The sequence below is a fragment of the Brachyistius frenatus genome, unplaced genomic scaffold (genome assembly GCF_029030835.1).
Source record: "Brachyistius frenatus isolate BFR_SWC_R1_liver_20210118 unplaced genomic scaffold, ASM2903083v1 Contig_253, whole genome shotgun sequence".
NCBI classification, from domain to species: Eukaryota; Metazoa; Chordata; class Actinopteri; family Embiotocidae; genus Brachyistius; species Brachyistius frenatus.
Genome location: NW_027210852.1, coordinates 42,060 through 154,625, shown reverse-complemented (window position 1 = coordinate 154,625; position 112,566 = coordinate 42,060). Strand labels below are relative to the sequence as shown.

Below are 112,566 nucleotides of genomic sequence, written 5' to 3'. Positions count from 1 at the left end.
GAGTTGGACGAGTCCAACATGCGACAACCTCAACAAGATCAAACATTAAAATATCAATAAGGGTATTTTTTTTGCACCGCTCTTGTGTTGTATCTTAAGGTGATTATTTGTTATCATTATTGATTGCCACTTGCTATATTAGATGGTTAAAAAGTCAAACTTAGTTTGAATTTAGGACTTGGGTAACAAACAAAAGTATCAGCTCCAGAGGGTTGGTGTGTCACTTGTTTCTGGAGAGCGCTTTGAGAGAAAGGGAAGGAGCTGCAGATCGGAGATTTGCAGATGAGTCAGACTGTCACAAATACCGAGCCTTGAGATTGGACTCAGCCATTGTAAGACACCTGCAACATTCAGGCCTTGCATGAATATTTAACAGCCATTTATTTATACCTTCAGTATCTCCAAAATTCTATTTCTCAGACTTTCAAGAATAACAGGAAATGTCACAGTCTGTGATTTCTACTGAGGTGAATTTCAAGTAAACAGATTTGACGACAACAACTTGGAAGTTGGCTAAAGTTGGACAATACAAACAGATCCTTGACTGTTCCCCTTTCAGTTATACGAAGGAAGAAAAGGGGAGATTGTTATTAAGTGGACTGACAGGAGCACCGGTTTCTTTTCTGAAGTTTCCTTTTATCTAATCGCCACTTTTTCATTTTCATACACCAGAGAAGCGAGTACGACCCTCTGAGTCAGGAGGTGGGTGTGCAGTGATTGTCTGTGTGAAAACATATCTGCATATCTGTTCAACAGAAGTATGATCTCCACATAATGGCTCCCGTCCAATGGCGATTCGCATATTCATAATGTGAGACGTTACGCAGCTTCTGCCTTTATTGATACTGAATGAAAAGCGAGTGACGCACAGATTGCTGTCCCGCTGCTGAACCTCACCATTACAGCAAACACAACACGGTTTCATTTCAAAACCGCGAGAGCTCGAGGAAAGTTTACAAATGTGCTCATTCAAATGACCCGTTAAAAGAGAGCCGCGCCTCCACTTCGAAGCGTCCACTGAGTCACCTTGTATCTGCAGCCCGGTGTTGAAATGAAGCGACTTTGCCAACAAACATATTTTCTCAGCCTGCTCTTCACCTGCATAACTAAGTCCAGAGGGAAATAAATACAGATTGGTGTCATATAACGCGTCATATGGTGTTTTTATTTTTTTAACAACAGAAGTTCAGCCTGAAAGCTTCACGATGAGGCTGAAGAAGAGGAAGCATCTCTGACGGAGCGCGTTTGACTGGACAGATTTGCATGTAATTTAAATTAGGGCCTTAGTGTGAGCACAGGAAGTGTGTGGCAGATACGACATGAGATAGAGTGATGTGGAAACAGGCTGATATGTTGATGCCTGTTCAGACATGTGATTGTTTTTCCGTGACAGCCGGCCTTTATTGTTGAGGATTCTCATCAACACACAAACGAGGGAAATATCTGTCAAGCCCGGATAAAGTTAGCTTAGTTTAGCGTACCATAAAGACGGGAAAGATTGAGAAACATTGTGTTTGGCTCGGTAAGAAAGTAAATTTAAAAAAAAAAAAAATAAAAAAAAAATCCCCATTTTCAGCCCTCTGAAAACGTATGTTGTTGTTTTATGGACTACTTCCTGGTGTGTTACTGTGACTTCCTGTGGTTAGTGTGAGCCACCTCGTGCTCCAAAAATTTATGAAGACCTTTTTTTTTAAATTTATTTTGCAGGTTCAGTTTTCAACACATTAAATATGCAATGAAAAAAAAGTGGTTTGTTTCAGCCCTAATTTGCAATACAATATGGATATGAAGGAAAACCCAAATTAAATACAGTAAATGCATTTGCCTTAATTAGTTTGGTTGGTTTCAAACAGCAAAATGTGAAGTTTCGTTTGCGTTTGCCAATAGCGGATCTAATATTTCATTGTATCCCTTGAGACCCGCTCCCGTGGTTGACCTCCGTTTTCCTGCGTCAGCATTAATCAGCACCGAGTCAGCTGAGTGGGAAGGACAAGAGACCTGTGAGCAGAAGCCCAGAGGAGCTGAGGGATTGAGATCGCGCCGTCTGTACAGCAGGCCGTTCTGCGAACAGCCCCGGCTCACCTGCTGCTATCTTTAACCTGATTAGCAGCAGGTCGTTTCGACGAAAGATCTGTGTGTGTGTGTGTGTGTGTGTGTGTGTGTGTGTGTGTGTGTGTGTGTGTGTGTGTGTTCGAGCGCTGTCACTGACTGTAAAAGTCGAGGAAGTGCGGGTCCCGTGACATTTCAATCTGATTCAAGCGCCCCTCCCCGGAGCCGTAGAGAACAGGATTCGGACCGTTTCACCGTCAAAGGGACCTGAGGTCGGTCTCTGTTCGTGTGTCACCCGCTGGGTGGATTTAGAGAGATGCTCTCGAGACATGGAAGAGCTTATCGCTCGCAGGCCGTATAAATAGAAACAGGCCGGGCTACTTTAGCCGGCCTAAGAACCGTGTGATCCTGCATGCGAAGCGTTGAGTCACACTTGCCGTGGAACAGACCGGAATCACAGACTGTCCACAATCTGTCCACATCATCTTCAAACCGGACCGACTTTACCATCCGCTGTAATCACCACTAAATCTTTCAATTGTGGATGAATTACAACGAAATCAGTCCCGCTGCGGTGAATCAACTGTTTTTCTGAAGGATGAAAATTCTGGACAACTTTGTGTTATATTTGAATGAAATTAGGACAAAATTTAGCCTGATAAATTCAGATCAAACTTTTCATTTGACTAAAACTTTAGATCATGGAAAACTGAAAAAATATATCCGTTCTCATGGGCCGCAACTGCTCTTTTATTTAATGCAGGTAATTAGCAAAAGTTGTGACCATGCTAAGCTTGTCTGCTTCATATCACCGTGCTAGCAATGACATTGTGGGCATGTTAGTATGCTAAAAATAGCCTGTAGCTCAAGTACAGTATTACGGCGCGTGACTGTAGTAAATCAGTTTAAACGGTTCAAACAGATTTTCCTTACAGCTCACGTCCTCGTGCACCCAAAATGAGGTTTCCTGTTGCAAAAAGACACTGACCACTATTGTTCTTGAAAGTCTAAAAAAAACAAAAAACGGAGTAATTGAATATGAAGGGAAGCATGAGGACAAATTGGAGGCAAACTGCTCTTCATGCACCACAGCCCCTTTAAATTAGTAACAAAAAGTGGTCTAAATATTTCTAAAAAAAACCCCAGTAATTTAATTGATTAAATAAGCCCCAGGTATGGTGACGCCCTTATTTTGTTATTCTCGATGCTGCACGTTCATACATGGCGAGATGTGAGATGCTCGTGCTGGTAATTTTAACGTTGTGAGAGGAGGCGGTATATTTCCCAGCAGACACTTTATGCTTTCTCGTCATGTCACTTTCAGCTGTCAACACTGTTTCACACCCTCCCAGGCACCTACACAGATGCATGTTAAAAGGAGCCGGAGAAGATAAGTGCAATCACGCATCCAGTCAAACTTTTTGAGGCTCCGACCATGTGCGTGTCCTGGAAGTGACGTTTGACCAAATCAATTAAGTTCGGATTTATAGCCAAGAAACTGACCCACTTTGAACCCCGCAAAGTTACAGCGGATGTACCGAAGGACGAGAGGAGGGAAAGTTTAAACTGACTGTACCGCTGCACCATAAAAAAATGTGACGGCTTAATTTCTGTCATTAATGAGGACAGCGCACTTTGCTTGTAGTACGGCGTTTGGCCAGTCTACCCCGAAGGACAGAGCAGGATGGAAAATGTAACGTACAAAAATAGCTCACTGATCCCCTCTCACTTGCATATGATTCTCAGAAGTCTTTTTTTTTTTTTTTTTTTACAGGTCAGAAAGTGGTAATGACACGCGTTACATCACACGGAAAGGTCAGATCATTAATGCCGTCGTCTCCTGCGGCGGTAATCTTTCTGCTAAAAGTGTCATCATCATCCTAAATCTTGATGACAACTTATTGTACAAGTGCGTATCCATGCATTCATTTCTTGGTGTGTATATTGCATGTGTGCAGTCGTGCAGGCCAATGAGCCGGATGAGTTTAAATGTCAGTCATGAACCCTTTTGTGCTGTGAAAGTTACACAACGCATCTTATGGTCTTACCTAACGGCTGAACTACTGAGGAGGATTACAGGGATGTGTGTGTGTGTGTGTGTGTGTGTGTGTGTGTGTGTGTGTGTGTGTGTGTGTGTGTGTGTGTGTGTGTGTGTGTGTGTGTGTGTGTGTGTGTTTTTAAGGGGCAGAGTTCTGACTCATGCATCTGTCAAATATTGTCCTCTGAATGTTATTAATCAGTAAATGAAGGCTTTTCACAGAATCTTTTAGATTACCAAATTTCCTTGATATATATATATATATAACTATATATATATAAGTATATATATATATATAACTATATATATATATAGTTATATATATATAACTATATATATATATATACTTATATATATATATATATATACTTATATGTGTATATATATATATATATATATATATATATATATATATATATATATTGTGCAACAGTTGTGCAACAGTTGAGCTGAATGAGAAAGAACAGTTGCTACAGTTTATGTTCAGATGCATTCATGTTTAATCCTGTCCCCCCTGAATTTGGGTCTAGTAATGCTAGGCTAAGTCACGCTAGCAGTGCTTTGTGGGTGTACTTGCACACAATGGTGCTAAATGATGAGCGTGCTTCCATGTTTAACACGTGTATTTACCATGTTCATCTTTACCGTGTTAGCATTTGCTAACTAGCGAACGTCAAATTGATCTCGGGCAAGGTTTAGGATTAGCAGCTCTTTAATTATAGACCAAAATTGAAATTTTCTACCCTATTGATGGTGCTTAATGTGAAGTCATTGAAGCAACATGATTACAAATCATCCTCTGGGGACCATGAATGTTCGTACTAAATTTCACTGCACTTCATCTAATTTTTTTTTTGAGATATGTCGATGACAATCAAAACTGCCAACCTACTGATGGCTCTTGAGGAAAAGTCAAAGGCTCGTCGAATTCGGTGGGATTCATCCTCTCAGGACTATGAATGTCTGGATGAAACTTCATGACAATCCACTGAACAGATGCTGAGTTATTTCAGTCTGGATCAAAGTGGTGAACCATCTAACACGGATATCTTCAGAGCCTCGCCTGCCTGAACACTCCTAACACAAGTGAACAACTGGTTCGAAAAACCTGTGTTGTTGTTGTTTTAGAGCCGATAACTTAAAGACGATTACGTTTCTAAAACATTATCCGGATGAAGTCGAAGTGAAGTGGTTCTGCTGTGATTCATCTTCGAGATGTCTCACCACTTATCAGTTCGGTGCCCCAGATACGTCCAATATCAGTTAAAATCCCTATTTTTGGATTGTGATTAAATCCTGTTTAAGAGGCTTCTGGGGACGAATACTGAATACTTAATCCATCGGTCAATCAACAGATTTATTGGCTATAATTTATTAATTAGACATTTATTTGGCAGAAATGCAAAGAAGTTACAGATCCATCAGCGCACTGTAAAAAAAGAAGAAGCAATTTCCCGCTGTGCAGCTTGAGCGCAGGAGAACTTTGATTTATTTGAGATCAAATTAAACATAAATGAATAAGGAAAAATAATATCAACAAAAAAAGGAGATATTAACAGCTTTAATACACGTTTATCAGTTCAAATATTGGTAGTTATATAAGAGAAACTTTGCAATGGGGAAGTATGAATTTGGGCATGTACACAGTGTGTGTGGTGTGTGTGTGTGTGTGTGCGTGTGCGTGTGCGTGTGTGCGTGTGCGCGCTCTCACCTGTCAAAGTCATTTAATACGGCTAAATTGAACCTCCTCCCGAGCCGCTGTTGTTTTACAGACTCTTCTGTTGGTAATTCTTCACTTCAGTCTGTAGTTTGCTCTGCTGTGTTTGTAGGACGTTGTTCTTCATCATCAGCGCTCGCTCCTCTGATCCGCTCCAGGCGAGGCCGCACATACCGTAAGCTGCCATCCTGAGCGCTGCCAAACACCGCCGAGCCAGTTTATGTATTTACAACAGCACCAGAAAAAGACTGAGCGGAGCTGCTGCTGCATGCGTGAGATAACAGAGCTGTGTTGTGGTGGTGGTTGAGGTGTTTTAGGGGCAGCTTAACGCTCTCAAAAAAAGTCAGTAAGTGTGCAATGATTTACTTATTACTTATTGATATTAATGCAACAATAATATAAGGATTTACAGGTGCATGTGACTCCACCTTAGGCTGTTTCAATTAAAAATCAATCATTGTATCTATAATGACGCAATGGCGGCTCTGAACTGGACAGTTATTTAAAGGGTGTCTTCAAAATATTTCTTGATTTTTTATTTTTGTATTTATTTATTTTTTTCCCCCCAGTTGATGCCGAGCTGCAAACCTTCATGTTATATATACGTAACAATGCTGAACGAGTGTGCTTGTTCTTCCGCCTTTAATTTGATGGATTTATCGCACGCTGCCTGCCAACAGGAAGTAAAATTGACCTGCTGCTGGCCCGCAATCTGAAGTTGCTTTCGTAGCTCGAGTTGAATGTCAAACAAAGAAGCGCTGCGTCACCCTGCGGAGCTTTCTAATCCAGATGTACAGTTGCATGTCCGCCAGGGCGGACGATAGATTAGATGACATCACGGCCGCTGGTCGTTAGAGAGCTGGCCAGAGTTCAGCAGAGGACGAGGACGGATGTTTGATATTAACGAGTTTCGCCCGTGCTGAAAAGCTCCGGGGACGAGGAACGGGGGAGCAGGTGCAGGCCCGAAGCAGCAAGTGGTGATGACGAGTCACTGCACATTTTCTGAAGAACATGACTGGAACATTTACATAATGTGTACGAGTACAAATACTCAGATTACACAGTGATGGCCGACGGTACAGAGATTTAGAGGAAGCGATGAAGTGCAGCGTTTCTCTCGGTCCTTTGGTGAGCCAGCTACAGATTTTGTTTCAGTTTCACTCTCTCGGTTCTCACAGAATATTTGGGGAAATCCTTTACATTATTTTTAGACTGGAAAAGTCCAAACGTCAAATAAGACGTTTGGTGTCATGATACCAGAATTACAATGTACAAACCAAAATCTGACCTTTTCACTTTTCTGAGCTCTCTTTGTATTTTTTCTTTATTTTGATGGAAAGAGGAAAATATTAGTCCATTCATCAATTTGTCTAATTTATGGTGCAAAAAAAAAAAAAAATCCAAATACTTTATGGTTGCAGCTTCTTCAGTGTGACAACTTGCTGTTTTTCTCTGTTTTATATATTTTTAAACTGAATATCTTACGGTTTGGACAAAAGTACTTTTGGGAGTGAGTTTGTTTATATCTTTGGAGCTACAGAGTTTTATGCCAAACTATAGGCCGCAGGTCTACTGGCTTTAAAAGACGCGCTCCCGTGAACACGGTGGCGGCCTCGTGTGTCCTGCGTTTGTTTGAAGCGTTGGTTGTGCTCCTCTTCAGAAATTGAAACGCTTATGCAACATGCAATGTAAAGATGAGCGGTAAGTATGGAGGTGTGACAGAGTCAGAGACCAAATGCAAAACTAAATGCAAAGACTGACATGTCCGTGCACGGCGGAAACATGCAAAGTGCCGTGGCGCGTTTGTCCTTCTGCGATCTCCGAATGAGAAAAGTAGTGATCTTCAGTTGTTGTCATGTTTATTGTTTTATTGTTTTTAAATCAGGATGTTCTAACAAAAATCCCTGTTTCTCTGGTGAGCCTCGTGGTGGAGTCCTCCAGTAACACGCACACTACATTGGCGAGTATGTGATCAAAAACAAGTATATCTCCGGGCCTATGAGTCAAAGTGGTGGTGTATGAGAAGATTTCGTTGGGCTTAGTTCGAACTCGTGGTAAACGGACCGATGTGGATCCTGGTTGTGGAGCTCGTGTGTTTTGACTGCTCGTCTCTCCCTCGTCCGGTGGAGGAGTCGGTTATGTAATGCCCAGGGGAGGAGGGGCTCCGAGGAAAGGAGCCCGCGAGGGGGTAGCTGGGCTCTGACCTGCAGGTGCTGCCGCCGTGGGAGGACGGCCTGTTCTTGGGCTGCCTCAGCCTGCATGTGAGTTTAGCAGCGTACCCAAACACGCATTAAAATCCATACAGCTCGTGCAGAGACGGGCGGAAAGAACAGGAATCGGTAAAGGAGCACGACCTCCAGCGCCACCCGTTGCTCCGAGAGCGTGTCGGATCTGTTTGTGCAGATTTTAGTCCGACGCATACTTCTCAGACAGCTTAGCAGCTGAATCTCAGTGGGTGGTGCCACTATTACTGGGTGTGAGGTCGTGTAAAGGCTGAATCTTTTAACTGAAATTATCTCTCCCACGGCTGTGTGTGAATGATCTTGGAGCTGAATAATTGTAAATATGCAATCTTTAGAATCAACATTATTAATGGTGTGAAATAGGGAAATGGCTGTCGGACATTTTGACCTCTCACTACGGGTTGTGAAATGGATTTTAGTAGCGCAAAGAAAAAGAGAAAGTATCCAGTGATTTGTCAGAAATGACAGAAAGATACATTTTGTGTAAAAGTAGTTTTATTTTTTGGCAATTTCGACCAAAACAAAACAACACGGTCGACTGCACTGCGTCAGGATTGTTCAAGATATTGATTGGGCAATGAAGTCGGGTCCAGGGAAGTCCAGGTGGAGTAACAAATCACGCGTCGTCATGGTGACCACACTGTAAACAGCAGAAATACCGCGTTCACATTTCAAAGCAATCTACCAGGATCGCATGTATTTCACTGGCCGACGTAGCACCTCGCTGAACGATATCACGTTGCGCTGCCAAAACCTCAGCCTGCATACTGACTCGGTTCAAATGAATGCGAGGGCTGCTTCTCCCATTCATTCAGTCTGAACTCGGACCAAATAATCTCTCAGCCCCTCCAGAAATATTTGGACACTCGCGTCCAGGCGGGAAACCGCTGCTAAAGAAAAAGTGATGGTAAGTTTGACCAGAAATCTGTCAAATCAATAAAAAGTGAAGGAAAGGTCTGACTTTAATCCACCATCGGGACCAATTCTTTGACGTGTTTACTGTGTCGCAAACATCAACACAAACCTTGAATGATTACACAGCGATTAGTCCGTGAAGTAGGAGAGACTGAATAAAAGAAGCCGTTTGTTGTGACTGCAGTTGATTGTTTGGAGCCAGTCGGCAATGACGTCAACACAAACGCAGTCACAAAAGAAAAGAAAAGGCGGTTTAGACAAAAACCACATAGCTGTTTGAAAAAAAGGATCTGTTCACTACCAAGTAACGTTTTAATGTAATACTTTAATGAGCTAACTCCCTCAGCACACATTAAATGTCTCCCTTTTGGTTTCCCTGAAGTGGCTTTAAGGTTATTAAAGCCATCTTTTCCCTGTTTGTCAGACAACATCGGCTTTGGTCCAACTCTTTTTCTTTTTTTTTTTTCTTTTTTTAATCAAACGCAGCAGAAGTTTGTAAGGACTGACCCACCGGTGGGACACTGCTGCTTATGATGTAGATAAATTATTCAGTCACCGAAGCCAACTCAAAATGAAGTTTCATGTCATTTATGATCATTAAATGAACAGTTTGACATTTTGCGAGAATAAAACCACTTCATTGGTGAACTGTCGAGATTTTGGGTTTGACAATTAATTCGGTTTCCTTTTGCCGGAGCCAGGCCAGACATTTCCCCGTGTTACGTCTTTATATTATGATAAGCTAAAAGGCTTCTTATTAGCAAACATCTTACTCCTCGGCTAGAAAGCGAGTATTTCCCAAAATGCCAATCTTTTCCTACGTTTAATTCAGCTAGTGAATAATTTCTTCCTTCGAGAGTAGCTCTACCCTATTAAAAATAATGTATGATTGAAACTTCAATCTGCTCCACCTGGTTAACTGCCCTCTCTGTATAAGAACTGATTAAAGCAGTCGACTCTGCATGAGCTGATCAAAGATTTGAGAGCACTTGACATTTTAAAAGGCTTACATAAACAAGGGCATAATTTGCTTTTGAAAGGATGTTCAAGAGCTGCAACAATAAAGAAGTGTGGGCTCATGAAATAGTCCCTTCCATCATCGCCCTTCAACGTACATGCGAGAGAAGTGCTTTTAATCAAAAGGCGGTGAATGAGTGTGGAGTACCAGAACCGATGAAATGCTGTAAAAGGTTATCAGACCGGTCCAAAATATACAGTAACTGATTACATCAATGAATATCACAATCTGTTTAATCATTCAGCTGTCTTAAATCGATGTGCGCATGTTAATCATTCATATGCTGTAGACACTAATGACCTGTCTACTGTACTGCATCCTGCTGACTTAACTCTTGTAGCAGGATGAAGCCCTTTTGCTGACAAGCTGATGCTAACAAAATTAGCATTGCGACACTGTTTGAATCACGGGTGGCAAGTGAAGTCCAAAAGCTGAAATTTCTGCTTACAGGTGCCACAAAAGAGAAGGAAACAGAGGTTCTTTCAGATTGTAATTTTAATGCAAAATCAAATCAACAAACAAATGAGAATATATCTAATCAGGTTATGACGAGGCTTTATTAGATTAGAAAATTAACCCCGACTTTACCAGCTAAAAGTTTTAAATCATGAAATGTGCCATCCTGGAGAAGAAATACTGAACAAAAATTCCAGATTTTGAATGGAGGGCTTTTACTTGCAGAATACTCTATTTCTACATTGTGTTACGGCTGCATTCATTTAAAGTATAAGACACTTCCTTCAACACTGTTATTAAGGACCACGATAAAAGCGACAGGGTTTGTTTGTGTGTGTGTGTGTGTGTGTGTGTGTGTGTGTGTGTGTGTGTGTGTGTGTGTGTGTGTGTGTGTGTGTGTTAATGAAAACTGGTTTGGTGTGACAGCGATCTCTCAGGATGAACCAGATGGAGCGCTCCTCCATTATTCACAAGGGGAAAACTGCTCAGCGGCCTGGATCTGTCGCTGACCGTATCGGTGTCTTTCTGACCTCACTCGTTCCTCTCGTTGTAAACACAAACAATCAGATGGTCCTCTGAGTGCACGTGAACGTGCACGGCTCGGCTCATGTGCTGCTTCAAAGGTCAAGATGATGCAGGAGGTTTTTTTTTTTTTTTTTTTAAAGATGATTATTTGTCTTGGTATTTTATCTTACGAGATAAAAGCCATAGAGACAGACAGTAAATGTAGAGAATTGAACCCGAGACTCACTGCTGATGGCGTTTGTGCCCGTGCGGTGTGCGCGCGAACCTGTCTTGCACGTTACCGCCGCCAACACAATGCACAAAAGGCTTTTTCTGTCGTAGGTTGTGGCTGCAGAAAAGGCCTTTTGTTTGCTATCCATCATCATGTAAAGCCCACGACTCCATGCATAAGTCATCTGGGGAAAATCAGCCCGCAAACAAAACAAACCAAAAAAAACCCGCACACTGCTGTTTTAAAAGTACACAAGAAACCTGCTTGGTCAAGGAAATATTCAAATATTAATCCAGGAAAAATCACTCTGAAAAAAAGTGGCGGTGTTAAAATAGCTCGCGGCTTCAAGCTCCAGTTGTAGTATCAACTAACAAACCAGGTAAACTAGTCAGAGTATGCAAAGCAGCAACCCAGAAACAAATAGAGTGACTCACTCAGCAGCAGGAACGAGCATGTTTGGAGGAAACGCGCAGAAAATGTGTGTCTGAAAAACCTACAGGTCAGCTCAGTGCTGTGTGACTCGTGTCAGACACGGACTGAACTCTCCGTGTCAGTCTTGACCTACTTTATATTTTTGTCCTAGACATGTTAAATTAAACGGACCGCGGATCCGGCTGCTCGTAACTCAAACACTACTTTTAACTTCACTTCTAACTTTTTATTGTCGTAAATCATTTTCTTGTATCAGTCATTGGACTGATTAATGAATTGATGAACTCATCAATGAATCTTCCATCAGTGAATTGAGAAAACGTCTGTTGTCAAATTCGAGAAGGCGTTTTCTTAATTTTCTTTTTAATGTGTATCTCATTTTGCAGCGCGCTTTGTTTTCAGGGCCGCTGTTGTGATTTGTCCACAAAATGTGAGACAATAATGAGAAATTCAGTCTATAATGTCTTGATGGATCCAACTACCGGACCAGATACCCAAATATTTTAGTTTCAACTAAAAGCGGCAAATCCTCACTTTTGAGAAGCTGGAACAAGCAAATCTTTTTTTTTTTTTTTTTTTTTTTATTTGGAAAAAATATGAAACAGATAAGAGAATATCAGAATAGTTCTTGATAGCTCAGAGCGCAAATGTTTCATCAACGATCAACTCTTCGACCTCAGTCAGAGTGACTCAGCAGAAACTCTTGAGGCCTCGACAAATAATCGCCAAGTTCCTTTACTTCCGTCTCCAAGAAAAAAACCCCAAAAAAAACGATTACCTCATCTGGGATCTTTTTGGTCATTTAAGTTTAAATTCTTATAAAATGAACCTGTACAAATTAGAAATAACATGGCTGGTTACTCTCATTTTATGCTCTGATCTTCATGTAATCTTTAACACAACACAGACGGTGAAAGAAAATCCTGATATCATAATTACTAAACCTAGTTTTATAAGATGCGATGTGTCAAACCAGGCCGTTCTGTTCACGTTTCATTTTACAGTCTGTGTCCTTCTGTGTGACGTCACCGAGCACCGGAGTGAGAACCGAGTTATGCAACCCCGAGGTGGGCTCTCTGCCGGCGGGTGTGGACCGGCCAGCTGCGGTGGTGGATATGTAACCCGGAGATGTTAACTGGTGATTGAAAATGCCGTCATGTGAAGCGCCCCCCCTTCTCCCCCCCTCCCCAAAAAAAAGCAGCACGGCTGATTACTTTTGTACATTTACCGTGTCAGAAAATCTGCGCTGGCATTTTCCATAAGACCCTCTAGCTAACGTATTTATACATAACTGGTCTCCAAAACACGGAGATGTTTAGTCTAATGCATTCTGCTCCACCGCTCTCTGTTTACGATTAACTGACTCGACTGGAGAATCTGCTGTCTCAGTGGAAGAAATGTTGCTGCTGCTGAGCTCAGTAAACTTTCCGCTGCAGCGGTGGAGGAGTTTACACAAGCCTGGGAATCTGTTTGAATACTTACCATATGTTAAAAAAAAAAAAAAAAAAAAAGAAGTTTTTAAAAAATTTTTACTGAACAGCTGGGTGTTATGAAAAAGGACCTAAACAAGATTAGACTCATTGAATTATGTAAAAGTGCAATTTAACTCTTAATCTAGTTTTTTAATTTTTTTTTTATAGATGATATAATGTTCAAACACGAAGTGGGAACGAAACGAAGCAAGACTCTAACAGTAATAAAATGCTAAAGTGCGTGTATTTATATGTTATATGCAGTTCGCTCATCTTGATCCGTTAAGCCGCACTTCTCCTGATTACTTTTTGTTCTTTAAGTCGCCCCTCCGTCTTCTGTTAAACTCACTCTTCATCTACCGCTGACGTCGTTCGCCTTGATTGCCAGTCGTTCTATTACATAAACCACAAGGCCGCAGCGGAGTAACACAAATCCTCCCGAAAGCTCTTTAGCTCCTTTCAGTCGAGTTGGTGCACCGCTGCCTGCGCACCTCGACCTCCGACGCTGCCGTCAGAGGAGCCGCGGTCAATGAATGCGCCGGCTTTGATACTTCTACATGTCCTCTAGTGATTTTGCTTTCTTTTACATCCCTGTGCTGTTTTGTTTCTTTATTCTCCCCTGACTCTGCTTGCACAGGAAGGATCAGACCTCGGGTGATGCTGCGTGCCCTACTCGGATCGGGGTTGCATAAGAAGCAAGTTTTTTTTTTTTTTCTTTCTCAGCAAAACTATGCGGGTCTGTATCTGGGTTAATGCTGCTGCAGCTTGACAGAGGGCACAGCACTAAGTCATACACAGATAAGAAGGGAGGAGATGTTCTTACAGGGAACAAATCACAGATCTGACCTCACAATAACAAATGTTTGTTCCCTGAAAAGTCTTGATGTTACCTTGAAACCATCACTTTTAATACACAGGTTTAGCTTTGAGTCATTTAGTGAATCAGTGGATCATAAAGAGAAAGTCTCTTGCTTCCAGAGGGTCAAGTGTTTGTAATTGTTCAGCTATTCTCTTTTTTAATATTGGTGTTAGTTAAATATCTTTGGGTTTAGGATGGTTAGACAATACATAGACTGCATATAAAAGTGGACGTGAATACCATCGACGGCCGCCAGCGGTTGGCCCCCAAAAGACTCTGGCTCTATAGACAGTGCAAAATCTCAGAAAAATGGACCTCCTTCTGAAAAAATGACACGTGTTACTCGTGACAAAAACAACAGTTTTAAAAAATACATTTAGAGAATTAATCACGTGAAAAAAACGCCCCCGGTGTGTAAAGGCCTTCACTCGCCAACAGTCATATACTGAATGTCGTTTATAACAGCCTACTAAGATGACTGGGAGGCGGAGGAGGGCCCTGCTAGCCATATCTGTGGTCACCATGACAACTGATAACAGCCTTTTAAAGTGCTGACAAGGATCGAATCGAGTGAAAATGATGAATCTCAAAAACTTGCCAACATTTGAACTAGTAATGAAATTAAGCACCAGTTACCAACTGCAACAGGTTATTTTAACGTTAGTGTATTTTGATGTATTCTCCCATCGTGTTTTCAGATATGTATTTTCTCTTAAAGTGGCTGATTTTTCCTAATAATTTGATGTGGCTCATGGTAATCATCAAGGTCAGTGGATGCGAGAGCCCGCTGCCTTTGTAATTGGCTCAAAACACTGATGTGGGCCGATGCACATATTGACAGCGTATAATTGGCTCACTGTGAGGCTCCAAAAGAAGGCGGTGAGGGTTTCTTTGTGTGAAGTGAAGGTCAGCCACAAATAGAATAGACGACAAAAGATAAGCAAACTAAATAGAAACCAGCATCTTAATACAGTAAACAGGCACAATGCCTCTATATCTTGTTATCGGACATGGTTATGGATGAATATGATGGATGTTACTTTGACTTCCTCTTTATAAATCACGGCCTCGGTCCTCTCCATGCATCACTCTGCCCGTCTTAATGCGAAAGGGAGTCGATTAATGGACGCTTTTAACAGGAGATTAAAGCGTCTTTGCTGCATGATGCTGGATTTTTATTATCTGAACTTTTTTTTTTTTTTTTTTTTGCAACATCATAAAATGCCAGATGGAAAATTGAAATAAAAAATACTAAAGCTGTTGAGGTCAGGTACGGATGGTGTTTCTCCCAGACTCCACCTGCACTTTTTTTTTTTATCACATACAGGTAGCAGCAAAAATATATTTTTATATTTTATTTTTATTTTCGTGAATCAATAAAAGAATTTGAATGAGGACTGCAATTAACAATTATTTGTTTTTGTCAATGAATCATTTAATTGTTTGGTCTATGCAATATCAGAAAATAATGTATAATTCTTTTTACAGATTCACAGGGTCTGCTGACATCTTAAAAGTTATTGTTTTGTCCAAATCCAAAAATATTTTACTTAAAAATTTACTTAAAAATTAATTAATGATGATAATTGTTGCCAGTTCAGTTTCTATTTATTGACTAATCAAAACAGGATGATAGGTCTTTTTCCGATTGTGCAGTACATGTTTCTTTTATAAACTACATCAGCTATAGTCCATATGTTTGGTGTCACACTCTTCTGTATTTATTTAACAGAATTAAATACTGTTACACACAAAAATAATAAATATAATATCTAATTTAAAGTACAGTAATCCTGTTGGAAACCTCAATGCGCCACAGGCCTATCAATCAAGCAGGCACGCCCCCCAAATGTACCACTTTTTGAGGCCTAATATCTATTTAATGGCGGGATTATTTTCAGATCGACCACCAGAAAACTAATAAGAAGGAGAGACATTAGCGAACGACACCATAATAATTGCCAGCAAAAGTTTACTGACTTAATATTTCACGAGAGAAGTTGAATTAGAGTCTATGGAGCTGGAGGCTTTTTGTAGCCAGCCCCTAATGGCCCTCGGTGGTATTGCAATTTAAAGCAATTCCTCATTGACCTAATTTTTCAGACCCAGAAGCAACGTCCACTTTTTGTTGTGACGAGTTGTGACATAATGTAGCTGTCAACACCTCTTCGAGTCCTTGCAGGAAACATGATGAGATGACAGGTGCAGAAGGATAGGTGATTGAACTGCAACTCATGTTATAGGCTGAAATAAAACTTAAATGAATCAGGGCTGATCTTCTCCAGTTGTGAACTCGAACTGCCCAGAAAATTATGCTCAGGAAACTGAACGTGTGATGACGAGCTGATGGATCCGGCCTCTCGTGGGAGGACTGTCAACTTCAGTTTGGTACCGAGAGGCGAGAGATGTGATTCACATCCGCCGGACACTTGGTGGATAAGAGCTCAGCATTTTGCTCTTGACTCTAAAATTCTCCGTCAGTGAGCGTGATGTACCGAGATAGTCGGGACCACTCGGAGTGGGCTGAAGGACCCGTTTGAGCTGATTGTCAGTGGCGCCCACAGTTCAGCCATGAAATGGGAGATAAACTCGCTAAAAAAAAAAAAAATCACATTATTCAGCTTTTGAACCCGTCATAAATGTTTGACACTCACTTGTGGCTGTGTCATGGTTACAACTGGCTGCTTGTTGAAGGCTCTGCAGACAGAGAGACGTGGAGACAGAGAACCGGAGGCCTGTCCAAATTCATTTTTAGAAGCAAATCAGGCCAAAATGTCTTTCATGCTTTAAAGCTTTGTGCAGAGTGAGGGGTCCTTATTGTTTCATTAGCTTAGGATTTATAATATCCAAACCATGGCTCCCTTTTCTCTCATTGATGACGTGCTTTTGTTGTTTGTTTGCCACCTAGAACATCACACAAAAACATTCCCTGATGTGACAGGATGGTTTATGACACGACCGACACTAAGTTTGCTCCGGTTGAGGCACAAAACAGCTCGATACGTCTCGGTTAACATGGTTGTCTGGGTTCAAATGACTCTGTCGTCTGTAAAGAGTTAGCACGTTTTATGGACGCAGCTCATGTCTGCTAAATTGCTTTGTTGTTTTGTGATCTTTCTGCTGTTTTGCTCATGACTTATAGTCACAGATGGCTTCGTTCAAAATGGTCGAGACTGAGGCGGCATCTGCTTTAGTTCTCTTGCAGAATAAGAGTGACATGACATAAAATGCTTATTTAAAGTGCACAGTGCCTCAGGGAAGGCGTAACAGAGACACAGAGAGAGGAATAAAGACGGCCACTGTGGCTCTTTTAAATTACTTCTGTCCTTAAGCATTTCAGCCGGCAGTGTCGTGTTCAGACCAAGATACAGAGCGAGATAGGGGCAGGTGTACGGGAGGTAAAACCCCAGCCGGGGAGGGCTCGGTCTCACAGAGGATTAAGAACAAATAAAGTTGTTATGAAAGAGGGAACATTATCCTCAGGCCAAGACGGCCATTCTGTGTCAGATCCCCCTCCCACTTTATCATTACACAACCAAACCCCCGTCCTGCCACTGAGACCCGACCCCGGACAAACGGCACGCCCCGACCGACTTTCTTGAAGCGGCTGTGGGGGGCCATCTTTGTGTAAAAATGTAACAAAATATGATGTCAGAAAATACATTTTCAAAACAGCTTTATGCTTTACGGCCATTAGAAGTATAAAATGAAAAGGGTTGAGATCAGTCCTCTTCAGATCACTCGCAGATCCTGTAATCTTAATTGTATTTTCTGATTCCCGGCCATGTTTGATGCCCCGCTCCTCTGTTTGACACACTCCAGATGCAGAGACTCATCCACCACACGTGTTGCAGAATTATTTGATTAGGTCCTCTTTGCCAATTCGGGCTTCAATTGGTCCTGAGTGAAGGCTGCAGAGCGAAGGACTACCAGGCGTCTCGCCCTGCGTCTCCTGTGCCGCTCATGTTCTGTCTTATGTAACAGTTCCAGAGTAATTGAATCATCCCCGTACTGTACGACATCGCGGGCCGAAAGCTCCGACTTGATTTCCAACGCTAAGTGCCTGCGAAGTGTCGGGTCGTCGCTCTGTAACAACCTGTGTCTTATTAACGTGCGGCCGATTATTCCTCGTGTGGTGCTCCAACGAAACGCCAAGTCGATCGCAATGACTCTACAATGTGTGGTGAAGGGCCACCGGGTAGTCGTGGATATTCCCCTCAGAAGGTCACGGTGGAAGGTGAAGTCTTGTGTGTGTTTAAGGGGTTTAAAGAAAGCATTTAATACAAGAGTAATAATACAGTTTACCTTATCGATGCTAGTTCAGGTGTTCGCTCCAAAAACGAAACAGAAGTCGATGCCAACTTGTTTTCCATTGCAAGTTAGGTTGTAGATCAAAGGTGGGCAATTAATTTTCCCAAGGGGCCTCATGAGAAACTGGGACTGTTGTAGAGGGCCGGCCCAATAGGCTGAACTCCATTCTGCTCAATATTATTTATGTCTTTATAAAAAGCAGTAAATTGTATGTTTTTTTTTATTAGCTGCTACTGGTAGTAGTAGATGTTACAATTAGGCTATTAAAATGTGGTGCAAGCATTTTAAAAACGTCAACATTATATCACAATTCAATCAACATTCACAAAAAAGATTTTGAAAATGAGCATATTTTTGCAGTATTTCAAAGAACAGCATTAAATTAACTTTATACAAAAATGTAGTAAGTGCTGTTGATATTTTGTTTGAAGTGGAATTACCTCATTTGTGTTTTTCAGTTATTTGTTTTTGTTCAGTGAGAGAAGGGTTAGTAATAAGTATAAGTATAAGAGCAATGACACCTCCAGCCCACAAAGCACACAACCAATGATTCAAGTCTTAAAAAGGGTTTATAATTACTGACTTACTGAATTAAAGACTGGTTTTTACTTTGCCATGTTCCTCAAGGTAAATTACTCACAAGTCTCTGATACAACTTAGTTAACAAGTTAACCTCAGGTAGCAACTTAATGGGGAAGAAACGCCCGACGGAGTTGGTCCGGGTGAGAACTTCTCCCTCCACAGCTCTGCTGCGGCTCAGCAGGTAAAACTGGAAAAACTGATAAATTCACTCGATATCTCTTGGGAATCTCAAAATGCCGTACTTTGCTCCAGATCTGCTTCCTGCACCTGTTTTAGCTGCAGGGTCTCCGGTAGGTGAGTGGTGGTTCAGAGAGGAGGAGGCGTGGCTAAGGGCTCTGCTACGTGCAACCGCCAGGACGTTCAGACCACTGGCTCGCGTGGTGAGACGTTTAGGGAATGTCTGTAAATTGGGCTACTGAACTTTACCTGGATTACACATGCCTGATGTACACTTATTTACGTTTGATTCCTAATTTACCATTGAACTCACGCGGGCCAGTCAGGGACAGCCAAAGGGCCGGATGTGGCCCGCGGGCCGTACAATGCCCAGGTCTGTTGTAGATGGTTACAATATATTTTGAAGTTACATATTTATCTTGAAGTTGCTGCTTTGTTGTCACCCGTCACGAAAACCGGGCTCTAAAATGGCCCCAATTCATTCCCAATATGTTTCTTCCTTTCTCCGTTTTACATTGTTTGGTCCACTGCACATCCCCATTGAGCAGGATGCATACGTGAAAGTGAATCCCACTTTGGACATCTACAGTGTGGCTTTTGTTTTATATGTAAGCATCAGATTTCAGCTCCCCTGCAACGTTAGACCTGATGCATCGCATGGTCAGGCCGGTCTTTAAATTATGTATATTCCTCACAGTAACTGTGTTTACACTCTGTCATTTACTCTCTCTGCTTTGTTTCATTAGCAGACATGACTTTCCTAGATGTGTTTTACTAATCAAACTCAAAAAGAGTATTTCGATTTTTGATAAATAAAAATGCTTGAGTCATTCTTTGGTTTCTCAGCTCGCAGGATTTGATGCTTTTCGTCATCTTATGTGACTGTTCACGTCATATTTTTCGGTTCTGTACTGTTGGTTTCTGAAAGTTTATTTATAAAACAATCAAGGAAACAATAGCAATATTTAATATTTGTAGTTCTACTGACTGAAAAAGATAACCGAGCTGTTCTTCAGCGTGGTTTATGGTAAAACACAAGCAGCCAGTCACAGTGCCGTCGCCCGGCCACTGTAGCTACTATCACCGTCATGCTTTAAAAGACTAAAAGATGCCTTTTTTTTGCAGTTTAATTTGTTCTGATTGGGAATGTTCTGTTGTTGGCCACCGGGGCAAAAAAACAAATTGTGCAGCCATCATGTTGTTTACAAGGTGATGCTCCCTCTGTCTGTAAAACGTAAAAGTTCAAGGCCGAAAATTTCAATTAAATGTTATATGGTCTGTTTGTGAAGCAGTTACAGCCCCACACTGCTTTGCCTGTATGGACAGGACTTGACCTTCACATTGTTCGCAGAATGAGGTGAACTGTTTTGGAGATTCAATTACAAGGTCAAATATGACGGGGAATAAAAAATGGCAGCAGCGTTGTGTGAATACAAAGTGGTTGGGGAGTTAATCATAGCGCTATCATGCAAACAGGATTATGCAAGTGCCTCCTGATTGTCCTTCAATCTTTGTTAAACAGTCACAGGGGACACTGGCATTACAGTGCAGGAAAGATTGACAGCAATAGTTCAGGGACGATGTTTTTATTGATTACTCAGACAGAGTGCCACCAAATCTCTTCTCATATCTTCTCCACGTATGTCTCAGAGGAATGTCGTTGTTTTTTATGCCGGGAGGAGCTTTTGCAACTCTCTGGTTTCCCCTAAAGTCCCAGGGATTCCTCAGAAAGGTGGTTTATTCTTCTGAACAATGCCCAGTTTGTCCAGGCATCTTCCGAGGGCCCCACGCTGTTTGTTTGGCCACTGAAGGAGGAATTTTCCGCTCCGCGTCTTCCCCGGAGAGAGCAGCTTTCTTCTCGTCTTGTTTTATAGACACAGGTGGAAGTGGGTCACCGCGGTGCGTGTGACAGTGTTTTTATAGAGAAAATATTGATGCATCTGCCAGAGAATATTTTAATCTGCACTTGGTGGGTTGCTTTTCTCACGCGCTGCATGAGTGCACGGTGACTTCAGCAAGTGCAACCGGTTTTTATTTAGGCCAAGATGGTGGACCGATTTGACTATGTGCATCTAATTTGTGTGTTTGACACAAAGGCGTAGTTTTACATAAACAGGGGGAGGCCGCTGCTTCTCCTTGACATCAGGGCATTACCATAGCATGCTGTGGTTTAAAAAAAAAAAGAAGTCATGCTTAATTTAACCGGCCATTCCTCCACCCTCTCATTTAGCGTGATCGCGGCCTGTCAATGCCTTTTAAAAATAGCACCGTGGCGTCACTTTCATAAGGCAGCAACCCAATCAATCGCAGTCCTCGCTCAGCCGGCTCTGTTACCGCTTCACAGACAAAACAAACAACAGACAAGTGAAAGTATTGGGCGTGTCATCAAATACATCATGAGTAAATTAATATCGCAAGTGAAAGTAAATCGCGGCGGAATCACGCCACTGGCTTAATCCTCTTGAACATATGCTCGGCCGGTCTAAGTTTATCTGCCGGCCTGACCTGAGCTGAATGAATGACTCCACTGTAATCTGTCTCCCAGCTGGAACTCGACCCACGTTGGCGAAATCCTGCACTGGCAACAATAGCAATATCAAATGTCATTTTTGTAGACATGGAGAATAAAGTGTCCAGACGCAGGCGGGACAGCTCGTTCTGAACATGACAAACTCATTAAAGTTAGACTTCAAAAGAGATCATGGAAAAAGGATTCATTCTGCGTGTGAAATGAACACTGACCTAATATATTTAAAACGATTTGAAGGAGATGAAATAGGAGCAAACTTGAAAACAATGAAAAGACCAAACTGAAGCGAACTTTGCTGCTTTGACAAGTGCAGACAATAAAAAAATAAAGGGAAGGAGCACATTAAAGCATCCTTGCGACGTTATCATATCAAAACAAAATGCAAATAGTTGGCCAAAACTACCCCTTTTTGAGTGACATTCACGTTTCAAGAGGGGCAGAACGCCACTCACCTGTCAGGTCAGGAGAGCAACCAGGTGGCTTCTCTTTGACATTCGTGCCTCAACACTGAGTCCTACTGTGACGTTCAGAGGCTTCTAGAAGAAACATTCGATGCGAATGACCTAAACTGTGGGAGAATGACTCTTCGGTTCACCAGCATGAAAGTGCCCACTCGAAGTGCGTTGAAAATGCAGAAGCCCGCAGCACAATCGTCGCTCTCCACGGACCCTACTCACTGTTTTTCGCCACTGTGCTGCTTCTTTCTGTTCCCCAAACATTTCCCACAAAATTGAATGTGCGCTCTCCGCTCAAGTTTCAGGTCCATTGTGAAATGAATCAGATGCAAGTCAGCGATTACGTTACACTTAATTGATCATAATTAGAAACGGAATAGAGTTGTGTGGAAACTTAATCGGTAGGAAAACAGAGCTGGACTTTAATATACTTTTAAAAACTGGGCGTCTTGCATCCGTCCTCTCTGACCCCGACGATAGCAGCTTAATTCAACCAGGAAAAGAGATGCAGGCGGCTTCTTCATGTGACTCCGCAGAAAGCAGCTGGTTCATTTAACCAGATCACAGATCAAAGAAAGCAGCCGAGGCCTCTGCTTTCTCTGCCTGATGCTCCGCTGCCTTTGAAGTTTGCTCTGTGCAGCCTCAGTTTCAGATCAAAAAAAGAGCACCTCGCCTCCTCTTCAGGTACCTTTTAACATCTCTCTCCGCAAACCTCATATCTTCCTGATTCACCCGTTTAAAAATGGCTGCACGGCTCGAGTGTGTTTATGTAAAAAGAGAAAGACGAGTTCATAGGCTCGTGTAACTGTCCTACATCCAAGGACACTCCAAACATAGCTCCACTTCTCCAGGCCACAAATTACCCAGCGGCGTGAACGGTGTGAAATAGCACAGTCTGGGCACCGTGCTGCCCAACTTCAAAGTGTAAACATAGTAAATTATTCCTGAGAGTGTGAGCGCGTGTGAAATGTTTAGTGAGACACTTGGAGAAAGAGATTAACTAATTAGTGCAGGTTCAAGTCTGCAGTGAGTCACTGTGTGTGTCAGAGGTGCAGACTTGTCATTTACAGACACATTAAAGTCCGTGTAAATGTGTAATATGTGTTCTGGGTTTGTCACACGACAGAAACATTTTCAATCGCTCAACTAAATTTGATTTATCACAAAAATAATCAAGCGTATAAAATTCGGTTTCAAATTTAAAAAAAACAACAAAAAAAAACAGGCAAGATTCGGTCTGCTCTGAACCATGATGCTAATGCGCTCTAGTTTTTATACTGTGTTCGGGGACATGCTACAGTGAATAAAAGATGAACATTGCTTATCCATAGTTTTGACTCAAAGCAGATGCAGATGATGGCCTGACAGGTCTGGTTGGTTCACCAGCAGGAATGATAAATGTAACGTCATCCCCAGTATCGTCCTTTCGAGCTTCGGCTCCAAAACTGCCACAGAACGTGCAGCTTAATGCATTTAAATTAGGTTTAAAGAAATCCTTCAATTGGAACATTTATGCCATCTTGCTACTTCGGAGCGGTTTGGAGCCAGAAGTGACCATATTTGGGCGAGCTGGGAGGAAGCGAGTGGTGTATCTGACTCGATCAGATTGGAAACCCAACAATCCTACGTCCTGCCCACCGACAGCCGTAACCTGGCTGCACCACAGGGCCTGTCAATCAAACAGACACGCCCCCAAAAACACTGCCTTATTTTCTAATTAATGACGTGATTATTTGTTTGTTTATTTAAGGAGCGAATTCAGCTAACAACACTGTAAGAACTTGTAGAAATTTTGTTTTGCTTTTTTTCAGACCTGGAAGCTCCGTGCCGATCAGTCTATTATCTCCACTGAATTAATCTCAGGAGGCTGACATGAATGCTTTTCCCCCACCTGCTCGCTTCTGTTTACAGCGTGCACATTCGACATGACGTACAACATGTCACCAGACTGAATCTCTGAGCTCTCGCGGACGCGTGTTTTCTTACATAAACATCATGTCCAGAGAAGCTTTTAGAATAAAAGCATCTCACGAGTGAACGATCACGGAGCCCCACGTGACTACAAGGGCCCTTTCACCGGTGAGATCATGAGAGTGGAGGGTCGCTGAGCCGGATCATGGGAACCAGTGAGTCTGATCAGACTGAACCGCCTCGGCCCCTTGTGTTACAGAGTCATATGACAGAGGTCAACGCGCAGCAGAGGCCTGCGGCCATCGGCCATCCCGACCTCGCTCTTGAAATCATCTGTGTATCTGCAGGCTGCGTCCACGCATTTTTCTGCGAATGTTCCCGCTCACGAGGGAGAGCGTTCCTGCCCGGAGCCACATGAGTGGAATTAGGCTAAAATCTCACGAGTGAGTTATATAATGTTTATTTACGGTAATGTCCCCCCCCCCCCAACAGGGACACGAAGACGACGGAAACGAAATCCGTCTTAACAAGCAGGAGGATCACTTTTCTTTACATTAATGTTGGAGCAGGGCAAAAAAATAAAATAAAAAGCGAATCTCCGTCTGCAGTTGAAATGTCGAGTTGGGAGTGTAGAAAACCTTTTTTTTTTTTTAAGGTGGCACTCGCGTAGTTTCACTGACAGGTTTTCATGCAGTTTATATTACATGACACGCAGTAATGGGATCTGTGACGTGAATTTTGGACACAGGAGGCCTCTGTTCATCGGAGGAGCCGAGTTCAGACATTTGACCTTTGAAAGATGGCCCCTGCATCATCATCATCATCATTATGTCATTGAATAGAGTACGACGGGCTTTAAATATATTAAATAGGAATGTTTAAAGGCACATTCAGAGTCAAACGAGCGAACTCTCATTCATGCATTCTGAAACACTGCTGACCGATTCCGTCTGTTAAACTCAGTTTAAAGACAGACGAGATGATTTGAACGTTTCTACCGTTTGCAGTTCTGCAGTCTGCGACATCCTGAAACCTGATCGTTTACAGCAAGGCAACTAGACCCGACGGTGCAACATCTCCACGGCAACAACTCTCTGACGGCTTTTTTTTTTTTTTTTTTTTTTCCAGCTGGATATATTTTGTAATTGTGACGGTATAGGTGCAACACCTTCGCTGTTACTGCTGGCGAAACTGCGAAAACATGAAATAAATGGTGCGTCAACGGAAACCCAGGGGTGTTATGCAAAATTGATGCTGTGAACTTGAGACAGGAGTTCCCCTGTTTTTGTCATTTTCTCTCGACTTTCTCAGAGCAGTTCCTTCGCTTACAGGAGTTTGTGTCTCTAATAAGAAGAATAAACACAAACAATCGTGCGATACGTTCAAAAACGATGCCGTCGTCGTCGTCACGAGACGATCATTCTGTGACATAAACGGTAAAATCATGACATTTATGTGGTAAAAGCAGCTCCGTAAGGAAGCGTTTACTAAAAAAGGTAAAAGATGTCAATCAAATGGGACGAATAAAGTCTCTCATTTTTATGAGCTATAATGTTTCTGCGGTGAATCCAGTTTGTCCGATTGATATTCTGCGTCTCTCTCGGCAGCTGGGTGTAGGTGTCGGCTGGATTATCTTCTCTTTGCGTAATTGGGATTATCTGAGCCTTCGTGCGTGATTGCGCGCAATAATCTGGAAACAAAAAAATTCATTCAGCAGAATAATATCTGCAAACCCCCCCCTTCCCCTCCCCCCTTCGTCCCAGCACTGAGCCGAGGTTTCAGATGAAGCGCGGATACATGACGGGGATTGGTGGGAATCGCTCGCGGCGGGATTTAACGGGCCGCTCTTTAATCTTGACTGCGCGAGTGAAAGAGCGGATGAATGGATGGAGAGGGGGGACGGACAGGGGTTTATTGCCATGGCGGTGAGTGTCTGTGTGTCATTGTGATTTCACATAATGTCTCCGAGGCGAGAAAAGAGCTCGAAAAAGAAAAAGACAGCCGCCGCAGCGGCAGCATCGGTCGTCATAAATAGTTGCATCACGTGGGATCAAAATGATCAACTGTCACGCCTTATTTTGCATTTCGTCCTGCTGTTGACGTTCGACACCCGACGTCAAGTTCACAAACGAGCGAAACGTCACCTTGTGGTTTCACGGCAGGTTATCCGCGGAAACGTCTCTCGCGATGATGAGACTCCCAACGCGTCCGGAAGACGGCAGCCACGCCAACGAAACTCAAATGTGCCGGCCGCGCTCAGCGGACGCTTTGGACTCGGGTCTCCCGCAGATGCGCTCTCTCTCCTTGGCTCCGACTCAAAGCGTGTCTGGCTAATTTTAGCCGCTCGCCGCCGCCCGCCACGGCCGCGCACATCTGCTGTCACGCGCGTTCGTTTACTCCTCCGTTTCTGACGGCTCCCGCTGAACGGAGTTCACCGCGAAGACATCGCCTTGTTTTTGTTATTCAATCTGAGCTCTCTGCTGTTTTCTGCTCATGACTCGGCACGAGGTCACGCGGCGCTCCCTCACTCTCGCTCTCACGCTGTCGGACGGAAAAAACATCAGAACTTTAAGTTGTCAACGCTTTTGCAAGTGTCAGGCGTGGCCTTTAATGCAGATAGTTTATTACTCATTTAGTCGTTAATAGAATATTGACAAACAAAGTATTTTGATAATTGGGTTATTTTGAAGTCATATTTTTCAGAAACGAGAGGGTTTTTTTTTTTTTCAGCTTCTGATGTGAGAACTTGCTGCGCTTTTGATTCAACATTTTAATATCCTTGTATTTTGGACGATTAGACTCCAGGACATTTGGGCGAAGGCATTTGTTCTTCCTTCCTCTTCTTATTTTTTTCAATAAATCCATCGTTTTAACGTTAGAAAATATGACCGCGCATCATCATTTCCAAGACCCTCAACTACGGTCACCAGTTTAGCCTGTTAACATGCTAACATGTGTTAATTAGGACTAAACTAAAAACTGCACAGCTGAGGCTGAAAGTCACTGGTCGTTGAGACATTTTACAACTGCAAACAAGTCATTGTAGCCCAAAATGAATTGAGAGAAAATCACCAAAGTCAGCAGGATTCATCCTCTGAAGACCGTCGATGTCTGTAGAGCTTTTTATGAAAATCCATTTAGTCATAACTGAGATGTTTCAGTCTGAACGGAAAGGGTTAATCAGCAATGAAACTAGTCTTGAGGTTTAATGTGATTAAAGGTTTAAAAAAAAGAACAGAAAGTACAGAAGATGTTTTGCATTTATGACTACAGGAAATAGCTGACACAGGCTTATGATCTGGAACAAATTACAACAAACCAAACAGCAGAATAAGCATTAATTTCCAGACTCAAAGCAGTCGTGAATGCGGAGAACCAGGAGGTGGGAGTTCAGTCAGAGTCTGAAAGATAACGAAGTCAAATGTGGATGAACAAAAGCTCCAAGGAAAGAAGATGAAAAACACAAGAACTATGATTATTAGGGAGGTTTGTTGGTTTGAGGCGGATCCGGTCCAGGTCGGGCCAACGGAGGATCCTGAGGGATTTGAGCTGCAGATAATAGACTTAAAGAAGGATCCCCGCAGCGCCGTCCTTCTCTTCTCAATGAGAGCTATAATCACCGAGCCCACTGATGTGGAAACCTGCCAGGAGGATCGCGGTGTGTCTGGGCGCGCTCGACCGTGATGGACCCATTGATCGACTGCATTCAGCTGATCACACTGTGCTGGAAGATACCAACCGGGTTTGTGCAGTGCAGTTTGAAATATAACCTGAGCAGCCTCTCAGTCATGTGAGCGTCATGATGACCAATATATTACCCTCCAATGAACTAAAAATATAATTCCTCCAATTAGAGCACAGTCATGCTTTTATTATACGAATTATATCACACTAAAAACGTTGCATAGTTCTGCTTTGAAAAATAAAATAAAGATTTAAGTGAAAAAAAAACAAAAAAAACTTGCATAACTGTAAAATAGTGACGGGATGACTTCACTAATTCAGGTTGGTATGAAGTGGTATATTCAAGCCCCGTCGCGCTAATTGAAACATGCTGCTCTTGTGTGTGGGTGCTGGGCTCACAGTTGGGACGGAGGTCGCGAAATGTCAGGTCTGGACAGCCTGTTGCCATGGATACGGCGATCCGATCCGGCCTCACGCCACCTTTCTGCCCTTTTGTAAGACGTCAAGAATAGCCTGTGCGTTAGCAAATTGGCTAATAGGATAGACTCGGTGACTACAACAGAGACACGAGGGGAGAGTTGGCCGTCAGTCAGAGTTAGAGGTCACTGAGGTCAAAGATGTTGTGAAATTAAACGCCTTAAGGTTCAAATGAGGCGAAAAACAACCAGCTTAGTCCTCGGTGTAAATGTTTTTTTTTAAGATGCTTGTTGTCCTCTGTGGATTCAGTCTGTCTCAGTATCGTCCTTCTCTTCGTGAAGTCCCAGGCCGACTCGGTGACGTGGAGATTAGAGCTCCGTCGGGGGTCAGATCATCTGTTTCAGGACTCCTTGCTCTTCTCTCGGCTGAAGATGGGTTTCTTCATGATTCTTTACGTCTTACGAAGAATGAATCTGTGGCCAATCAAGCGTCTCCCACGGCAAAGTAGCAGCAGGTTAAATGCTTTCTGATATAAGTGTTATGATTTCTGCCGGTTACAGTAACGGTGAGCAGCGAGCCAGAAGGCTGACACGTGAAAAATCTACGTGACGGAGACAAATTCTTGAAAGTAATTGCAAAGTATCGTTTAACGTCACAACACCCGGCTCTAATCACTGTGGCACTTTTTGCACTCATCTAGTACATCTCTTCCTTTTACCACAAACGTTGACGTGCCGAGTGACGTCCGACCTTTTTCCTCCGAGCTCACAAAAACCTCCGACTTTTCTCGTCAGATGTTCCCAGTTTGACAGGCGACAGAAATCATTTTTCCCCACTCGAAGCTCTGAACTTTCCCACTTCCCAGTTGCTTTTGAACGCACCGTAAGCATCTAAAGCCCTGCATCTTGTGTGCAGAGATATACTTGAAGGCGCAGCACTCAGGGAACCAACATCTGTGTCTGTGTCGTAACGTCCACTTTTTGTAACTCTTCTCTGCCGAAGGAGATGGGAGAGGCGCGAAGTGGGATAATCTGATAAACTCACTGATGCACACAGATATGTGGAGTGCTGTGGAGAGCTGGTGAAAACATCCAACCTTCCCGCCTACAACTGTCCCTAAAAGCACGTGTAAATGGATTAAATCCATCAGAGAAAAAAAAAAAGATCTGTGCTGCCATTAGCCTCTGTTAATTGATTTTCCCGGTGGAGCCCCTGTGTAGATTATACCCCCCCCCCCCAAAAAAAAAAAAAAGAAAAAAGAAGCTTGCAGCACCATTAAAGCCTGGACAGCTTGACTCCTGACGGGAGGCGCAGTGACACCGCGGCCCCGATTTGAACAACACCCACAGGTAGGCCGAGAAACAGACGACCAATTATGAGCAGCAGATCAACGCGTTCCTTCCCGGACCTCCTCCCTCTCACCTGGCCCGCTGTCAAGCTGCTTGTTCTCTGCCTCCTCACATCTACTTCACAATTACTGCCTGTCTGATGGAGTGATAATCACTGCCGCAATCAAATCAGGCTTCCGACGCGCTCCCGTGTTTCTGCTGCGGCGCTGCAGTTTGTGCCAGAGTGCTGCTGCTCTGATGAGGGGCATGTGATCAAAACAAGAAGGAGAAGCCAAACCATCGAGGGCCTCGTTCAGTGTTACCGTCGGTCTCTCCCTGCCTCTGCTGCCGCACCAGGATTCACTGAATTAAAAAAAATTAAAAAAAAAAACACTGGAAAGGTTCAGTTCAAATCTCCGGGATCGGATTTTGAAAGTCTTTTTTTTTTTTTTTAAAGATTTTGCATCGGGTTTCTAGTCGACTCAAACAAATCTTTTATCACATCTTTTATTGCTCATTGTTAGTTGTTTGCAGTCATGCAGTTATCGTGAGCAGGTTCTCACGTAAAGCCGCCGCTGACCGCTGTTTTTCCTGCTAAAAATGGACGATGCCACCGGACGTAGAATATCATCTGCAGTTTGCGGGGATTTCACGAGAACCCAAACTTTGATACCAAGTTGATGTTAAAATTCTCCAAACAAGACAGTACGTTCTTTATGGTGCCACCGATGTTGTCGGTACTGGAACAGCTGAAGATGCGCCAGTGCTGGTCAGTGGCACAAATGCTCCCAAGTCATATTTATATATGCCACCTTCATGTATCTTTATTGAAATGTTTATTTAATATTTCCATTACTGAACAATAACAACATGTGGAATAACGACAAGTGACAACAAGGTCTATTACAACTCGTAGAATTTATTATTTTCTTTTTAAAATGTGTCGTTGAGAATCGTGAAATTTATTGTGGTATACATCCGTAATGACGATTATTCTGTCACAGTTCCTCTGAAAGTTAGATGTTAGTTGTTTTTTTTTTCCAAACCGCTGATTGTACTCTGATAAAAACTGAGGCATCACGTAACAACTGTCAGCAAACTGTTTTATAGTTCAACAGAGAAAATACATTTCAGCTGACTGCAGCATCTTAAATACAAGAGTCACGGTTCAACTTCTCATTAAACTTTGCTTTTTTATTCGACCAAGTAGTTTATAAAAACAATCAGGTGTCACAGTCAGTATCTTGCAACTGTTATTTCAGAACAAATAATAATCGATATTTCATATCTGTTGCTGCAAATCCCATTTTCTGTCTGGAGGTGCAGGTTGTTAGAATGAATTAGTCTACAAATATGCATGTTAATGTTGATTCGTCTTTTAATCTGTGGATATAAACGATCCACACATCCAAATAAAATCTCTGACTTAGTTATTTATAACTTTGGTATTTTCAAATAATGAAAAACACGATGAGATTTGGACACCTCCCCAGGCTGAACTTTAGCAAGCATGCAAGGTGGCAATTTGGAGGACATTGTGTGACTGTTTCTTTTATATTTGAGTGTAAAATTTTCCAAACAGGAAACTTGCGCAGACTTGCATTGTTGATCATTTTTATGATTAAGTGTAATAAAACCCCTGAGTAAAATTTTATGTCAAGTGGAGGAAAAATCCATTTTCAGGTTTGTACCTGAGTGTTTTTCCATCAGCTGAACTCAAATGTGAGAACACGAGATGGATCAGATGAAGTGTGTCAAATGCACGTGGATAAAAGCCCTCGCTGTCACCTGAGGATATTTCCGCACGCTCAGACGTATCAGTCTCTTCAGTCGGCATCACCCCACGTTCACCGCACGTGACGGAACAAAAACCCGTATTTCTTGTTTGTCCTGCTGGTTGAAACTCACCGCAGCCTTTGCATTATAAGTTGATTAGGAAAGTGGAAAAAAAAACAAACCTCATTGTAAGTACTTGACGTGTTCCTGGTATTTTTTTTTTTATTGACTCTTCCGGAATTGCAATAAAACGCAGCCGCAAAAACAATTATCACCTCCCATTTAAGTGGAGCAATCTGTTGCAAAGGATGTTTGAGCAGGCAGCAATTTAACTTAAATTTCTGGGAATAAAAATGCTCTTATCACTAATGCTTGAGAAATGCCATTTGGTGTGCAACGTGTTCTTGTTTTGTTTGCTCGGGAACAAAACGTTTTGATCCACTTGTCCTGAAATCACTCATGAGTAACACATTTTTCCTGCACCGTAGGCTGAGAAATCCAAACACAGCGTGCAGGAGCCAGCTTGAGGCGTCCTGCTGAGTAATGCCGCTCAGGACACAAAGACTGTCATGTGCATGACGTGTTCGTCTCAGACGGGAGTTAGTCCAGCGTCCTGACTCCAGAGGAAAAGGACACTAGCTGCACTCAAGATTGTTAACTCAAGATGTGAATTTTCCAGAACGAATGGGGCAGATGTGACGCCGGAAGGTGAGCCGGTGTGAGACTATCTGCCCAGTCATGAAGCCGGGACACCTTGTCATGCGATAAGACCATTAGAGAAGGATCTGGTCTCCTTAAATAACCCGGATTGAAGTCTTCCCTGGTGCCATGGAGAGAAAAAAAAGAAGGCAGGAGAAGCTGGTTAGGTGGTGTGAGAGGTGGGTAGAGTGGAGGGGGCGATGTGGTGGCACGCAGGAGGAGGAGGAGGAGGAGGAGGAGGAGGGGGAGGGTGGGAGACGAAGTGAAAAGCGGAGAGGCTGACTCAGAGTCACTGGGAGAGAACATCCTGCATTGAGTGCCGTGCAGTGTTAAGAGGCTGAGTCACCGTCCACGGTGGGGAGATCGTGTCCTGGAAAAAGTTCTTAGTGTGTGATCCAGCTCTCCATTTATGACCATGCACGCAAACCCACTGGATGCTCTTGTGTTTAAATCGGCCGGGGGTCCATGTGTGGAATTTGTTTCTTCGCGTTGTGTACAACAGAAAACAGAAAGGCGCCTGAGAAGTCTGGTTTTTTTTTTTTGTAACCTCTAAAACTCAGCTGGATGCTCTGGTGGATTCATGTTTGCAGACAAGAACATTACCGTGGTGATGTCAACGTTTAATAAAGACGGCTTAAATATTTCCATCTGTTATAATGCTGAAGCCATAAAAAAAAACGGTTTCTTGGAGTTGAATTTTCACCGGCTTAATGTTGCATAAGTTTCTTTTGTGGTTGCAAGCAAGCGGCAAACAACTGTGACGTTCCCCGTTGGCTTGTGAAATGCCGTTATGTAGCCTCGAAATTGGATTTTGGCCGTCGCCATCTTGCTAGTTCAGAGCCGTTTGGAGCCAAAGGTGAGCAAATGTGGACGAGCTGGGGAGGAGTGACCGTCGGATCTGACTATATCCGATTGGAAACCCGACCACACAGATAGCGGAAACCTGACTGCACCACAAGCCTGTCAGTCAAACAAACAAGAAACAAGGCTTTTTGAGGCCTCGGTTTTAATTAATGACGGGATTATTTTCAGATGAACCACCAGAAAACTAATAAGAAAAAGGGACTTTAGCTAACAAATTTAGCTGAGAACTTAAAAAAATTCTGGATTTTGTATTTCATGAGAGAAGTTGAATGGGAGTCAATGGAGCTGGAGGCTTTTTGGAGCCAACCTCTAGTGGCTCTCGGTGGTATTGCAGTTTGTGGCACTTCCCCATCAGCCTACTTTTTCAGACCCAGAAACTCCGTCCACTTTTATATACAGTCTGTGTTAGCAAGGTGTCTCAGATAGAAAGCATTAGCATTCATTTGAAGTTGTGTTTTTGGCCACCTGGATAATGAATCCCTGAAGGAAATATTGGTTTCTCTTGCTGTTATGTTCCAACATGTTCAACAGCTTTAGTTGCTAATTTTATCTGCCTACTGTTTGGTTGTGGGCAAATAAAGCTTTTTTTTTTTTTTGGCTCCAAACTGCTGCCTGTTGCTGCCAAAAACAAAACCAGAACAGTAAAACAAAACAGTGAAGTTGTGGGTCGTATTTGTCAAAACAAAGAGCTGAAAGATACCAAAATATTCCCAGAACTGAGGGAAAAGAGGTCTGATGATGGTTCTCTGTGGATTCATTATGAGCAGCTGCTTGCACTTGACCCACTTCTAATGTACAAATATGGATTTGTGCATCTTTAATTTTAAAGATGTAAAAATGTGAAATTAGCTGTTAAAAATTCCCACCACGTTAACTTTAAATCTAACGTTGTAACTCCAACCCGCCAGCTGTAGACCTAGTTTTGTGAACAATCCCCAGTTCCATTCAAAAATCCTGAAAACATAACATCAGCGAGGGACACTGCCTTGTCTAATTGTGAAATAATAACAGATATGAAAGTAAACATATTTTTTTGTAAGACCAGAGACTGAAACATGATATCCGATTTGTTTCCGGTTCTTTCGGTCACATCCCATACAGATGTTGTAACAGCAGATTCAAGTTTTGATCCTCTACTTGAACAGCATAAAAAAAAATATATACCACCTTTCTCCCTCCACCATGAAGATCAGGTGAAAAGGATTGCGTGCTCATTAAACTCGAAGTCTGAATCAAACCTCAATTACCCTCAAACTGCGGCCTCGCAAAGCTTCTCAAATCTCGGTGTGGTTTCATAAGCGCAGCTGAAAGCCGCTGAAACCAACCGGAGCCTCAGCTGCCCCTCAGCTCTCCTGGTTTCTCTGACGGAGCATCCAGATCGGACTGAACTGAGGGTCCTCGAGAAACTGCCCCCGACGCACCGACTCAGACAGACAGAAGGGGCCCTGCCAGTTCAAATTAAAGTCAGTAAAGTTAAAGTAGAGGCAGACTTTGCAGACCATTTGGCAATAATTTATGGCTTGATCGGACATTTACATTCACATTTCTGCTTCTCGAATCAATCAAAACCTGACCAAACACATTTTAATGAAATAAAAACTCACATTTTATACATGTTTGATAATCACAAGTTATTTATCAAACAACAATGCCAACAATGCTGGTTTTAAATTCTCAAATGTGATCATTTGCTGCTTTTTTAGCTGTTTTATGCCCCTGTAAAGTGAATGTCTTTGGTCCGGGAGCTTGTGATGATCTTTTTCAGTTTTCTCACAATCGTCGAGCTATTAATTATTTCTTAATCGTTAACTACAGCCCTGTCTCAGACAAGTTGGCGTCTCCTGGAACGTGGAGATGGTGGTCAGCTGACTGACACAAAGGCATTATTCACATGCCGACCCTGTATGGTTTAATGTCACTTACGTAACTCTCTCTCAAGTCTTCACCCACTTATTATACACTGCGTATATACTTCTGTGTAGACGCCACACAAATGCAGGATATAAACACTCTGCTGGAATTAAAACATGTGACAAAGTGATTCTGAGAAAACGCTCATAGGGTGGAGTTGTTATGTGATACTCCGGTGCGTCCTCAGAGCGCCACCTTTAACAAATCAGAGAGCAGTGACGACATTTGGAGCAGCAATCTCTGAACTATCTGCTTGCCGACAGGCCTTTAGGAAGATTACAGATCTAGTTTAGTGATGGGAGTGGTTTCTGTGATCAGGCCAATGAGTGCTTGAAGTTTGATTCAGCAGTCTTAACCTCTCTGGCCATTCATCTCGATTAATTCATTCACAAGGTCTTTGTTTCCCATTAGCAGTCCATAAGACTTTTATTCCAGATTAGACCCATCGCAGCCGCCACTTGGGTTTTAGAAAAACACATTAGAAACTCAGTATTTTTCTATTTCAGGTTTTGAAGTTGTTTAAAAGCATTCTCAACTTTTCCAGGAAAAAGATTTATGTACAGAAATACTACATTTTATGATAATCTTAAAACAAATATAGTAAAGCTCCATGGTTAAGTCATATGATGATAATAAAGTAGTCAGAGAAAATCTAGAAATATGGGCAAATACCAACCCAAAACACCTGCCTGGTTAGATACCACTAAATGTTAGTCAGAGATTATGTCTTTTTAAAGTTGGGTTAAACAACCTCATCTCAAGGTCCAATTTCCAGCTTTTTCTGGAGCTTTTTTCCATCATACAGTTGAAAGCTCCAGAAAAGTGGAGCTTGGTTGCAGTTGTTTTTGTCGAAATACTGTTTCCAAGTTCCGAAATAAATTAATTAACACCAAAACAAAGCGCTGAATGACACTAAAACTCTCAGAGCCCAGGAGAACTCAGAGTTTGTTGATGATCCTCCGTGGGTTCGTCAAGTGGCAACTTCAATATTATATGTAACCACTTAATCCATTGTTAGTATAAAACTATTGATTAGTTCAGATTTATACGTAACAGTAAAGAGTGAAAAAAATTCTACTGTGTGTAACTTTGAATTTCTGCCATCTCTTTCTAAAAATCTCAAAGTTCCCAGTAAAAATACTGAACATGTCAGTGGTAGCTACTTTCCTTCCTTATTGTGACGCATGAAAATAAAACTAATTTTGGAAAAGCATTTGTGGCTTAGAGTTATTTTAAGATCTCTGCTCAGAGGCTTGAGATGTGATTATCTGATTGGTCGAGGCTACCAAATCATTTCAAGCTTTGTCTGATCTGAGCTCGTTATGTTGTTGGTATTGTGCAGACGGGTTCATGCAGCAAAACAGACCCCATCATAAATTATCTTGGGACATAGCTGAGATATGATTATTCAAAAAGATCAAACCATGATATTTATTATTCTGTGGACACTTCAGAGACGGCGGGTGAAAGATAAACGCAGTGATTTCTTATTTATAGCTTCAACAGAAGGCGCTCTGAGGTTCCTGTTTTGGTTTGTTTTGCAAATTACTCAAACTTTATTTAAGGCTCGGACTGATGCAGAAAAGAGAAGCAGATAAAGCAGCCTGTGTTTTAGTCGAAACAACATTCATATTGTCAGTTTTGGATTCTCATTCGTATGCAGGCTGTGTCAGCTGGACGAGTGGTCAGCGTCACCGAAGGCAAACAAAGCTGAAATTCATGCCGGTTGTCTGCTGATGGTGCGGGGCCCCGACAGACGGCCGCTTATCTATGGCTCGTATTGTTGTACGGCAGAGCAGCGTGAGTCATCGACCGCGAGCGTTCTCCTCGTAGATGGTCCAGAGCTGCTGCCACCACCCACCAGCAACGGCTGTCCGAAGCCCTCCTACAGAGAAATAGTCCACGGTGGCGGTGAAAAAGCACTTTTCCAAATTCTTAATTGTAAGTCGGAACATTTTAATTGAAAAGTGGCATACACAGTATCCCTCTAACAAAATATATATGAAAAACACGTGGCTCTGTCCAAAAAAAACACTGAATATTTCATGAGCAAATAAGGAAAGCAATCTTCAGTGCAACGGCATCATGTGCTCAACTTTAATGCCAGTTAAAGCAAATTAGGAAGTTATTTTTATATGGTGTGACTATAATAAAGGAAATTTCCTTCCTGATTCTTATTTTGGACTAATTCCAATCAATTGTGAAATTTGTCAGACAACTTTATTTAGCATGATAGATTCCTACATGTATTCACCAACCTGTATATATATATTTTTTATTTTTCTTGTATTTATAACTGACTCCGTTTTGTAAACTTTACTTTCTTGTTTTTAATGTTTCTTTTGACCCTTCCTTTCAGTGCTAGTAAACCACAGTGTGACCTCTGTAACCTTTTGTAAAATGCGCTGTCACGGTTGCTTCTAATTCAAATGTACAGTATACCCTTTAAATAATTTGTCTTACCGTTTTCCTGTTGTCATTTCTTCTTTATTTATGCACAGGTCAAAGTTACATTTTTAAGATTTTCCATCTTTGGTGTTTTACTGCCCCCTGCCGGGAAACCCCCCGTACTAACAGTCTACTGACGTCACGTCCGGCGAACTCGTTCAGTTGAAGTCGACGGACGAACGTGGAAGGTGAGTTTGACGAATCCGCTTCCATCTACCTGAAATTACAAACGATTTAGAGTTTCTGACGTCGCGAAATGCTTTTAAAACTATTAAGCTGTTTTAAAATCGTAGTTTTGTTGGAAAATTTAGTTTAAAAAAAAAAAAAAGGTTTAAAGTCGGTGAAACGTGTTTCTTCCCCAGCTGTAACACAAACATGGTCACGTGAGTTTGTATTTCTTATTTCTAAGGGGGACTTACTTACTTACAGGCTGCGTTGTGTTTGTTGGTCCTGCAGACCTTTCCAGCGAGACTCAGCCTGCGGTGGTTCTGGTCTTTCCTGTTGTGTCTGCTAGAGAGACGTGGGGGTCGTTTGAGGCCCTGCCGCGGCTCCTCGCGGCGGGGTTATAGGTAGACCTCCGACAAACTTAGTAGAAGTTGTTATAAGTAATAAAAACTAAAAAAAAAACAGCCTGGTTTAATTCAAGTGCACTGTTGACTGATCTTAAGGGAAAACTCTTTGAACCTGCACCATTTGCATGTAGAAAATAATAATAATAATAAAAAGTTAAAGCCAGTCTACACTTTTTTTTTTTTGGTCTGCAGTTTCTATGATTGTGCAAGTCTTGTATGGTTTGTTGGGACATGTTTGTAAAATATTAAGACTGAACTGGAGGTCAGAAAGTTGATCTGCAAAGATTTTTTTTGATAATTCAATAATAATTTTAGTCGTTTCTTTAAGCAAAAATGTCAAATATTTCCTTTTTCTGACTCGCTAATATCAGGATTTGATGCTTTTTGTTGTCGCCTGACTGAAATCTGAATATTTCTCTGGTCTTTCTGTTTTGCTTCGTCCAGATGAAACCAGCTGGAATCTCCAGCGATGAGCGACCACGACGACGGCGGCGGCGCGCGAAGACGGGCGGCTGCCGTCTCCCGACGTGAACACGGCCCGCCAGACGTAACCATGGTGACGTTTCCCTTCCTGTAGTTTGTCCCGCAGACCTTTCCAGCGAGACTCAGCCTGCGGTGGTTCTGGTCTTTCCTGTTGTGTCTGCTAGAGAGACGTGGGGGTCGTTTGAGGCCCTGCCGCGGCTCCTCGCGGCGGGGTTATAGGTAGACCTCCGACAAACTTAGTAGAAGTTGTTATAAGTAATAAAAACTAAAAAAAACAGCCTGGTTTAATTCAAGTGCACTGTTGACTGATCTTAAGGAATTTGAAAACTCTTTGAACCTGCACCATTTGCATGTACTGTATGTAAATAATAATAATATATAAATATATCCTATCCAAAATCATGTTAAACAAATTGAAATGTCACACTTTAAACACACTTTGGGATATATATATATATATATATAACTTTTGAATATTGATTAACATGTGAATATTTATTTGCATGTAAAAAAAAGCCTGTCTACTCTGTTTTCAACAGTTGTTGGAATATGTACACGTTCACACTTGTAAAATATTGAGGCTGAACTGAAAGTCGGTTATCAACCGAAAATTGATCTGCAACAATTTTGATAGTTCAATAATCATTTGTCATTTCGAGCAAAAAATGTCAAATTTTTTCCGTTTCTGACTTTTTTTTTGTCGTCACAGCTGACCGTAATCTTTTTTTTGGTCTTATTTTTGTTTTGTTTGCGTTTTATAGATTTAAAACAGCTGGAACCTCCGTTGATGAGCCGTCAGCTGCTGCCGCCCGGTGACGTGAAGACGGCCCGCCAGACGTAACCATGGTGACGTTTCCCTTCCTGTAGTTTGTCCCGCAGACCTTTCCAGCGAGACTCAGCCTGCGGTGGTTCTGGTCTTTCCTGTTGTGTCTGCTAGAGAGACGTGGGGGTCGTTTGAGGCCCTGCCGCGGCTCCTCGCGGCGGGGTTATAGGTAGACCTCCGACAAACTTAGTAGAAGTTGTTATAAGTAATAAAAACTAAAAAAAACAGCCTGGTTTAATTCAAGTGCACTGTTGACTGATCTTAAGGGAAAACTCTTTGAACCTGCACCATTTGCATGTAGAAAATAATAATAATAATAAAAAGTTAAAGCCAGTCTACACTTTTTTTTTTTTTTTGGTCTGCAGTTTCTATGATTGTGCAAGTCTTGTATGGTTTGTTGGGACATGTTTGTAAAATATTAAGACTGAACTGGAGGTCAGAAAGTTGATCTGCAAAGATTTTTTTGATAATTCAATAATTTTAGTCGTTTCTTTAAGCAAAAATGTCAAATATTTCCTTTTTCTGACTCGCTAATATCAGGATTTGATGCTTTTTGTTGTCGCCTGACTGAAATCTGAATATTTCTCTGGTCTTTCTGTTTTGCTTCGTCCAGATGAAACCAGCTGGAATCTCCAGCGATGAGCGACCACGACGACGGCGGCGGCGCGCGAAGACGGGCGGCTGCCGTCTCCCGACGTGAACACGGCCCGCCAGACGTAACCATGGTGACGTTTCCCTTCCTGTAGTTTGTCCCGCAGACCTTTCCAGCGAGACTCAGCCTGCGGTGGTTCTGGTCTTTCCTGTTGTGTCTGCTAGAGAGACGTGGGGGTCGTTTGAGGCCCTGCCGCGGCTCCTCGCGGCGGGGTTATAGGTAGACCTCCGACATCATCTCACTCGGGTTTTGAGACGCGTGTTGTCCAGCTCAGTTGTTGTTTGTTAGTTTATCCACCGAAACGTGTCTTTTTTTATTTCCTTGAACTGGAGGAAGTCGAGTTAAAAATTTTTTTATTTTTTTATTTAATTCGGCTCAAGACGTCAAATATGACAACAAATGAGTCTTTGAATGTCAAGTCAAACCTGGACTTTCAGGCTCCGTGTTTTATATGGCAGACAACTGAAACGATTGTAGTTTTTATTTTATTCAACACTTGATGGTTTTTATTTGTTTTAAATGTCGTTGCGCTCGGTTATAATTTGGTCCTAACCTGGTGTGTGTACTGCGGTCAGTCATGTTATCAGGAGATGTGTCGCATAGTGAAGATAAATACGCAGGAACATTTGTAAAAAAAAAAAAAAGAGCATCTGAGAAATTCTCTTTTATTGTCTTCAGGGAACCGGAGCTCCCCGACCGCGCTGACGAGAAAACGTCACACGTGGTCGTGTGGATCGATGTTGTGCCTCGAAGCTTCAGGATTTCACCGGTAAGACTTTTGATGGCAGGTGACGACAACCTCCCATTTCCTCGCGTTGTTGTAAATTTAACTTTCATAAACTTTGTCTTCATTGTTCGTTGTCTGCAGATTTCATCCCTGAGAGCCGGACATTCATCTGCCGAAAGAAAACACAATTCATTTGGCTGTCTGAATGAAGCACCATCAAAAAGAAGACTGAAATGTGTTTTTTTTGAGGGATTTTCATGTGGAGTACATGTTTACCGAGTCATTTAAAGCATTTCATTTAAATTACTGACGGATTTGTGGGGATTAATAAAATATCTGAAAGAGTAAAACATCGTCTCGCGCCATTATTTCCACCAGATATTTTAGAAAAAGCAACGGCTCGGTTAAATATTTAATCACATTAGATCGAGGTGATCTGCTGCTGTGGAACAGGATTTTCGTGGACTTTGTTTGGCCAGCGGTAAACTACACGACGTGATTTTTAAATTAAAATCCACAAATCTGGATTCTGATGTTGCGTTTCAGCAGAATTCATTTAAATGTGCGTTCATCTGTTTCCTGATTTAAAAACACTGAACGAATCCAGTATCAGTGTTTGATAAAAAACGTAACTAACATCCTGACACGTCTTCACACAGAAAGAAAATGCTTCGAATATTGAACAATAGGCATTTATTTACTCTTGCTTCAAAGTTAATGTTATATTGACTGACATCCACAGGAGGGCGATGGTTCACCACAATCCTTCCTCAATCTTTCAGGACAAGTAATTGTTGATCTAAAATGTAATAAAATCACATTGATTTACCTTCTAACAGTCTTCAGCAGTGAAGATGGCGTGAATTGGGATTTATCACTTTTTGTTTCATCCCTCAAACTATAATATTATTATGGTACTTTTTACACTAAATTCAAATCTGTATTTAGAATTTTTCTATCGGGTCTTTTTTTTATTTTTTAAAGCGGTATACTGTATATATTATTCATAATAAAAGGATGTTTTATATAATTTTAATTATGTCAAAAGTTTGGTTTTATTGTGGAATGGATTTGTCACTCTGGACCGGACGTGACGTCATTACTTTCGGTTTCGTCCCGCCGTGTTGCGGACGCTGCTTTGGAGTTGGAAGTACTTGAAGTAAAGAGAAGTTATAAAGTAAGTAAGCAGCATGTCTTGACACCGCGGCCAGCAGGAACAAAACATCAACCGGAAGTCTCATAAATCAACTTCCTCTCCGGCGGCATTTTAAAAAGTTGGGAAACATTTGAAGCAATTTGGGAGATACTTACTTTTAGAAAACAAGACGTTTTTGCGCTTTGTAAACGCCGCATCTTTTCTGCACGTCTTATTTCTCACTTGCAATCATCATTCCCAGATGTTTTGCCTGCAAAATGTGCCTCACAAAGTAGACAGCTCGTGTTTCCGGCTCCTGACGTGAGGATGCAGACTCGGGGAAGCACGGTGGAGGTGCTCGGGGGGGGGGGGGGGTGCCAGATGTTTGGACGGCTGATAAAACTGCAGATTTATTTCCTCACAGCGAAGCACGGAGGAGGAGGAGGAGGAGGAGGTGCTGGAGGTGCGCTACCCCCCCCCCCACCTGTGATCAGCCCGGACGTGTTCCGGGAGGCAGACGGTGAGTCCTGCAGCTCAGCAGCTGCTCGTGAAACGAGACAGGTGAAGGTGAAGCCGCGGAAACTGGACAGACTGAAGACAAAATAAAATCAAACTCGAGTCGGGAGGTTTTCTTGGAAAATAGGACAACATTATTTTCGTCTTTCAAAATGCATTAACTCATCTGTGACCTTTTATCTCCCTCTACTGACCATTAGTACGACATGCAACAATATAAAACAAAAAGCACCTGAAGGGGTTTTTAAAAGTCTCGAATCAAATGTCTAAATGTCTCAACCTGCTGTGCTTGTTTCATTTTGTCCAGCCATCGGTCCTTAACTCAACCATGTGTCATTTAATGTCACGTGAGACCAAAACCTGCAGCTCTCGAGCCTATTTACTCAAAAAAATGTCTAAAATAATGAGTGGATCATCAATTTTGATGCAGATTCATTTCCATTCAAGGCATAAATCATATTTAACTCGTTATTTTTTGGCAAATTCACATCACTGCCAGTATGAATAGTGTTTATGCAAAAATATTCAGAGGATTATTTTTTTTTTTTTTTTTTTTTTTTAAACTCAGACCAGTTTTGTCCTAATCGGGGCTTCACTGAGAAAGTATGCACATTTATTTCTCCGAGACAGATGACTTTCTCAACAGCAAAGAATCTCAGCTTTCAAAAAGTAGTGGCACTGATATTTATGGCTTTTTCTCCTTCTGCGAATTTACACTAAAGTCTACAAATTTCTACAAAGATTTTTTTTTTCTCTCTCTTACATTCCAGAGTTGAGGTTATGAAATCATTTGTTTATCTGGTCAGGAAGTTTAATCTGGCATTTCGTCTCACAGTTGCTGCTCGAGTTTTGCGGGAGAGCCGTCGCGTCGGAGTTGAACCGTCAACGGTACCGTTTAACGGCGAAAGCGCCCGAGGTAACTGAGCCCCGCCAACAAACGCATTCATGGTTCTCCGTCTTATATATTTGGTCGTGACTCATTGTGCCCGTCTCTCCGTTATTCTCAGATGGATCTCCAAGTCGAGGCGACGGTGCGTCTGAACAAATTTCCAGATGAGGCCGAAGCGCTGAGAATCCTCAGGTTGCACCACTTTCAGAAGATCGACGACCTCGGCGGGGGTCAGGTGCGCGTTCGGGGTTGTTTTTCGAACCTCAAAGCTGCGAAGGCCCTTTTGGAGCAGCTGGTTGAGCCACCGAGCAAAACAACGCTGCGGTCGTCCTCGCCCCTCCCGACCTCCGGAGCCGTCTCCAAATACTACCACAGTACTGACCGAGGCAGGTCGCCGTCCAGGGACGAGCCTCCGCGTGCTTCTCCATCTTCACCCGCCGCTTCTTCTTCTTGTTCTTCTTCTTATGCGTCGGCCTCCTCGCGCAGCCGTCCAACCTCTCAGGGGTACGGAGCTTCCTCCTCTTCGGACCGGCGCGCCTCACGCAGCGCTGCGAGGTTGTCCTTCGTCGTGGATTCGGACGTGTTCAGGTACGCCCAGCGGCTCCGGGCGAGAGACATCGAAGACATCGTGAACGCCCACGACGTCAGGATGGACGTGCAGGATGGCGACGGCAGATCCGAAGTCACTTTACTGGGCAGGAGCTCGTGGACGGCGGCCGGTAAACTGCGGAGCGTCCTGGATAACCTCAGCAAGTCACTGCGCACGCAGGAAGTTCCTCTGGAGGACGTGAATCGCAAAGGCCGGGCGCTTCTGGAGACAATCCGGAAAAACCGAAACGTCTACTCGTCCGTGCTGGTGTACGAGCTGAGCGACGGGCTTCACCTCGTCGGCCCGTCGAGCGAGAGCTACGAGTTGAAGCAGAGGCTGCTGGGAACGCCGGTCGGGGGACGCGCGGGAAGGAGCGTCGACAGGAACTCCAGTAGGAGGAGGACCAGCTCTCTGCCGGCGACCGGTCGGAAGAACGCGGACGGAGAAAGCAGGGACGTCGCTCGTCCGCCTCCTGCTGGGACGCCTCCGGGCCCATCCGAGCGGCAGGGCGGTAAACGGGGAGGTGTGGAGCCCCAGCAGGGAGCCGCCGCCCGGCACGGCGCAGCTCTGAGGAGGAGGAGCCACTCCGAGTCCCGGAGGACGACGGAAGCAGAAAGAGTTAGTGGACGCGCACAAGAGAGAGAGAACACACGTCCGCCTCCTCAAGCGGCTGGAAAAAAAGTCCCGCAATTAAAAAAATGCCTTTTCACTCCAAAAATTATAAATCAGATAATTAGAAACTGTAAAAGATGAGCAGAAAAGCTCCGAGAACGACAGAAATGAATGAATTTATGTTTTTGCTCGTTCTTATTCGGGAGGTTTGATGTTTTGTTTTAGAGTCCAATTGACGCTGGATGTTGAGGACGATACTGAAACCAGATTTTAAGCTTTGAAGAAAGAGTAAAAAAAGAAAAGAAAAAAAAAAGCCATAGTCACTTCTTTTCCGAAATGAAAACGCTGATGCATGCTGAACACGGAGATGGTTAGCCGAGCTAAGACTAAAGACTGGAGACGAGGGGCGAACCAGCGAGTCTGCTTCTGTCCAAGAGGGACAAAATCAGAAGCAACTTTAAAGCTTAGAAATAAACACACGTTGTTGTTTGTTTAATCCACCAAACTGTAAAATCAGCACGATCTTATAATGATGATCATAACATTTTCAGTACTGTCATGCTGAAATGCGTTTTCAGTAGCCAGTTTTTTTTTAATTTTTTTTTTTATATGTTCCCAGAAGTTATTTCAGAGCAGGACAAAGTGCTTTAAAAACATTATTCACATGTTTTGCGGTGATATTCTTAAAACGTCTTGAGCTAACGTTATCCTACCTTTTATAAATCAGTCGTTGAAGGAAATAAATCACCTTCATAGGTAATTAGATGAACTGATGACAGGATGTTTTGACTCTCACATTGTACTCTTTTCATTTTAAAATATTTGATTATATGCAAACAATAACATTATGTGCACGTGACTTACTGATGATCATAGAGTCTAATATTACAGTATATTATGTATTTCGTTCAACAGTCGGTTATTTACTTATTATTAGTTACCTGCACTTAAAAATGTAAAAACAAAAATGCAAAGCGTAATTAAATGACACAAATGGCTTTTGAAACGACCAACATTAACAATGAACTACGTGGTTGACTTGAAGGATGTTTGCCCGTTATTTAGATGTGAAAACGACACGTACGCCTCGTATCTCGGCGCTTGTGCTCTTCCATCGCCGCGGATGCGGAGCTTCTGTGCGTTTGCGTTTGTGTTGTCTCTGTAACATCTGAATTAAACATCTAGACGGAAACAGACGAGAGGAAGCCCGAGGAGGAAGCGGGAACCTCTGTGACGACGGTCTGAGCTCACGACGGGAGAGGAAGCGCTGAAGAGGATTTAGTGAGGTTTGAATGGATCTTGTTGTCATTCCACAGTAAAAGTAAATATCTTTTTTTTTTTTTAAATTAGACACTTGAAGAACCGTGCAGGATGTCAGGAAGCAGATGAACAGTAAAAAAAAAAAAAAAAAAAAGTCCCTTTACTCGTGTAGTTTGGTGTTGGTATCAAGTGTGCATTAACTTGATCACTTGAACAGCGCGGCACTGATGACTACGCTGTGACTCAGAAGACCTTCCTCTGACAGTAATAACTAAAACTCACCGCGGGATGGTGAGACATCGCCCCTCCACCTCCCAGCCCACTGCTGCGGTTTTCCCCTGTTAATTTGTTAGTTAGCCGTTTCACAAACTCAACAGGAAACCTGATGAACAAACCTGAAGACCGAGGATCCGTGAGGAGGGTGGAGTTTACAGTTTATCTTGAAGACTTATTTCACCCAAATTGCACCAGTCGGAGGATGAACTTTTGCTCAGTTGTCAAGACATTTTCATCCCTGTTGATTTGAAGATTTACAAGTAACATTGGACATTTTAAGATTTGGAGAAACAATCAGCACTCATGAGTATTCAACCATATCCAAATCCTACGAAAGCTCAGGAAATCTTCAGTTTCCATGTTTTTGTCACACTACAAAATTGCCTCAACATCACTACAAAACATTTAAAAGAAAATAGGACGTTTGTGCAGTTTGGGTGAACTGACTTTAAATTTTAAGTAAGAGAAATGTCACCTGTGAGGACTGCACTCTAAAGCACCTTCTTGAATTTGAGCAACAGCTTTAGGGTTTCTACACAAAGCAGCTGCTTATGCTTATCACAGGCTCTATTCATTAAACAGACAATGCAGGCGTGGATTTAGCTTGTCATGAAAAAAAACAAAAAAAACAGCAACATCTGAGTCATGCAGAGAGCCGTGTCACTTGTCTCTGCTCGAAAAGATAAACTGCAAACTGCACAGACATGTTGGAGATGAAGGACTAAAGTGAAGTTCAACACGAGTCCATCCTGTTGCAAATGTGATGATGCATTGGACTGAAGGAGCTTCTAGTTCAAGCGCGACATGTTTAGCACTTTTTTTTTGTTTCAACGAGACCTCAACCATGAACCGCAAATTAGGAGGAAGTTACGGAATATTTTTTTTATCTGGGTAGATTTTTTTTAATTTGTAGTTAAGTAAACAACAGCACAGGAAACATGAGGAAAGATCATTTTGTTCTTTGTTAATCACCGTTCGGGTTCCTCTTTCTTCCTGTTCCCTCTTTAACGTAAAGATGGCTCATACGGTTGAAACTCACAATATAAAAACTCTTGGGAGTTCAATCGGGGACAACTGGTCAGAAAAAGTGAGAAACAGTATTTAGCCCAGCGGCTCTCCTGTGATCCGAAACGTTTCCGAGTTCAACAAAAAAGGTGAAGTGGTGTGAAAAGGGATTTGGAAACCACCTGCCTTAGTCAGCATTTAATCCCACACACCTACAAACATACATGTGTCTTACAGGAAACACTGTGCTGCTGAAAAAAACCCCCAAAAAACCTTGTCTCCACCATTTAAAAACAGACTCCCAGCTTGGCTCTGCTGGTTGAGGGGAAACCCTCAGGGACGTGTTTCACTGCCGATGCCGAGTTAAGAAAGGAAATGCCACGATCGTTCCCAGAGGGCGAAGGCCATTTTCTACCCTCAAATTAGTAAGGTTAACTTCTCTTGTTTGGCAGAAGGTCAGATGTGGTTCCCTGTTTCTGGGAAGTAAAAAAAAAAAAAAAAAACCAAAAAAACCACACAAGAAACAAGGCAGAAAGGACGATCGACGCAAAACCCCTGGTTCAGTGACGGTTTAGAAATTTGAAGGTCTTGTGGCAGGAAGAGAGAGGCAGAAGAGGATGCAGAAGTGGCGTGAGCTTTTAAAGATAGCCTCCTGTTATTTGTACAGATCTGTGTGAGGCCATAGGCTGAGTGACAGGATGACGTGCTGCAGCTTGTAGACCACAGCCGAGCCTCCACCACAGATCACGACACGCCTACAGCGCGCGCACACTGTCGGCACTACCGGGGCCCCAGAAACCAACCATACTTCTCTTTCTTCTTCCTTGAGCTGCTTTCTGTTCCCCTGTCTGTCTTTTATTTTGTGTGCCAGTGTGTCTGTGCTCAGCGACGGCCGACAAGGATGGCGGAGCTGGAGGGCCTGGAGTTTGGGAAGTCCGACTTTGTGCTCCTGGATGAGGTGGCGATGGAGCAGTTCATGGAAAATCTGAAGTTGAGGTAAGGCCTGAGATACTGTTAGAGAGGAGGAAGGGAGGGGCGGGAGGTGGAAGCAGCTGGAGATGCAAAAAGTTACGCTTCATTCAAACTGCACATTTTTTTTACTCGTCTGTGTGAAGTCAGTATTTGGATAAGTTAAATGAAAGGAAAATGAGACAGATGAAGGTGAATACTGTCGCGATAACAGTTTACTTCATATAAAAACTCTGACTTCCCAAGTTGACATCTTGATGTCTTCAAAAGCAAGAAGCTAAGAAAGGTCGTAAAACATCAAACATAAAGAGAAAAAAAACTACACAGCGCACGCATGAGTCACTTCTGACTCCACTTTCCCGCTCAGCCTCGGGGTTCAAATAATCGCTCGTGGTCGATCCGATCATCACAACTCCACTCGTGTGAACCAAATGAAACACATGACACAAGAGCTATAATCCAACTAGTCCCACCAGACCTGTCCAGCTAAATATACAAATATCATCCTTTATTGTTCTGTCTTGTGTCGTGATGTTTGAGAGGTGTAAACGCTTTGGGATTTCACCCTTTCCGCTCGTCTCTGCTGCCAGAAACCATTCTCACTTCTTCCAGCGTCTCTGGGTCGTCATGTCCTCGGTTCAAACCGTGTGACAAATCGCACAGCGGTTTGGCACGTCTGACATCATCCCGAGAGATGAGCGGAGGCAGGCTAACACCAAAATGTCAAACAATATGAAATAAGCTCTAGATAAGAGAAGTTCTCAGTTGACGTGTGCGCGGCAGATGGCTGTGAATGAACATTTCTCACAATAGTCTGTTTGCCACCATTCATGTTTGACAGTTTCATCAAACACACACACTTGATCAGACTTGCCTGGTGGTGAAGCACGAGCTAAAGTTTGTGCCAACTTCAGTGATTTGCTCTACTTTTTCTGACCCACCGCACTCGGTGGGTGTTTGAGGGCTTGTTTCTACAATACACAGTATTTTACAACCTTAATGAACTGAATAACGTTACTGTAAACAAGCCGGGTGTTTATTTCTGCTCAGGCTACGCTCGTTGCATTCTCCAAATTCAGGAATAGCGAGGCCGGATTTCTGAGGACGTATTTTGAGGAGACTTAAAAATCGGGCCTCCTGGTCCAAACCTGTGGATGTATTATTTCTACATAGGTGAAGCAGCTGCAAAGACATTATTGCATCTGAATAAAATGCAATATTAAACTAATGCTAATTTAAAATGGTGCTTTGTTGGTTTGTGTCTGGTTTAAATGAACAAACTGCAACACCTATAATGCCACAAAAATAGCTTATTTACACTATTTAAAAAAAAAAAATGCCAACAGTAGCGCTAAACATGCCTGAACACGTCCAAGTCGGAACAACTAAACCACAAGAAAATAGCTTTTAAACTTCACTTAAATGTTGCTGCATTACACACACAGTCCACAAATGCAACCATGCAAAGAATAACATGGAGAAAGGTTTGCCGTGTGATAAATTAGGCTTAATGGGTTCATAGGTTTGTTAGCCTCAGACAACGAGTTTGGTTTACGCGAGCCGCATGATGACCGGCTTGGTTAGCAATAAACAAACCGTATAAAAATTAAACTGACAAATCAGAAAACAGTTTTAATTCCAAGAACGAAATGGCGCGATTTCGGTGATTAGATTGGTGTCCCGGATGGAAATCGCTGATACGGTGAGCAGCGCGGCCGTTCAGAGTGGCTAATTTCTGTTTTTACTTTCAGTCAGACTTGAAAAAAAACAAACATGTAAAATGATTAATGTAAAAATCAGGTTTTATTTATTTATTTTTTTTTGGGGGGGGGGGGGTTGTTGGGAGCTCGTGCCGGTCACTCCGTCACACACTGTTCGCTTGCTGCGTTTGTGTGCCTCCTTGTTTCCCTGAATCTTTACAACACAGGTGTAAACTGCAAAGTCAGCATGACCCACAGTCAAAAGTCCCATTCACGTTGACAACTATTCTCCAAAACGTATTCGGTCTACAAACCTGGGCCTCGGACTTGAGATGCAGCTCGTGTGTCGCTGAGCGTGACACGTTCGCGTCGTGCTCGGTCACCAACTCACCGACGGTCAGACCTGCAAGCGTACACGCAGCAAAATGTCAGGTGGTACTTAAATTGAGAAACACATGTAACCTTTTGCGGCATGTCAGTTTTTACCCCACTGAGCTCAAGAAACCCGCAAAGGTTTAGGCAGGGCTGTGGCGGAAGACTTATTTCCTGCTTTCATACACTCGCGTGTCGTTTCCTGTCAGCTATCGATGACATAAAGGTGCATGGTGTTCTCAGAAACCTTTTTTTTTTTTTTTTTTTTTTTCATGGGCGTTGTGAAAAAGTCGCGGTTCATACATGCTTGCGTGTATTCACAATAAATGCAGCCCAGAATATCTGTGTGCCCACCGCGTGAGAAATAACGTGTGAATAACGGCGTCCGTGACACCGCTGACTGTCTTTCGTCTGGTTAGGTTTGAGAAGGGCCGAATCTACACCTTCATCGGAGAAGTGGTCGTGTCCGTGAACCCGTACAGACAGATGGACATCTACGGCAAAGACACCGTCGATGCGTACCGGGGCCGGGAGCTGTATGAAAACCCTCCTCACCTGTACGCGGTGTCCGACGCCGCCTATAAGGCCATGAAGAGGCGGGCCAAAGACACCTGCATCGTCATATCAGGTCCGTCTCTTTCGTGCTCTGCAACTTCTCTACGGTCTATGGTTTGCAATAAAGTCCACGGTTCCGTCATCGCAAACTTTTGCTGCTCTTCTTTGGTTTCTCTCTGTCATCGTTGTACAGATTTGATGAATAGTTGGAACAAGTTGGTTCTTTCAGGTTGCCTTCATAAGATTTTATTGTCCAACCAACAGATAAAACCCCCAATTTTCAGTTTACTCTAACAGAAGACAAAGACAATCATTGTACAGGCTACAATTTAGGAATTGTCTGTAAATAGATGATGTGTCTCGTAGTGCTTTCAGGGTGTCGTCTGTTTGAACTTCTTCTTTTGGGATTTTGTCAGAGAGAGCTCGACTCCACTGAACTTTTAGGTATTTTAGAAGGTTTATTTCCTCTTTTTTTGTGTGTGTGTGTGTGTGTCAGTATGAATTCTCCTTTCAGCTTTTTAAAATGCAAAAACAAAATCTTTTACCATTTTTGACGAGGTTTCGGTGCAGTTAGATGTTAGCCCGTCTCTTATCAACAGAGTCCGCAGGTGTTAAACATTTTCAGTCATGTATAAGGAAACAGAAAAACTTAGCTGAGTTAATTGTGCTCACAGGCAGTTCTGCTGTTTAAGAGCTGAAGTGGACAAGTGGACTTTCTACTTGATGGTGACATTAGTGGAAGTTATTAATTACTCATCGGGAAGCGTGGCTGTTTGTAACTGTACCAAATAAACTAGCCAGCTGTCGAGCTGCTTTCCGGTTCGTTACTTTGCTTTGCACTGAAGATTGGGTCACTATTATTAACTCCTTATTAAATATTGGACGTCACCAGTCAGTGTCACTTATCTCCCTGTGAGCAGTTGCTAACCCTAAAATTTGAAACTTTTCTTTTTAGTGGTCGTAACACAGGTTGAAAACGATGAAAAAAAAAAATCTTGCCATAGGCCAACGTGTGAATGTGAAGCTTCCTCTACTTGCTGCGGACGGGGAAATAAAAAGAGTAAAGAGAAGTTGTGTGAATGGTGTCATTTGGAGATTCTTCTACGATGTGAAATCTTTTTTTGGTGTTTTTAGGTGAAAGCGGAGCGGGAAAAACAGAAGCCAGCAAATACATCATGCAGTACATTGCAGCCATCACAAACCCGAGCCAGAGGGCGGAGGTGGAGAGGTGAGTCCTGGCGTGGTCGTTAGGGTCGAGAGTCACGTGATGGGATTCACCGAGGCAGCGCTGTAAACTTTAATAAACATCTGTATCTACAACCGGATGTGAGGATAGATCATGTCACTTTCTTCTGTTCCTCTGACTCCCCTTCTCCTCCCTCGTGGCTGTTCCTCACACATTTCTATCAATGGTCGCCGCGGTGCGATAAATCAGCGTGAAGAATGTGCTGCTCAAGTCCAACTGCGTGCTGGAGGCCTTCGGGAACGCCAAGACGAATCGCAACGACAACTCCAGCCGCTTCGGCAAGTACATGGACATCAACTTCAACTTCAACGGCGATCCCACCGGAGGACACATCAACAACTACCTGCTGGAGAAGGTGAGAGGAAGGAGGCGGGAGGGATGATGGAGGGGCTTTAACTGCAGACACGAGACCTTCACACTGAACCTCTGCAGAAAAGTACTGAAAAGTTCTGCTCATTTAGTTTTTAAATGACTACCGAACATGAATGTTTCATGAGGTGATGACAAAGAGGTGCGAGGGAACATCCGTGAATAGATGTGTCTGTGAAGCCGTCGTGCTGCCGCTGCCGCGCGTTAATGAATGGCTCACCTGGGGGTTCTCGATGCCGCTGTATTTATCTGCGCTGTTAAAGAACCGTCTGGCACTCAGAACCGGTGTGAATGATGGTGCCGTGATTTATTCTCAGAGGGCAGAAATAGCCACGCTGTCTCCAAGCCGTCGGGGTGCAGTCGGAGTAGTGCAGCTGTAGACGCGCTCCCTCCCGGTTGGTTTGAAAGTGTTTGTCTTAAAGGAAAAAAAAAAAAAAAAATCCCAAACTGAAACGCTTTAACATCGTTAACGACGAGGGATTTTGTTTTATTGCTACAAAACTAGGTGGTCCGGCCTTTTAGTATCAATCCCTCCAAACCAGAGAGCGAGCACCTTTGTTTTAGACATAACACGTGTCAACAGAGTTCAGCAACCTCCCGGGAAAATAACGATGTTTGATGAATGAAAGTGACACTTGACGTGTTCCCTGGTTGCTTTCACATTTTCTTTTTTGGCCTCAAAAACCTGCGCCGACCCTTTTTGGAGATGCGTTGTTTGTCTTGCGTTGCCTCCAAAACTCGCACAACCGACATCCGCCCTTTGGGAAATTCTGCCAACTTGTCACAAAACATCATTTTACCTCAGAGTCGAAGGTTACATGATGAAATCGGGTCCGTGGTCAAATTCGTGTATTGTCATTTGTGAACATAGAAGTACACAGTTGAACAAAATGTTGTTCCTCACTGACGAAAAGTACCACCAAACAAGATAAAAAAAAATTAAAATAGAAGTAAAAGAAATAACAAAAACAACAACAAAAAAGACAATTATAAGTAGAAGAACCACTGCTGGTCTGACTGCTGACATTTAAAGTGCGGGAACTGTGATGTTAAAAAATATATCTATATAATATAAAAAGATGCCAGTTAATATGTTTGTACCGACTGATGTATTATTTTGTCTCACTGACATTACAAAACCACAAAATATTTTATTTCCTTTCCTTTCAGCGCGTTAAAAGAAACAAATTCTCATATTTGAGCAGCTGAAACCATTGTTAGTTTGTGATTTTTACTGACAAAATGATCAAGTATCAAAATAGTGACTATTTGTTGGAGTTCTAAGAAAGTCACTCACTTTCGGTCAGTAGATTATTAGTCTTTCCTCCTGTCGGGAACCCATCGAGCTTTGAGACAAGCTGACGTTCATCCTATCGGGTTTGTTGAAAGGCGATTTTGAGAAAAGCTAAAGTCAGAACAGGCTTGGACGACTGACACAACAAACAGCACTTCACTTTGAAGAAAACAACAACAACTCCTGGAACATCTTGGCCACCACAGAATCGTTGCGCAACAGTGCTAAGAGCGTCCGCGGATGGATGTTCGGTCTGTTTTCCGTAATCTGTTTTTTTTCCTGTTCAAGTCCAGGGTGGTCCAGCAGCACGACGGCGAGAGGAACTTCCACTCGTTCTACCAGGTGAACTGCTGCTGCAAAAACATCATCGTTACAACACGAACACATTCACGGCTCGGTGAGCTGTACAAACCAACCACCGCTGTGACAAAATGAAAAATGAAACCTCCCCCACTCCCTCCCCCCCCCCCCCCCCCCCAAAAAAAAAACCCTGTCATGTTTGCGGTGTTTTCACAGCTCCTGCGTGGAGGCTCTGATGAAATGCTGGAGTCTTTTCACCTGCAGAATGATGCTGCTGTTTATGCGTACACCAAAGAGGGAGCTGCAACCACTGTGAGTTTGTCATCTTTAGAGTTTTAGTTGAAGAGGAAACACAAGATGAGCTATTTGAAAAAATGTAATGAATTTGTTGTATTTTCTTAAGAATAGTTTGAAAAACTCCTTCTGCCTTTGAGAAACAATGTTTTTGCAAAACCGTTTTTTTGTGTGTTTTTTTTCTTTTTCTTAATATACAAAGTCCTTTTTATTTTTTCCAGAGCTCCAACAACGATCGCTCGAGCCACAAAGCGGTGATGAGCGCACTGGAAGTAATCGGCTTCTCCGAGGAGGAGATTTCCTCCGTTTACCAGATCCTCGCCTCCATTCTGCTTTTGGTAAGTTACAGCGTGGTTTCTTAAAAGATAAAGGCAGGGCGATGCGCATCCTATCATATCAAAGGATTACCACGACACACATGTATAAGGTGAAGAGTCTACGAGCATCAACGAGAAGGTAATGGTTTTATATTCCAGGGCGAGCTGCAGTTTGAGAGTGACGGCGAGAACGTCCAGATCCTGGGACTCGAAACCGTGAACCACATCTCGGAGCTGACGGCCACGGACCCGGAGAGCGTCTGGAAGAGCCTGCTGTTCCGCACGGTGGCCACCGGCGGCGGCGAGGTCATCGAAAAGGGACACACGGAGCAGGACGCCTGCTTCGGACGCGACGCTTTCGCCAAGGTGCTGTTCACACATTTACAAATCACGCGGGCCCGCATTTCTTCTGGCAAAATAGCTTGTCGGGACGAGACTTACGGTTTATTGAGAATAATCGTTTTACAGCTCCTGAAGGTGTAGAAATGATGTTAACATCATCACTGTGACGTGCTCTCCTTTTATCTCATTTTCACAGTTGTCACATTATTTACATCTCCTGCTCTGTTAAACACACCCTCCTCTCTCCGTGCTGCAGGCCCTCTACGAGAGGCTCTTCGGCTGGATCGTAAGCCGCATCAACGGCATCATTGAAGTGAAAGACTACAACCCAATGCTGCACGGGAAAAACACCGTCATCGGTGTGCTGGATATCTACGGCTTCGAGATCTTCGACAACAACAGGTTCCGTTTTATTTCCTGCTTTTTTATTTTTATTTTTTTAACATCTACTACATTTATCTGCCGTGTTTGATGATGTTGCTGAAGGGTTTCGTTCCTCTGCTGTTGTTGTGGACAGTTTTGAACAGTTCTGCATCAACTACTGCAACGAGAAGCTGCAGCAGCTGTTCATCGAGCTGATCCTGCGACAGGAACAGGGCGAATACCAGAGAGAGGGCATCCCCTGGCAACATGTGAGGAAAACACAAACAGCGACACGTGAACGCAACATGCTCACATCAACTCGCACTGATTCACAGCTGATTCTGCAATTTACAGTCTGTTCAACATCCAAAGACACCGCAGGACACATGTGTTGTGTGTATTGGTGTGTGTGTGTGTAGAGGTCAGGGAGGTGGACGGACGGCGTGGTTTCACTTCAAGACCAGCCTCCTGGATTGAAATCGCATCAACAGTATTTCTCCAACATAAACCGAACTCTTAGAGATCAGAAGAGGACGTATGTTATGAATTATTTGCAGATGCTTTAAAGAAACTGCAGACTGTATATACAGAGTGGACGTAGCCTCTGAGTCTGAAAAGTGAGGCCAACGCAGAAGTGCCATGAAGTGCAATACTACCGAGGGCCACTTCGGGTTGGTTCCAAAAAAGTCTCCGGCTCCATAGACTCCCATTCACATTATATAATGAAATACAAAGACAAGGCATTTTTCCCACAAGTCATAATGGTGTCATTGGCTGAAGTCTCTCCTCATTATCATTTTTCTGGAGGTCCATCTGAAAATAATCCCATAATTTATTAGATATTACGCCTCAAAAGTGGTATGTTTGAGGACGTGTCTGTTTGATTGACAGGCCTGTGGTGCAGTCGGGTTTACACTATAGGTGGACACGGCGTATTGTCTTCGGGTTCCCAATCAGATCGAGTCAGACCCACCGCTCAGCTCCTATCCAGCTCGTCCAAATATGATCACTTCTAGCTCCAAAACAGCAACATGGCGACAACTGAAATGCAAACTTAAGGCTACAGAGCTGTTGTTCACCAACCAATCGGCGACGCTTGTTTAACACAAGGATTAGTTGTTTTTGGTGTAAATTGCCACAAAATAAAACGATTTCTTTTACACAAATATTTGCTGCTTGAAAGAAAAACATGATCCGAGCAGCATTATTTCCTCCCTCATGCTCCTTTTAATGCAAAATAGCTGCATATGAGTGCAATATTTGTGAGCTACGGTGGCAATTGACATCGGGCACACTCGTGAGTTGATAAGAGAAGCACCACGCAGGCATTAACTCACACGCACATTGTGATTACACACCCATCAAACCAGAACAAAACAACACACATACAGTCAGAGCACGCAAAAGCACAAACTCTCTCGTGCAGTAGCCGGAGTAACTGTTGGATTGATAAAAAAAAAAATGGTTCTCTTTTCGTGCAGATTGATTACTTCAACAACCAGATCATCGTGGACCTCGTGGAGCAGCCCCACAAAGGCATCACCTCCATCCTGGATGAAGCTTGCCTCTCTGTTGGTAAAGTCACGGACACAGTCTGCCTGGAGAGCATGAACACCAAACTGGCCCAACACCCCCACTACACCTCCCGCAAGGTGAGAGCAAGTCACCACGTCTGTCAGGCCTCAGCTCTTTTCCTTATAAGACATCCCATAGGAGCTTTACCATAGCTTGAAGGCTTTCTAATGAATATAAATCACTTTGTAGGAGTTTCGTCACTGTGCAGAACGAAGTACGTGCAGGTTTTAAAACTGTTTTCACTATCATCAGCTGAAAAGTGCAAAGTTTCTCTGTCTTGTGACATCACAAATAGTTTGCGAGCCAATCCTGGCCCAATATTTAACTTACACAAGTGTGATTTGTAAACATGGAGCACTGAGAATGGATTTCATATTGAAGAAAAGCTTAAAGCTACTCGATTAAAGCAGAACACCTTTAACAGCTCAGCATGAAACTGAAAGATAAAAAAAGGGATCCTTGCACACTCGACTGAGTAGGAAGTGATGATTTGTTGCTAACATATCCTCCTCTGATTTACAGTGACTCTGAAAGACAGAAACCAATTAATATAATTTTTGGGCACAATCGGAGATTCTGATTAGATTAGATTTGATTTATTTTGCACAAATTAAAAACAAGATTTTACAAAATAAAATAATTCTGTGCGAATTATCGGGATTATATTTTGCACATTTAATTGGGGGCAGGTTGGATTGTAAATATGCAAACACAAAAGCAGTAAAGCGGGTGAAGCAATTCACCGTGAAAAGCTGTATTCATAATGCAATTCATAACTTAATCAATCAAAATCAATAAATAATCTGAAGTGTTCTGGGACTCAAAAGTGATAAATGAAAGTCATTATTCAGAGCTGAACAACTAAAAACACACATTCAGGATGTTGCCTCGTGTCATATTTAAAAGATGTTACTGGTACTTTTTTTTCATTTAATTTTGGTGTAAATATTTGTGTGTTTATATTTGATTTTGATTTAAAATATGGAAGCACAAATACTTGGGAGTTCCTTTTAAAAACACAAGTGCAGTACTGCGTTTTTGCCAGTAGAGAGCAGAGTTTCTCCAATATGTTTCCTTCCTTGAGTTGCTTCAGACATGTTAGGATAGCTTTTTAAACAGCAGGATCTCCAAAGCCATCATTCCCTCCTGCTAAAGTAAACACCTGTCTTATCTGTAATATACATGCAACGAGATAATTATATATCCCCGTACGCTCTGCGCTCACGCTGTCTTCTCCTTTCCAGCTCAGCCCCACTGACAAAACCATGGACTTTCAGAAACACTTCCGTATCCGCCACTATGCCGGAGACGTCACGTGAGTCGCTCGCACATTCACACACTCTGTTACGCTCGTGTGTCTGCGGCTGAAAGGTGCATTATACTGCAGAGTTCAAAAGTGTAAGCCTTATAAACCCATTAACAAGAGGTCAGTTTATGACATCAGCATCACAGAGATGTTTCCGTGGTCCAGAGTGACAGTTTTAATATTTTAATATTCACAAAAATCTGTGGTGTCCTGAAAAAAAAATTAATAGTCACCATTTCCCAAAGTGATGTATAACCTTATGCAGCTGCATCTGTTCCTGAATGTTGCCAGACACGTATTTAATGCACATTTTATTTTATTTATATGTGGCATTGTGAAGGCAGGAGGACAATAATAATAACAATAATAATAACGATAATAGTAAAGTTTATTTGTACAGCACCTTTCATGCATAAAATGCAGCTCCCAAGACATAAAAATAGGATAACGAAGTTAGTGAGACAAGTTCGCAATAAAAACACGATCGTCGGATAAAAACATAAAACTTTCATTAAAGTAGACAGAAGAAGTATTAAATAAAAACAGTAATGGTAAAAAAATTAAAAAAAAAAAAAATCTAAAATTACTTAAAAGCAAGATCATAAAAGTAATAATTGAGCTGTTTCTTAAAGCTATCAACAGAAATTGATCTTTTAGTTTAGTGCATAAAAACCGAAGGTTGCTTCACCAAGTTGTTTTTTACACTTCATAGTTCAGTTAATCGTTTTTACACTCCAGAATATTCACACACGAGTTGATGTTTAACCTCATCAGACATGGCAGCTTTGATTTGTTCCACTTTGTGTCTCCTACGATTCTTGTTTACCTGTTTTACTTCCAGCTGATTGGCCGGCGACACCTCGAATCTCTTGGTTTCAGTGTTTTCCAACACGTGTCGCAAGTATCAGGTCTTTTAGATCAAGATATGTTACATGCGTGTTTTGCAACACATACGCCAAAGTCATTTTTTGGAGTGAAAGCCCCTGAAGAACATGTGATTTAGAGGAACATGTGAACGTTTCTATTTGAAATCTTTATCGACAATGAAACTCCTCCGGCTGATATAATAAGTGGGATATTTTTTCTTTGTGAGAGTCAGAGAGGAGCAAGATTTGGGAGGCGGGTTGCAAAATAAATTAAACTTAAACAGAATCTATAGGATAAATTATGTGAAAAAAAAAATCAGATGTATCAATATAAAACTGATATATGCTTGTCGGGGCTTTTTTTTTTTTAGCTTTTTTTAGCTTTTAGCCTCTTCGGAAAGTAAAATGTGTTTCCAGTGGATCTTAGTGGTTGTGAGCTGTGTGATTCACAGACTAGAGATGAAACACTTTGCTTGGTTTCCTTCTCCGTCACTGCTCCACTTCCTTAATTTGATCACTGGGTTTAAACATCGCGGGGGCCAGATGAGGCCACTGGCCAGCGGTCACCCGCCTTGGCTTCGGTTTCTGAAGATCCCCGCTGCTCACGTGTACTGGCCTCAATCTAGAGAGGGGAAGGATATTAATATGTCAAGGGAACACGAAAGGAGGGGAGGAGGAGGAAGAGGAGGAGGAGGAGGACGGGGAGGGATGGACGGAGCCAGCTGATGAGACAATGTTGTCTCTGTGAGACCGAGCAGCAGCATTAATCAAGGAGAAGTGGAGTGGGGTTTATCGAGGTTCTTTGACTCGGGCTAACAGGATGTCGAACACACACCGAAACACCGATGCAATTTCATCCATCTGTGAAGCTCCAGACCGTTTTCCTTTCCTGCTATTAAGGGGAAAGTGTACTCGAAGTATCAGAAGTAATGAAGAAGAATGGAACCTTTTGGCGTTTGGTTGAGATGGAGCTTGTTTTACTTTCAGTGTTTTCTTTGTGGATGAATCTATTTTCAGTCCATTGATTTTTTTTTTTTTAGTTTCTAAAACACCAACACAATCAAAACAATTGAGAAATACCCATGAAATCGGCCAAACCGCAAAATGACCTCAAAGTCAAAACATTGCATTGCAACACGTTAAACTGAAACCATGAAATAATATATATAATATAATATATATGTTATATAACATAATATTTATTCGTTTTTTTTCAATGCATCATATTTGAGCTCTACGTATGTTTTGCATGCAAAAATGTATTTGTAATTTATATATATGGCTCATAGATAAATGTAGTTCAGTAAAAAGTATAATATATTTCTCTGAGATGGAGTACAGTGGAAGTTTTAACTGGCATGAAATAGAAATACTAAAGTGAAGTGCGTTGTGTTTGCTTTAATTTCACATGTCAGTTATTACCTTTTATTTGTGGGAGAAATTGACGTATAATAAAAAAATAAATAAATGCCGGGGAGACTAAATAAAACAGTAAAGAGAAAACAATTCTGGCAGCTCTTGTTAGCAAGTTAGCAGCTAGTCTTGCTAAAGTCGATTATCTGAGTTTGGGAAGATTAAACTCTTGAATAATACTCACCATTATTTTTAATTTTTTTCTCTGATTGTTTCTTATTTAGTTGTGGTTATTTTATGTTACGCAGAAATGCGAATATTTTAAAACCAAGTCTTCAGGGGCCGTGAATGCATTGGCCTCCCACCTTAGCGAGCGCCTAACGTGACGGGCTTAACATATGACAGACCTGCAGCGGTAATGGCAGATGGCCGTCGTCGCTGTCGCTGTGCGTCGCCGTCACCCGGCCTCGGCTCCACTCAGGGCCGCGTCGGGGGGTCTCTCCAGCTGAGCTGTCACTTCGTATATCGCGTCCTAGTGGTACTGTCCCAACCCATCCCGTCTGAGTCTATCCTTACTCCGGCTAAATATACCCCCTCGCCACCCATGCCCTCCCCCCTTCCTCCCCCCCTTCCTCCTCCCCCCCACCGCCACCACCACTATCACAAGCTTTGACCTACTTCGCTCCCTCCACATCCTCCTCCTCCCCCCTTTCTTCTTCTGTACCTCGCCCTCCACTCTTCTAATTCCCGGCAGTATTTAAAACTGCGCATGCAGCACTTTGAGTAAAGATATATGATACAACCTTACTCCACAACTTTCGTATTGCGAGACATCTCACATCTCGTGACGCGGCTCTCTCAATGTGTTCCCTTTCACTTTATACAACCCGGCCCTCTCCTTGCACCACCCTTGACCTTCATGCTAAAATATACTTCCCTCTAAATCATCCTCTACGTCTCTGGAGAGCCGCTGCCTCTATCTGTGCGCGTCCTCTTCCTGTCTATCCTGTCCCAGCGTCCCATCCCGTCCCATCCCGTCCCGTCCTGGTCCTGTCCTGTCCTGTCCTGTCCTGTCCTGTCCTGTCCTGTCCTGTCCTGTCCTGTCCTGTCCTGTCCTGTCCTGTCCTGTCCTGTCCTGTCCTGTCCTGTCCTCGTTGTGGCTTGTTGCTGTGTGTTCTGACTGCTCTCTATTTTCCTTTCACACTCTGTGACTCTTCGGCGAGCTTCCCAGAATCTGGTCAGGTGGTTTTGGTGTCCGTGAGCCAAGGGGACACATCTGTCAGAGCCAGCCTCCGCTCCTTTGCCTCCAGATGTGACAGCCTAGGACACAGACACAGACAGGGCCATGCAGACGACATGTGACACGATGTGTTTTTTGTTTGTTTTGTTTGTTAAAGAGGGACGGTGAGGAGAGAATGTAACAGCTTTGTTTTTTTACTGTACTTTGGGTATTTCCATTTTACTTGTAATTCAACCTATTTTTGAGGAAAATATTGGAAGTATTTTTTTACTCCTCTACTTTTATCACAACAGTTACAGTTACTTTTTTTTACTTTGCATCATAAAATTCCTTCAATATGACAAACGGTTATAAGATGGAATGTATTACTAAAAATCTGTGATCTTCAGTGTCTTTAACTTGTGAGCCCGTTCGCAGAAAAACAGTGTCTACATGACATCTTCCAGATACACTGTACAGAAAAATGGACGTAGCCTCGGTGTCTGAAAAGTTCCTCAAAGTGCAGTACCACTGAGGGCCACTAGGGTCATCCTTCAAAAAACCTGTTGCTTCAATTGAAAAGCATCAAATTCTCTCATGAAATACAAAGTCAATGAATGTTTTTTATGAGTTATAATGGTGTCATTCACTAAAGTCACTCCTTCTTATTAATTTTACAGTGGTTCCTCTGAAAATAAATCCATCATTAATTAGATGTTAGGCCTCAAAAAGCTGTATGTTTGGGTGTGTTCCTGGTATTACTGACATGCCTGGGGTGCAGTCAGGTGGCCAGTACAGGTGGGCGGGGCATAACGTCCTCTGGGTCTCAGTTCCTCCCCAGCACGTCCAAATATGGTCACTTCTGGCTAAATCAAATTTCCACGTGGTCTGAGCTTCTCACATGATTTCTTTGAGACCCAAAAAAGAACGTCCATCACTTGAACTCACTTTAATAATACAGAGTTTGGGCCCTCAGACTTTTAGCACACAAAGTACATACAAATGAATGACACCAAACACAGAAAGGTCATTCATATTTCACTGGGGAGAATCCTTCCTATCATGGGATGCCATTACTCGCTCCCAATGTGCATCCAAATTGGGGTCAATGAGCTCCTTCAATAGAAAAGCCAATAAAATACAGTGCTCTTACAGTTCTACCCGTATCCAAAAAAAAAAAATTCAAATATCATAGTAGTATCATTGTACAATTAAGCCCTTCAGGCATACACGGTCAGGATAAGCATCTCTTTCTATCTTGTTTTTGTATATTTAATGTATCCTGAATGCAGTTACAGATCTGTGTACCTCCTCCACTGCTGTTTACGTACGCGCAGTTTTTCTGCATTAGATAGAAACGGTGCACAGCAGCGTTACACACCGTTCACGTCACTGTTCCACTGTGAATGAGGAAACAGAAGGGGAGTTTTATCTGACGCTCACACTACAGCAGGCTCGTACCGCGGCGCTGGACCGGTTATGTAACTGTGCTTTACAGTGCGCCCGTGACCTCCCACTGATGCCTTATCAAAAACAACTGAGCACTTGTAAAATGGGCAGATTAGTTTCGTAGACAGGTCCTTTGACCGTGTGCTATTTGGAAATCGACTAAGCGGCATGACTTTTGTTGCAATCTTTTGCCGGAGGACTGTGAATCATTTGGTGCAGAGAGCAGAGCCCGTTAACAATAGCGACCTTTTTTTAGGGACTGATACGTACTGGTTAAGCTGTGTTACTTTCTGTCTGACTTGCTCGTAATTTTAGCATCTTGATTCTTCTTGTCACACATCACTTCACTCCAAGTGCTCTTCAGTGAGGCCTCCCTCCTTCTTTTGAACTACTTTTGGTCAATTACTCTCGATTACTCTCACTCCCTCCCTCTACGTCTTTTGCAGATATTCCGTCGAGGGCTTTTTGGACAAAAACAAGGACCTGCTTTTCCAAGATTTCAAGCGTCTTATGTACAACAGGTGCCAACTACAGTTGTCTCTGACCATTTTTTGTACATCACCCTGATGCTCTTGACAGTTCAATAACTGGGTTAAGTGTATAAATGAGTTTCTTCTGCACATCACTCCTCCACTGGCCTAGTTAATGTGTGTCCTTTGCTCTTTTCTCCCATTTCTTGCCTCCGACGGTCTCTGTCGCAGTGCCAACCCAGTCCTGAAGGAGATGTGGCCAGATGGTCAGCTGAGCATCACAGAGGTCACCAAGCGACCTTTGACCGCGGCTACCCTGTTCAAGAACTCCATTGTGGCCTTGGTTGATAAACTGGCCTGCAAGGTCAGTAGTTTCCACTTAAGATCAACTTCCAGTTCACTTCCCTTAACCCCGGGGGTGGAGGGGGGGGGGGGGGCGTGGATGTCATTTGCAATAAACATATCTTCTCACCATCTACAGTAATTCTTAGTAATGTTTAAAGCCAAACATGGAGAGGCAAAGAGAAGTAGACAGTGAAGTTGAGAAAAAAGGGTTTTGAGTTAGCAAATTTCACGACAGCCTTTAATGCTGTCTGTCGAAAGTAATTATTTTACCCACTTCCCCAAAATAAATAATTGCCATATGAATGTACATAATACCTGAGAAATCCCGTCCAGTCTGGTGCTCACGTTTTGACCAGAGATGTAGCTGCTTGTGTTTTGATTTGCTGACTGGGTGTCGAATCAAATGCACCGCCGGCTCGCTCCTCCGCTGTTATTTTTGTCTCACAGTGAGTGTTTAGTGCCAACGTAGATCATCCCCTCCAGTTTACTCTGCTGTCAACATCCAGAAGACGCTCTGCACCAATTCAGCCTGTTCTGGTCCCTGTAAAGCCTAAATGAGTCACACGCTATCCCGAGGCTGCCAATGTGTCTGTGCGATGTCTCTTTGGTGGAGGACGGTTTATCACCGTGCGCAACAAACTACGGGGCGAAAGGAAGCGTGCATCCGTCCGACGTTTGAACGTACACACAGAAATGTGCTCTATGTGGTGTCAGAGACCTTTTTGTGAGCGTGTCTGACTGTGTGTGGAGCTGCGAGGGTGGTGAGAGGGAAGCGGAGGTGGATCACAAAATGTGCTGCTCACCTCTCCTGGCCTCATCTCACTGAGTGAAGTCTGACATTTCCAGCTGTTATTTTCGGACGGCCTGCTGCCGGGCTGTTGTAGCGGCTCGTCTTGGTGTGGCTGAGGTAAAATGAAAGGAAACTCCCCTGGCAAAAGGTTTTTATTTTTTTTTCTTCTGCAGGGTCACATTGAAAGAGCAGCCAGTTTTCTTTAGCTGCACCTGCGCCCAGTCTCTGCACCTCATTTGCTCCCAGCCCCCATTAGCTGCTGAGCTGAGCTGAAACTCGGTGCACACATGCATCATTGATATGATGGATGACGGCGTTCAATGTCATATAGTTCTCATTTTGTTCCGCCTTGATCATCTTTCATGGACACAGAGTGTAAGACAATCAAAACACAGCAGTCTCTGATCTTTTACAGGGGATCGTCTCCCACTGAGATACCTGTCATAACTCTGCACTGGAGGCTTTATCGACTTCGCGGTGTTAATGCGCAGTTCAACGTGCTGTTAATAAGTGGCCGCGCTGTGAGGCTCAGCTGCTCACTGCACAAATATTCAGCAAGTCTGATTAAGGTCACTGAACTCAGTTTGCTAGTTTTTGCTGCTCGTCTGTGGCTCGCCGACAGTTTACAAGCTGAGTGGAGTTTATTTACTCAGAGAGCGACGAACGCTGCGGTGAGGAAAACAAAGGGGAAAAGAGACAAATGCAAGAGTCTGCAGGTGAAAAAACAAGAGATCGGTGAAAAAAATACTGCCCGAATCAGTCAATGTTAGGCTGTAAACTGATGCAGAAAGCGGTTACAATGATGTGATGTTGTGACGCTTCATTGATCCCGGCTGGGACGTCCCATAAAACATTTTACAGTAGATAAAAACAGACTTGTTAAAAGAGGACGTGCACGGTCAGCTGAGGAGTTATATACAACCTCTGTTCTGTTTTTTCAGGAGCCGTACTACGTGCGATGTATAAAACCCAACGAGATGAAGTCGCCGGTGTTGTTTGACGACGCCCGCTGCGAGCACCAGGTGGCTTACCTCGGCCTGCTGGAGAACGTGATGGTCCGCAGGGCCGGCTTTGCCTACAGGCAGCCCTACGCTCGCTTCCTGCAGCGGTAAGGGAACATGTTGGCTGTGCAGCGGTGCTCTGTGAAGCGAGACTTGTTCGGTGTTTCAGGTCTCCCTTTGGCAAACTCCTCTGTGAGGGAATTCAGAAAGAGTCCCGTCTCTTTTTTTTTTTTTGTCTCTACAGCGGCTCAGTGTAACACCTACAGTAGAAAATGTACCAAAGGTTCCTTTGCCAGCAGAAGAGTTGCTGTTTGTTTTTCTTAACCAAAAATGCAGTTGAGAGTGAACTTAACATGTTGCATTAAACAAAAAACATACAACCTTTCTAATTTAATTGGGAGAACACAAAATACAAAAAAAAAAATACATAAAAACAGACTTTGTTCTTGTTTCCTGTTGAGCAGAACATTCATGCACAGCTGAAGAAAAATCTTTTATTTTAAAATACTCGTACTAAAAAGTACCACAGGTATGTAGACGATGACTAAGGATATGATCCTACACTTCCCATAATGCAATGCGAAGCTCTTCCAGACCCAAAAAAGACACTGTCAAATTTATGTTGACCCTAAAGACCCTTTAAATAACATAAAACAAAACTAAAAATCTTTAACCGATAATGTGGGACTTTGAAATATAAATAAATGTCAAGTGCTTTACAAATGGGTTCACACAATGCTGATTGAACATAACGCCGCCAGAAAGCAGTACTTGGACGGTAGGTTGTTGTGATTCCTCTCACTGACTGAAGGGGGAGACAAAAGCTCCACACTGCAGGTTTACAGTGACAACAATATCTGTTACTTCCACCCTCGTGGATAAACGTTTCTCATCATAATGGCTGATCTTACTTTTGAATGGTGTTTCAGGTACAAGATGACGTGTGAGTACACCTGGCCCAACCACCTGATGGCCTCAGACAGGGATGCTGTGGAGGCCATCGTCAACCAGCACGGTTTCCAGGTCGACGTGGCGTACGGACAGACGAAGCTGTTCGTGCGAACGCCGCGGTCTCTCTTCACCTTGGAGCAGGAGAGAGCCGCCCTCATCCCCATCCTGGTGCTTTTCCTGCAGAAGGTCAGCAGAGAGTATCAGTCTTCTTTACTATTTTGCTGCCATCATCATCATCATCATCATCATTATCATCTTCTTCATCCGTATTCAATCACAGCTTGATTTTGTTGGATCTGTTTTTTTGGTTGTTTTTTTTTAAGACAATGCGTTTAATGAGGATGTATGGATCTGACAGTCCAATTAATTGACACAGTGAACTAATTTAATGTCACGGGCAGCTCGGATGGTGTCTTCCTGTTAATCACCCACAACTTTATCTCCGCCAGTTTCTAACTTCTGGGTTTCAGAGTGGAGATTTCAATTTGTCTCATTCTCATGAATACGTGGCTCCTGGTTATGTTTCACTGAAATTCATCTGCCAGCTTGAATCCTAATTTCCTGTAACAATAATTGGGATAATTAATGAGATCCAGAGCTCAGTTACATTAAAGTCAATTACTTGGCTTGCTCAATGAAACATCCTTCTCTTTTCTCTTCTCCCTGACCTACTTTGATGACTGCAGAGAAGTCTGGTTCTCTAACTGGAGCACAAGCTTGTCTTCAGCTCTGTGGGACTGAGGAGACATCTTTCTTTTCGTCTTTCTAACGCGTCCATCTCGACCCCATAGGTGTGGCGTGGGGCGTTGGCTCGTACGAGGTGCCGGCGGATGAGAGCCATCTACGCCATCATGGGCTGCTACAAGCGCTACAAAGTCAAGGCCCATTTCTGGGAGGTGGAGCGAAGGTTTTCTAATGTGAGAACGATGGCCGACTACGGAAAGACTGTGGAGTGGCCGACGCCGCCTGCAGCTCTGTCCCAGTTTCACAACATCACAGTCATGCTGCATCGCAGGTCAGAGCTCACAAATTGAAATTCTTCCTCCATAAAAAATGACGGAATTTTTTGGTCTTTAAAGGTCCAATGTCGTACACTTTTCTGGTGTCTTATTTGTGGTTTTGATATCCATATTTTTTAGGTTTCAAGTACCAAACTAATCTCAGTATAGTTTTACATCTCCTCTTTTAAGATTCTCTCTGGTGTCTGAGCTAATTGATATCAATGCTACTCTCTTCTGATTGGCTGATTCTTTTTTGACTGACACATGTTCAGACCAACCACAGGTTGGATTACTAACTCTACTAGAAACCACTCGGGGTTTTCTTCCACATAAAAGGTTGGACAGTGGGCGGCGCTAAGAGGGGACATACGACACGCATGTGAGTTTGTGACATCACAAACTTACAGAAATCCAAATGTCACAGTTGCTGAATACAGACTGTCTGCATTTGTCTGTGGACTGAGCATTTTGAATCTTTCACGGTATCAATACAGCACATAAACCTGCTTTATCATCAAAAAAGAACTGAAAATTCTGACTTTAAACAGTTTGGGACCTTTAAGTATATTTTACTTGACAGACACTGTCAGTAAAGTTACAGCAGATAAATCCATTTGCACTGAAAAGGAAAAAAATATTAGTTTTGATAGAAATAACATTACAAAATGCTTGATTTGAGTATGCAGATGACTTGAGTAAATATGAAACTACAGCTAAGCTTAGCTCAGCATAAACTATCCACACAGGGGTAAACATTTAGCCGGGCTTGTTCCAAGATAACTCCTGAGACGTTGAGTTGTTTCTACACTTTGGTTTTATTACAGATTAAACAAATGAGATGTTAATTACTGAATTTTAGAGTTTAAATTTTTTTTTTTTTTTTTAACAAGCTTTAGATGCGCTGCAGGTGGATTTTGTTCCCTTTGGATAGAATCAGTTCTTCCCCCTTGTTTCCAGTCTTTATGCTAATCTAAGTTAACTGGCTCCTGGTTACCGTCGTTGCAAGTGATCAGATGTGAGATCGGTTTCAATCTTCTCATTTACTGCAACTCTTGGCAGGAACATGAAAATCTCCTAAAATGTCAAACTGTTTCGTTTAACTCTGTAATTTATATTCAAAACTCTCTCTTTTTTTTCTTCCTGGCAATTTTTTTTACAGGTCAGTAAATTCTCTGTAGAGTAACTTGAATGAGTCTTTGGGTGTGTGAGTCAATGACTTTTAGATCCATGAGGATGTGTTTTGGCACTGCGGTAGAAAATGTATTTTTATCCCTCGCTGACTTGAAGCGTTCCTCCTACTGTACTTTTCTTGTTTAGCCCCTTTGAAGTAATACTCCACCCACATGGCATGCCGTCTCGCTCTCATCCCTTGTTGTCAGGTGGTGGGCGAGGCAGATCGTGAAGAACATCCCTCCCTCTGACATGCTGGAGGTTCGGGCCAAAGTGGCCGCACTGACTGCTCTGAGCGGAGAGAGGAAAGACTGGGGATTCAGCAGAGCCTGGGAGAGGGACTACCTGGCAAATGTAAGAATCACAGATAAACAACAAAACACCAGGTGAAACCCTGTGTACCGTTCTTCTGTCTGGTATTTGCTTTGAGATTCAATCAGGACGACGTTATCAGTCTTTTTAAAAATGTATTCCTTTGGGGGCTGCAGTGAAGATTTTTCTTCTGTTACAAATTATTTGTCTTTCTTACGCAATTAACATGTTGGTCTATGAAATATCAGAAAAACTTTGTATAATTGTCATCATAATTTCCTAAAACCCAAGTTGACATAAAAAACAGATTATTTTGACTGACAATTGTTCAAAAGTAGAGTTTATAATCATAAAAGACTAAGAAATCCGGCAAACAATCAGATTTTTTTTTTTCACATTTTTGCTTCAACATGTAAATGAACAAGTAATTATGAACAAACAATTATATATTTTTTTTATTATTAATTCATTCTTGACAAACATTAAAAGCCACTGCTTGGTTTGTCCCTCGTGGGCTACTGTAGAAACATAGTGGTACCACATGGCTGCCTATATAGAAAGAGGAACCGCTAAAGGACCCAACTAAAACAAATCTAAACAAACAAATCGTATTATCGGATCTGATGCTTTCTTTTGCATTGCATATTGTTTCAGTAAATTAAATATAATCTAGTTTCATCATGTGTCCTAAACAGTCGACAGACACTATGATCTCTTTGATACATGACTGCTTGTATTCACTTCATTGTAGTTCCTTAATTGGGTCTCATGTTGACACCTGAACAAGTTCCCTTTTCTGAAAAAGACCAAAAACATGTGGAACAAAAGCTTTAAAATTAAATTTGTGTTTAAAAAAATTATATTTTCTCAAAATGAAACATGTTTATTTTCTGTTGTTTAGTAAACGATCATGTTTCTGTACTTCACCCAGTTTTAAGGTGAATAATGAAGTAAAGTGGGTTTTTACTTTTTATAGGACACCAGCAATGAGTTATACTCTTCAAAAGCGGGTTAAAAGCTGAATAAATAATATGCATAACAAAACAACAACACTCGGCCATTTAACCTTCTATTTTTATTGGTTGTTTGTTTTCTGCTAGTTTTTCCTCTTCAGAGTAATTTTATGGGCATTCGTCACCACAAGTGAACGTCATTTGCTATAAACACTTATAGCTGTGTGACAAATGGGGAAAATGTCTCATTTGAATTCGTCGCATTAAACGGGACGTAAATGACCGGCGGTGACTGGTGACCACTGAAAGTCATCTGTTGTTGTGAATGTATACGGTGCATGTGACACGCCTCAGGTTTATTGAGCATGACCAAAGGAGGATGGTGCTTGTGAACACAGCCCTCCTTTAATGAATCCCACAGTTGCCTCATTTACCAGCTAATCTGAGGTTATTTGCTGCCTTTAAAGACCCCTCCAGGGATCGTGAGCATGACTGCCGCAGAGTCCTGAGTCACTCCCCTCGTTAGTCAGTCAGCCGGACCGTGACTCGCTGGCCTCCTTCGAGGCTCCAGGTACCCGTGATCGGATCTAATGCCACAAAGACCTATAGATGAGTGTGTGTAATGCACCGTGCAGTCAGCGTCAATCGTGACTTGTATTTAGCTGAAGCTGTTTAAGATCAGGCGTCCAACTGTGTGAAAGCGGGACAGCAAATAGGATTTGTTGTGTTTTCTCAGAAACCATCAACAAGATCACAAGATTCAACAAGTTTACCTCGTTATTTGGAATTGGAGGCGATCTTATAAATGGAGGCCGGGCTGTTCCTGTTGTCTGGGAGTAATCGGATCGCGTGGGAGGGACGAGACATGAACACAAACAAAATAAAATTACACTTCTCATTGTGGTGTTTGGGATCAACAGTACATCTTGTTTATACGACGTCTAGCTTTGTTGTTTATCACGTGCATCCACTGGGAACGTTTGGTTGCCTTGCGGGGAGTAATCTGAGCCAGCAGGGTGGATGCTGAGATCAACAGATAAGTGTACAAAGGGCTCCGCTTTGACACTGTGGACTGGGGTTCACGTCCAGCGGCAAGCATCAGCGCAGCATTGCTTCCCTTCAAATTGAAGTAAAGCCCCTTTTCCACTGCCGGTTCCACTGGTCCACTCCACTCTTGTTTTTACATCATCTGTTAGTATCAGCTTAGAATGTCGATGGAGGTCATACCAAAAGTAGGACCAGGTTTTATCCACCCTGTGTAACTAATTGAAAATCTCAAGTACAGGCGGTGTAAAAGGAGCTTAAGACCGTGGTCGTTGTTTAGCCTACAGAGGTTGCTTTTAGTTACCAGAAATAGTCGTGTACTTTACACCCACGTGTCATTATTGTAGACGTCATTTGGAAATAATGTCCGTTTAATCTGCTCCTCTGGCGGGACTGTCCAAGGGATTTTGGTTTGCCCCCATTCAGCAAAAAGAGCATTATGACATCATCAAGTCATGTGAGACGGATGATGCAGATGGCAAAGTTTTACAACCTGCGAGTGTTTCAAACAGCTCAAGCAGCAGTTGAATGATGTCAGTATGTAAAATACTATCAATTCCCCCTATAAAGTTAAAACCCTGAAATAAACAGATAAAACTACACTGAAGCTTTCAATTTTGATATGAAGAGAATGTGGGTTAAGTGAGTTTGTGCACTAACGTGAGGTGATAAGACCGGGTTGGCCAAAGCTGTTGGATGGATTTGAGTTCAGGACTCTCTGGAGGTGAAGTTCTTCCACAGCAAAGACCGAGAACCATTTCTTTATGGAGGCATTGTCACATTATTAAAACAGGAAAGGATTTTACCTCCCTGGCGCTAAGAGACTTGGGCCAAAACATGAGAAACAGCCACCGGACTAGAGATGAGACAGGTAACACCGCAGACCTTTAGCCATATACTGTATATTCAGTATATAAGCAGCACATGAAGACACGGCTCAACTCTGGAGGAGGGAGACTACAAAGTGGTTTTACATTTCCTTCTGAGCTCCCATCACGTTTATTTCCCATCCGGCTGCAGTATCAGGCTCCCCGCCCGCTCTCTTAACGGCACGTCAAACGCCGTGTCTGGTAACAGCCGCCCCGGGGCCTCCAGCTTTGATCTGAGGGAATTAAAGTGATAAAAAAAAGGCACGGAGAGGTCACCCGGAGTTTTAACGACTAACGACGAGATACGTTCCCATACCGTCCGCCCTGTAGCCGGCGGCGTCAGCGCGGCCTCCCGTAATAATGCTGCTCTTTTATATTCTGCAGGTGCGAGACAGCCCTCAGACCAGCTCGGGCTTCGTCCGGGCCTCCAAGGAGCTCAAGAACAAAGACGAGTACAGTCAGGTCCTCTTCTCGGGCTTCTGCAGGAAGGTACGGTGCATAGGAAAGGAACACGGTGAAATGGAAATGTCTGTTTTGTAGCCACGAGGAGTTTCTTTCTTTTCTTGCTTCATTTCAGCTTTGGGATGTTTTTCTCACTCGCCGTGTTCCACACATAAACCGCCTCTGCATGCTTTCTCTCCCTCGTATCAGCTCGTCTTTCAACATTTCATGTTCCAGCAGTGACTATAACCCTCTTAGAAAATAATCAGAGGATTAATCATGAAAGGGACTGAACTATGAATCCAGCCCTAAAGTTTCCTCAACCTTTAAAAATTTTTATTTTTATTTTTTTTTAAGTCTGCAGTGCCTGAATTGAGTCAGGCTTATTATTTTACCTCATGCTGAACTTCCTCTTATCATCTCCCTGTGGATAATAATGCCCACATTTTCCTTATCAGCGACTGGAGAGAGGGCTTCAACTAAATTAGGGCAGCAGCTTTATTATATTGTGAAGATATGTCGGCTTCGATAGAGCGAATTAAAACAACCTCCCACTCTGACAGGCCTACCAGTCGTTTTTTTTATTCCTTGTTTTGTGCTTCTTCAAAAACCTGTTTTTGACTTGAGAACAGCGATAACCCCAAAAGATCCTTCGGAGTTGCATAAAAAAAACAAAGCCCGAAACAGAAAATAGAAAATGAACAAATGTGTTAAGCCTTATCCTTTTCTCTCTCTCTCTCTCTCTCTCAGGTGAATAGATTCAACAAAAGCACAGACCGAGGCCTGCTCGTCACAGAGAAGTTCGTCTACAAATTAGAGCCGAAGAAGCAGTACAAAGTTCTGAAGCGACTTCCTTTAGACGCCGTAAGTACTCACCTGGGAGAGCGCTCAGCGGGAGGCGCAGACACAAACACGATGACACACAGACGCCTTTCCTACCCTTGTAGGGACTCTCCAGCGATTCGACTCACTGACGCTCAGAACTGCACGTGTTATCTTCAGGGATTGAGCTGCTTTTGTTGTGTTGTTTTTTTAATTTTTTTTTATCAACGAATCCCATGAAAAGATGAGTTTATACCAACAGCTACTGTCTGTGCAGCCGCAACTTAATGTGCCGGAACTTTTTTTAAGATAGAAACACCCGTTTTGTCGATAATCGCTTTTTAGGCAATACGGTGTCCTCAAATCCTGAAACCATCCAGGTAGGGACAAGTGAAAATACAGTAATTGTAGCACAAATACACCCAAAAACAAGAAGATCATTGAAAAAGGGGAGCGGTAGGATTTATATCGGGCAGGCTACCACGTAAAAATAACCTATAAAGGAGGAGCTTTAAACTTAGCGAACAGACTTGTTTTTAGAGGAAGTTTTTTTTTTAGAAAATTCGCTCATTTACCGAGCGAATCACCCGGTTACAGATGCATCAGTGGCCCACAGAGAAAGTCGACTTCTGTCACTTTATGCAGGGTTTTCCTGACAATTAATGTGCAGCACACGAGTGTTTTTTCACTGCACCTAAGGCTCTTCATTACAATCTTTGTTTTAGTGATCATTATTTTTAAGCAGACAGTTCATTTTTAAATAAATATTGTAATAATGGTCCAAAATTACACGAGACTGCATAACATTTAGTCATATACTAGCACACTACCCCCCACCGCTATAACAGCAGCGTAGTCCTTCAGACAGAAGGAAGAAAACCCTATTATGTATCTACAAATGAGTGCAGTGCTATGAATGCCTTCAGGTAAACATTTAAATGATATTTGCGTCATGTTCCTTCTTTATGACTCTGATCTTTTCATTTAATTCTGGCACTTTTGCCCTCAGATATTGTTAAGTCACCCAGATGCAACAGCATTACTATTCTGTCTGTTCCTGTTGTGCAGTTTTAGACAATAATGAAATGTGGAACAGCAGCAGGATTAGTTCATTGTTGGTTTGGTGCTCTTAAGAGGATAATCGTTCAAGGGTCTCTGTTCTTAAAAAAAAAAAAAACACTCTAGTGATTTGATTTTCCACTTTTACAAAGTTGAGGGATCTGCAGGAAGCTGAGATATTTTTATATTCGGTTCCTAATGTAGGCAAATCCCCCCTTTTAACACTGATTCAGAGTTTAAATCACAGGCGTGTTGATGGTCACATCTTTTTACCACAGGTTTTCTATTAGAAAATAACCATCTCATTTACTTAGACCTCTTTTTACTGATTGTATATTACTCAGTAAACTTATATTTCCCCTTACTGTAACCCTAAAATCACCTTTTAACCGTCACATTTAAATTCACATTTCTTTAATAAAGAACCATTCACTCAAAAAGTGAAAAATATTCCAAAAAGTGTGACCCAGTCTGTGTTGGGAGGTTTTTGTCCTCACAGTGGGACATAAATAAGAAACACACGGCACTGTACTAAGAAGCAAACTCACTTCCAAACAGCTTCTGCGAATGTGGGTCAGAGTCTTTGTACTTTATCCCGGCTGTCCTTTATTTCTCACTCTGTCCTCTCAGCTGTACACACACTCCTCACACTTCACACACACTCATCCTCCATCATGTCTGACCCGGGTCATCCATCAGTAAGTGAGCAAAGTACAGGAGCAATAAAAGGCCCCACACTGAGACAGCACTCTCTCCTTCTGGCTCAGAGGGCATATGATCTGATCTGTGAGACTCATGAGGCCACGACGCTCTGTGTGTGTGTGTGTGTGTGTGTGTGTGTGTGTGTGTGTGTGTGTGTGTGTGTGTGTGTGTGTGTGTGTGTGTGTGTGTGTGTGTGTGTGTGTGTGTGTGTGTTTATGTTGTGGTGACTATGCGAGGTCGCGGTCACGCTTCGACAGCGGTGGTCTGGCTTTAGGTTCATCTGCCGCGCGAGGTGAACGAGACTCGTTTCATGGAGCGATCTGAGAAACTGGATGGAGGATCTCACAGAGAGGCTGAAGGAGACGAGAGCGTTATCTAATGTGATGTTTCAAGGTCTCTTCAAATAACACGGACATCATGGTTTGATGCACTGTAGCATGATGGAAAGTGGGCGGGCTGATGGAAAGTGTGGACTTGATTGACAGTTGGTCTTCAACTCAGTTTCATCCATTCTATTGTATTTTAAATGTAGGATCACAATACAGCATCATCCCAATGCACTTCACACTTACAAAGAATACAGATAATAAACAACCGCATGAAACAAAAATGTTGAAGAACAGTGCAGTTGTGACGTAAAAATGCACATTTTTAGACAGAGTGCATCATGGGAGGTCTGCCAAACCAAGGCCTGAGACACTAACCGTTAAATCATATAAGAAGGTTTTAATCTAGCCAGGTGTGAACCAGACCATGAATATGGACCTGTCTACGCTGATTCATCTGCAGTCGTTCCATCCTACTGGGCGTAGACCTCAGTTTAATTTTAACCAATCAGCATGCGCTAAAACCGGCCGACACGCTGGGAAGTTATTTCACTAAAAACTCTGCATTTTCACCAAGAATGTAGAATTATTATCATGACAATATCTATATGCTCCACCTCAGTGTTATAATGGTCGGGAACACCTGGACAATATATTACTATGAGGTCTGGAAGATGTGATGGCGCGACGTCCTTCAGGACTTTTAAGGCTTTAGGGAGACAGTGTTATAAATGAAAATGTCATGAAGATGTTATTCAGTCAGACAACTCAGACAAGTGACAGTAAAACTATCATTGCGTTACTCCACCATGAAATATATATCAATACATAAAATACATGTTAGTTTGAATGTCTTATTTCATGACATTTACATGTAATTTGTCGTAATTTCTGTCATTTTGACATTTCTGCGTCGCGATCGGTCATTTCTCGTTCCTCTCGTTTAGCTTCTATGTCAATCCTTGAAAATGAAAGTCACTTGAATTTGAGGGCAGAGAAAGAAAGAAAGAAAGGTCTGAGATGAACAGAGTTCGCAGCTGCAATTAAACGAACTGAAAGCACAATATAATTGAGACCAATAACTTAAATGGGACATAATGAGTCAGCACAGCTGGACGTCCAGCAGTGGTTTTACACACAGAGAGAGAAAGCGAGACAGGGAGAAGGAGAGAGAGAGTTCACAACATGCCACAGGGTTAAAAACCATCATTATGCAGCAGCGGAGCAGCTAAAGATAGCTGATGCCATTAAGCCCTGCTGCTCAGACCGAGGAAACATGAGTCTTATCCAGGTCATAAACACAGAATACGGCGCTGAAGAAGCAGAGCAGCTCATTGTGTCTCCAGACTGAGACTCATTAAGGCTGAAGTGTAACAGGTCACAGAAACAGAAACTGCGAAAGGTCTCGTTGTGTTTTTTTTTTTAAATGAAAAATCGATTGGGCTGGTGTCAACCGGAGCTCATCTTTAACACAAGCTTCAAAACAAAGTCACGCAAAACAACTGAACTTAATGACTCAGCGGAATAAAGAATACAAATTTCTGTTCAATAAAAATTCAACAGAAGTTGCTATTCTCCGAACTGTAATTACGCTGCTAAGAGAACTGACTTTGGTTGAATTTAGCAGCTGTGGCAGCTTTATTTTTGTTCTCAACTGCAATAAGGAATCATCCCAAACGTATTGTTATTAATTATCCAGGAGAGCTCTGTGGTTCATCATTATGAATATTCCCTTCATAATAATGGTTTTTTTTTTCTTTTGTTTTTTTGCAGGTTTTTTTTTTAACTGAGCACCTGAAATAAATCTTCCACTGAATTTTTAAAATGATTTTTTTTCCAATTTCTGACATTTTTTATCCATGAACTAAACATAAATTGAAAAAAGATAATCAATTGCGGCTTTAATTCTCTGTCTCACTTAGATCAAATGGCCTTTTGTAAATAGCTTTGAACAAAAAGAAATGCTCCTAATAATTAACATAACATCAATCAAGTGATAATAAAGTAAAGTAATGATGTAGATGAAGAAATATGGCATTTTTTTGGGGAACACTCTAAATGAGTGAACTGTGCTGACTCAGTGGTCCAGTGAGGAGGGGGACAGGTCGTACAGGACTTTGGCCTTGACGACGCCGGGACGTCCCGCACACTGTCGTCCCCGCCGGATTAACCTGTGCGTGCGCTGGAGGGTGTAAGAGGCTTAGTCCACTCGGTCTCCCGTCCTCTTTCTAAAAACCTGTCACGCGCCTCACTTTCTCTGCCTCTCCTACAGCAGCAAATCTCACTGGTCCTCTGGTTTCGTCTTCCACCTCGCATGGAGCTGATTCCTCTCCGACTCTCTCTCTCTCGCTCTTCCAGTCACAGTAAATCTGTACATTGCTCCAACTGGGTCACAGCTAATGACTTTCCCTTCACTGCACCTCCACACGTGCACCGCCGGCAGAGTTCCTCCCAGCCTGCATCCTCTGAGCACAAATAATCCCGCTGACTTCGTTCACGGCGTGGTTTTTGATCCGGCATATACTGCGCCGTACGCTCTGTTAAACTCACAGGTATTATGCGTTGACGCGATAATCCCCGACACTTTTGTACAAATGATTTTTCAGCGCTCCAAATCTGTGCGGCAGAACATCACAGGTCACTCCGCCTATATAGTCAGGGCTGCGTACGGCTGTGCTGGAAAAAGGGGTCAGGTCTGTTATAAAAAAATAAAAGTATTAACGCAACATTTATTAAAATACTCCTGCAATCAGAATTCAGTGGAAAGTACAGAAATATTATCAGTCAGTTGTGATCTCGCGATTGCAATTTTTCCGCAAAATGATTTGCTCAAAAGGAGCTCCGCGGAATAAATCACAGCATATAAAGTACACTCTTCAAACAAAACTCGCTTTATCAACCAAAATATCTCTTCTTTTACAACCAGTAGGGCACCTGCTCCTTCTCACTATTAAAACATCCCGAGTGCTAGCTGACCGTCAGAACCGCAAAAGCTTAGAGTGATGGGGTTCGTGAATGAGGAATAGGTTAAATTAGTTTCCCGACACTTCCGGTTGTAAGAGACTGCGGTTTGTTTTTGTGCACACAGAAGGCTTATAAGTTGAATTAATGTTATTCATAAAACATTTAAGGCCCTTAAAAAACAGATTATAAGTGAAATATTTGTCGTGATATGCTGAATGCTTACTATCATAAGTGATTACATATTACTCTTTATTAGGAGTTGTTAAAGAATTTTAAAAAAATTAAAAAAAATGTCCCTTGACTTGACTTTTGTTCATTTCCCGCCATTTTACCGCAGAAGACTCATTTAAAACTTCGCAAATTACATCACAATTTTGGAGAAAAGCCAACGCAGAACCAAAGTTTCTGATCGCAGCAAAAAAACACTGCAAAATCCCGGCGGGAACATTTTGAAAGGGGTATTTAACGCTTTTTTTTTTTTTTTTTTTTCTCCCCTCCATTCTTTTCCGCCCAGCTGCTCGGCCACACGAACAGTTGGTCTAGTTCAGCTATAACACACCACCAGCTAAAGGAAACAATTTGCCGATTCTTCGGGAGGGAGAAATAACGCGACACTTCATCTGATGCATTCAGCGCTCGTTCATTTTTAAAGGCCGACGTCCGACAGTATTCAGCTTCTGCTTGCGAGCGGAGCTGCGGCCGCTGCCGGCCGTGACCGGTGAAGCTGCGGCCGGATGCGTTTGCTGTTCGGTAATTTGCCGCTGCTGAGGTTCAGCCCGTCGTCTTGTGGATCTGTCCAGCTGCTGCTGTTTGAATCCGCCGTGCTCCCGCGACAGCTTGTGTTTCAACCATTAAAAAAAAACCCGAATGTGTCCCGTCTCGTCACAGCCACAGTACAGACGTGACGACGGCCAGCCGAGCCATCCGAAGGCCGCAGTCATTATCAGAGCTAGAGTCTTATCACAGCGGCGCAAAAGCAAAGAGAAGTATTGCAAAACTTAAGAGCGGTAACTGATCTCGAACGAAGCGGGCAGCATCCTGCAGACTTCAGTACCGCTTTCCTCTGGGGAGACCTCTGATCTAATAACACATAATGAGCAGTGGTACTCATTTATCATATTCAATGTTCAGTCCGAAGTTCAATTCAATCCGTTGACCCCCACTGTCCAGATAACTCGGCAGTGTTTCCTACGAAGGTGTTTATTTTCCTGACAATATCCAAGTGCTGCTGATGGAAGCAGTTTCCCAGTGAATTTAAATTGGCAGACATTTACTGTAATAAGTCCTCTTACATGACTGTTATTGTTGTAGTCTATCATTATCTGCTTGACAGCTGGAGGCCATTAATCGGTCAACACTCAACCAAAACAAATGCATTTCCTCACTTTCATGATGTTTATGATGACCACAGCTGCTTTGAATTCTCCTGAGGCCAACCTTCACTGCAGCTGATGTCCTCAGATGTTCCTCTTCGGTGTCTCACTTCCTCTCTCTCTTTCTCTCTCTCTAGTTCACAGGGCTGAGCGTGACCTCCGGGGTCGACCAGATGGTGGCGCTACACACGACCTCCCAGGACGACGTGCTGCTGTGTCTGCAGCGAGGCGGGCTCTGCCCCAACCAGGACCGAGTGGGCGAACTGGTGGGAGCGCTGGTGGACCACTTCACACGGTCAGTGACGCGGGGGGGAAAAAAAAAAAAAAAACGCCCGCTGATTTCTCACCGGGCCGAAAACCTCGCTGATTCTGTCCTCGTGTGTTCGCGCGGCGGTCTTTGCGACACTCACGAGTTTCAGGGTAAAAGTGGTCGTTATATGCGGCTGTTTGAAGGCCTTTACAGATAAGGTGCGGCCGTTGGCTCCGTATGAGATTGGGTCCAGTCATTGCATCCACAGACCTCTGAGTGATTTTAAAACTGTTGGAGCAGATGTTAACCAGTCAGCATTGACCTCCACATCACGTATGCTGCGCAGCAGTCATGGAGCTGTAAACAGCAGAAACCCTCCCTCGGTGCGAGCAGGGTGTAACGTCATGTCGGTAAATGTCCACTGCAGGCTGCGTTTTGTCTTTTTAAAACACGTTGTTGTCCCTTCATTTCCTCCATATTAGCTCGCGCTGCTACAACTGTTCGTATCGCTTCATCGAGCTCCACCACCATCGGAGCTACAACTAGAAACAAACCCTTGACTTCATCGCATTTAGCCACACCCGCTGATCTCCGATTGGTCCGTCCTTAAGAGTGGCTGAACAAACCTTAATGCAAACTGGGTTTCCAGACTGTAATCACAGTAAAGACTGAAGCCGTGAGTGACAGGTGGGCGGAGCCAGGCGAGTGATTCTTTGTGCTTTTAAGGGAAGTACAGATATATTACATCAGCGTGTATTTATTCAACAGCAGGTACAATTCAATTTAAAGAGTTGTTTTTTTTTCTCTTAGAGCAGTGATTTCCAAATCAGTCAGATCCTTAAGGAGTCACGAGAGAGAGATTTGTGGAACAGATTTTTAGGATGTTTAAACAATTAACAAAGCAGAGAAAAAGAAGACTTGTTGAACAATTTTTTTTTTCTTGAAGATTAATGAACAATTGTTGATCATCATTCACTGATGGGATCAAAAAGCCAAAGGTTTGGTCACCACTGTCGGAGCAGAGGTCCTGAATCGCCCTCTGGTCCATGAGATACTGTTGAAGAAGCTGTTTTTCAGCTGTTGTTGAATTCAATCAAAGTCAAACCAACAAATTCAGAAATGCTGCTGACAGCTGCAAACATGCTGAACATTAATTTGTTTGTTTACTACAATATTGCCAGGTTTCCGTTAGAACAAAACACTGGAGCGGCTGATTTCACCGGATCTTTCAGTAGAGACGAGACATTAGTAAGTGAGATCAGCTGGTGAAGTGATTGTTTGGGGTGAAGAGCTGCCGCCTTTCAGGGCTCCGTGTCACATGAATAAACGAGGCAGAGTTAGACTCATTGTTACCGACCGAAGACCTCGGCTACGACCGAGTCCATTAACGCGGCACAACAATTACGCAAATCATGCTGTTGGCATTTATCACTGTCATAGTTGTCGCTGTCCGAGCGGCGCTCTGAATAACTGCCGTGAAATGAATCAGCCGCGCTGACATTTGTCGCATTCATCACTCCGAATCTGATTTGTCGTCGCTGTTTATAAACCTGATTCACATCCACCCACGTTCATCTCCGCCAGACTCGGCTTGAATGGCACAACCCGCAAGTGCTCACACCCAGCAGACTGTTTTGGTTGTGTAAGGGTGTGTGTGTGTGTGTGTGTGTGTGTGTGTGTGTGTGTGTGTGTGTGTGTGTGTGTGGGTGTGGGCGTGGGCGTGTTGTCGTAAGTTCTGCCCGCTGAGGCCGTCTGCAGTGGCTGGACTCACCGACGTGCTTCATCCCCCAGATCCTGCCGGGTCCACACACAGTGACGCAAACATATACATCCACAGAGACCCCGTGGTGTTTATGTCGAAATCCAACGCAGACTTTGGCTGTTTCATAGTTAAGACTCATTATTTTGAGTTTTTATTTAAAAAAAAAAAAAAAAAATGAATGCAAAATTAATCAGTGGCCTTGCAGCTTCATTCTTGATCAAAAATGTTCTTGATGTTTTCCAAACTAATAAGTGTTAATAATAATAATAATAATAATAATAATGTTGACCAAAGTGAATTTATATGTTTATTTTGATTATTTAAAATGTGGAGAAAAATAAATAACACAAAGGATTTTCCACCAAACTTTTTTTGATTTTAAAGGAAACATTCAACAGTTTCTCTGTTCAGAACTGAAGAAGCCTTTCAGATAAGAGGCGAAACTAAAAGAGCAGTGTGTTTTGGAGAAATCTTAGATCAATGGAGCAGTAGTTGGAGGTGAAATGGGGTCTGACGGGGTTCACTTCGCCCTTTAGTGTCCCTTCAAGGCTTTAAACACGTTTTTATTTCCGTTCCTTTTCCCTTCTTCCTCATAATGTACAGTTCATTTTCCTTTTCCCCCATTTTTCTTATTTCCTGGAGGTATTTTCTGATATTTTTAGAGGATCTCGTTAACTGGAAACTGCAGTGGTCGCTTTAGTCCGACTCCTGGATATGTGGCGACCGGAGCTGAAGCCATCGGTCAGATAGTCAGCTGGTCAATATCACAGGAAATGACCTTCCAGCTGCTTTGATCCTCAAATACGTGTTTAAAACACTTCTTCATCTTCAACTTTTATTTTGTGTTTTAAGACGTCCCCATGGCCAAAATTATTTGATATTTTATAGATACATTGAAGGAAGATACTGCACACTCTCACCTTGGTGCTGAGGTCTCACCTCATCGTATGAGCACCGTGGGTAGTCTTATGAAAGTAGGGTTAGCGAGGCGTTTGATTGGTGGGTAGTAACATTGAGTCAGTTGACCTTTGTGTTTTTTTGCAACTTTATGGCACTTTGTGTTAAAAAACAAAAAACAAAAAACAAAACATTTATGAATGCCCCAAATAATCAGCAGTTGAATAAGATACAGGCTACATGAGTTGCAATAGGTGACATAAAGTGGGTTGCCAATGTGTGTCTAGTGAAAATAATGCAGTGCAATAGACGCTCACACAATCTGTCTAACTTCAGAAAGACTCATATTTCTGTTTTCCTTCCAGTCTCTTGGTTTGTTTTTGCTTCCAGCTCAGAGGCAGGGCAGACGGCAGCCGCACCAGGGGAGTGTGTGCTCCCACTTTTATGAGTCTCCCTGTGTGTGTGTGTGTGTGTGTGTGTGTGTGTGTGTGTGTGTGTGTGTGTGTGTGTGTGTGTGTGTGTGTGTGTGTGTGTGTGTGTGTGTGTGTGTGTGTGTGTGTGTGTGTGTGTGTGTGTGTGTGTGTGTGTTCAGCTTGGTGATCCTAGATCCCCGGTGAGGCTTTGGTGGGTTTAACGAGTCTTAGACTTTTGGTCTGGGTTTGGGGTATTTTTCTGGGGGGTTGGTGGGGTGGTGGCAGGGTTTCTGCATCGCCTGGGTCCCTGCAGCAGCTGTGCGGCTCTGGTCGGGGTGCGGCAGGCGTCTCCGAGGAGAGCCGAACATCGGTTTCAGCTCCCCGCCTGTTATTGTGCCACCATCTGCGGTGAATGGAGGGGGGTCGTGACCTCTGCTCGGCGACTCATTAAAAGGAGACTCATGAGACAAAGTCAGGTTGTGTGTGTGTGTGTGTGTGTGTGTGTGTGTGTGTGTGTGTGTGTGTGTGTGTGTGTGTGTGTGTGTGTGTGTGTGTGTGTGTGTGTGTGTGTGTGAGCATGTGGGGGGGGGGTGACAACACAAACACGCTCCTTTTTTTTTTTTCCGCTTACTTCTGCATGAAGTGAGATGCCGGAGTCTGAGAGTCACGCGCGCGTCATCTGGGTCTGTTGCGAGGTAAAGTTAGGACGGTCAGGGGAGGAAACGGTCAATGGAGTGATTGTGACTCCTGCTGCTCCTCCTCATCTCCTCACTTCAGACCGGGGAGAGCCGATCTTGGGAAGGCCGCGTGAATGTTTACAGTTGAGATAGAGAGAGCGCGCGTGCGGTGACACAGTGAATCGTACACAAACTGGGTCAGAGGAGGCACACAAGGTAAAAGAAAAAAAAAAAAAAATTGACTTCAAAGCCGCTTCGCGTTGTCGGCGAGGACGGTGAAGACAAGCTGTCTGGTTCGCTGTCATGTCACTTCCGTCTCGCGCTCCCTCGGCTGGGCACGTTCCTCCTGCTCGCTCCTCTTCATCCGTCAAACTTTCCTGCGCACAACCTCATCCCCCGTCTCTCCCCGGCTTTCTCTTCCTGTCACCTTAGTCAGGGCTGTCGGCATGAATGAGCCGCTCGTGAGCGCGCACGCGCGCGTGTGTGTGTGTGTGTCGGTATGTGAGTGCGTCTGTTTACTAAAAGTGTGTGTGTGTGTGTGTGTGTGTGTGTGTGTGTGTGTGTGTGTGTGTGTGTGTGTGTGTGTGTGTGTGTGTGTGTGTGTGTGGGGGGGGTTGGACCATCTGCTGGGACAGCTGGGGGAGTATGAGTGGGGCTAAAGGCAGGATTTAGGGTATGCTCTTCCCCTGCCTTAAAAGACTGAGGAGGATTCTTTACTTAAAAGGCAATTTGGGGGATTTTATTATCTTATTGATCACCAGCAGAGACTCTTTTCCGAATAAAAATAAAGTTTCCATACCAGCTGTGATGCTTAATAGAAAGTGCAGTTTCTTTTTTTTTTGGACACAATTGTTGTAATATGTCTTGGTATTGGTCCAATAAATGTCAATAAATCACAATTTTTTTTTTGAGGATTCATACAATCTTTTCCTTTTAAGACATTCAAATATTTCTGAATCATTCTACTAAACTGGAGTTTGGGCCTCTACCATCATATGAAAGTGCTCTTTGACTTAATTGTCTAATTCATTAAAATATTTCATAATCCAAACCTCCTGATTGAACCAATTTAAATATGTCTTTGAAGGTTCTCAGACATCCAGGTCCTGGTCAATCTAAGTTTTATCCAAAGACGATTGGAAGACATTTTGCCAGTTGGATAAAACGTATATGAACCTCTAGACCAGGGGTGTCAAACAGGTTTGGTTGTGGTCTAATGGAGCTCCACTGGTTGGGTATGAAGGGAGAGCAGAGAGAGAAAAGAACAGCATTGAGAAACAATAAACACCAAACAAGCAGCTCCGGAGCCACAGACACCTGCAGAAAAAGACAAAGTTAATGACATGCAATGAGGGTATATATAGCATATGCATGACGAAAGAGGAGGGGAGCTCGGTGCATCATGGGAGGTCCCGCGGCAGCGAAGGCCAATAACAGCAGGGCCACCTGAGCCAGCAATAGCGGTAAAGTTTCAGAAAAAGCAAAGGTTAAAGTGAAGATCACACAACAACTCGCTCCTGCAGCAACCCTCCAGTAGTTTGGTCAAAGTGCTGTTTTCAGCCTGAAATGATCTTAGAAATCTTTTCTGTACTTGTTCCAAGTTCACAATCATGTCCTCATCTTATCACCTTGAATCTTTCTATTTTCTAACTTCGTCCTCAGTTGTTTTTCTTCTCATCTGCCTCTTTTTTTTTTTTTGTTTGTATTTCTCTTCCTCCTCTGCTCAGTTTCATTTATGAATATGGAAAGACCTGGAACGGTGTTGCATTAATAGCAATCTTCTGGGTCACCCCTCCCCTTCGCCGCCTCGCCAGAAACCCAAGAGGAAAATTTGTGATTTCATTAACCCCAAAGCATCTGTGAGAAGTCTTGTGATGTGGCTTTAATGATCAAAGAGAGACACACACACACACACACACACACACACACACACTGACCTGCTTCTGATATCGAAGGACTTGTTGACTTTCTTGCTCGACCTCGTCGGACATCAAGTTTGTCGCTTGTGTAGGTGTGAGCGAAACCGTCCCTCCTGTTTCTAAATTCGCTTTTTAGGTCGTAAAAGGCGTCATCCTGCGCCTGAAATAGCCTCCTCTCTCTCTTTTTTTTTTTTTTTTTTCCCCTCCCTCTGTGGCTGTCCTCAATGTGTTCGTCTCACGGCCGGCCGGAGCAACGGGAGCAACCGGGGCTGGAGCTCTGCTCTCTCCACGTCCCCCTCGTCCCCTCGCTTTGCGTCTCTTTTGCGGTTTGTCCAAACCCCTGCAGCTGCTGGTCTGCTTCTAGTTTTTTTTGGGTTCGGCGCTCCGCCTCCGCAGTTCTGATCGGATGGAGAGAGTAACTATGGTAACGGCTTTTAACCCAGGTGGACGTAAACAGTGCACTGACCTATTTCCCCGGCCGTTCCCGGAGAGCCGGCAGGTCATGTGCTTCAGTGATTTTTTTTTTTTTTTTTCCCCATTTAGCCACAAAGTCCGGCCTGAATCTGAGCGTTAATTACAGCTGGTCTGTGTCAAACATCGTCCGCAGCGGGCGGGAATAATTCAGCCTCGGTGCGAGAAATCATATAGGTCATAGGAGCGTGTTATATTTCTCTATCTATTAAAAGAGCTGGCAGCAATTCCGCATCGCTGGTTTTCTGTGTCCGTCTTTCATGTTGGGACCAAACTCGCAGATTCACAGATTTCAGCTCTGAATTTATGATATTTAAATCAATTTGATCTGAAAATCGGTCACGTTGGTGTGAGATCGGGTTCACGCAAGATCGAATGTGTGTGATCTCAGTGTTGTTATGAGTAGCTCAGCTAATTACAGATAAGATAAATGAACTCCAACGCGTGAACAATGTTTTTGTTTTACTACTTGCAGAAAATTTGGGGATCAGAAGGTCATTTAGAAGATCATTTTTTGGTTTATTCGTGACCTTGTTCAGGATAAAGCAAGTATAGATAATGGATGAATGGATGGGTTTTTTTGGGTGTTTTTTTCTGGCGCGGCCTACAGGAACACCAGACCTCCTCTTGGCTCTGTAAGCTCAGGCTTTAGAAAAATGGAACCCGTGATGGAGACTTTTAGGCCAATCGCAGGTCATGTTAGAGACGCAGAGTCCTCCACTAGCGGTGATGAACGGCCAACTCTTCCGGTTTTTAGGACCGTCTCCCGTTGCCTTTCTGTTTTGTTTCTCGAGAATCTCAACGTGATTTACACGACCCTTAACCTTTAACATAAATAACCGTCACACACGTATCCGTAACTTCTGGATGTTGCAACACAGCTTGCATGTACACGGCTGCTCCCTGTACATACATGATAAATACGTTTGATGGAATAAAAGTAAAAATGCAAATAAATCAAGATTATTCAACTCCTACATACTGCCGGTAGTGTTGCATGTGCGTGTGTCCGTGCTCATCTGGGGATGGAGGTTCAGTCCAGAGAGTGGAGGAGGGAGAGGAGGAGGAGGAGGAGGAGGAGGAGGGCTGGATTTATGATGTTCTGTGTTTTGACTTCATCCAGAAAAACTGTCAACCTCATCGTTAAAGGAAAACCGTCCCTCACTGTGAACACAGCGCTCCTTTCAGGACAAAACTCGAAGGGTCCTTCATGACTAAAGTAACTCGGTGCCAGACTCTGAAGGCCACACGACCCATCAAACAAATTGTACAATCTATTTTGGGCAGTTGGATTCGAGGTCAGAGGTTTTAAATCGGTAATATTATAACTACACATAATTTAGTTTGGTGGCGTTGCTCTGCTCATGTGATGCTCAACAACAAATTTAGTTGATTTTTTTTTTTTCATACAAGCTGAGTTCACAAAGTCAGAACCTGACAGACAAAAGGACTTTTAAGGAACACGTTTAAAACCTTTTAATAATGATACAGGAGGATTATTGGTGAAGTGGGGAACGATAAATCACTGAGAGCAGGCGGTGGTGCGTGATACACTGAGCCGCTAATGTTTATTTGGACCCACTGGTGTCGGAGATTGGATGTAACGACTATAAAATGACTCGTTGGCTCCGCGAGGCTCCTGCGAGGCTCCATTCATCCATTTTCATGTTCATTTTAAGAAGACGTGTCTCACAAAAGACCCTTTCAGACAGGATTAATGTAACGGGATGTTAGTAATAAAATATTTCTCCTCCTTCCTCCTAATAAAAGTCATCCTTCCGGGTGACCTCTTCAGCCTTTGGCAGATTACAAGTGCCGTAAACCATGTGAATTTCACCACAGACAGACAGACAGACAGACAGACAGTAATGTATTAGATATCATCTTAATCACTCAGCTGTAATTTCATCATCAACACGACTGTTAGAAAATACTTAAATGTCTCTTTCTGAACGTAATTGCAAAGATGCCAACAACAGTTTTAAAAATCACAACTCACTGCACAAAAAAAAAATTGCTTTCACAACTCAGGTTTACCGAATCCTTTTGTTTTTCTTCTGTTGTCACACTGAGCACTAATAAAGTAACAGTAAAGGCAGCTTCTTTCATAAAAACACATTGAAAATGCAAAGTCTTTCTTTGAACTGGCCTTAAATTACAGAAGGACCTGTAGGTCTGTTAAAGTGAAAAACAAGATTGAAATCAGGAAATAACTGAAATCATTACGCCTCTCTTAGAGAAATAAATATCATCCAGATGAAGACTTAAATAAAGTAATAATTCTACAGTAGGCAGCTAAAAGTTTATGTATTACTTAAGATGTGTGTGTGTGTCGGCTGTTATTACAAGTTATGTTGTCACAAACTGTATGTTGGAAAATTTTATAGTGAAGCTTACAAAAGGCTTATATTTCTGGTCACAGCCTAATTATGTGCTCAAAATACAGTCATAATTCAGATCAATTTCATTTTTAAATGTAAAGTCACCCTGCAACAAAGTCCCGATGCACTTTACAATCACAATTTTTGTATTTATGTGGTGCCGAATCACAACCTGAGACATCTTAGGGCACTTAAGACGGGAACCCTCTCTTGAGATCAAAGCACTTTATTAAGGTAACATGGCGCAATAAGGTCTTTAATATTTCATGGATCTAATTGGTCAGCAAGGTTTTCTGTATACACACAATTGAATTTGTCAGTTTTTTGTAAAACAAACTTTCATATGTGGGCAAAAATAACAACCTTGATAGTGTGGATGTAAATAGTTTGGATGTGTCCATGTCTGCTGTTCGTATTAATTTAGTGGTTGCCCTTGAAAAAGAAGTAATTTCGAAGCAGACGTGAACGATGCGGGAGACGTGATACGATGGTAGAATTTCAACAGGGAAGGAGAGATTTACCAGGACGATGAGATGAATTTCAAACAACGAGTGTGCAGCGAAAGACTCAGAGACAGTGAACGCATCACGATGAGCTCATTCCCACACGGTTACATCAAAGACCGCCGAGGAGCGGGTTTATAAAGACGTCATGGCTGCGGCTCCCGTCCGGTTTATTAGATCTCTGGGACTTTCTGCCGGAGCATCTCGGCGAGTCGGCGACTGACCTTGAAACGGCATCAAAAGGTCTCTTTGTGGATTTAAAACGCCGCAAGTGCTGCCTCCAAATCAACCTCACGGTGCAACAAATGGATTCCTCAGCAACGTTTTTATTCTTCGCAGCAGCCTCGACTAGTCGGAGCAATTCATCAATGAGGAAGTAGTTTTGGTGCTGTTGTTTTTTTGTTTTTTTTTGTAACTCAGCCGCCTGTTCAACGACCTCTGATCACGTCCGACCGTCTTTCCTGTCTGAAAATCGATTTGATGAGACGCCGCCTCACCGACTCTCTCAGAAACATGTCGGTGGTCAAGGAAATTCTTGAAGCTATTCACACTTGACGGTCGAAGCCATGTGCATATTGAAGACTGCAGCTCGTTGCCTTTGCATCTTAAATAATATTTTCTCCAGTTATAAAAATCACCCGGTATGAATTCACTGTTAGAGGATGACTCATTTTTTTTTTCCCAGAATGCCCCCTGATGAGACTCAGGACGCCGGCTGCAGCTGGTTCAGATAGGCCCACTGTTACTGATGACGTTGATGGTAACTGTAATGGATCAGTTTGGCGGCAATCAACGCCGTGACGCCAAAGCGAACCCTGCGGGATGGGTCGGCCGGCCACCTCTCCACCGGAGGATTCGAGTGGCCTCGGCCCACGGTGCCCCCCCGCTGTGTGGGCTGCAGATGCTGCTGTTGCCCCAGCAATGGTTGCCAGGCAGCTGGGGAAGTGCTAATTAAGATTGCATGGGGAAAACTGCAGGCTTGTGTGTGACGACGCGGTGTCAAGTTAGGTGAAGAGGATGGGGGGAGGCGAGGGGAGGGGGGGGGCTGTCATACCTGCCCTTTCAATATGAAGCTACAGTCAGCAGCAGGTTAGAGTTGCTCGGTACACAGACTGTAAACAGGAAGACAGCTATCTTAATTCTGTTCAACACTCACAATACCTGCCAGCAGCACCTTTGAAGCTCACTGATTAACACGTTACATATTTTATAATCTGTACAAAAACTGGATTAATATGACAATAGTTGTAAATCGCCCATCAGAAACTCAAGTCACTGCTCCCAGCCGAGAAACAGTCCACCTGCAAATCCAAAACTCGATGCTTTTACACTTTTTTTTTTTTAAATATACAGTTTAAATACCCAAAGTATAGAATATTCACTGGTGAGCGTTGGTGGTGTTGGCAGGGAAATTCAATTTTCTTTTAGTTTACTATATTTTGGGACTAATAAAAACACAAATAAACAAAGCACATCTGAATTAATAACAACAACAACAAAAACCATTACAAGTTAAATTAAACACAAAGCAGTTTTCTCTTTTAAAAAGTACCAGATTTCTGTTACTGTTGGACAGAGCCAGGCTAGCTGTTTCTCTCCATTTCCAGTCTTTGTGCTAAGCTAAGCTAAGATCTTTATAACACCAAACAGAGACAGTATGAGAGTGGCATCGATCTTCACATCTGATGCTCCCTGAAGGCGTATTCTCCAAAACGTCAAACTGTTCCTTTAATCCACTTAAAACAGAGTTAATTTTAGAATCGGACGCAGTCCGATTGCTAATTCACAAGAACTAATGAAATTATGCTTCTGTGTGAATTGAAAACTTTCCAACAAAAACTGTACTCATGGATCTATATCATAAACAAACAGAGAGGAAAAGGAGGGTTGAAGGAAATAATATTATATCAAAAAGTGAAGTCTCTATGGAGACTGAACACAAACAAAACAGACAAACTAACTTACATCTGAAGTCTGGTTGCAAAAACATAACCGGCTGAAATCATGGCCTTGCTTTGTGTGTGAACGTCCATCTGGATCTTAGATGAGACCTTGTGTACAACTGGACCGTGTATGGAACAATAGTTAGCTTTTAATTTGAAAGCAGGCTTTTAATTTGATAGAAATACAGCAAGTTGCAGCTGGCCAATAGCGTAACTTTATCACTCAGTCAGAGTGTTACTTGCATTCAGGTTAACAGGGCTGTTGTGATCCAGCACACTGAACCTGAGTGATTCCTCTGTTTCGACACCCGTCCGTCACTCCGGCTGCGTTCTGTGGTCTGACAGATCCTGACCGGCCTCCGATTTCTTTCTGCTCTGTCGGTCTTTGGACACCTGAGCAGTTTGATCGCCTCCTGAGACCCAATTATACCCGAGCCCGATGACACTGATGGAGAGAGGAGAGAAGGAGGGCAGATGACGGGAAGGAGGCAGAAGAATCACAGGGAGGAAGAAACCTTTCTGACCTTTCTGCACGGAGCAAAACTCTGAGCCTCGTGTCAGATTTCTGCTTTTGATTTTTATTAACGGCGTCTGATGGGAGGTGCTGCTGCGTGAGTTTAGGTGCTGTTGCTGGTTTCTGTGTGTGTGTGTGTGTGTGTGTGTGTGTGTGTGTGTGTGTGTGTGTGTGTGTGTGTGTGTGTGTGTGTGTGTGTGTGTGTGTGTGTGTGTGTGTGTGTGTGTGTGTGTGTGTGTGTGTGTGTGAGTGAGAGTTGCATGAGGGAGTTTGTGTGTTTTGAGTCTGAACTTGTCTCAGCTTTAGTGGGATCATTAGGAGCAGCCGTCAGCACTTCTCTGCTTGTTAACTAATCTGACAGCCCTGAGAAACAAACCGCTCACTTCTGAGGATTAATAAGGAACTTCACTCACACGTTTCCTCCTTTATTTTGTGGTTGTCCTGTTTTTTTTAAGAAAGTCTTGTATTTTGGGTGTTGTTGTGCAACTCTGTGGTTTGAGTGCATCTTCCTGACGTTTTCTTTTTTTTTGTTGTTGCACTGCACCGTGGAGGAGATCGTAGAAGATAAAAGGATTTTTTTTTTTTTTACCTGATACATTTGTGCTCCATTTTTTTCAGTTCAAAGGACTGAAGGTGTCGGATTAGTGCGACAAAGTCTTTGTTCAGACTGTAGGAAAATCAAACTAGATCTTTAGGACAAAGGGAGCAGATCGAATTTGGGGTGTCTACATATCACCAACCTATCCAAACCGGTAGTGCTATTCTACCAGAAGTAGATTTCTTCCTTTCACCACCAGGTCAAGTGAAATCAAACCTGCTTCTCTCGCAGCTCTCGAAAAAACGTCCCACTTTCCTATAGTGAGATATTTCCTGTTCAACAGGTGTGTTTTCCCACTCTGAACCTTATAAATCCCCAGTTGCTCATGAACTAAGCTCAACAGTTTCTGTCACCTTACTGATTCATGCATGTTTAAATCAGAGCAAATCATCATTAGTCTCTGCAGGTTACATTTGAATTACAAGAGTCATGATTTATTTAATCCGTAAAGGTGCCCTGTGTCAGCACATCATGTGGACATATATCTGTTCATGTTGAGCGGCAGCTTGTGTGTTTCTTCTGCCGATGTTATAAAATATTCAGTTTACTGAGGTAAACTCTGAGCTGTTTCCTCCAGCAGGACAAAATGCTGCTGAAGACAAACGCAGGAAGAAGCTGTTTTGGCAGCAGAAACATCTTTTATCTGTGATGGCACATTATTCCCTGCGAGGGTCTCAACACAGGCCGGGTGTTGATCTGATTCTCCCACAACGGCACCAACTGCATCAGTAACACGGTGTAGCGTCTGGCTCACTGGCTACGCCTCACCACACATACAGCTCAAAATGGCCCATGATTCTTCATAATGGAGACACTAGAGGCGTGCATTCACATCGGATTATCAGCATCCAGCCTCATTGAGGGGGTGGCAGGGAGAGATGCGAGAAAAAGACTGAAGGGGAGGATGAGGAGGAGTCTTTGGAGGCAGAAAAAAGGATGAAGAGGGGGGGCGGCGGTGAGGGTGGGAGGAAAAAGGTCCAAAGGCTCCTCCAGGAGCTGCCGCTGCGCCCCAGTTCTGTCTGCAGCCTCGGCCATGAATTATTCGGCTGCAGCGCGAGGGCTGGTTGGCAGACAGACGACCGCGGACAGTGTTTGTACACTCAATCCTGCTGCGCTTAAAGAAACACACATAGAGCACACGCACCGAAATCAGAAAAAAAGTAGACAAGTCAGATGTAAGTCAATTATAAGTGTGTGTCGCTGACTTTATTGTTGGACTTTTGAAAAGAAAAGAGTGATGCAGCAATGTGCCCCTGCACAACTCCAACTCCGCACTAATCTCTCCTGTATCTTATGTCTTGTTAGTATCGTGGTGCTCACACTAGAAAACTCTAGTCAATCAAATCAAATCAAATCAAAGCTGTGATGTTGTGTATTTCCTGCTACCTTCTGTTTCCCGCTAATCTCTCGCTCTCATTGGCGGCCGCTCACTGATGCTCTCAGGTATGTTGGGGACTCAGGAGCAGCAGGGTGGGTGAGAAGCATCGACTGTATATAAAAGTGAATGTAGCTTCCAGGTCTGAAAAATGCCTTAAAGTGCAATACCACCTAGGACCACCAGGGGTTAGATCCAAAAAGGTTCCAGCTCCATAGACTCCCATTCAACTTCTCTCATGAAATACAAAGTCAATAAATATTTTCCCCGAGTCAATTTGGTGTCATTTGCTAAAGTCACTCCTTCTTATTAGTTTTCTGGCGATACATCTGAAAATAATCTCGTCATAAATTAGATATTAGGCCTCAAAAAGCTGCACGTTTGGGGGGGGTGTACCTGTTTGATTGACAGGTCTTCGATGCAGTCAGGTTTCCACTATAGGTGGGTGGGGCATACAGTTCTTGGGTTTCCAATCAGATCAAGTCGGATCCTCGCTCACTCGTACCCAGCTTGTCCAAATATGGTCACTTCTGGCTCCATAATAGCAAAATGGCGACGGCCAAAATACCGAACTTGAGGCTTCAGAACAGCAATTCACTGACCAATTGGTGACGTAACTGTTGGTTGGCCGCTTGGTGAGGATGCGTCTCTGGCTGATAAATGGTGGACAAGAGCTAGATTCAGGGGGGTTTTGTCTTACGAGTTTGTCGGGACAGGAAAAGCTTAAATCTTGTAGCCTGAGTTTGGAATAGGTTGACTACAAAATGATAGGAGACATTGAGACATTGACTGCTTTGAAAATGAAATGTTCTCTTCTTCGGCAAAGAGTCGAACAGCAAACCCAAATGAACAAAGATCCGTATTTTTAACGTTAAGCTAGGGTTAATGTAGGTTTAGGAAACTTAAACTGCTGTTCAAGGTTAGGGCCGGGATGTGGTTTCAAAGAAACCAGTGATGATTGGAGACGGGCTGCGGACAACAGTCAAACAGCCAACCCCGCCCTCCTTCCTGAGAGGTTTGGCAGCACAGTAACAGCGTGATGTTCCCTCAGTCTTTGTTTATGACAGAGGACACTCATTGCATCATCACGAGATGCAGCTCGGCCGGGAAAACGTGAATTTAAGTCTTGATGTATTCTGTAAAAGCGACAGATGCTGTTGTTTTTCTGGTGAGGACAGTCCAACCCATCCCAGCCAAAAAGTTATAATTGTTGGGAATAAATCGTCTGAATTCTGACATTAATTCCTGCAGTCGCCGAACATATCGTCGCCCTTCATCCTCCTCACCCTTCAGCTTTCCTGGTGCAGCAGCAGAAAGCTTCACGTTGCTGCACCGCAGGCCTCCGCAAGCCCATCATCCTCCTCGTCCTCAGGCAACGCCAGAGGCTTTTCTCAACGCGCTCAGCCGGTGTCGGATTTCGCTCGTGGTAGCCGGTGCGATGAGATCAGCATCCCGCTCGAATCAAAAACAATCCGGAGGTCAGCGGGTTTCTGTGTGCGGCAGGACAGCTGGTTTACGGGGTTCAGCAGAGTTGGCCGAGGAGAGGAAGACTCTCCGGGCCACACCTGTTGGAGCGACTCACGATGATCGGCGGCGCAGTTTTGGAAACACGCAGTGACAGAGTTCGATGGGTTTTTTTTTTTAGCACGAGTAGAACAAACATTGTGGCAGTTTAGAGATTGAGATGTACCAGTTCCCCACAAAAAAAAAAACTCCGATTCTCAGACTGCTCAATCAACAAGAAAGTAGTCTGTTAGTAGCACTGATTGGCAGCTCTGCTATCCGACCTAAACCCGATGCTTCCTGAGAAAATCTTGGGTTTCAGTTCGACCGTTGGATGTTTTGTTACTTTTATTATTTTCAAAGGTGCTTCATGAGGAATTGGGCTCTTTTTCTGCACGTAGAAACACAATACCCAAGAAAAAAGTTAGACGGTAGCCAATTTGTTGCATTAGCCTTGTACGCTAACGGTCAGTAAATCAGATTGTAGCCTCGGGTCTCAGGTTTGGTGCGGGTTAAAAAAAAATCCAGTCGTACCTTCTGAGTCTAGCTTAGTTCGGGTCTCAGTTTTAGGTCGGTGAGGGCTGTAAAATAAGGAGTGTGTTGTCAGTTCGTGTTAAGCTTAGCTTAAATCAAAGACTGGAATCAGAGAAAGTCAAGTGAAAAGAAAATACTGCATTTAAAAGTATTTTCTGCCAACTTGACAGCATTTTGAATGGATTTTATCCAGAGTTACAGGATGAAAGTGTTGGAGAGAGCTGACTTAATTAAGAGTCTTACTTTCTGTTTTACATGTTTCAACAAATACAAGTAGGAGAATTGTTACAGGAGACCCACGGTGGAGCTAAAGGAACTTTTTCATTTCTTATCCAGGCTTCGTCCATGAAATGAGCTTCGTCTACACAAAAGTTTTTGGCATCGTAATTTCCGTCCGCTGCTTCTGGTTCAGGCACCCAATGTTTCCTTCCGTGTCAGGTATCTGAAAGCAAGAAACATTTATAATGAAAAAAATCGTGAAAGAGAATCGTGATCTCAATTCTTAGCAAGTAACTCGTGATCCTCTTTTTATCCAGAATCGTGCTTCCCGAAGAGATTTAAAGCTTCGTCTTTATTTGTCGAACAGATAAGCCTTTATTCAAACACCGCAAGCAGAGGAGAAAGATGGCACAGTAACCGCAAAGGTCACTTTCAGAAAAGCTGTTACACAATTGCACAGGCAGGAGATATTTTCACCTCATATTAACAGTATTATTACAGGAAGTCCACACTTAAAAAAAAAACCAACGGATTAAAAGACAGATATTGTAGCAAACAAACTTATGCATTGTACGCATCTTCTTTAAATACCACAGTGATACTAAATATAGAAGACATTCATTATGCATATAATCCATTTCACCCACTCAGAAAAATTCAATGCAAATGTCCCATTAACACATGCAACAACACACACCAGACACGTGAGTGGCAATATTAAAACATAATAAATTAGTGGGCACTTTTATTGTACACTGTATTTAATACATAAATCTCAGATTTTAAGTGTTCTTTTTTTATCCATGATGCACTCACCTGATAAACCAGAACTGTTGCATAACTAAACTAAAATTATGTAATCCGCTTAGAAAAGTGGGGTTTTACCTGCCATGACTTCCAGCCACGTTTTTGAAGAACAAAAAGTCAGTCTGGGGAGAATAGGACACCGACACTTTGAAACGATCCTCCACCCTCGCCAAAGTAGGCACACAGTTGCCAAGTTGGCTTATAAGCACGAGGCGGACCTGCTTATCCGTCACATTACCGACATTCAAAGGCGTCCACAAATAGCCATTCAGCAAATACGGTTCTGCGTTTGCTTTTTCAGAGCCTTTGCCTTGAGTTCAAAGGATGCAGGTCGACTGATAGAACAACAACAAGGAAATGTGAATACCTTCATATGAGAAATGTCCTCACAAGCAGGACAATCAGCCTTGAACTCAAGAGTCCCCCGGGTCTGTGTGACGTAGGTGGAAACAGTGTTAGGCTCTTTGTGTGCACGCTGCCAGGCCGGCTTGTGTTTGGCGGAGCAGTGGGGTCGATGCGGCCGGGCTGAGGCTGCAGGATCCCGGGGGGCCCGAGAGGAAGCTGCGACTTCACACCGGATCATCTTCAGCTGACGGTGCAGAACCACACTTCCACGACCCAGCTGTCAGCAGAGCGGCTGGATGGAGCTGTGATCAGGCCACATCATCAACTGAGCTGTTCAATAACAAGCTCGTTTCTTTTTGAGTGTTGAACCTGCTCTGGAGATGTTTGTGAGGAGACCATATCTTTCCAAGAAGTTACAAGTCAGACTCATTTTGCAGGTTATCTTTTATAACTGATGAGCTGTTTCAGCGTTAGAGATGGTTTTTTTTTTGTAGATTTGGGTTTGACAAATTCACAACACAGCTGTCCATCTCTGAGACAAGTATACTGTCAAAATCAGCTGTCTCACGGACAGGTACGTCTGATCAAACATGCAAATGTTTGTGTAGATGTCACTGAGTTAAAAAAAAATTGGGACCAAAATGGTTTACATCATAGGCTATATATAAAAGTGGACATACTGTAGCTGCAAAGGCCAAAGCTGAGGTGTCTTAAACTGCAATACCACTTAAGGCCACTTGAGGTTGGCTCCAAAAAGACTCCCATTCAACTTCTCTCTTGAAATACCAAGTCAACACATTTAAGTTATTATGGTGTCATTTGCGAAAGTCCCTTCTTCTCATGAGTTTTCTGGTGGTCCATTTAAAAATAAACAGTATGTTTGGGGGCATGTCTGCTTGATTGACAGGCCTGTGGTGCAGTCAGCTTTCCACTATATGGGCAGGTTTAGTATTCTTCAGGTACCTAATCAGATCGAGCCAGATCCACCGCTCTCTCCTCGCCGAATCGTCCAAATATGCTCACTTCTGGCTCCAAAATTGTAAGATTGGCGACGGACAAAGTACCAAACTCGAAGCACTTTTTTTTTTTTTCCCCTGAATTGACTCTGCTGAAAATAACCAGCTGGTAATTAGCTGAACAACAGCTCCCCTCACACACTTGGCGATCCTGCTGCTCCGAGGTTGATTCGAGGTCCGAGGTTGGACTTTTTTTCACGTTATGGTAGTTATTGGAACTGTTTTAATGCCACAATGGCACCTGATCACCAACTTGTATCTTGGGATCCCAGTCCCGGAAACATGGTCAAAGTTTTCTTTGTGTGCGTGTTGTATTGGGATGATATCAGTCAGGTGACGGCTATGGTACGAGTGGCGTGTTTTTCTTCAGCTGATATCATAATGTTTGGAAATGTGTGGAAATAATTATGGTCAATAAAGAACCTCACATGTATAGTAATGCATACATGTTTGTGCTTTTGTCTTTCAGTGTGAGAAAAGGCCTGTTTCCTGTGAAGGTTTGTTGCTCAGCTCTGCAGGTTCACATGCGAGGCAAACCCAGGAGCGTCACCGTGGAGACCAGAGCCGGCCAGGCCAGCGCTGACTTCAAGAAGTCTCGAGATGGTTTCATCCTGCTGATCCCTGCTAACTAACGGCGCATCCACCCAAACCGTCACCAGTTACAGCTCACTGGAGCGGACATCGAGATCTGAATCGGTAAACTTATCGGTCAGGTTTACGTGACGACGAGGACTCCGCGGTTGAAACGTGGGACTTTGTTTTGAAAAGCAACAGCTTTCTTTCATGGATTTTAAGTATTTTTCACAAAGGTTTTAAAGTATTAACCCCGAGCAGAGTTGCTGGCAGAATCTGCTTCCTGAATGCTGAACTGCAGGAATTCAAAGTTCACCAAACAAAGACGAGACTTCTGAATAATTTCGGAGGCAAGTTTCTGAAATTTTGAGGTTTTATGTTGCTGTAGAGTCGCAATACGCAGCAGCAATACTTATATATATGATACTGTTTGTGCTTTTTCAGGTTTTTTTTTACTGTTTTATAAAATTATTAGATATTTGAGGATATATTTTTTTTAAAGACCAAACTAAAGATTAAACAAAACAATGAATAAATGCACTTTTTATGATAAATTGTACATTTCAATAGTTAAATGCAAACAAGACAAAACATCCCTGATCTATTTTTGTATTATCTCTCGCTGCCGGCTACAAAATACGACAATTATTCCACGTCAGAAGTAATAACAAGGGGAATGAAAAACAAGACAGCGGAGGAAAATAAATTATTCAAGGTTTACTTAAGCGAGTTCTGTGTGTGTTAATTTCTCCCTGATGCTTCGCCACATGAACAGACAGCCGGCTGCACCGAGGCTGAAGACTACAGAAACACGATATGATGCACTGATTCAAACTCAGATGTGTTTTGAAGGAAGAGCAAAGACATGAAAATATGAAAGAAAGAGGTCAGTTTTCAGTGTTTTACAGTGACTGAGAAGATTTCCTGAGCAGAAACACTCAATTTACAACATCGGTTTAAATGTTGGTGTTTGTAAGGAAACTTCTTCACCCTGCAAGGAAGTGATGAGTTTAAAGACAATCCGTCCAAACTCTCCTCTGAACAGCAGCGATCGAAGAAGCTGCTCAGAGAAAACTGTGTGACGCAGGAGCTGCTTCCTCTCTCGTCCTTTGGTGTCCTCTGTGTCGGATCAGCTGGGCTGACAAACAAACAAACAAACACTGCGGATGTCATATGACGGGGACGTACGAGAACTGAAGTTCAAATCATTTTTGCTTCGTTTTTGTGCCATCCAGTTTGGCCCATTTGATATTGTTTGTCCACATTTGTGAGATGTCAGCCGCCACCACGACGGAAGTAAATAAAACTACTTTTACATCAACTTTTTTCAGGAGTCGATGGGACAAATATGTCCCTGAATAAACTGAATTTATTGTCTCATTGGGACCTGAGCTAGTGTTCGCCACCTCGCTCGCTGACGGGTGAAAAACCAGAGTACTTATTGCACTTTAAGTTGGCAAATATTGGCAAACTGTGAAGGATATTTCCGATTAATTTCAAGCGGTTGTATTTTCCATTCACGTGTCCGTCGTGGCTCTATTGGTCAAGCTACCTCCACGCTCGAGGTAGTTTCAAAGAGAAACTCAAAACCAATCCAAAAAGATGATACACTACATTTCAAGAACATTTGTTTTTGAGTGTGTCTGCGCTGTCTTAACGATTCATTGCTACCTTTACAGGAGTTTAGCATTTTATCTATAGGCCATACAGTTTAGCATTTCAGCTATAAACTGCATTTAGCAGTAACCCGTGAATGTCATTTGCCACAGAAGCCACTGTTCATCAGAGGGATGCAGTTCACTTCTGTAACACTCTCAAACTCAGAGATATACAGTATATATGTTGTTGTTTTTTCTCTCTTCCTCATTCCTCTTTCTGTGCTCTGCTTCATTGCTCACAATGCAACGTGATCTCCGGCAGTTCAGCTGCAGATTCTGGTGCGTTTCGCTTGCAGCAGCGAACGTTGCCTGCAGCAGAGCAGAGCAGAGCAGCGCGCTGCACAAGCGCTCAATAACCCTCAGATATTTTTCACTTTTAAAGCTTTCATCAGACTGACGGCGGTTTATCACATTTTGCTCAGCTCCCTCCGGAGACACAAAAGCCTTCATACAACTTTTTTTTCACATACATAACGCTAGAAATTGTGGGAAATCCCCTTTCGGGCTTAAATTAAGAGGTTTTTTAAAAAAAAAAAATTTTAGTGCAAAAGGTTCATTTTACACGCAACGAAACATCCGGTGTCATTTGTTTTGGGAAGCGTTAAATACAGTTGCTGACCTGCCGAGAGTCAGCGACATGTTTCTGCCGAAACTCTTCGTATCTCAGTTCACAGCTCGGTCTGAGCTTAACTTTGTCGCTCGCCGCCAGTTTTCGTCCCATCTCTCGCTCCGCAGCGAGTGTTTGCGCGACTCAGCGACAGCGTGCCCTCGCTGTGATTTCTGCCCTCCGACACACTGCACGCTGTGATTCCCCCAAATCTCACTGCTCCGTAGTAACCTGTGTGTGTGTGTGTGTGTGTGTGTGTGTGTGTGTGTGTGTGTGTGTGTGTGTGTGTGACTTGTGTATATATATTTTGATGAGTAGGATTTGCATAATGTGGAAACAGAACGTACTGTATTGTAGCTGTATAATTTACACTAAACTCAGCACAATCCTCAGCTCAATAGTTTAACTCTGAGACTGTAAAGAAATCCGCACGGCTGTGTTTACACCTGCGAGAGTCGATTTATCACTCCTGAACCGTAATGCACCACAACGCTTAAAGCGACAACTGCAAAAACAATGCTGTTAGTTAGTGACGTCGTCGGTGATTACGCGCCGGCGCAAATGTCCACATCGGCTTTGATTTCGCAAGTTGGGACGTGTTTGTTGACGTCTACAGAAATGGCCACGGAGGTTGGTTTTCCGCTGGATGCTCGGCTAATACATTGTCTTTTTAGTCATGTAGAGTTTGCCTTCGTGACTTAGATAATAGCCTGCGTCCGAGGAAATTGTTGCTCTTCCCGACGGCCTCATCCTTTCCCTCTACGTGCCTTTGCATTTCCCACATTATGATATCCTCCCGTTAGCCTGGTAATTTGCTGGCCTCTGTCGCTGCCGGGTGCCATCCATGTCGCCGTTTCCTAGTAACGCTGTTTTTTACGACTTCACCACCTCAACGCCGAGCGTACGGCGGGCACGACTCCCCACGTTGTAATCACAAGCTCACGACTTCCATTCGAATGCAGCAAGAAGACGCAGGTCGTCTTCCTTTCCCCCGTCGGCAGTTTTGGTCGTGTTTAAGGTGCGACAGGCCGTTTGCACATCGTTTATTTCCCAAAAAGGGTCTAAGAAAACATCAGACAACCGTTGCACACCGCCGGTATCGTGGGGCAAAAAATAAACTACAGTTGTTAAAGGTGAGATTACACCACACGCTTCCTTAGTATGAGCTAACTGACTTCAAAACAGCTTAAAAGTGATGCAAACACAGCGTCTCTCGTTTTTTTCTCCTTTGAAGTGGCCGTGGGACAGTAAAGGCGTCTTGACATCCCCGTTGAGGCGGTTTGACACCAATTCACACCTTTATTCTGGTAACTCTAACAACTCTCACATGACTGCGATGTGACCTTAATGACAACGTGTGAACGAGCCAAAGGAAGTTTAAAACACCTTAACCCTACACGTCATTTTGTGTCGTCAGATCGAAACGACGAACATCTGACTGAAATGTTCGGATATATTTTGTGGTTTTGAGGCTGAGCGTGCGTTACTGCTTTTTAAAGTAACCTTGAATCTACCTGTTGTGTATAATTACAATTTACAAATTACAATTCTTCATCAAACAAATGCTGAAAGAGTGTTTAATTCATACATTTCTACAGTGTATATATATAAAAAAAGAAATAAAATAAGAAATGCTGTTGTTTTGACGATATTTAGGATACACTGCTCACATGAAACCTGGTTATACAGCTCCAGATTTGAAAATAATTGAGATTATTGTCTTTGTTACCGACTAAGCATCAACAGTTTAGTTTCTGTCTGGTGATCATCTACTAAAATCTTTTGATCGTGACAGCCTTATTCCTGTGAAGTGTCCAATACAAACCTGTAATGTTGAATTTCTGCTGTTTACGTCATGTTCTCCACAACAAAAGAATTGGCTCTGATAATAACCTCACAGAGACATAAAATCCTGTCACGGTATGTTATGAAATGTTCAAATGTTTCGGCACCTTAAAGTCAAATTAAGAGAACTGAACTTGACTTCATGTTTTTGTCTCACTGAAGGAAAACGCCTCCACCAACGCAGCTCCGTGTGTCATTTTATGGCTCACAGCGTCCGTCACCTTCACGATTGGAGCAGATTTAAGTGTTGACATGTTAGTATCCTGTTGTGTATCAGACTAATCCAGTTTGCATTTCTGGACTCCTCAAAGCCAGGATAAGAGCTTATCCAAGAAACAGGGATATAAATGGATGCTCTGAAAACCTGATCGTGACAAGGATAGCAGTGAGTGTTTGTGCCTCCAGGTTCTGTTAATCAGGTGACCCGAGTCAGCAGCTGTGCAGAAGAACTTTCATTTTCAGCCCGTTTGGTGGGTTTTAGTTATTTTGAGATCTCATTAGTCGGAGTAAAGTGCAAGTAAACATGCAGCAGAAATAACCGTCCTCTGCACACCTCAGCTCTTTACTCTCTCGACCCATTTTGACAGAAAATTGCGTTTATTGGCAAAACAAAGTTAATTGTGAATCTAATTTGAATTTCATTTAATTTGGTCACATCTTTCTGCCACAGTTGAATCAGCGTCTCAGATAATAAGAAAATCAGTCTGCTCGCTGCAGCTGCAGAGGAGAACTCGTGCTCGCGCAACTGGCCGAGATTTTGTTTTTACCGAAATGCCACGAACAGCATCTCAGCTCTCGGACTGATATCTGTTTCTGTGGAAGCTCCGTGACTCCGAGCCAAAATGAAGGCCTCCAGACTCTCTGTTAATCTGCTGCTGAAACCACAGCTCTTCTCCCAGTTACAGCTCCACCAATCAGACGAATCAGTCGCTGACACTGTATGTTGGCCCCTCGTGTTCAATCAGAAAAAGAGATTATAGCATATATGCTGCATTTGTTTGTGTAATCCTTTAATCACTGATGTAAAAGCCCAGATTTATTAATTGAAAGTGTGAGTGCAGCCCTCAAAGCCTCCCCGTCACTGATTATTAAGTGTGTTTGATGCATGCATTTTCAAAACATAAACTGCTAATCATCAGGTCAAACGTGGATATTTTTTTTTGCTTCACCAAAGCAGAATCTTTTTCACACACTTCAGATTTATTCGTGTGTTTTGATTTTTTCTTTTTTTTGACGGGCCGTGATAGGTTCAGTTTGATGGCAGCTTTTTCGTCTGCACAAGCGCAACAATTATTTCCCCAATTGTTTCCCCGTCACATTCGCAGCTGCTGCTGCTTCTGCTGCTGCTGCCAGGCTTTTTCTTTCACCTAATTTTTCCAATCATTTTCTTCTCTGACAGCTCCAGTCACGTCCTTCCTCGCTGCGAATCAAAAGCTCACTTCCAGTCATAAACACAATACTGCAATCAGCTGTGTAGTTAGAGTGTGGATCAGCCCTAATATGTTTTCATCTGATCTTTGTTTTTTGGATCGTGATGAAGTTTTTGTGGTTTCTTACTGCAGTTGTGTGCAAACAGGATTCTTCTACGTCTGATCTAATCAATCAGGACAGTCAATTGTTGATGCAATCACTTAAAGCGCCATGCAATTCCATTAGAAAAAGACTGGCACCTAGTCCGTCTCTCTTCAGAGATTAGCAGCCCTGCAGTGAGGATTTGGTAATGAGTTGGAGAGGATTTACCAGTGGGAATATAATATGTGTCCCAGAGCTGCTGTGTTTTCCCCCCTAAATCCTCTCAGTGCAGACCGGCCATCGGTTTGGTGAGCGCTGCAGGTTCTCCAGCATCCCTCCGTCATCAGCTGGAGGGGAGGTCACATGCCGGAGATTACAGTAACATGAGGGGGGAGATTGGTTTTTACTTTGGCTCGCTCTGAACCGACATGCCAACAGCCTGAATGCTTACTAATCAGGAAATATTTGATAGACCAGAGCGACCAAACAACCAATGTTAAGCCAAAATAATGCATATTTCATAAGGTGTGGTGATCTCGCAGCAGTGGATGATCTGTTCATTCTATTGAAGCAGCAGCGCAACAGTTTTTGGTGAATTTGTACGAATTTGTATCTGGGCCGTGTGTCCCTTGTAAAAGAGATTTTGACCTCAATGGGACATCCTGATAAAATAAGGGTCAGAAATTAAAATAAAGATTTACTCAAATTCCTGCAGACAAAATATGACAGAATCAAAGACAAAAAGAATAAGTAGTTTGATTTATATTGATCTATTATCTATTATATTCATTATTTATTATAATTATTTATGCATATGTAAGTAGTAGGCTCACTCTGTTTTCACATGGAAAACTCACGGTGAAAGATGACCAACATTTCTGAAGCAATGTTTTCTTGATTTTAAAAACCGGTTTTCCAGCCACTGTTGAATTTGTCAGCTGAAATGACAACTGGTAACTGAGCTAATGATATATTTGTGAACCAGACTGACTTTTTAATGTTTTGAGCTGATTTGTTTTCAAAGAACAAACTTGTAAAATGTAAAATAGAATTTTCATTTGATGGCTACCTATTTCGTGATATTGCGCTGAATGACTGAGGCTGAAGCGAACGTGTCCCTGGTAAAAAAAAAAAAAAAAAGGAAGCTCCCTGGTTACTGATTCAGACGACCTTAAAATAAAGAGGTTCTGTTCTTACGTTGCGGTGTCGAACCGGAAGTCTAAATGCAACGGACATTTTTTTTATGGCAGACATTTTGACTTATAGCAGGAACATCACGGATGAAGCAGGCTAACGATGGCTTACTTTTGTGTTTTAACACCAATAAAACAAAAGAGACCCAAATGCCTGCTGCATTTCTCAACTAGCAGGAAAATTGTTCATTAAAAACTTGATTATACTCACAGACCGGCATGCTCTCATTCCCACAGACCTGCTCATGTCAGCTTCAACCTCATACAGCTGCTACTACTCAGTGGAAGTGCTGGTTGGGGATGTGGGTTTCTTTTACTTTTTTCTTTTACTTAACATTTAAACCACAAACCGATATGATCGCTTAACGGTATGCTTCTCTGCCTTTGAAGTAATATTTTATTACCGTAAGATAATTAGCTGACCGTGCTAACGAAGTGAGCTCACGTCGGAACAGATGCAGCGTGATTTAACTTGTTTTCGTCAATAACTGTTCAAATTTCCAATTAAAAATGACTAAATACGATTTTCAAATGTATTTTGATGTCACGCGGTCATATGTGGTGCTGGAAAAGTGTAGCTCAATTTCAAGCGCGGCTTGAAAGTGGTAATGTCTCTGGATGCCGTGCATAGGAACCACGACAGCAGGGTTTTTTTTGTTGTTGTTTTTTTTGGTGCACGGCGGATCCCAGAGGGCCGATAAAAGCCAGTGAACAGCGGCCGAGGCTTTCAGAAAGCCGCTGGGAACACAGGAGCTCTGCAGCAGTGTGACACTGGGAGGCAGGGAGCCGGTGATTTGTGTCCTAGGAGGACCGGAGAAAGCTGGACGGGACTCAGTCGGGCGGAGGCGGGCGGAGGCGGCCATCTGCAGCGATGCAGCTCCTTCTCATCTCATCTGTCCTCTTTCCTTTTTTTTTTCTTATCGGAGCCCTACAACCCCCCTCCATGTCCCCCTGTTCCCCTCCATCCCTGTCCCCCCCCCCCCACACCTCTCTGCCCCCTGAGGTCTCCCCGGCCTCGGCCGCTGACCCCGGCTCCAACCAGCACCATATGTTTTTTTTTTCTCCCCTCCGCTGCCCTTTGCATCGTGAACAGATTATACTGTAAATGGCATTTAAATAATCATTTTCCAATACCATCAGACAGGGAGACCAGACAGTTGCATCGCCTCCTCGCCAAGTAAGCCTCTTTAGCTGAAAAGTCACATTTCAGTCGTAGTTTTATGGGCGACATCTGTCACATGATAAAAGCTATGTGTGGAAAAAAGGGAAACATTTTAGGTCTATTGCGATAAAAAAAAAAAAAAAAGACTTGATGTATTACAGTTTTTATCTTCTGCTGAAAGACATTTTTCTCCTTTTTCAACGTCAACATGATGCTCATATCTGCACAGTAGCTTTAAGTCAGCAGACGGTTAGCTTAGCTCAGCATAAAACAACTACCTGACCGCATACAAACGGACACAAAATCTACCAGCAGCACCTCAGAAGTTAAAGCTCATTTGTCATCATAGAAAAGGAAAAATAAATGGTCTATCTCTTTAACAGCAAACTGCTGGCTTGGTTTCAGGCCAAGAAAGAGTGCCCCGAACAAAACACAGGCTGACAACATGTGTTTTCTATCCTCCACCCGAAAGCACTTCCATTCCTGTGTCATAAAAATTCCTTTTCCTGGTCTTCCTGTCCGCTTGTTGCTGGTTGACCAAAGAACCGCTGAGCAGCGTGTCTCATTTAATATGCACGAGCAGTCATGAAGTGCTTTGCGTTATCCATTTATGTTTGATGGTGTAGATGGTGGGATACGAGGCTCGTCTTCGTACACACATTTTCACGGGTGATTTAGAAAAGGAACGCTGCGTGCCGGTGTGGGTGTCATGTTTGTCTCTTTGTGTGTGAGAACGCTTAATATGGATCGAACAACACTGTTTTATAAATGAGGCCTCTGGTCAGGTGCGGCACACGTCCGGTGTGAAAGCTGGCTGCACCAAAATCAAGCAGTGCACTTCTCACGAGGTTAAATTACTGGACTGGCAGCCGCTTTTTCAAACGTGGCCCCCGTTAAAGGATCGCTTTGTTCTCACAATGAAATTGGATGTTCACCAGATATTAGGTTAAATGAAAGCATCCAAAACCAATTAGATCGAAGCCCTAAAAAAAAAAAATCCTTTGTTTAGTGTCCGCCTCAGGTAGCAGTACTCCTTTGTAAAGTTTTCTATTGACACGGTATCGGTTCGATTTGTATACACGTGTGACCTGGGAAGATGATGGAAGCGTGCTCGAGGGTTGAGGGTTGACGGGGAGTCTTAATATATATATATTAATATATATTTATATATATATATATATATAAAAGCAAGAAAAAAGTGTTTCAGTTTTCATTTCATAGTGTTGGAATCCGGATTTTCATGCAACAGCTGTGTCAAAGAAAGTGTGTGAAAATGAGATAGAGAGGTGTCGTCTGAATGTGAGCGCTGCAGATCAATGATAACACGCAGCGACAGAAGAAGGCAGCCTGCAGCCGACGCTCTGCTGACCTTTGCTTCTAAATCTGCACACCACACCTGCTTTAACTCTCTTCGTTTCTCATTTCAAACCGGCACCACGAAGCTTTCTCTGTACTCTGCAACACCAATTTTGCGCTTTCATGTTTCATTGGATGTTTACAGCACATGTAGAGGCTCCCTCACAGAGCAGCGTTTTTCCACCTGTGGTCAGAGCGGGGAGGATGGTGATTTGAGTGCAGAGACATGCTCATAAGGAGCGCAGCCCCCCCCCCCCCACTCCAACAGGAAGCCAAAAGGCCATCTGCAGCGTGGGGGCTATTGTGTGGCTGCGTATTAAGCTATTTTATGTCCCACGTGAATTTACTGCCGGTCTGAAGTTAGCTGGATTGCAGGCAGAGAGAGCGAATCACGTGGGCTGTGTGGAGGACAAAGGCAGTTTGGTTAAGTGTGTGAGCCTCGCAGGTGCACGCGTGAAAAACAGAAAACGGCAGGTTTTGGATTTCAGCTCAATACTTTATTAAATAATCAATATAGTAAACAACGTCATCATCATTATGAAAAAGGAAATAAACAAACAAAAACAACATGAAAAAACAAAAAATGAAACTCACATTTGTTTTTCTTCAAGTTTTCCCCATCAACAGTATTTCTTACTTTTTTAGAGAGACGCCCGCACTGGAGTGGCTTTACGAAAGTCACTCGAGGTGATGCCCTGCTTCATTTTGGTGTGACAGTCACAACGATGGCTGAGGAGCGTAACCATGGAAACTCAGGGGCGGCAGAGGAGAAGGAGATGGACGCCAGACGGTTGTGTATTCATCTCTGTGCTAACATCTGTCCAGCGCTGACGGAGTTGTGAAATCTGAAGTGCTGTTTTGCATCAGAGTTTGGAGCTACAGTCGGTGAGGACGCAGGCCGAGCCGGAGCTGCCGGCGTCCACCGCTACATGTACAATGTCCGCCTTTGTGTCACCAGCTGGTGCACTGATGAGAAAAGCTATTGATAGCCTCTAACTCGATCATGTTGTACGTGTGCTGTGACTCTTGAGGAGGCAGTGACATCCTTGTTGCAGTGGTTTAGCTACAAAACAGGCTGAGCTCCGGTTTCAAAACTGACCAAGTGACGAATGAAGTCTGAGAAAGTCGTGAGAATTGAAAATAACAGGCGTTAAAGTTTTAATTCTGGCATTTCTCGTATGAATTCACATGCTTTGCTATTTCAGGAACAAGCTTGAAAAGATGAGATTTTTTTTTTTTTTACATTTTTTTGTCTCTATTGTTTCTAAACATGAACCGACCACCATAATGATGACAGCTAATTCCTGCAGTCGTAACAGACTTTAATACTGCTGACATCACGTTTCCGTTAAAGCAACACTCCGGTGAGATCCAGTTTTAAGTTACCAAAGAAATCAACATTTCAAACGTCACATATAAAAAAAAAAAAAAAAAAAAAGCAGAGGTAAAAAAAAAAAGAAAAAAAAAGTCTAAACTACCTGGTTGGCATGCATGCTACTACACAGCAAGACTATTTCTTTTTGTTCATTTTTTTCATTACTAACAAGTCTTTTTGTTACACGACCACGTATTTACATCATCAGTCTACGGGGTGCCATTGAAATGTCACACCAACCTACAGCAGCATACTGAAATAACACAACTCACAGAGCTGTGGCGACTCAAAGGATAAGTGTTGATACGCAGTTTTTTTTTAAATTTCTTACTGTCAACAATTCCCCCGGAAACACCAAAAACCTGATAAAGCTTATTCCTTTGCACCATAGAGATCTCTGTTTCTCCAAAAACTATTATCAATGTGGGCACTGCAGTTTTTCTAAGTCAATCCCACATACAGTACACCTCGCTGCTGTATTCATCCGCAGCTGAAAATAGTCCCCAACATATTCAAAATCTGCTCCTGTATGAGTAACTAAAAACTACAGTGCCCAGCTTTTTTAGGAAAGCCTCTTTTTTTTATTTATTTATTTATTTATTTTTAAATAGAATTATAAATTCGTGACCCATTTTATGAGATTTAGAGTCTTGAGTATGAACAAATGGGTTTGCAGATGAACATGCAGACAAACTAGGGAAGTCCTTAAATGTGAAGATTCAGCCTCATGTATGGTGGTTGTTGACAGTAAGAAAAATACTAACTAACACCAAAGTTCTCCTTAACGTCTTTTATCACATTGTTTACTCAAACCCAAAAGTCTCCAAATCAGAGCCAGTCAAAGGCTGAACTATTGTTCCAGGTGACTCCCAGATAAAGGTCCCTTCCACAGAGTGAGGTCCAGATTGCACTGAGTGTTTAATCCTGCTTAAATACCTGGAACCGGTCGCATTCCTCAAAACAAGCCTTGTGAATTATCCGAAGAGATGTCTAGGGCATCGTGTGTCTGTCTGCCGTCGGTCAGGTACCAGAGCTCGGGGATCATGCCGGGGGCTTTGATTGGATGAAGAAAATTAGTGCTCCAGCTAAGATGCGAGTTAATTGGCTTGGAAGCCGCTCGGCTCCGTGAAACGATTGGAGGAACAGCTACACGATGGAGCTCGGCGACTGATTGGACAGATGTGCTGAGAGAGGGGACAGAGGCCTTTTCGGTCAAATTGCGTCACATTGGACAAATTGCGTCAATGCTCAGTTCGACTTAAACAAAGGAGGTTCCTCTGTGTCTGTTGGTGACCATGAGGAAGGAGCCAAATGTGAGCAAGGAACCGCCGCGTCAGGTTATTCCTCATTTGTCACTGATTCGTTAACATCAACACTTGACCAGGCTTTACTGTATCTTCTGATCTAATTATCGTCCAGGTCTGCATGAGGCGATTGGTGGAAGCAGATGTTGCGCTTAACTCTGACCCACATTCACTCACAAACACAACTGACCCGATGCCAACAAACCGTCCCATTCTGCCCTTCCTCGTCCTGACAATGGCTGGCGGGTGTGCGGTGTCAAATCTAATGAAACAGGCAGGGAACAACAGCTGAGTGTGTGTGTGTGTGTGTGTGGAAATGGGGTTGGAGGGGAGAAGGGAGGGGGGGGGGTAAAGTCAAGACACAAGTGTCCTTGTCAAAGGCTGAGCCCGGCCAAAGAGAAAGCTCCAGTGACTGCAACAACAAGCCCAAAATGGCTGCCAGTCAAAGCCCCAGAGAAATGAGACAGCGATGTTTCACTTCTCGACTCTGAGAGTGTGAATCACCGCTGTCGGTCCTCCCGGGCCGACTGGTGTCAAGCTCATGCGAGTCCCTCAGGTGGGCGGGGAGGCAGGAAGACTGGGTGAGCTGGAACAAGCAGCAGGGTTGAGCCCTTGGCCTCTGAAGCCTCCAGTTTGTTAGAGCTGGACTTGAAGGCTGATCTCGAAGGGGCCAAACGGTTCAGGGAGTGCCGCACCAAATCCCATCGGATTCTGAACCGTTTTTCGGCATTCCTCCACGTTTTCATCCTGCGCTCCCTGTCTCTATTTGATTGGGCGGGAGGATTAAGACTGGATTACCCAAGGAGAGTATGTGTGTGCGCATGCGTGTAAAGGTCACATATGACAGGATACTTGTTTGTCATACGACCTTGTGGGCGAGCAGATAGTGTGGCATCACTGCAAAGCGATTGGCACGCGGAGGAGGCCTCCAGATGCCTGGCGACAATAAGATTAAGTCTTTGTTGGGCGGATAGTTCGATACAGGCTGTGTACAAGAGATCGCCGTTAGCTTCCCTCTTCCAACCACGAGACACGGCAGTTGTTTTTTTTTTTAAAGTTTTGTTTGCTGTTACCGTGACACCTTCAAAAATCTGCAAATTTACCAGTTTTGATCATAAACAGCTTTAAAGACTCTAAAAAAACAAGATTCAGCTGAAAATTGCAATTTAAATACAACTATATAATGTCTTTTTAACCACTGAAAGTATAATTAGCAGCTAATTTGTGCTCAATTTCTAAGCTTTAAACTGTATGCATTACAAGATGATGTCAGTTCCTGTAAAATGGAGTGACCTCTTACAGCAGGAATCTAAACTTTTAGATTCACAGGGACCTAAAATCAACTTGATAAAATTAGGAAATTGATGAGCTACAACAAACAAATCATATAATTTCCCTGAAAATCTGTAAAACGATAAACCTTTGGCTCATCTGTGATGCCAGAGCATGCAAACACACATTAAAACACCCGGGAATAGAGATTCAAGCCACTGAGGCAGAAATGCCAACGGTTCATTCAAGGGAATAATTCAGAAAGCGAGATGGGTTGAGGAAGGGACATGAGAGAAATCAACTCCCCGTCCCTGAAAGCTTCTCGATGGCAGATGAGGATGCGCAGGTGACTCGTGAGAAAGTGGGACGAATTCAGAAGCGGCAACAACAAACTCCCTTTTAACCACAACAATCTGTCGCTCCTGCCTGGACAGCCTTCGGTGAGCTTGGATGCCTCCACCTCAGACCCTGAGCCGCACACGTGCATCACACACACAGCATTTTATTCACGCACTGAAGACTGTGTGTGTGTGTGTGTGTGTGTGTGTGTGTGTGTGTGTGTGTGTGTGTGTGTGTGTGTGTGTGTGTGTGTGTGTGTGTGTGTGTGTGTGTGTGTGTGTGTGTGTTTGTGCACGTGTGCGTTTAAAGTCCTGCTCGGTCCAGCCCGGCTTGGATTAGCCACTGAAGCTCTGCAGGGCTGCCGACCGGACAAGAAGGGGGCAGAGGTTGAGTGAGGGGAGGGGCTGCAGTAATCTGCTAATCTCATTAATACCACGGCTGTGGGTGCCCTGTCAACAAGACTCAGGGAACAAAGGACAGGGTAAACAGCTGATGACCCTGGCTGCCGTCCACTGCACAATGCCTACAATGCTTACGCGCACACACACACACACACACACACACACACACACACACACACACACACACACACACACACACACACACACACACACACACACACACACACACACACACACACACACACACACACACACACACACGCGCGGCCATGCATATGCTCACAGAGAACCAGCCTGTCTTAAATCCAAGTTCTGCTTCCACCACGAAACTCCCCTCAGATTAAATCAGACACGGAGGAAGCTACTGTCAGATTTGAGTGAGTGAAGATAAAAAAAAAAAAAAAACAGCAACTGTCCCCTCAAGCGAGACGGCGCTCAAAAGGCTCCACAAAACATTGTTTTGCTTTTCTGACTACACAGCAGGACCAGCAGGACCTGTCGCGGACCTCTCAGCTGTTCCCATCAGTCTGAGTCATACTTTTCCCAGCTGACACACGAGGCTCAGTCAGCGGTGGACATCAGGACATCTCCTTGGGCTGTCCAAAGAAATATAACTTGGCCTGTGTGGATAGTATTGTCTGAGTCTTGTTTCACTCCTGCCCGGTGCACACTGATTGATCACATTCACAGAGGTGGATGAGGCTGCTGGGATGCTGGGTGCTCCAGACACAGGGGGTCAGATATGGGACAGGTGGACCAAATGGTTCCCCAACGTAAACCCAGGTGGGTACTA

The 112,566-nt window shown here is 43.1% G+C and overlaps 3 protein-coding genes, 2 long non-coding RNA genes and 4 other non-coding genes across 14 annotated transcripts in view; 8 read left to right on the top strand and 1 right to left on the bottom strand.

Annotated features, from left to right (window-relative positions):
* Positions 1-2,288: 2,288 nt before the first annotated feature.
* LOC138634178 (uncharacterized) lies at positions 2,289-37,108 on the top strand. The gene is made up of 3 exons (XR_011311950.1): positions 2,289-2,321; positions 36,244-36,521; positions 37,082-37,108. It is a non-coding gene; the product is annotated as an uncharacterized lncRNA (long non-coding RNA).
* A 15-nt stretch (positions 37,109-37,123) lies between these two features.
* LOC138634177 (uncharacterized) lies at positions 37,124-40,300 on the top strand. 5 transcript variants are annotated; one of them, XR_011311946.1, is made up of 5 exons: positions 37,124-37,216; positions 37,485-37,597; positions 38,045-38,156; positions 38,845-39,075; positions 39,520-40,294. It is a non-coding gene; the product is annotated as an uncharacterized lncRNA (long non-coding RNA). The 5 variants fall into 5 exon arrangements; XR_011311947.1 differs by lacking the exon at positions 37,124-37,216 and having other exon boundaries at positions 37,223-37,597; positions 39,520-39,777; positions 40,237-40,300; XR_011311948.1 differs by lacking the exon at positions 37,485-37,597 and having other exon boundaries at positions 37,138-37,216.
* Positions 37,479-37,614, top strand: LOC138634201 (small nucleolar RNA SNORA9). The gene has a single exon (XR_011311952.1). It is a non-coding gene; the product is annotated as a small nucleolar RNA SNORA9 (small nucleolar RNA).
* Positions 38,184-38,319, top strand: LOC138634203 (small nucleolar RNA SNORA9). The gene has a single exon (XR_011311954.1). It is a non-coding gene; the product is annotated as a small nucleolar RNA SNORA9 (small nucleolar RNA).
* Positions 38,957-39,092, top strand: LOC138634202 (small nucleolar RNA SNORA9). The gene has a single exon (XR_011311953.1). It is a non-coding gene; the product is annotated as a small nucleolar RNA SNORA9 (small nucleolar RNA).
* Positions 39,659-39,794, top strand: LOC138634204 (small nucleolar RNA SNORA9). The gene has a single exon (XR_011311955.1). It is a non-coding gene; the product is annotated as a small nucleolar RNA SNORA9 (small nucleolar RNA).
* Positions 40,301-42,776: 2,476 nt separating the features above from the next.
* rbm43 (RNA binding motif protein 43) lies at positions 42,777-45,293 on the top strand. The gene is made up of 2 exons (XM_069720847.1): positions 42,777-42,852; positions 42,944-45,293. Exon 2 carries the CDS (start codon positions 42,944-42,946, stop codon positions 44,165-44,167), a length of 1,224 nt encoding a protein of 407 aa, XP_069576948.1. The 5' UTR covers positions 42,777-42,852; the 3' UTR covers positions 44,168-45,293.
* Positions 45,294-47,087: 1,794 nt separating this feature from the next.
* Positions 47,088-98,474, top strand: myo1g (myosin IG). The gene is made up of 22 exons (XM_069720859.1): positions 47,088-47,563; positions 50,028-50,236; positions 51,298-51,391; positions 51,599-51,764; positions 53,361-53,414; positions 53,589-53,684; positions 53,888-54,004; positions 54,143-54,349; positions 54,582-54,727; positions 54,843-54,957; positions 56,170-56,340; positions 57,508-57,578; positions 62,903-62,977; positions 63,158-63,290; positions 65,003-65,169; positions 65,992-66,199; positions 66,805-67,028; positions 68,394-68,538; positions 71,747-71,851; positions 72,554-72,667; positions 79,187-79,344; positions 97,646-98,474. The coding sequence occupies exons 1-22, from the start codon at positions 47,469-47,471 to the stop codon at positions 97,806-97,808; spliced, it is 3,033 nt and encodes a 1,010-aa protein (XP_069576960.1). The 5' UTR covers positions 47,088-47,468; the 3' UTR covers positions 97,809-98,474.
* Positions 98,475-110,955: 12,481 nt separating this feature from the next.
* The window catches only part of LOC138634168 (cyclin-dependent kinase 5 activator 1), a 4,216-nt gene continuing 2,605 nt past the window's right edge, over positions 110,956-112,566 (bottom strand). For both annotated transcript variants that reach the window (XM_069720848.1, XM_069720849.1), the window contains exon 2: positions 110,956-112,566. This exon is cut by the window's right edge and continues 1,420 nt beyond it. The gene's annotated coding sequence lies outside the window, so the exon portion shown is untranslated.

What these genes read in the sequence shown, in the direction of transcription:
- rbm43 (XM_069720847.1), top strand. Translation starts at nt 42,944, where the DNA reads ATGGATCTCCAAGTCGAGGCGACGGTGCGTCTGAACAAATTTCCAGAT.
- myo1g (XM_069720859.1), top strand. Translation starts at nt 47,469, where the DNA reads ATGGCGGAGCTGGAGGGCCTGGAGTTTGGGAAGTCCGACTTTGTGCTC. An exon ending in CACCTGCATCGTCATATCAG is followed by an intron (nt 50,237 to 51,297) that starts GTCCGTCTCTTT and finishes TGGTGTTTTTAG; the next exon opens with GTGAAAGCGGAGCGGGAAAA. An exon ending in CAGAGGGCGGAGGTGGAGAG is followed by an intron (nt 51,392 to 51,598) that starts GTGAGTCCTGGC and finishes GCGATAAATCAG; the next exon opens with CGTGAAGAATGTGCTGCTCA.